The following is a 121,896-nucleotide window of genomic DNA, read 5'->3' as shown; positions in this document are numbered from 1 at the left end:
GTAATTTTTGAATCGGTGATCAGCTCCTCATTGTTTTTTAGGTACTGGAGATCAGTTCTTGTGTGTTTAGAGACTGGGGATCAGTCTGTCCCATTTCGTTTAAAAGGACCACAAGTCAAGCCTCCTTATTGTCTTAATAGTGGAGACAACCTCTCCTCTATATTTATTTTATCTTAGGGAATATATTATATTTTTTTTGTCAATTGTCATATATATATATTTCAGGTATACAGTCAATTTATTAACAGACGTCCATGTATATATTACTTAGATTGATAATCAATAGTATACATGTATCACCAAGTCTATATTTTGTATTGGTCAATTTGTTATTTTATCATTTGGTTGATCATTAAAAAGTATGGTCTCATCAGCCAGACTTTGTGACTGATCAAGTACTAAGTAAGCCTGATGAACTTATTTCAGTACTCCAAAATGTGTATGTCATGTACTAAGTAAGCTTGATGAACTTACTTCAGTACAATGTACTTCCAAAAAAGGTTTTCAAACCTCTTTTCAAAATTGTGCTTCACATAGCTAAGGACTTTGGTTTTATATTTTTATGTTGTATATATTTTTACTCTATCTGCATATCTTTATGTTCATGTATAGAATAGGTATTTATGTAATGTTTGAGGACAAACATTTTTGAGCGGGGGGAAATATGTCATAGGTGCATTTTCCCTCCCAGTGTTTTTTAAGTATTTTTCAGTATTTCATATACATTTTTCTGTATGTTAGATAATTTTAGAATTATTTGTTCATAATCAAAAGTTTGCTTTATTAAGGAATTAAGTTTATTTTTCAGTTTTCTAATTTAATGGTACTTTAATTAAATTACCTATGGCTAATTAGAAACATTTGTATATGTCACACATGTCTTTGAGTATTTCTCTTTTTCATAGTTATTGTTAATTTAGTAATTAGGTAGACAGATGTCATTTGATAATTAGAGTTTAATCCTTTAATTGCATTTGATCTTAATTTCACTATTCATATTTTTACATTTGGCATTTTATATACAAAATCATTATTACTCGGATTAATTTGAAATTTATGTCTCAGCTTGAGTTCTTTTCAGTTTTGGTATAAATAGTTCGTAGAAATTTTGATACTTCACTATTAGTCACAGTCACAGTTACAGTAGGGAAAAGTCACAATAGAATCAGCATGTAGGGACAGTAACATCATAGTCACTTAGGTGACCATCCAGTTAAGACAGTAAGTGAGTTCCAGGAACAGAGTACCTTCAAGCCAAGTAGGAGAAAAGAAGTCAGCTTCACAACTGTGACCAAACAGTTCGCTCTTCAGTATCTAACCGGCGCGGCAACTCAGGATATTCATTAGCTATCAAGGATGTGTTTTAAGACCCAACAACTGGAACAGACTCAACTTAACTATACAACAACTGGTACAGTTACAGTTAACAACAGTGTGGAAGGAGTTTGGAGTGAACCTACAGAGTAGCGTCTGTATCCAGTCTTGGCTATGCAATCAATTTTCAGTTATAACAAGATTGGCCATCAATCAACTGGATTCATTGTACGCCTCCACCAGACAACATGGGACAGACTAACAGCTCAACGGCTCAAGACCTTCAACTCAAGATACCGTTTCAACTAAGTGACTCTAACATCTAAACAACTTTGGACAATTCAAATCAACCAACCTACTCATCGATCAGAACATTTCCATATTAGTGATTCAGACATTCTCAGCCTTAAAATCAGTTATTCTGCAAATTCCTATTTCGGACAATTCCAGCTAGTGATTCTACAAAAGTGATTAGACAATTCTTAAGAACAGTGACATTTAAATTCTTTAGTGCGTTTGTTTTAATTATTTGGAATTATCTTTGGCATATATTGTTATTTATTAAATTGTTAAACGTTTTAGAGTATTAACTTTGCCACTTGTCTGTCGTAAGTCTATTTATAGACTGACCCCTTGTCCCTTGGGTCAGGCATGCAAAATTAGTCCCCCCTAGCAAAAAGCATGCCACACTGGCCCTCGGTGACAGATAACTAAATATGCAGTAGCTTCCTAAAAGGCTGAATAAAAGCAAATTGCAAATTACAAATGTTAATCTGACCAAAAACTACAACAATGGCTGTGGAACATTTTTTAGGACTTGCATTCTGGCTTTTTTGATATGCACAATCATATATTTCACGTTTACATATTTTTTTCAGAGCCACTACAGCACAAGACTTTTTACCTAGACCACAGCCTATACAGCTTTCAGAGTCTAAGCTAATGCAACATCCCTTTTATTATTGAAATTCAAAACTGCTGCAGATGCACGGCCTATGGCATTGTGTGAAAAATTCTTATTTTTAGGTAGGTATGTAGAAATTGTTCTATTGACGGACTCTCTTGTAAGTATTGCTGAAAAATTACATTTGATTTAAAGCGGTCTGAGAAAGTTTCATTTCTAACAATGATTCTATTAATAATTGGTCGGTCTTGGTTGGTTTCAAATACCCATTTTGTAAACCATGACTGTTAAGGTTAATAGATATGTTCCACCAGCTAGTTTTTTTACCACCATAACATAGTGTTATGCTCCATCTACATGTAACACTGCAATTACCACTATAACAACTCACGACAGACTTAACCATACAGGGCAAACGTTTTGAAATTTGTTGTCGGTCACCATTATATTTTTGCAAATAATGATTTCATTATACCATGTGACAGTAATTTTAAATCATTGGCAAACACTATTTTAATATCATTCCTTTGGGCCTTTGTAGCTACATGGAACAAAAGGACACTAAATTTTGCTCTTAGTACTTCACAGAACTGACTTTGACCCCTGTGTATAGTAATGTATAGCGGATTATTTTGGCGAGGTATTTATTTTCGCTTATTTTGGCGGGTCAGGAGAAATCGCGAAAATAAATTCCGTGAAAGTTTATGCATACGTTCGATACTTTCTAAGTTAAAGCGTTTTGTAAACTATCTATTTTTTCCTGTTCGACGGATCAATCACGATTTTTGTTAATTTAAACAACATAAATGCCAAAGGCCATTGTGCACTGGCTATCAGGTGTTAATTAGTTTATTTGTTACATAATAAAATAAATAATAATATAAGAGTGTAAGGTACGCTGTCAGGTATTTTATCCTTATTAATGAGTGTCAAATTATATTAGAGTTGCAAGTCACTCATTATTATTTTATAATCTAATTAGTACATAAAAGGTACTGTCAATTCCGTAACTGATCAACCGTAACATTTAGAAGAAGTTTGTACACCTGTGAAAAATAACTATGTTCCGGTATTCTATTGATTATCTGTATCAAAATATAATCAATAAAAAAATTCATGCAGGAAAAACAATCATTTAACTATAACAATAGACCCTTGTTTGTCAATTTTTACAATTTTCTAACTGGAACCTTATAGTATCCGCCAAAATATTTAATTGGAATTAAAGAATCCGCCAAAAGAAAAACCGCCAAAATTTTTAGTATACTTTGTTGCCCCTAAATCGCGAAATTTTACACCGGCGAAAATATCCCGCTATACGGTATCTGCAAGTTTATTTACTGACCATAAAAGGTAAAATATTTCTTGCATTGCTTCTTGTAAACCTTGTACACTTTTTGCATCCCGATCAGTAGTACAATAGTCCACAAGTAAGTCAAGTTTGGCCAGTTTTTTTTACCTATTTCATACCCAAGATCCTTCTCACTCAAAGGATCATACCTTTTAGAATTTGCTGTGCAGTACTCATGATTAGGACATTCAACATCATAACCTTTACTGCATAACCATGCAACAACCCAGCATAGTTTGTTTATTAGGTGAAAACCAATGATATCATGATTGTTGGTTTCATTTTCACAGGCAATACCAATTGCTTGTGATGCATTTTGTCCCATTTTATGCCTACTTTTTATATATGCACACTCTGATAGATACCATCTATTAGTAATTTTACAGGACTATTTTTATTTAAACCTAAAGTTTGATTTCTCCTTCTGAAATTCTCAACCGCTTGTTGGGTTTCATGTTCAGCAAGCTTTACAACCTTGTCACAAACATTATTTGTTATTCTCTGCATTGTCCCTTTTGACATAGGAGGAATACATGAACTAGTCAAAAGTTGATACACGCTATCATTACCAATATTACAGTTATAATCATGCCAGTCTAAAACCCATAGTTAATTGTAGCACTCTTTTGGCCAGGACGTCCTGTGTTATTTTCTCTAAACAGTTTATATTTTTCTGAAATAAATTTACACTTGGTACATTTCATTTCCCAAATCCAACCGAGACTCCATTGAGTCTCTTGTACCAGTTCAAAATGTGGAACATCACAATTTGGACTACTGTTATATTTTCAGTACTTTTCTCCTCTAGATATTCATCTAGATAATCATCAGGCAATTTCTGGGGTCTTAGTAGTTTAACCAAAGTAGCGCAATTTTCAGTTTGTGGGGCTTCATAAGATTTTTTATCGTAACTCTCTTTTGAGTACAACTTGAATTCCTTTTCAGAAAGTCGGGGTAACCAGACAGATTATGATGTGGTTTTAGGTGTCAAATCTGTAGTGGAATAAGAAAATTCAAGTTTAGGTGGTGCAGGTGAAACTTGCACAGATGAATTTTTTAAACCCTGTGTAGATGGAGCTGTAGATGGAGAAACACTATTAATAACACCACAACCTTGATCTGTTGCTAAGGATTCAAAACGCAATAAATGTGCTAGGTTACCAACCTTATATTGGTTTATATTCCTTTTCCCTTTCATTTTTCAAAAAAATATACACTCTGTTATGTTTGTATAATCCTAAATTATGACATCATAAGAACATGAATTTACAAAAGTGATGACGTCACAATGTTATCTTCACAAAAAAAAAAACTCCATTTTTCCTTATTTGAACACACACACAAAAAGAACTCTAAAATGGTTATTACTTGATGGATTTTAAAACTAAAACCTGTTTTAGAAATGTCTGTGAATGATCTTAACAGTTATACAAAAATGAAAATGTTCTTTTCTTTCAATGAAAGAAACAAATAACAAAATCATTATTTTCTGAGTGAAAAAATCCCTAAATCTATCTGATTTAGAGTAAAAAACACAAGATTTTCATGATGATAAAGGTTTATGAAAGCACTTTCAGCTATGAAAGGTATAATCAATGTTTAAATTGTGAATTGATAACATATGGTCTTTGTGCTTTTTTATCCATAAAAAGAAATAAGTAACAGTAATAAGCATGCTTACTTTAATATATTAAAATGAGCTTATTTTATTTCAGATGGGGAAAAAATTTATCAGAATTGTTCGAAAAGGTGTACTGAAGGAATTCATACTGCAATATAAGTGGAATCTGACATTTGCTGTTCTAATATGGGTCAATATCCCACATGGATTTAGAGATGACGTAATTAAAAAAACATCAGTCCGCCATACAATTGTGGATGCTGTAATTTTAAAAATGGATATAATTGAACAATAAGAACTGTTTTATAGAGCTGATGTGATGAGAAAAGAAATATGTAGATTTGACCTTAAATAAATTATTAGAAAAGACAAATATTTTATTGAATTTTATGATCAGAATTTAGGGATTATTTCATCATTGAGAGTGACATTTTTCACCATCTTTCGGGGTCCGGCAATTTGTGAAAAAAGTAATCTCACTTGCCACCCCGAAAATTTTACCAGACATGTATAAATGTCTCAGCTTTGATATGAGCCATCAAACATATTCAAGTAAACGATATGGATTGAGCAACACAGGAAAATGTTACCATTAACGCCTATGGAAAATTAATTAAGAATCTTGACCCATATGTAATGTAGTCCTTCCCTGACAAAAAAAAAGTGCTTTTTTGATGTCATCGTTTACTTAATCAAACATACAAATTTGAAGAAATGAAACTTTTGGTGAAAGAAAAATATATTTAGACCATTTTCAGCCAAAATTTACTTGCTCGTGGGTTCGCAGAAATGTCCATTACCAACAACAATTTTGACAGGCTTTGTCTACATGAAGTACACATCAACTGTACCTCAAGTACAGACCAACTCAATCTACATACACCTCACTTTGGTGAATATTGATTTGTATTACCATCAAAACTTTCTAAAGGTTTGGTCTACTTGAGGTACACATCAACTGTACCTCTAGTATAAACCAATTCAATCTATATACACCCAACTCTGATGAATATGGATGTGTATTACCATCAAACCTTGCACAGATATTGGCTATGTTTCACCCTGGTCATCTTACAATGATAATCTGGATCTTTTTAGACAGATATGACTGTGGTAATCTCTGGTCACCTTACTTACACAGATGTTAACTTTAGTTAAACAATATCACCTATTGCAGATATCGATTTCTTTACCTCTGATCACAATACACAGATTTTGACTTTGGTTATCTCTGGTCACCGTATCCTGATGTTCTGTTCACATTACACAAATATTTAATTTGGTTACCTCTGGTCACCTAACACATATATTCACTTTGGTGACCTCTGGTCATCCTACACTGAAATTCACTTTGGATAACTCTGGTCACCTTACACGTATATTGACTTTGGTTACTTCTGGTTACCTTACACTGATGTTCTGGTCACCTTACGCATATGATTAATTTGATTATCTCTGGTAACCTTGCAAGGATATTGACTATGTTTACCTCTGGTCAGATTACAGAATTATTCAATTTGGTTACCTCTGGTCACCTTACAATTATACTCTGGTCAGATTACAGAATTATTCAATTTGGTTACCTCTGGTCACCTTACACATATATTGACGTTGGTTACCTCTGGTCACCTTACACATATATTGACGTTGGTTACCTCTGGTCACCTTACACATATATTGACGTTGGTTACCTTTAGTCATATTGACATTGGTTACCTCTGGTCACCTTGCACAGATATTGACTATGGTATCTTGTGGTAACCTTACAATGATGTTCTTGTCACATTACACAGATATTTGATTTTGTTACCTCTGCTCACCAAACACGTATTTTGACGTTGGTTACCTCTGGACACCTTACACATATATTGACTTTGGTTACCTCTGATTACACAGAGATTGACTAGGCTTCACCCTGGTCATCTTACAATGATATTCTTGTTCTTTCTGCTCGACGTACACATCTGCTGTACCTCAAGTAAAGACCAATTGAATCTACATACAACCAACCCCGATGAATACTAATGTGCGTTACCACTACAACTTTTGAAAGGCTTTGTCAACTTGAGGAACACATCAACTGAACCTCAAGTACAGACCGATTGAATCTACATACAACTAACCCTGATGAATACTAATGTGTGTTGGCATTGAAACATTTTTCTACTTGAGGTACACATCAACTGAACCTCAAGTACAGACCAATTCAATCTACATACACCCAAATAACATAAACATTAATGTATATTACCATCAAAACTTGGGACAGGCTTTGTCTACATGCAGTACACATCATTTGTACCTCAAGTACAGACCAATTCAATTTTCATACACTCGAACCTAATGAGGAGGAATGTCTATAACCAACAACAATTTTGACAGGTTTTTTTTACTTGACGTACAAATCAACTGAATCTCAAGTACAGACCAACTACGTTTGCATAAACCAAAACCTAGGAAACATTAATGTGTATTACAATCAAAACATTCGACAGGCTTTGTCTACTCGACGTACACATCAACTGTACCTCAAGTACTGACCGATTGTATCTTCGTACAACCAAACCTTGATGAATACTAATGTGTGTTACCATTAAAACTTTCGAAAGACTTTGTCTACTTGAGATACACATCAACTGCCCTTCAAGTTAAGACCAATTTAATCTGCATACACCCAACTCTGATGAATATTGATGTGTATTACCATCAAAACTTTCGACAGGCATTGTCTACTCGACGTACACATCAACTGTACCTCAAGTCACCTTGAACAGATATTGACTATGCTTCCCCCTGGTCATCTTACAATGATAATCTGGTTCTTTTTAGACAGATATGACTGTGGTAATCTCTGGTCGCCCTACTTACACAGATGCTAACTTTAGTTGCACAATATCACCTATCACAGATATCGAATTCTTTACCTCTGATGACAATGCACAGATATAGACTCTGGTTATCTCTTGTCACCGTATCCTGATGTTCTGTTCACTTTGAACATATATCTAACTTGGTTACCTCTGGTCACCTTACACATATAATGACTTTGATTACATCTACTCAACTGACACAGATATTGACTTTGGTTACTTCTGGTCACCGAACACAGATTTGGTTCCCTTTGTTCTCTTTAGACAAATGTTGACATTGGTTCCCGTTGTTCTCTTTAGACAGATATTGACTATTGTTACATCTGGTTACCTTACACTGATGCTCTGGTCACCTTACACGTATGCTTAATTTGGTTACCTCTGGTCATATTACACTGATATTCACTTTGGTTACCTCTGGTTTTTTTTGCTGCCATTTTGAAATTTTTCGCCATTTTGAAAAACTATTAAAAGCCTAATATAACGTCATGGCTTACTAGAAACGTTCGATTACATTTTATATGTTTTTAAAAGATTTGGTTTGAATATTATTTGCTGTTAATTATATTTGTTTGTGAAATTTAGATTGATTGGCAGACATCTTGAAAATGGCCGCCATATTGGATTTTTCAGAGTGGGTCCATAGCTTAGATTGACTATCAAATATTTATCTACTATTGTGCAAAGTTTCATGCTTTTATCATCAAACCCACAATTCTTCTAAAAATATGCACGAATCAGCTGGACTATATGCACCTAAAGAAGGCATTTTAGTTGAATAAACTGAATGTGATTTTTTTTCTGTGAAATACTGATTATTTAAAGCATAACTGTCAAGTTATGATATAATCAATTCAATAGTTTGAGAGAAATTTAGTATAATGTAAGACGATATCTGAAGCGATTTGAGGAAAATTTCTTCGAAAAATCTTCATCATGATAGAATATATATAGTGTACATGGACCAATAAATTGGTCACCTGGCCCATAGGGACAAAGTGAGCTTTTCTCATGAATAGCCGTCCGTCGTCGTCATCCGTCGTCGTCTGTTAACTTTTACAAAAGTCTTCTCTGAAACTACTGGGTCAAATTTAACCAAACTTGGCCACAATCATTATTTAGGTGTCTAGTTTTAAAAATGTGTCCGATGACCCTGCCTGGACTACATGGCTAAAAATAGAACAGGGGTAAAATGCAAGTTTTGTCTATTATTTTGAAAACCGTTATAAATAGAGAAAATCTGACAGGAGCGTTCAGCTCTACCAGTTGTTCATATACGTCAAAACTGTCAAACGACTTTTTATAGGAGTTATTGCCCTTAAATGACAATTTTTACCATTTTTTTTTATCATTTTTGCCTATTTTCTTGAAAACTATAATAGATAGAGAGAAACTTTAGATTGCAAAAATTATCAGCAAGACAATAATAAGTCAACATTTTCAAAATCGTCAGTTGACTCCCTATTAGAGTTATTGCCCTTTGATGACGATTTTTACCATTTTTTGTGTTTTTGCCTCAAGTCTTAATTTAGGCTTTAAACTAGCTTTCAGTAACTGCGAGTATTCTCAAATCGTACTTTCGTGTTAATTTGTCCTGTGACACAATTTGTAACGCATTTTTGTTATTCAATGTTTACTTATTTTGTGTTATATCTCGTCTCACTATTTTTAATATGTACCACCTTTGATAAGTATTTAGTATGACGATAAATTTTCACTGTTGTTCTCGTACTATGAACAACAAATTTATTTATTTTGTAAAAAATATCTCCGTACTCCTAACAACAAAATTATTATATTCAAATTTACCTGTGTACGTTATTTTATTTAACGCCATTTTGTCATAGGTTATAGTTGTCTTTTTGACATTGTGTCATAGATCAAATTTATACGTTCAGTGTATGTTTCCTTGTTTTTGTTAATATGTCTTTTTGATTGAGTTAAGCCATTTCAATTGATATTTTATAGTGTTGTAATGTTACACTTCTATTTCAGGTTAGGGTGAAGGTTGGCGCCAGTTAAAACATTTAAACCCGCTGCATTTGTTTGCACCTGTCGTAAGTCAGGAACCTGTTTCAGTGGTTGTCGTTTGTTGATGTGGTTCTTAAGTGTTTCTCGTTTCTCGTTTTTTATATAGATTAGACCGTTGGTTTTTCTGTTTGAATTGTTTTACACTACTCATATTAGGGCCATTTATAGCTTGCTGTTCGGTGTGAGCCAAGACTCCGTGTTGAAGGCCGTACTTTGACCTATAATTGTTTACTTTTTACGCATTGTGACTTGGATGGAGAGTTGTCTCATTGGCACTCATACCACATCTTCTGATTTCTATTAAACATTATAATAGACAGATAGAAACTTAAATTAGCAAAAATAAACAGCAAGACAAGATCTCACAATTAAGACAATATGAAGGAAATCTGCCAATGACTCTTTATTGTAGTTATTGCCCTTTAATGACGATTTTCACCATTTTTGTTTTTGGCGTTTTGCTTTTATGATAAAAATCATAACAGATAAATAGACACCTTGATATCACAAAAATGATCAGCAAAGCAAGATCTACTAACAAGTCAAATTTTGCCGATATAGTTATTAGACTGTCACTCTTTATAGGAGTGATTGCCCTAAAATGAGGATTTTTTTACCCTCTTTTGTGTTTTGAGCAAAAACTAAAGAAGATTGAGAGAAACTAAACAGACTAAATGATCAGCAATACAAGAATTGAAGATCAATAAAAGAGATTTTTGTCATGAATTCTATTCTCGTCTACAATGTTGGAGAGTATACTTTGTTGAATATGCACATAGACCAAGGTGAGCGACACAGGTTCTTTAGAGACTATAGTGGTTTTTTTTTCTTTTTTTCTCTACTCTTTCTTTTTTTTTTCTGTATTGTTAGCCCATTATTCTCTACTGACTAAACTCCATCCAGACTCTCATAAATTAACCAAATTTGGAGGAAACTTCAATTTGTTTCCAGACATTATCTTTCGGGTCATATAAAGTTTATCAAAAATACAGAAATCCAAGGTAAATTCGAAAAGAAGAAGCCCATAAAAACTGATAAAATTAAACGTTATCAACCATCCAAACAAGTGAAAAAGTTAAACAACTGTCATATGCCTGGCTTGGTACATACATTTCCAAGGAAAATGGTGGGTTAAACCTGGTTTCATATCCCACTTGAGTGTATGACAGTTATAGATCCGTTATTTTTGACACAATTGGGTGCGCAAACCAAACAGACATAATAGGTTAATGTGACAATAATTGGGATCCAGCAGCCAAAAACTGTGTAAACAAACTGTGCATCACAGACATACAACACACCTGACTAAAAAAATTCAAACAAACATACATACAAATAATTTAATTTTGGATGTAACGCGTCTTTTGATTGGCTGACATTGTCTTGTCTATCAGCTCATAGACAGAATTTTGTCATCTGACCGTGACATCACCAACGTTTTTTCATGATCTACCCCGGCTTAAAGTGGAATTTAGAATTGAATTATAAGGAATGACTGTAATATTTTTTCTGTCTATTCGAAATAACATAAAAAATGTGGTGCACACTTTGAAATAACCCGCTACGCATCAGTTTGCACCATATTTTTTATGTTATTTCTTCATAGACAGAAAAAATATTACAGTAATTCCTTAAATAAATCTAACAAGGACGCAAACATAAAATTTGTAGTAGATCAGTTATTTACCATTTTTTTATAATATGCTTTGTGACGAAAAAAAATCCCTATCACTTGAAGTTTAACATCATTTGAAATAATTTGTAAGTAGGTTTTACAGGTTGCTTGAGGAAAAATGATAATGGAGGGTCAAATTTTATAAACTGCGGTTACTATTATCAAGGACGTATAACTATACATCCTTGCTATTATTGAAATATCGTATGAAAAAGAGCAGACACACATCGAATATTTAGTGAAAATATTACAGAAAATATGCTAATTAGATTAATTAAAATAAAACCAACACAAACAAATACAGAAAAGGAGGGTCCAATCCCATGCAAGCGCATGTGTTTTCATATAAAAAAAAAGAAAGAAAAAAAATCACTTACCGGTAATATAAAAGTGTATAAGAGGGTGGTAAAGGGGGTGCTTGCACGGAAAAAATGTGATATAAGACATAATTTCACGTTGAACGTGAAATTATTTCTGTCATGAACGTTGCACGAAAAATAAAGACTTTGATGTGAACCTTTTGTGACTGAGTCACTGTCTTCTTGTATATATAAACTCTCTGTTTTACTTGATATTCCCGATTTAGTATACACATTTATAATATAAATGGTTTACAGCTTTTAAAAAAGTATATAACGATCTTCTTAACTTTTAAAATGCAAATATCCCGCAGATACGAAAGTGTATTCTTGATCTATTTCATTATCTTTATTAACAAGAATAAACACGTTGTCATGTTATCCCAGCCTACCACGACTCGTGGTTAAAAGTATCAGAAATAGGAAGTTTGAACTGACACTTCAGATGATGGAAAGTACAAATACGTTAAAGCTCATCACTGTTAAGATGTCGATCCTATTTAAAGTCATTCTTTTCATTTTACAAAAAAAAAATCAAAGAATCGGCAATGAGGAAGCATGTATCTAGGAGATCCGAAAAGTGTTCACAAGTTAAAAACATATCAGATTTGAACTTAATATGAAGTCATTATGTAAAGTTGTTTCTTAGATAAATATAACGGAAATATTTGTTGGATTGACGAACAGAAGCACAAGTTGATTGTACTATATCCCTAATCCTACAGCTTTCCCTAGTAATTCATACCATGCAGGTCTCATTAGTCCTTTTATCTTTTTTATGTTTTCTAACATTACAATCATGAACTAGAGACATATATGGCAATACAGCAATCCATCAACATATTCATACCAGAGGACTATATAGTAGCATATGGTACAACGATTTTGAACTTATCGCAAACTGAATCAAATCGAAAGAATACGACAAAAATATATATGTATAGCCCGTTACAAATTTGTTTAGACAATAAAATGTCAGTGAGTGTGATGTAGTTACTTAATACTTAATGAACAATAAGTTATGCCAAACCAGTACATATATCTTGGAAGCTCCAAAATCGATAAAGAACAACACCAAGGTTTTTAATTTCCGCTTTATCAAAAAACAAAATTGAATCCATTTTTTTCTTGACGATCCCGGCTGCCAAGTGTTTGAATTTTATTTGAAAAATACCGAGCACGCAAAATAAGCATTTGAAATTCACGATGCACGTAAAATTAAATAAGCAGAACACGTTGAACGAGGCACCTGTCTTGCACGACTGAACGTCAAATAAAAAAGTAAAAACACGATGAACGTGAAATAAAAAACGGCGATCACGTTGCACGAAAATAAACCTTTACCACCCTCGTATAACGTGAGGGTAACCAAATAGACCACTTGCACATTAAATGGCGTTTCGCTTTCAAATCTGCAAAATATATCGACCGTAAATAGGTGGGGCAAAATACGTCACAGTTTTTGCTTGTTTACCATAGCGATTCCGCAAAACAAATTGTTTCATTCTACTATTCTATTACAATCACGATGTTATCTTTTAAATCATTGACAATTTCAAAGATTCAGCTGTATTTACGAGATAGAGGAATAGTGGCAAATGGTTATAAACAGAGAGATTTGGCCAGTTTAGCTGAGGCGGTGGAAAAATTGAAGATTCCGTATGATCCCAATTTTCTAGCAGACGACGTCGACTCTACCCTACAAGATCGCCTGAGAAGAGCCGGTTGTAGTTTTTCAGACCCGCTTACCTTAGAAGGGTAATTAAGATAATTTTCCATTCATTTCTATGGCTTTTACCCTCCTCTGCATACTTATTTAAACCGGTTTTTGACCGTTTTTTACTGGCATGTACTAAAACGTTGAGTGGAGTGGAGTGGAGTGGAGTGGAGTGGAGTGGAGTGGTGGAGTGGTGGAGTGGAGTAGTGGAGTGTTGGAGTGTTGGAATATTGTAGTGTTGGAGTGGAGTCATGGAGTGAAAACATGGGAGTTAGGAAATGGAGTGGAGTGGAGTAAAGGATTTTGGTTAAATATTGAACGAATCACACTTCATATCAAATGAAATTGTTAACGAATTCAAATAAAAATCTCAAACGAATTGTTTTTTTTCTTCTTTTTTTTTTAAATTGCAGAACACGATGATTTTTATATTATTTCATTTGTCATATTTGATTATTCAACAAAGTTGGACAATGTTTTCGGTAGCATTTTATGACAGCTCAGTTGGAGGTGTGATAATGTTGTAGATCTAGTAATTATTTTACTATTCTAATTTCTAGGGTATTTCTAATGGCCTTTTTTTCTGGACTTTGTTTATCTTAATCATTATTTAATGTCTCTTCACAAACAATTAAAATGCATCAATCAATTGACCTTGAAGGGTAAATAATTATCTGAAGAAATGAAAAACCCATCATTGTTTCTAATATCAGTGAATGAAAGCGTCTGCATTCAATTGTCTATATACACATTCAATTGTTGCAATAGCAACACCCTTTAGTTTTACAAATTAATTCACAAAATATGTTTTTTGTAATAATCTACATATAATTATGTATGGCATCTGAAACTTCAATATTGTGTTTATTATTGTTCTTCCAATTTTATGGAAATAATAAACTTGAACATTGACAAAATGTATTTAATACGATATACTAAGCAGGGAAAAAGATTAGCAAAGGCACAGTAGCCTATGCTACTAAAATTTTGGACGAGCTCACAAAACTTTTATTAAAGTGCCCATAGTGCTTATGTTAATTTTCACATTGTGGCAGGTTTAGCCCCTTTGCAAGTAAAATTATTTACACCAGAATGTTGTTAACTAAGGTAAAATTGCTGAAAGACCCCTCCTAAATCATAGAAATCTATTATTTGACATTAACCATCAAATTTTGATAACGCCCTCGAGGTGCAGCTTACACATTTCAGGACATCTTTAAATGTGTGTGCGACCTAGATTGTATGTTTGGAGATATAACCTAAAATCATACCTATGACGCATCCACGGTAAATTATATTGGTACAATGTACATGAATCCAGTTGGACGTTGTTGAGACCAAACATCCAGATTCGTTCTATGATTTTGAAAGCTATAAAAAGCATATTTCATAAATTGGTTTAATTTTAAAACTATAGACCCAACAACTCAAATACACTCCATTTCCTAACTCCATGTTTTCACTCCATGACTCCACTCCAACACTCCAGCACTCCAACACTCCACTCCATCCCACTCCACTCAACCTTATAGTACATGCCTTTTTTACTAAGGGGGTCCCAACGCGTGGCTATCCACGTAGAATATGTATGCCCATACTAAACTTGCCATAAAATTAACCAAAATTCGTACCTTTACCTAACTTAAATTTTTTATTAGATCCCTTGTCGTTTGAATGAGTTATACAGTCAAAATAAGTCAGAAAGTCATATTTTCGGCCTTCTTTTAATTTACGGGCTCCCAACCTATATAAAAATATGCTCAACTAAACTTTACCCAAACCCATACCTTACCCTGACAGTAGCCCTAAATATAAAACCTTACTTTAACCTAGAACATCACATATATGCTAACAATATTGACCATAAATGAACCCTAAACCGTAAGTTTTTTTTTCATGATTTACCTAACCCATAACCTGAACATAACACTGTCTTCCCTAGAAGCTAACCCTTAGAACCTATTTTCAACCCTAACCCAAAAGTTAAAAGTACCAATAACCACTGAAAATAGGTTAAACCTAATCCTTACACACAGGGCCATGTACCCCAACCATATATAGCATAGCACTAGTCCAAATAATTATGACGTCTTGGAAGGCTATTTTAATTTTTTTCTGTGACACCTTCCTACGACAGAAAAAAATTAAAATAGACTTTCAAGACGTCATAATTATTTGGACTAACAGAGCACCAGTCCAGTCTTTAAACCCTTATATTAGGGAGCTACCATTTGATTTTTTTTTGGGGGGGGGGGGGGGGGGCTAGGATGAAATTTGAAAAAAATAGGCAGGACAGGAGTTTTGAGTAAAAAAAAAAAGGCAGGATGAGATTATTTGCAAAAAAAAAGGCAGGATGACAATTTATGTAAAAAAAAGTCAGGATAAACTTAAAAAAAAAAGGCAGGGCTGAATAGAGTGAAAAATCAAAAAGCAGGACCGAATAGAGGGAAAAATAAAAAAGCAGGACAACATTTTTCATCCTAGCCCCCCCAAAAAAATCAAATGGTAGCTCCCTTACCAAACCATACATAGCACATGTTGGTCACATCCCTTAAACTTAACCCTTACCTAACCCAACCATAGCACAACTTGTGCCACAAGTCCAACTCTACCATACATGCCATATCACTAGTCCCATCCATAAAACCAACCTCTGTCTTAACCTTAAAACCTAGTTGTAACCCTAACCATAAATAAACCATATATAACCCTTAAGTACTGGGATCCCTAAAGTAAAAGAAGGGTCATTCTTCCTTACCTGTGTGTCTGAAGCCAATTACTAAAATATATTTTTCTAGCAGTATAATGAAATCATTTTTAAAACTCATATTATTTCAGCATTTTTTCAAAAATATGATTATTCATGTCAGTCCAAAACAATTTTATTAAGGGAGCTACATTTCACTTTGGGTGGGGGGCTAGGCTAGGATGAAATTTGAAAAAAAATAGGCATGACAGAAGTTTTGAGTAAAAAAAAGGCGGGTTGAGGCACTTTGCAAAAAAAAAAGGCAGGATATGACAATTCATGTAAAAAAAAAAGGGCAGTACCGTATAGAGTGAAAAATAAAAAAGCAGGACAGAGATTACAATTTAAAAAAAATGCAGGACAAAATTTTTCACCCCACCCCCTTAACTATCAAATGGTAGCTCCCTACGAAGATACATCCCTACATGTATGCCAACTTCTAAATATTGAAAACTTTTAAGACTTTAAACTTTTTAAAAAATAATAATATGACAATAACTGTTCAATTTTCTATAAACTTTTTCCATTAGAAGTAAATAGACTCAGTTCAAAAGAATATCCATTTATAGTAATTTTACATTATAATTAAAGGGATAGCCCATGGCCCCTAAAATTTAGTCATTCAAAACATGTAGCTATTAACTTTTTTTTATACAATTTTACTTGATCAATAATATAGCAAGTATGCTTTAATATAAATATTAACTGCCAAAAACTTAAGAGTTTTAGAGTTTAATGAAATAAAGTCATTGTATGAGTAAACTTTTGAATTGCAAGAATTAAGCGGATATTATCACAATTATCATAATTTTTCCACATTGATTTTCTTTTTATCTCAAGTCCAACAAATTTATGTAAGTATATAGATTAAGATCTACTTAACATTTTGTTGTACATGTACTATAATATATCTTAGAAAATACTTTATGCATTTTCATATGTATAAGTATATATAACTTTCAACTGTCTGAACTGCATGTACTGGCAAGGGCTCATATTCCCAATCAGTATTTTTCACCTTACTATTATACATGTCTTACTAGAATAATCTGTTAATTTCATACCAGCAATGTATTCTGTAGTGTTAATTTGAAAACCTTTTATTTTTTCAGATATGTTGAAGATTTTTCTGGTGTACCTGACTTTTCCTTGTATGACATTTTCAATTATTTGTTGTTGCACCGTTCGGATTACGATAAAAAGAAGTTGAAAGCTTATAAGAGTGCAGAGGACTACCGCTTGTTTTACGATGGACATGTCCAGGAAATGAAAGTCAACTACTTAAAAGATGACAGCTCAGTTTGTGTTTTTATTGGAAAGGTGAGGCCAACACAGAGGGCAAAGACGTTGACTGGGAAGATGACCTACCAGTGCTGGTTTGTTGTTGAGAAGACTCTAGGTGATGTTAAAGCAGCTTACTGTGAATGTCCAGGAGGGTAAATATAAAAATATTATATTTGACAAATTCTAGACCCACTATAGTTTCTATTGTAATATGAAAATAAGAAGATGTGGTATGATTTCCAATGAAACAACTCTCCACAAGTGACAAAATGACAGGGAAATTAACATCTGTAGATAACTGTACAATCTTCAACAATGAGAATAAAATGCTCCGCAGGGCGCAGCTTGATACGACCGCAGAGGTCGAACCCTGAACAGTTGGGGCAAGTATGGACACAACATTCAAACTTGATACAGCTCTGAATTTGGATTGTGATTAAATATTTGACACAGCATAGGTTTCTGACACAGAATGAATGTGGTCTAAGAAATTAAAAATTTTAAATTGGACATTCACCTATTATGGTCCAATATCCAAAATCTAAATACATGGTTATATTCAGCATATCAAAGAACCCCAAGAATTCAATTTTTGATGAAATCAAAAAAAGTTTAATTTTGGACCCTTTCGACCTCAATGTGGACAAAGTTGATAACGGGGCCCAAAAATCAAAAATATAAATACATGGTTAGATTCAGCATATAAAGAACCCCATATATTCAAATTTTGTTGAAATCAAACAAAGTTTAATTTTGGACCCCGATTTGGACCAACTTGAAAACTGGGCCCATAATCAAAAATCTAAATACATGTTTAGATTCAGCATATCAAAGAACCCTAAAAATTCAATTTTTGTTAAAATCAAACTTAAGTTTAATTTTGGACCCTTTGGACCTTAATGTAGACCAATTTGAAAACGGAACCAAAAATTAAGAATCTAAATACACGGTTAGATTCGGCATATCAAAGAACCCCAATAATTCAATTTTTGATGAAATCAAACAAAGTTTAATTTTGGACCCCGATTTGGACCAACTTGAAAACTGGGCCCATAATCAAAAATCTAAATACATGTTTAGATTCAGCATATCAAAGAACCCTAAAAATTCAATTTTTGTTAAAAAGTTAAAAAGTTAAAAAGTTAAATTTTGGACCCTTTGGACCTCAATGTGGACCAATTTAAAAACGGGGCCCAAAATCCAAAACCTTAATACACGGTTAGATTCAGCATATTAAAGAACCCCAAGAATTCAAGAATAAAACCCCATTGAAATTGATTAAGAAATAAGCAATTTATACGAAGTATCTTCTTTTGCACAATACTGTGCAATTGAATATTTCTTGCTATTGCGCAATACTGTACAATTGACAATTTCTTCCTATTGCGCAATATTGTGCTATTGGATATTTCTTGCTATTGCGCAATACTGTGCAATTGAAGATTTCTTGCTATTGCGCAATACTGTGCAATTGAAGATTTCTTGCTATTGTGCAATACTGTGCAATTGAAAATTTCTTGCTATTGCACAATACTTATTATATAATAATTTACACATCCTGTTTGGTGTGTATCTCCTACCATATCATTATTATTTGCTTTTAAATATAAATCAGAAATAACCAACTTAAAATGGAAAATTTAAAAGAAAAAAAAAAAAAAAAAAAAAAATCCCCCCCCCCCAAATTTTTTGAACCCCCTTATGATTCCTCACCCCCAAACTCAATCCCAGGCTTCCCTTTGTGGTATCGTACCTTGCAGTACAATTTCAGAGAGATCCATACACTTGAACACAAGTTATTGTCTGGAAACTAGAAAAATGCTTGTTTTTGGCCCCCAATTCCTAAACGTTTCAGGCAATTACCCCCAAACTCAATTCCAGCTTTCCCTTTGTGATATGGAACCTTGTAGTACAATTTCAGAAATATCCAAACACTTACACACAAGTTATTGTCATGAAACTAGAAAAATGCTTGTTTTTTGCCCCTTTTTTGGCCCCTAATTCCTAAAATTTTGAGGCAATTACCCCCAAAATCAATTACAGCCTTCCCTTTGTGATATGGAACCTTGTGGTACAATGTCAGAGAGATCCATACACTTACACACAAGTTATTGTCTGGAAGTTACAAAAATGCTTATTTTTGGCCCCTAATTCCTTAACTGTTGGTACCATAACCCCCAAAATCAATCCCAACCTTCCTTTCGTGGTATTGAACCTTATGGTAAAATTTCAAGGAGATCCATTCACTTAAACTAAAGTTAGAGTGCGAAAACCAATGTGTCTTCGGACAACGCCGGACGACGCCAGACGACGACGACGACGACGACGCCAACGTCATACCAATATACGACCAAAAAATTTTCAATTTTTGCGGTCGTATAAAAACCCATAGGGAATAGTCAGCTATAAAAATTTTGAAATGACAAATGTAAAACAATCCAAAAAAAAAGCTAATGGTCTGATTTATGTACAAAATAATGAAAGAAAAACAAATATGAAATATTTCAACAAACAATGACCCTTTTATTACAGATTCCTGACTTGGGACATGCACATACACAATGTGGTGGGGTTAAACTAGTTTGTAAGTACATTTGTATGACAGCCTCAAGTGCAGGGTGATGAGGTAATAATTCATTGCTATTAAAGTCAAAACTCAAGGTTGGTTTTCTAGCTTCTGTGTCCAGTATTTGGCAGGTAGAAGTTAACAATTCTGCTGATGTAATTTGATGACTTGCAATCTAAAACACTCATGTTTAGTAAACCGTAAAAATCTATAAAGATATTAGTATTATACAGATCATTTCACAAATGAACATGTATGCATGTACTAACTTTCTCTAAATACAATTTTATTACAGTGCTGATGGAGCTTGTCGTCATGTTGCAGCATGCTTATACGAGTTGGAGGCATTTGAGAAGAAGTCTGTTACTGACGGTCCTTGCCAGTGGAAGAAACGAAAGAGGGAACACGATGAGCCAGTAGAGGTGGAACGAATGAAGATTATCAAGCCAAGGTTTTAACTTAATCATTTTTATCTTTAGCACTGGTAAAATGCAAAAATTAATAAAAATATTCTAGATTTCCCTCATATATTACAGTATTTAGTATATATAGAATAATACATGGCAAAATCCGTATCGCATGCTGTATCACCACCAGAAACCAATATCAGTCCTGATGGCCGAAGGTCCTGAGGGCTGATATTGGTCAAGTGGTGATACAGCATGCGATACAGATTTTGTCATGTATTATTCTGTTTATCATATATTTAAATAGAATCAGATTAATGTCATATACGTTTTTTTTTTTAAATCGTCCGAAAATATAACAAACAAAAGAACATAAGGATTTTCCTGTATTTTTCCAGGTGACTAAGTTTTTGACTTCCTTATTTGCTTAATATCCACATCGTAATGTCCCCTACAACCTTACTACATGCTCAATATAGAGCTATGAAACTGGCAATAATATACTTTAAGACCATGTATTTAAAAGCATTCACTAACAACAGTGTCAACTGTTCCCTCCTGTAGAATACAACCCACCTTCCCAATATTTGTTGTGAATTTAATCATTATACTACAATCTGAACTCATTTGTATACATAAATATGGACAACAATGTTGCCACGTATCATCTACTCAAAGATTATTAACAGACAAACAGGGGATTCCAATATACACAGTCATTGGACAAAAGTGAGTTCCCACTAAAAAAACTTATTGTATCTATTTTATAAAAATCGCTTATAAAGTTCTACTGGGTAATAATTTTTTTGAAAAATATAGATTTTAGTTGAAATGATATGACATTTCTTGAGTGGGAACTCACTTTTTTCCTATGCCAGGAAATACAGCAACTGGACGTCATAGGTCAAACGTTGACGTCATTTGATTCATGATGTCACGCCAGGTATGTGATACGGATTTAGCTATGCGATACAGACTGGAAAAAAGAACCTTTATTAGATATACAAAATTGCTGTATTTTGTACTAAATATATGATAAATACATGTATATCATACATATATATGTTATTCACAGATCGACATCTGGCCTCGAATCTAAAAAAACAACATTTCAATGCATATTTTTTTTATATATTTATTAGAAATAAGTTATTTTAATAAGAACTTTGTTTTCATTTTTCTTGTTGCTAAATAGTCTTCTTGTCGCTAAAATATTCTTCTTGTCGCTTCTTGAAGTTTCTTGTCACTACTGAAAACCTTGAAATCCTAAATACATACAATGCCAACATTTAATGCTTTACCAATAAATACATTTAAATATTGTAATATCCCAAAATAGGAGGATGGAAGCATGTGTATCATCAGCAGACCATGTAGTATCCAGTTTTGATCCTAGACAGATGGTTGACAGAGCTGCAGAAGACGAGAAGATAAAACAGTTTGCAAGTAAATTAGCTCAGGTATAACAACAAATAATTTAACAACACGCCCACCGGTTTTATTGGTAGATACACTATACATTCAAGTACAGCGCCCTCTAGCGACTCCTCTTGAGGTTTGAAATCATATTGTACAGATATCTTTATTATATTTAATTTTTAAACCTCAAAATGAAGTCTTGAGCAGAACTCGTGTCCATTACAAATAGGTATCATGGTGCTTACACATGGTGCATAGTTATAACATACACCAACTATTCTTGAAAAGTTAAAGGACTGACAAAATTGGACAGTAACATTTACAAATTCAAAAATATTAACAGCAAAAAATTAATCAAAATAATTATTTCTGTGCAAGACATTTTTGAAACAATATAACACACTTTAATACTTAAATACTACTCATATTATAATTAATTTTTATTAACAGTGTATTTAATACTGCATTAGTGTTCTTAAATATTCAATGCAATATCAGTATTTTTTTAAATTTTTGCACTGCAGTACATATATATATATATACACCATGTGTAACCTTTTTAATTTACGACTTTAAACAGCATTAATTCTTATTTCTAAAAAAATTAGTATAGAAAAGGTAACAATTTAGTTTGTGAAATTTATGCTTTGAATTTTTTTCAAGTTTATCATTGATAGGATTTTGCAATCAATTCACCAATTTCAAAACTAATTTAAAAGGTTTTTAAGACAGTTTATAAAAAAATGAAGTTCTGCTCCTGGCTTTAACAAAACACCACAAAGCCAGTAAAGGTAAAAGTTAAAATTATAAACAAAAAACAAAAAATATCAACAAATCCATTTTTTATTACTTACCAACTCTGAAAAAAATAGCATTAGTAAGAACACACCCTTAAACATTGTGTAAATTTTTCATATTTAATTATCTTTTTCAAATTTTTCACAACTTACTTTTAAGAAAATTCATCATATATAGAAATCATTAAAATGCCAAATTCACATAAAAATTATACATTATATCTTGTACCATTGTCCAGCAGATTCTCAGTTAATATTTTTCTTCAAATTCTTAAATCAACGATGTTATTTTTTTCCTGTAAAATATATATATAATTAATGCTTTGGTTAATTCAAGTGATTTTTTAAATAGATAAATCCTGAGGCCAGAGCACTAGAATTTCTACCCCATGAACCAGTAGATGTGGTACAGATGGACTATTCAGAGGCAATACAGGACTTGACAATTCCTACCAAGGCTAAGTATTTTAAAGATAAGTATGTATGTTTAATTGATAATGAAGAGGACATAGTTGAAAAATTTATGGCTACCTTATCATTCAGTTCAGAAGATGTGATGCTTATATCAAAGGCAACTCAGGGCCAGAGTAGCAACAATTTATGGTTCACTATGAGGAAAGGTTTAATTACTGCTTCTAACTTTCAGGCTATAATGAATAATGAGGACCCAGATCTTATTTGCAGCCGAATTATAGGTAGTGAATCACTTTCTGTAAAGAATAAATTCCAAGAAATGGCCTTAGACTGGGGTAGACGCAAGGAATCAAAAGCCAGGAACCTATACCAAACAGCTCATGGATTGAAAAGGAATAAATGTATAACTGAAACTGGTTTGGTAGTAAATCCGAAGTATCCATGTATAGGTTGCAGTCCAGATGGAGTGATCACTTGTAAATGCCATGAGAGTAAGATTATTGAAATTAAGTGTCCGTTTTCACTAAGAAACAAATCTGCTAAATCTGTATTACACATGAAAACTAATTCTGATGGTCAAATTGATTTTTCTTCACAGTATTATTGTCAAGTGCAAGGACAAATGGGAATTATGGAGATGAGAAAGTGTGATTTGGTATTCTACACCAAACATGGAATAGAACATGTAGAAGTCAGCTTTGATGAAGATTTTTTTAACAGAATGCTGGTGAAACTGCAAAACTTCTTTACAGATTATATTGCACCATTTCTTCTAGAAATAGTGAGTAAAGACAACTAATAAAAATAAGTCTTCTAAAAATTGGTCAATGGGTACTTTAAATATTTTCTTATATATTTGAATCTATAAGTCATTACTAAATATTAGTTTGATATCTATTAAATTTTTTTCATTCCAAAATACTATACAACTCAAAATAATGGTTATTGGTACTTAAACAATTAATTTCAAGCAAAAGATTAATTTTCTTCTGGGTGGTGTGTTCACTTAGCTAGATGTATGAATTTATGTATTTTAGTATATTTTTAACAATTTTCAATAGATTTCTTCCAAATTTTTGAAAGCACTGACCAGTTTTCAGACTATGTGTGATTTCTACCTTGCCTAATTAAGAGTAATTCCTGCTTTTATAACAGTCTAGTATGTTAAATTTTCAATGGTAATTGTTTCATGCATATTCAGGAAGAACCATGTGCTTGTCCTGGCTTTGTCATCAACATCAAAAATTTCAAACTATATAAAACAAACAAATAGAACTGGAGAAATTTTCACTCACCAAAGGCTTTTTATTATAACCTATTACAACTGATATTCTACAATGATATTTTTAAAACCTTGTAAAAGATTGTAATTTTTAATACACCCATGTCTACTGATGATACTGCATACTGACATGAAGGGCATATGATACAGTTACAGGGGAGGTAATGACTTTGCTAACGTAAAATGTTATTTTTGCGACGTTAAACTGTGACATATCGGGAAAGATGCAGATTCAACTGTTTTTTTTATGATTTAAACTGACTTAAGGTAGCTAGGGTTTCTTCCTCCATCTTGTATTTTGAAATAGCAGATAACAATCGGTCTAGATCTTTAAAGAAATGTGCAAATTTCGAGAGTAGTATGTAATTCATGTGTAAGACTTTTCACGTTAATATAAAATATTATGTGTTTTATCATATTTACGGCTGTATTTTACAAAAAACAGAATATTTTTGTTTGATTCATTTTTTTTTCAACTTTGCCATATAAGGGGAGATAACTCAGATAAAGTAACTTTTATAATAGAATGTGTTGTGAATTTACCTATTTTATTATGTAGCAAGAAAACTAGTCCAGTGACCCCATTTTTTCTTTTTCTCATCTGAAAGCATATTATTAGAGCTATCTTCTCATATTTTATCTTAAAATTCTATGGTGTAGTTTTCTTTTTATCACACAAAATTGGGTTTTCCATGCATAATCTATACAAAATCTGAAAATTTTGCACTACCTGTAGCGTGAAAAAAAGCCCGGTGACCCATACTTTTTATTATATTTTTGGAAAAAGCATGATATGAACTGCCTTTTGACAAATTATCAAAAAATTCTATGGATTTTAATTTAGACCCCCTATCTACCTTAACTTGGAAATGAGTAGAAAGGCCCCTCTTCTTTACAATGGCATATTCATTCGGTTTGATTACGTATGAAGATTATTTGTACCAATTTAAATGAAAAGTCAACATTCATTTTTTTAGATTTGATAAATATACTGCAAAAAAATCCATTTTTTCCCTAAAATCTGAATTAATTATTTCCAAGGAACTGTTGTACTTATTAAGAGCATATTTATTTAAAGATTTTCGTAATGTTTTACAAAAAGCTGCTATTGTTTATCTGGTTTTTGAGAAAATGTCTAAATTTTTACCCCTTTTGTCTCTTAAAGTAGCACATGAAGGTATATTTTTTTCTGACATATTTAAATTGCTTAGGTGAAAAATAGCTTGTATCCAAATTTTCATAAAACATTCATCATGGAATCAAAACTGTATCATATGCCCTTAAAACTAAGTTGTATTAATTTTGTTGTCGGTTTGATGCCTCATTGAGGTTTAACATGTGTCCCTTTTCATTCATGTTTATCTAATTATGTTTGTTGGGTTGATGCTTCATTTATGTTTACCCTGTTACATCCTTTAATTTACTGTCAAGCTTGTTCGGTTGGTGCCTTTTTTAATTAGCTAAGAATGTACCAAATTTACTTTTTGAATTAATCCTAAAATTTTTAAATCCAAGTAGATAAATCATAACTATTCAGATATACACACTTGACCCACTTAAATTAATATTGTTTAACCCTTTTGCCAACGAATGAAGGTTTAATAGTAAATATGAAATTTAACAAAATTAGTACACATACCGACATATATTGAAAATTCAGCACATTTTTAATGATACCTATGCATTGTTCTATAAGACTGGATGTTAACTTTATTGTTTTCATTGGTTGCTTTCGCTCATAATTGTGTAATGTCCGGATCTGATAATTTTTTTCCTAAATCTTGTTTTTGGTAAATCAACAACTATACAGTGCCATACATGTATAGTTGGTTATATTTACTTCATTTGAATTTGTATTAACAACTGACTCATTGACAAATATAACACAGCTCATTAACTTCATATGCAATACTTTGTACTTATTCTAAAATACTGGTTTTTGTAAGTTTTGAGACAGTAAACCTCAAGTTTTGGTATGACTTAGGTGATTTAAGGTAGTTCAGGGGTATACCACCATCTTGAATAGTACAATCACAGTTAATAATCGGTCTTTTTTTTTTTGCCCAAATTTGCAATTTATTGGTTACACTTTTTTTTTTATATTAAGAAAACTTAGTAATGCATTTCATTAGCGAAAATATTTTAACAAATACCAAATGTTTGTGCTTTTAGAACTAATTATTCAAATAAGCCATTTAAGGGGAGATAACTCTTTTAGTACATAATTTATACTGGACATATAGAGAAATTTCATTTTTTTACCCGTCAAAATTTTGACTGGGCGTATTATGGTATACAAATGTGCGGCTGTCTGGGGTAAACATGTCGCACCGTAACTTGAGAACGACTTATCCAAATTTCATGAAACTTAACAAAGTTGTTTCTTATGATGGTCAAACGATCTGTATACTTTTTGGTGAAAATCAGATTAAAACTGTTTATTTACTTGTAGCAAGAAAACAAGGTGACCCATACTTTTTATAATTTTTTTTGAAAAGAGCATAGTAAAATCTTCATTTTGGCAAAGTATAAGAAAATTCTGTCATTTTTTTTCTATACCCCTGAACTACCTTAAAGTGTTTATTTGTACTGATATCACTTTCCACTAGTAATCTTATCAGAAAAAGGTTAGCTGGAGATTAAAGCAGAAATGTTTACCATCTAAGAGCACCTTTCTGATAGTGTTGAGGGTGTATTCTTAATAATGCTATTGTTTTTCAGGATAGGTAAGTATTTAACAAAAATGTTCTTGTTCTTTATTTGTTTAATTTTGTTTTAAACAAAGTGTTGTCTGTCCCCTCTGAACATGCAAATTTATTTGTCCATTGTGTCTTCAACTTGCAGAAATAGTGATAATCTTAACTGTTTTATTTAAGTGAGAGCTGTTTTTGGCCATGAAATACCTAAATTATATTTAAAGATGGTAAAAATGAAGAGTTCTTACTTCACAAGTTTAGACCGCAAGTTACACAAAGCACCACAAACAAAAATAATATCATCAAGGATGGGTTTAAGAGTAAGAGGCAATGTGCCCTGTAGTAGCTGAAAAGATTTGATATCTCCTATTGCTCGTTCTACATGGATTCGTGCATTTGCAATACGCCTTGTCCTTGTAACTGCTCTACTGCTCAGCTGTCTGCCATTTGCAAAAGGTGGAATTGCAAGAGTTGCACCCTTTAAAGCCAAGAGATCACTTATGGTGAATCCACGGTCAGCCATAACCTCATCGCCAAACTCCAACATTTCCAAGAACCCAGATGCTTGTGTAATCCTGCGGTCTGAAACTGCCCCTGACCACAACTTTGACAAGAAACAGAATGAACCACTTGGTGTTATACCTACCAGAAGTTTTAATGTATTATTATGCTTATAACTTGACCAAGTGATTCTCTGGGCAGAAGGTAATGAGGGTTTTTGAACAAAAAATTCAGTACAATCTATAACTACTCTGGTTTTAGGGAAATACTTAAAAGATTTTGGCATATTTTCCTTTATTTGTTCTTTAGTGGGCCACTTGATAAGAAAATCCAGTTCCTTCCGCAAAAACACAATCCATGTGGTAAAGATCCTGGAAACAGTTGAAGAACTTATACACAACATATCTGCTAAAACATCTGTGTCCAATCCCTTCCTCAGTCGTACAAGGCTCATCAGGTACTCTTCCCAAAGTTTTAACTCCCTTAATGCTCCCCTTTTCTGTTAAAAAAAAATCCAAGAAAAGACTTTATACATCAATTGTCCAATAATGAGATTTGTTAATTTTGTATTGTTTATTACTTATTTTTGTTGATTTTCATCATTTTTCTGGCTTATGAGATTTAACATGTTAAAGCCAGGGGCAAAATATCTAATAAACATATGGAATATGGCATTCTAAATAATATTATTAAAAGCCCAACTGACATGTTTAAGATTACATGTACTATTTTCTGGAACTATTTCACACGGAATGTTAATTTAATCATAACATATGAGATGAATTTTTGTTTGTTTCCACAGAAAATTTCTGTAAATGCATATAATATGGCTATTTTTCATAATTTTAATCTTTGCTTTTATCTGCCTTTCTAATTTAAAACAACCAGTTGACATGGTCCTTAGTCTTATATGTAATAATAGTAGGGTATGTTTACACGAGTTCTGCTCATGACTTGGCATAAAGATACACGTGATATTTTTTCAAATAAATTGTAATGTTCAGTAAACCCTGAAAACTGTTACTTTTCATCATTGGTAATTTATTTTAAAAAGTTATATAATGAATACCATTGTAAAAAATATTCAGTTGATTTGATCACAATTTCATGGTACCATCAGTAAGAACAAAAATCAGTTTTTACAAAATCATTATGCCAAGTCGCTAGGGGGCGCTGTTCCAACAGTGTATCCACTAATAAAACCAGTGGACGTTGTAAACAATGCTTGATATATAAAACTTTGATGCAAAACAAAAAATATTTATTGTTACATTTTTCATGTTTTTACAGGTTATAATGAAAACCTTGTAGGGGGATGTGAATCAATAAAGAGACACATTTTTGAGAAATGACCATGTGTTGATTTTTCATATAAAGTATTAACACTGGCCATTGCTTGAATAAGTGCTCAAAATCCATCAAAAAGAACAGATCTGTCCGAGGAAATCTTTCTATTGATGTCGAGGATTTGAATAAAATATAGGTAAGGTTTAAACTAAAGTGAATTATGTTATGAGACAGATAACTCACTTGTCCACTGACATCATTCTCTGTATCGTCGAAGCTGTCATCAACCCTAGATGACCCATACCAATACTTCATCCTAGAAGCCTTCAACTCTACATGACTAAAAACAAGTTTCAAGACATCCAGTGTCATTCCTGTAAATTTACAACAATGAGGCTGTAAAAAATGATAATGTGTTAATGCAACAATTTCAATTGATCTTAATTTTACATCTAAATTTGATTATAGTTAATCCTTTTTTTTTTTAAATCTCTAAAAAATATTCGAAAAGTCTACATATATTAAATAGACCAATCTTTTTAAATTAAGAATAATACACCATGCTTTCATTCCAATCTTATATTTATAATACGGAGACCTTTTAAATACCTGTATAGGCTTTAGGCTTCTTTTCTACATCTAAAACAAATAACTGTCTTCTCATGGTCTTCAAGTTGACATTTGTACTGCTGTCAGAATAAGTTGGATGGTAAGTCTGAGATCCTGAATCTGCAATTTCAGTTCAAATATAAATACACATATAAATAACACTTCTTTCCTCTATCCAACCCTATATTTAAATTTTGAAAGGAATTTATTTGTTTTTTTCATGTTCTTGTCCAAAACCAATGAACCAAGAAAATGAGGTCATGGTCAGATGAACGCTGCCAATTGAAACATTGATTATTGGATTAAAAATAATTTTTCCAAATTTTATGCCCCCGCTGTAGCATATGGGGGCATTAAGTTTTACCCTTGTCCGTCAGTTTGTCCCCAAGTTGGTTTCCGTTAGAGCTCTAACTTTAGTTTGCCTCAACCAAACATTATGAAATTTATACAAAATGCTTTTTACCACAAAACAAAGATCAAGTTTGAATTTTGGTGGTGTCACTTAAACTATTCTAGAGTTATGCCCCTTTACTAATGGAAAATTACATTCTGCAAATAGATCAAAGTAAAAAATCTCAAAATAACAATATAAAGTGATTGTTATTTTACTAGTTAAGTAAAAAACTAAAAAATCTCAAAATAAAACATTTGTTTCAAAGTACATTTTTGTACATTGTGGCTATACAAATTCACTGCAACAAGCATTCTGTGAGTATTGCATGGCAATACATAGTCCCCTACATCTCGTTCAGGTGATGCCGACAGTCCTAGCTCAACAAAAATAAACCCCAAAAAAAGACGGCATTCTGACACTGAAGATACGCTAACAGGAGAATCGGATACTGCTTCCCCTCCTCACAATTTTGCTGGTTTTAGGTCTTCAAGCGAAAGGGAGTCAGAGCCTCAGTCTGATAGTCCATCAAGCTTTCATGTCGATCCGGCCCCACGTCGATCCGGCCCAAGTCGATCCGCCCCACGTCGATCCGGCCCAACGTCGATCCGGCCCATATTTAAAGTCGATCCGGCCCAATAAAAAAATAAATTTATAAGGAATAAAAATAAAGATATATATTAATTGTAATTCATAAATGTTTATGAATTTTATTATTATAATGTAAAAGGTGTACGGTAAAAAAAAATGGCCTTTGACAAATATTTTCTTTAGGTGAGTATAAAACAACTATGTTGATTATGTTTTCATTAGATCTACAAGTTTTCAAGATTATTGGGTATAATTATAATAAAAACGTATATAACAGAATTTGGTACAATCAACAGACATCAAAATTAATCAGCAGTAATTAGCATTTTCTTTCAATTGACTGTGACAGAGACATATAATACAATTATTATATATATTCTTATATAATAATATGTATTATATGTCTCTGATATTGTCAACTTAAAAAAAATATATTGGCTATATTCGATATTACAAAAAAAAAAAAAAAATGTGTTCTAGAAGCCTCTGATGTAACCTGAAAAAAAATACAATTAATTATTATAACCCATAACACCAAACAAAAGATCAAACTATAAAGACCTTGTTGATTACGTAACTTTAATCAATCAGGATTTGATTGAATTAAGTGATTACGAGTGGCATTACCTTAGTTCACAATCATCAGACAATTTTTGAATAAACAAACCAATTATAGACTAATGATTTGACTAAACAAGTCATTATGATGAGTTAAATTTTATAGGTTCCATTGGTCTGTAAATATTTATTTAGCTATTCTGTGTGTGAATTAAATAAAATAAAAATCGCCATGACATTCAAAGTTATCATGGAAAATAACTTCATATTAATATGTTGAAGCTGCTATACAAACAGACACAATCACACTCATTTTCGTATGGATTTAAAATAATTCTTCGACCGGTACTTCAATACCTCACGTACCTGTTGTCATCCATCATCGATACTTTTTAAAAATTCCATTTATACTGTTAAAATTTGTCACAAAATCCTCCAAAGTCAATATAGTTTATTCATATTTTATTATGGGGCCGGATCGACGTAGGGACGGATCGACGTGGGCCGGATCGACTTGGGACGGATCGACTTTGGGCCGGATCGACTTGGGGCCGGATCGGTTTGGGGACGGAACGACCGGATACCTCCATCAAGTGGCAATCGAACCAGCAGTGAAAGTCCGTTTGATCTGCGTCAATGTACAAGTTCCTGGACAGATGATAAGGAGCTAAATCGACTAAATGTTGAGTCCGTTTTGGAAAGTACAGCAGATGACGTGTTTGAAATAGGCTTCAGAGATTTTCTGAAAGGGGATAAACAAAACGTTAACAACTTAATGAAGAAACACTATCCTCCTGGTGAAAGTGACGATTTGCTTTTGAAAGCCGAAAAAGAATGCTTTGAATTTGCACTTAAAAACATAATTCCGGTTAATTGTGAATATATTGAAGATGTGGATGCTGCAGAGCTATTTAGGTTTAACAGAGAATTTGGAAAAAAATCCTTTGCAGAATTCACAGCAGAACCAAAATACAGTGGCTGGTTGCATTCTCATTGTGACTATTCTGAAGAGTTAGGCAAGAACTTAGAAAGTGAGGATGATATCTTTAAAACAAAGCAATCCACTTGTCAGAAGTAAGTAAAAAAATGTCACAAAAACAATAAATTTGCCCTCAGTATGCTCAGTATACATCAGCCATTTTTTCAGCAGGGATCAACAATAAAGCTTATCTGATTGAATAGAAAATAAAGGATATGGGGTAATCCATCCATGAATTCAGGTCTGTTCGTTCACCCTCATTCACAATCGCCCTAGTACGTACCTTTTCACCCTAATACCTGTTCGACCTGGGTCCATTCACTCTTAAATACATGTACCTGTTCGCCATGTTTGCCCTGGGTCCATTCGCCCTGATTTTTATTTTATATTTTTGTCTTGTTGTTTAATGTATATTATTTGAATCAAGTATGTTAAAGTTTGTTTAAAATTTAGCCAAATATTTATCATGTTTATGTTGTACATGTTGTATTGCTGCTATCTGGCAGATAATTATTTTTCTTTGATTTGCACTGAAGGGTACATTGTCCCATGTGTACCGGAATACAAAATATTTAATATAAAACAACTACAGATGAAGTTGTCTGTATGTATTTATTTTTATTGATACCTTTCACTAAACAATTATCATGATTATTAACAGTTATAACAATATCATTTGCATCACACACTAGTTACAAATGTATGTCTTACATGTCCTAACACTGTTACATGTATTTTAAAGAGCACTGAATTGAAATGTTTTATAAAATATTCTATAAAAAAATACTAAAAAGACCCAGTCACACAGCTATTCACTCTACATGACATTTCTACACCATGATTTACTAGATAAAATCAAACTTGATATCAAAGAAGCAAAGCTGCAAACAAATTTCCTTTTCATAGATATAGGAAGATGTGGTATGAGTGCCAATGAGACAACTTTCATGTCTAAGTCTAACTATTCCTACATCATTGTTTTCACTCATTCCCAGCTGACTAATTAATTTATGAAGGAATGAATGAAAAATCATTTAATTTAAACATGTTCAATAAAAAAATGTAACAATGAAGGCAATTAATGCTCCAAAACAAACCATTTATTTTTTGATATTTCCATGGCATGTCTCTTTTACATTGTTTTAAGTATTTGGTGAAATATATATATTTTCTTTAATGTTTTCCATATACATGTACAAATGATATAGATATCTGAATAACATGAATAAGCTTAATACTTGGTCATTAATCATGTTAATATTTAATTTTTTTTTTTTATAAAAGTAGGGTGGACGGACCCAGGGCGAAAACAGACCCGATACTTCTATCCATGACACAAAATCATTATACATACATGTATGCATGCACAGCAAAAACACAAAAAACAAAGGAACAGCTCTTTTATTGCTGTTTTTCATCTCAAAGTCACAGTTAGGCATCAACACTGAGCAAAAAAAAAAAAAATATCCAACATTTGTGCATGAACAAATTAATGAATATGAAGTACAATGTACACTTGCATGACTTGTCTGAATGAACTAGTAAAATAAAACCTGACCATTGTTATGCAAGTGCATCAAATATTTGTGATTTTTCGGTAACATATGGGTAAATGAATTGTTAAGTCATGTCAGTCCTTGTATACACATTTTTGATTTTAAAGGGAAACTCCTCAAAAAAATGAAAAATTGATGTTTTGTTCTTTAAGCATAAAAAACCACATGTTCATAAATAAAAAAGTTTTATTCTCTATGTAAAGAGATCAAAATCTATATTTGATATTAATTATCAGTTCTCGCATATCACCACCTTGTCGGCATGTCCGATATAAAAAGTCACGTGATATCTGAAAACCACATAGAACAAAGGGAATCGGGGAATTTAACAACTGTGCGTTAAAAACTCCCATCATCAATCAGGTATTACTGTAGACGTCATACAGTGTTAAAATGTCTTGTCAAGCTTAGGGTTGTTCTGTCAAACAAGGTTATGACAAAAGTCTACATAGTTTTCCCGATCCCACAAAAAAGAAAAGAAAGAATTGTATTAGACATGGTTGTGCAACCTTAAACTTACAGCAAATTGTTTCATCTATAGCAAGCACAAGTTGGTGTGTGAAGACCATTTTGAACAATCTTCTTTTGAGGGAGATTTGTTGGTAATTATACTCTTTTAGTTTTAATAACAAAATAACCTAGCAGTTCTGATAGCTATTGTTATCAAATCCTTATATGATAACTTCGGATCTCTTTATTTAAAAAAAATATAGATTTGATGAGGAAGAAAAAGTTTCAATTATCAGTCAGGGGTACTACTTAAACAAGTGATTTCAGAATCACTCCCTCGAGTGATTTTGGCTGTGAAATATTAAAAATTTTCTCACAGACTTTTTAAAATCACTGAAACAAGTAATTTTAGAAGTTAAAATGTAATCACTTTAATAAGTGTTTATAACATTTTCTTGATATTTTTCCCACAAGCTTGTTTTTTTTATTGGTAAAAAGACAACAATTCCATTGAAAAAACAACTATGTATATGCAGAAATTGTCTTTTGCTTGATAAGACTGACACTTTTACAGTTTTTTTAAAATATGCAAAAACTGGAATAGTTTGTAGATCAGGTCATAACCTTGAAGTAGATCATTCTAACTCTAAAGAAAACCAATCAGGTTACCTAATATTGTTGATCTTTGTCTGATAGTAAGAGTAGTTAATGAATTTTTGATTACAGAAAAATTCCCAAGGGTACTTTTAAAAGCTTTAGCGCACTAACTTACTGCCCAAGCGCACTGGTGAAATTAATATACAAAGAAAAAGGGATAATTGATTTATGTAGGAAAATTATAGAAAAGATTGTGAAAATATGGAAAATCAATGAAATTAGCATTTGAAGATCAAAGAAAACACTAAAATCACTTAAATAGGTGATAACTGAATTTATCAAATCACTGAAATAAGTGATGATGAAATCACTTGTTTAAGTAGCACCCCTGACTGATTATAAGAGAGAGAAATGCAGTGTTCTTGTAACAATCACCGATATACAAAAGATTCATTATTATGCCTCTTTTATATAAAGTGCATTGATTTATATAAAGAATAGTTCCGTAATTAGACAAGATAATTTTTCAAATTAATAAAGTTATACTATCAGTGACGGATCCAGAAATTTTCATAAGTGGGGCCCACTGACTGCAAAAGAGGGGGCCCGCTCCAGTCATGTTTCAGTGATTCTCTATATAGTTAACCAAATTTTTCCTAGAAAAGGGGGGGCCTGGGCCTCGTCTAAATCCGCCTCTGACTATTATAAATAACATTTTTTTAATTATGATACTTAACGCTATTGACAAGGAGCAATGTTAGAAAGAGGTTTTAGCTGGGACATAATTTGTTGATGTAGTATAATATTCCCAGGTTATAGATATGTAAATATCGGACATCTCAGTTTTTTATTAAAAGTGTTTTTTTTTTTAACTAATCTTAAAATTATATCAAATTGATACGGGATCAATTCGGAACTGTCACTTATAAAGACACTTTACAGTTAAATGTGTGACATTATCTGGTATGTTCGGTGAAAAATGTATAGGTTTTTTTTTCTTTTTAAATTTTATTTACGTTATCTTACATGTCTTATTATATATATATTATTTAGCTTCCTCTGGAATTGATAATAGGTATGTCAGAATTATTGATAGATGTAATGTCAGAGCGACAAATTCAGTAAGGTATTCCAAAGACGTATATTAGATCATCCTTAGGTATTCCAGTGACATCCTGTCGACTAAAAATTCGTAATACACAATTATATAATACAGGTTCATGCATGGCCTCTTTATTGAGGTACCCGGTATGCACAGGTAACATTTATTGAACCACATATTTGTGTCTGATAATAAGTTTTAAAAAATTTAAAAACATGATCTTTGAAAATTTTTGAGAAATAGATACTGTTTTGTCATGATTCTGGACCCTTTTTTGGAAAACAAAAATTTCTTCACGCAAATACAAGCTTTTCTCGATTGGCAAACATCTAGAGATATAAAGTAATGCAGCACTTATAGTCACTATCAATATTAATTTATTGAAGATAAGAGAATCCCTTCTATGTCTAATGTCCCTATCTTTATACATGTGAGATATTTTTAGTTATACAAAATCACACATCGTGTTCCTAATTGGTATTCACGTGCACTAACTTGATGTGTTAAGTTTCTGCATACTAAGCATGGTTAAAAATAATTAAGTATTCCATTTGTTATATTGTAGTGTCACTGTGTTTCTTTGCTAAATTTATTTAGTTTGTTTAATGATTGTGTAAACTGTATAAAAACTTCATACCTGTTTAATTATTGCCTATAGGCGTTTGATTATTGTTACATGTAAGATATACATATACATGTATATATATAGAGAACCTTTCATACATCTCAAAGTAAAAGATGTGTGTCTGAGTCAGAACCCTGTAATACTAGCACGAGTATAGCATGTAAAAATTCCTACTCAATATGGTTGTATTGGAATACAGATTGACAACTCATGGTCCAACAATCAGGTAATATTTGCCACATGACACTCATATTTCTTTCTACCATCATCATTTTTGTCGAGCCTTCGACTTTTGTCGAAAAAGCGAGACATAGCGATCCTACATTCCGTCGGCGTCGTCGTCGTCGGCGGCGTCCACAAATATTCACTCTGTGGTTAAAGTTTTTGAAATTTTAATAACTTTCTTAAACTATCCTGGATTTCTACCAAACTTTGACAGAAGCTTGTTTATGATCATAAGATAATATTCAAAAGTAAATTTTGTAAAAAAAAAATTCCATTTTTTCCGTATTTTACTTATAAATGGACTTAGTTTTTCTGCCAAGAAACATTACATTCACTCTGTGGTTAAAGTTTTTGAAATTTTAATAACTTTCTTAAACTATCCTGGATTTCTACCAAACTTGGAAAGAAGCTTGTTTATGATCATAAGATAGTATCCAGAAGTAAATTTTGTAAAAAAAAAAATCCATTTTTTCCGTATTTTACTTATAAATGGACTTAGTTTTTCTGCCAAGAAACATTACATTCACTCTGTGGTTGAAGTTTTTGAAATTTTAATAACTTTCTTAAACTATCCTGGATTTCTACCAAACATGGAAAGAAGCTTGTTTATGATCATAAGATAGTATCCAGAAGTAAATTTTGTAAAAAAAAAAATCCATTTTTTCCGTATTTTACTTATAAATGGACTTAGTTTTTCTGCCAGTTAACATTACATTCACTCAGTGGTTAAAGTTTTTAAAATTTTAACAACTTTCTTAAACTATCCTGGATTTGTACCAAACTTGGACAGAAGCTTGTTTATGATTAAAAGCTAGTATCTAGAAGGAAATTTTGTTAAAATTTTGTTTGATTTTTTCCGTATTTTACTTATAAATGGACTTTGTTTTTCTTCCAGTTAACATTACATACAGTCTGCAGTTTAAGTTTTTAAAACATTTATTAGATTCATAAACTATCCTGGATTTTTACCAAACTTGGACAGAAGCTACTAACAATCAAAAGATAGTATAGAGAGGAATATTTTTATTTATTTTTTTCCTCATTTTTGTTGAGCCTGCGATTAACAGCAAAAGTAGGCGAGACACTGGGTTCCGCGGAACCCTTACAAATTTTATTCATTAAATATTGATGAAAACATCGATGGTTAATACCCAAACAAAATGGGAGTAATTTACCTTCAGATCTTCTCCGTGGTATACACTTGTGAAATATATAGACGAAATTTGGTATTGAAGTGAATCTATACATCTCACAAACACAATTTTTGAATTACGATTTCGAGTGAACACCCACCAAACCAAAACGAACGTATGGCAAGATATAACCATGCAGGCATTTAGTTTTCGTCAGACACAAGATAAATAATCACACTCATAACAATGTATATACATTGTATGCATGCAGTTTCAAAAATCAAAAACAAGCGGTCGATGTCTATAGATCATTGTTAAGTCCGTTTACTAACTGTTCAGAGTCGGACATGATTATTGTCAAAATTTATACATAATATTTAAATTTGAAACCTGTTAACATACTATGGTAACATACGCTTTACAGCTTTACGTAATTAATCTGATATTAAAACTGAAAGTAGGAAGTGCATTTTTCACGGGTCTCACTAATTAGCGACAAGAAGAATAATTTAGCGACAAGAAAATAAATTTAGCGTTAAGATATCTAAATAATGATTATTTGAAACAAATAGATATAGAAACATGCATTAAAATGTGTGTGGTTTTATTTTAAATATACGAGAATTTTCATTATTTCATGATACTGAGCGAAGAAAATAATGTTCTAGAAAGAGTTTTTCAAGGATAATATGTTCAAATAGATATATTTACAGTTTACTGTATAAATGAATAAATCGATAATACATAGAGTCGGCATGGTTGATATATCAAAGGTTCAAACCAAATTATAAGATAATCTAATCTTTATTTATTCCACTAAAAAGGTCCATATATACATGATATATATAAAAATATATATAAAGGATGGGACATGGGATTGTTACAAATGTTCAGATTGATACATACATTAAAATAATGTGATAAAATAATTTTTTCTAAAAATTCATTAAAAGACTATATTGTACATATTGGTACTAAATCTTACAAACATGATTGAAACTTTATAAAACAGCAAATAATCAACTGTAATTAATTGACTTATTCCAAATTTTTTTTAATAGTATTTAAACTTTTTTGTCGCTAAATTTGTCTTCTTGTCGCTAATTTTTTCTTCTTGTCGCTAATTTATTTCTTCTTGCCGCTTCTTGACGCTTCTTGTCGCTAAAATTCTTCTTGTCGCTAATTAGTGAGACCATCCTTCACCTCCATGATGCATTCAGGCATCACACAGCTGTTACCAGGTGATGCTTTCAGGCATCATACGGCGTCTACCAGGTGATGCCTTGAGGCATCATACGCCTTGAATGGATTTTAAGCAATAGGTCAACTATATTTGATGCATGGAATGATTTTAAGGTGTCTGTCTGGCAGGGTTCAAATGACCTTGACTTCATTTTCATGGTTCATTGGTCAGTATAGAATTTCCATGGTTTGGTCTGTTTCTTTTATACTATAAGCAATAGGTCATCTATATTCTGTGTATGTAGGGATTGTATTAAACATGTTAAAGGTGTACATGTATTTCTGGCTTGGCTTATCTGACCTTGACCTCATTTTCTTGGATCATAAATGTGAATGTGATACTTGTAGTAAAACTTTATATGTAGGACTATCAACATAAAATCAATGGTCAGTATAGTAGGCGAGACATTTCAGCGTGTGCACTCTTGTTACCAAATATTTTAGTTTTTTGCAGAAGCTACATGTATGACATGTAAATGTACAAAATTCAAATGTATGATAAATCTATAGACAGAAGCTTAACTGCTTTTAACAGCAATTTGTTTTTTTAACAAAGTAAGACCTACAACTAAGTCAAATACACAAAAGATTGTCAATCGAATTGACCCCTTATAATAACATGAATAAAGAGTTCCCTGTATATATATATATTGCCCTTATAGATTATTTTTACGATTTTTTTGGTTTTTTTGATGAGATTTGTATTATACTTTTATATTGTGACATTTTATTGTATTTTACAGAATATTTGTCCGACTGAAGATGTTTTCTGATCAGCTTCTGATTATGATGAACAACAAAAGGAAAAAAATGAATTTAACAGAGCAAATGTTCCAGGAGCTATTCTTATCATTTGTGAGGATTTTTGAATTAATAATAATGTAAGTGGATTTTTGGCCTTAAAAATATATGTCTGTTTCCTTCCTCCTTAACCTAAAAGATTTTATTGCCTTTCCAAAAAAATATTCAAGAAGAGTTCTGTGTCATTTGAGTAGGCTACCATGCATTCCTGCTGAATCATTCAGTCAAGTTTGTAATTAACCAAAATCAAGTGAAATGCTTGTCAGAGCATCGGAAATTACAATTGTTATATCATGCATGCATGAATTTTCAGATTTTTTGCATAAATTGAGGTCAGACGGCACTTGTAGAAAACATTTAATTTTTGAGTCTCGCCTGCTATCATGGCTATGAAAGTTGTAGAATGTGAGACAAACATGACAAAGGGATTACAATCCGGTGACTGTGTAAACTATTTGTATAAAGCTTAATATTACAGGGGTAGAAGACTTGAAAGCTTTATACATTCTACCTTGTATACAGATGTGTTATGTTAAGAATGTTCTGTCTGTCATATATATCCATTGTTCTTGACCTCATTTTCATGGTTCAATGTGAAGGCCTTCTTAAAATTTTTTATAGTTTTTGTCGTGAATTCCTCACTTTTTTTGTTTCCACACTCTTAGTAGAGGGGCATTATGTTTTTCGGCATTATGTTTTTCGGTCAGTGCATCCATTCGTTCGTCCGCCTGTCTGTTTGTCCGTCTGACCTGCTTCAGGTTCAACTTTTTGGTCAAGGTAGTTTTGTCGAGCCTGCGACTTTTGTTGCAGAAAGCTCGACATAGGGATAGTGATCCGGCGGCGGCGGCGGTGTTAGCTAACTTCTTAAAAGCTTTATATTTTAGAAGGTGGAAGATCTGGATGCTTAATACTTTGTATATGGATGCCTCATGTTACGAAGTTTCCGTCAGTCACATGTTCAAAGTCCTTGACCTTATTTTCATGGTTCAGTGACTACTTGAAAAAAAAGTTAAGATTTTTTGTAATGTTAAATTCTCTCTTATTGTAAGTAAAAGGATAACTATATTTGGTATGTGCGTACCTTGCAAGGTCCTCATGCCCGTCAGACAGTTTTCACTTGACCTCGACCTCATTTCATGGATCAGTGAACAAGGTTAAGTTTTGGTGGTCATGTTCATATCTCAGATACTATAAGCAATAGGTCTAGTATATTCTGTGTATGGAAGGACTGTAAGGTGTACATGTCCAACTGGCAGGTGTCATCTGACCTTGACCTCATTTTCATGGTTCAGTGGTTATAGTTAAGTTTTTGTGTTTTGGTCTGTTTTTCTTATACTGTATGCAATAGGTCTACTATATTTGGTGTATGGAATGATTGTAAGGTGTACATGTCTAGCTGGCAGGTGTCATCTGACCTTGACCTCATTTTCATGGTTCATTGGTCAAAGTTAAGTTTTTGAGTTTTGGTCTTTTTTTCTAATACTATATGCAATAGTTCAACTATATTTGCTGTATGGAAATATTTTATGATTTATATGTCAGTCATGCAGGTTTTATTGAACCTTGACCTCATTTTCAAGGTTCATTGCACAGTGTTAAGTTTTTATACGACCGCAAAAAATCCGAATACACATTGGTTTTCGCACTCTAACTTTAGTTTAAGTGAATGGATCTTTTTGAAATTTGACCATAAGGTTAAATACCACAAAAGGCAGGTTGGGATTGATTTTGGGGGTTATGGTACCAACAGTTAAGGAATTAGGGGCCAAAAAGGGGCCAAAAATAAGCATTTTCCAGACAATAACTGTGGAACGGTGTATTGATCTCTCTGAAATTATACTACAAGTTTCCATACCACAAAGGGATGGTTAGGATTTGCTTTGGGGGGTTATGGCTCAAACCGTTTAGGAATTAGGGGCAAAAAAGGGGGAAAAACAGGGTTGTCCTGGTTAATGGACAAATACTTTAGTACAAAACATAATTTAAAGCAGTGTAAGGGAGATAAATCAAATACATCATTGAAATTATCTCCCTTACACTGCTTTTAAATTATGTATAAAGTAATGGTTAATGAACAATTAAGATAATTTAAAACAGTGTAAGGGAGGTAATCCAAATACGTTTTGGTTACTTCCCTTACACTGCTTTTAAATTATGTTTAAAGAAATGCATATTTATAAAGGAAGACCAGTAAAAATATCTGCAAATGTTGCATCTTTTTTTTTTACAAAAAAATCCATATGAAAGATTTGACACTATATTTTTAATTCTATTATAAAATAGATTAAGTTAGCACTATGGTAAATTTAAATGGGTAATTATGGTTGCCAACTCCATTGGAAATTTGAATTGAGATTATGACCATATCTTGAGGGAAAGAATTTTTTGGGGGAAAAAAGGGGGGGGGGGGATAAAAAGAAATTGTGGGGGGTCAATTTTTTCTCATTTCAGATTTCAGATATTAAAAAGAATTATTCTTCAAAAATTATTTTTTTTTCAAATTTCAAATATTGAAAAATTTCAAGAAGTCTTTAATTGCACAGTATGGCGCATTAGATTTGTAAAATCTTTGATCATATTTATTTATTTGTTATGCTGAATCTAACAGTGTATTTAGATTTTTAATTTTGGGTCCAGTTTTCAAATTGGTCTACATTAAGGTCCAAAGGGTCCAAAATTAAACTTTGTTTGATTTTAGCAAAAATTGAATATATGAGGTTCTTTGATATGCTGAATCTAAACATGTATTTAGATTTTTGATTTTTGGCCCAGTTTTCAAGTTGGTCCAAATTGGGGTCCAAAATTAAACTTTTGTTTGATTTCAACAAAAATTGAATATATGGGGTTCTTTGATATGCTGAATCTAACCATGTATTTAGATTTTCTATTTGTAGGCCCCGCTTTCAAATTGGTTCATATTGAGGTCAAAAGGGTCCAAAATTAAACTTTGTTTGATTTCATCAAAAATTGAATTATTGGGGTTCTTTGATATGCCAAATCTAACCGTGTTTTAAGATTTATAATTTGAGTCCCGTTTTTTAAATTGGTCTTCATTGAGGTCCAAAGGGTCCAAAATTAAACTTAGTTTGATTTTAACAAAAATTGAATTCTTGGGGTTCTTTGATATGCTAAATCTTAACATGTGTTTAGATTTTTGATTATGGGCCCAGTTTTCAAGTTGGTCCAAGTTGGGGTCCAAAATTAAACTTTTTTTGATTTCAACAAAAATTGAATATATGGGGTTCTTTGATATGCTGAATCTAACCATGAATTTAGATTTTTTATTTGTGGGCCCCGCTATCAAATTGGTTCATATTGAGGTCAAAAGGGTCCAAAATTAAACTTTGTTTGATTTCATCATGGAAGTATTATATTGACAGGAACTCCAACGAAAAATTAGCACATTCCCATCCCACTGATTTCTTTAAGAAAATAAAAGGTTCCGACTCAGTTTGTAAAGTACGTGATAACTCCTTTGTGGGGTATCTGTGATGCCGCCTTCGCCTGTTCTTTAAGCTGAAGCTGGTCTTATCACGTGATTTGGTATCGATTGTCTTATCTACCTACCAATGTAAATAAACACGGAAACCCCCGTGGTTATTTGTGAATCGCCACATGAATAACAACACCTGTTTCCGTTCAATAAATGAAGAACAAAGCTGAAAAGATCGAAAAAATCGGTCCATATTTAACAGAATGACATAAGAAAATTAACTGCATTCGGAAAGAGGGCAAGCTTATTTTTAGTTTTGTTGAGTATGTTTTAATCATTGGAACTTGGAAATCGGGAAATATCCGATTATGAAAATTACATGATTCTGAAGTAGAGTGTTTGCAGAAAATAATGTGATGCACGTATAGTGAGCCGGATGGTGCCTGATAACTCAAATTTTAAGTTAAAGATTGTAAACTGTTATCGAGTGGAACACAAATATTTATGGTTTTCTCTATCGTAAAATATCGTAAAATGTTATTAACTTATTTATCAAATATGTTTTAAAGACTAAAAGAGGTTAATAATTACACGCATGTGATGACCTCTACATAGCAATATCAGGTTACGAGACATGCAGATGAATTGTTACACCTTTTATAATTAATCCGAAGTTGTAAACAACCTTTTCAGATTAAATTTTTGTAGGAAATTCTTTCATTAAATACTTCAGTAAAATATTTGTCAAAGTTAGCAGTAAAACGCGTTAATAATTACTGATAAAAACTTTTCCGTTTACTTTTCATGAGAATTTTATGATTTTCAAGCCTAACATGTATATAACAGTTACGCGTGTTTAGCTAACGGCCCTCTCATGAATAAAAATCTTACTATTTTAAAATTGATTGTAACTTAAACTGAAATGTTTATGGCTTGTGAGTATTTTTACTCTTCAGTTTTTTTTTTTGTTTGTTTTTTTAATCGGTGAAAACAGTCGCGGGAATTTCGTTTCTTTTCTTTTTATTTGTTATTAAGCAGCAAAACCCGTAAAAACTGACATTATATTTGTAATTCACATGGTCGGTAAATGTAATTTCCTTGACAATTAAGTACACATCCGGTTATTTCGGTATGTTCCGTAATTACGATCATTCACGAGGTTCCAAAAATTTGATCGGAACCCATGCATCCATAAGACATGTCGAGTTAATTAACAGATACTTAACGATTTTGCGGCATCGCACTATAAACGTTTGAAGTCCGCTTGTTGGAGTTCCTGTCAATATAATACTTCCATGATTTCATCAAAAATTGAATTATTGGGGTTCTTTGATATTCCAAATCTAACCGTGTATTTAGATTTTTAATTCTAAGTCCCGTTTTTTTAAATTGGTCTACATTAAGGTCCAAAGGGTCCAAAATTAAACTTAGTTTGATTTTAGCAAAAATTGAATTCTTGGGGTTCTTTGATATGCGGAATCTAAACATGTGTTTAGATTTTTGATTATGGGCCCAGTTTTCAAGTTTGTCCAAGTTGGGGTCCAAAATTAAACTTTGTTTGATTTTAACAAAAATTGAATATATGGGGTTCTTTGATATGCTGAATCTAACCATGTATTTTGATTTTGGACATTGGACCATAATAGGTAAATTAAAAAAAATCAAGTTCTTAGACCACATTCTTTCTGTGTCAGAAACCTATGCTGTGTCAAATATTTAATAACAATCCAAATTCAGAGCTGTATCAAGCTTGAATGTTGTGTCCATATTTGCCCCAACTGTTCAGGATTCGACCTCTGCGGTCGTATCAAGCTGCGCCCCAGCGAAGCATTTTATTGTGTTTTGGTTTGTTTTTCTTAAACTATAAGCAATAGGTCAACTATATTTGTTGTATGGAAGAATTGTTAGCTGTACATGCCTGCCTAGCATGGTTCATCTGACCTTGATCTCATTTTCATGGTTCATTGGTCAATGTTTAGTTTACTTGGTTAATGTTAAGTTTATGTGACAGTTGTAATAAAGCTTTATATTTAGGACTATCAACATAATATCAATGATTAGTAAAGAAGGCGAGATATTTCAGCGTGTGCACTCTTACTGATGTAGTTAAAGTCCAATCAACTTGAAAGTTAGTATACATGTTCCCTATGATATGATCTTTCTAATTTTAATGCCAAATTGAGTTTTGAACCCAATTTCACGTTCCACTGAACATAGAAAATGATAGTGCGAGTGGGGCATGTTCTATGGACACATTCTTTTTAATAAAGTTACAGTTTGTACATACCTGTCTACATGTCAGTTTGCAGAGTTTTCAAAAAGTGGAGGTCCGAAGGATTTGACCACCAGAATTTTGCAAAGGACCAACATAATTTTGATATTTTGCAATAGAGATAATAGTGAGGACAAGAGGATTTTCTTCAAGGACCACCAGGGGAAAAAAGATTTCGCTAACTCAGAGTTTGTAGACCATTTTCATGCCTTGCCCACTAGATCATGGTCCAGTGACTGAATTAATAAGTAATTTTGCTGTCCATCAGAGTGTTTTTTTCTGAATTTTTAGCTTATGCCATCACTTGGCGTCCGTTGTCATCCGTCGTCGTAAACTATTTCAAGAATCTTCTCCTCTAAAACTACTGGGCCAAATACCTTCAAACTTTAACTGAATGTTCCTTAACGTATCTAGTTTATAAATTGTATCCGAAGTTTTGATCCATCTACAAACATGGCCGCCATGGCTAATAATAGAACATAGGGGTCAAATGCAATTTTTGGCTTATATCTCAAAAACTAAAGCATTTAGAGCAAATCTGACAGGTATGTTCATTAGGTAAAGATCTATCAGCTCTGAAATTTTCAAACAAACCGAACAACCCATTGTTGTGTTGCTGCTATTAAATTGGTAATTTTAAGGAAATTTTGCAGTTTTTGGTTATTATTTTGAATATTATTATAGATAGAGATCAACTGTAAACAGCAATAATGTTCAGCAAAGTAAGATCTATAAAAAAGTTAATATGACCAAAATTGTCAATTGACCCCTTAAGGAGTTATTGCCCTTTAAAGACAATTTTACACAATTTGTTCATCTTGTTTGCTAACATTTAAAAATCTTCTCCTCTAAAACGACTGGGCCTAATACTTCTAAACTTTAACTGAATGTTCCTTAGGGTATCTAGTTTATAAATTGTATCTGAAGTTTTGATCCACCAACAAACATGGCCGCAATGGCTAAAAATAGAACATAGGGCTCAAATGCAGTTTTTGGCTTATATCTCAAAACTAAAGCATTTAAATCAAATCTGACAAAAATAGTCAATAAGGCAAGATCTATCAGCCCTGAAATTTGAAGACGAACAGAAAAACCCATTGTTGGGTTGCTGCCACTAAATTGGTAATTTTAAGGAAATTTTGCAGTTTTTATACGACCGCAAAAATAAAAAATTTTTTGGTTGTATATTGGTATGACGTTGGCGTCGTCATCCGAAGACACATTGGTTTTCGCACTCTAACTTTAGTTTAAGTGAATAGATCTCCATGAAATTTTACCATAAGGTTCAATACCACAAAAGGAGGGTTGGGATTGATTTTGGGGGTTATGGTACATGTACCAACAGTTAAGGAATAAGGGGCCAAAAAGGGGCCAAAAATAAGCATTTTTGTAACTTCCAGACAATAACTTGTGTGTAAGTGTATGGATCTCTCTGACATTGTACCACAAGGTTCCATATCACATAGGGAAGGCTGTAATTGATTTTGGGGGTAATTGCCTCAAAATTTTAGGAATTAGGGGCCAAAAAAAGGGCAAAAAACAAGCATTTTTCTAGTTTCATGACAATAACTTGTGTGTAAGTGTTTGGATATTTCTGAAATTGTACTACAAGGTTCCATATCACATAGGGAAGGCTGTAATTGATTTTGGGGGTAATTGCCTCAAAATTTTAGGAATTAGGGGCCAAAAAAAGGGCAAAAAACAAGCATTTTTCTAGTTTCATGACAATAACTTGTGTGTAAGTGTTTGGATATTTCTGAAATTGTACTACAAGGTTCCATATCACAAAGGGAAAGCTTTAATTGAGTTTGGGGGTAATTGCCCGAAATGTTTAGGAATTGGTGCCTAAAAGGGGCCAAAAATAAGCATTTTTCTAGTTTCCAGACAATAACTTGTGTTCAAGTGTATGGATCTCTCTGAAATTGTACTACAAGATACCATACCACAAAGGGAAGGCTGGGATTGATTTTGGGGGTGATGAATCATAAGGGGGTTCAAAAAATTCGGGGGGGATTTTTTTTTTTTTTCTTTTTTTTTCTTTTTTTCATTTTTTTTTCTTTTAAAATTTTCCATTTTAGTTGGTTATTTCTGATTTATATTTAAAAGCAAATAATAATGATATGGTAGGAGATACACACCAAACAGGATGTGTAAATTATTATATAATAAGTATTGTGCAATAGCAAGAAATTTTCAATTGCACAGTATTGCACAATAGCAAGAAATCTTCAATTGCACAGTATTGCGCAATAGCAAGAAATCTTCAATTGCACAGTATTGCGTAATAGCAAGAAATATCCAATAGCACAATATTGCGCAATAGCAAGAAATTGTCAATTGTTCAGTATTGCGCAATAGCAAGAAATATTCAATTGCACAGTATTGTGCAAAAGAAGATACTTTGTATAAATTGCTTATTTCTTGATCAATTTCAATGGTGTTTTATTCTTGAATTCTTGGGGTTCTTTAATATGCTGAATCTAACCGTGTATTAAGTTTTTGGATTTTGGGCCCCGTTTTTAAATTGGTCCACATTGAGGTCCAAAGGGTCCAAAATTTAACTTTGTTTGATTTCATCAAAAATTGAATTATTGGGGTTCTTTGATATGCGGAATCTAACCGTGTATTTAGATTCTTCATTTTTGGTTCCGTTTTGAAATTGGTCTACATTAAGGTCCAAAGGGTCCAAAATTAAACTTAGTTTGATTTTAACAAAAATTGAATTTTTAGGGTTCTTTGATCTGCTGAATCTAAACATGTATTTAGATTTTTGATTATGGGCCCAGTTTTCAAGTTGGTCCAAATCGGGGTCCAAAATTAAACTTTGTTTGATTTCAACAAAAATTGAATATATTGGGTTCTTTGATATGCTGAATCTAACCATGTATTTAGATTTTTGATTTTTTGGCCCCGTTATCAACTTTGTCCACATTGAGGTCAAATGGGTCCAAAATTAAACTTTGTTTGATTTCATCAAAAATTGAATTCTTGAGGTTCTTTGATATGCTGAATCTAACCATGTATTTAGATTTTGGATATTGGACCATAATAGGTGAATGTCCAATTTAAAATTTTTAAGTTCTTAGACCACATTCATTCTGTGTCAGAAACCTATGCTGTGTCAAATATTTAATCACAATCCAAATTCAGAGCTGTATCAAGCTTGAATGTTGTGTCCATACTTGCCCCAACTGTTCAGGGTTTGACCTCTGTTGTCGTATCAAGCTGCGCCCTGCGGAGCATTTTATTGGTTATTATCTTGAATATTATTGAAGGTAAAGATAAACTGTAAACAGCAAAAATGTTCAGCAAAGTATGATCTACAAAAAAAGTTTATATGACCAAAATTTTCAATTGACCCCTTAAGGAGTTATTGCCTTTAAAGACAATTTTACACAATTTGTTCATCTTGTTTGCTAACATTTAAAAATCTTCTCCTCTGAAACAACTGGGCCTAATACTAATTAACTTTAACTGAATGTTCCTTAGGGTAACAGGTTTATAAATTGTATCAGAAGTTTTAATCCATTAACAAACATGGCCGCCATGGCTAAAAATAGAACATAGGGGTCAAATTCAGTTTTTATACGACCACAAATAAATTTTGCGGTCGTATATTGGTATGACGTTGGCGTCAAGCTTGAATGTTGTGTCCATACTTGTCCCAACTGTTCAGGGTTCAACCTCTGCGGTCGTATCAAGCTGCCCCCAGTGGAGCATTTTATTGGCTTTTATCTCAAAAACTATAGCACTTAGAGCAAAAGTGACATGGAGTTAAAGTAATGAATAAGTCAAAATCTATATGCTATGAAATTTTCAGACCATTCTGACCACCTATTGTAGGGTTACTGTCTGAAATAGTTTATTTTTATGAAATTTTACTGTTTTTGGTTATAATCTTTAATATTATAATAGATAGAGAGAAAGTGTAAATGGCAAAAATAATCATTGATGAAAGATTTAAGCAAAGAATTAATAACAGGTGAGCGATTCAGGCTCTTGAGAGCCTCTTGTATGCCGACAGTAAAGAAATTTCCATCTATCAATAAAAGTTTTTTTATACGACCGCAAAAAAATTTTGTGGTCGTATATTGGTATAACGTTGGCGTCGTCGTCGTCATCCGAAGACAAATTGGTTTTCGCACTCTAACTTTAGTTTAACATGTTTAAGTAAATGGATCTCTATGAAATTTTACCATAAGGTTCAATACCTCAAAAGGAAGGTTGGGATTGATTTTGGGGGTTATGGTACCAACAGTTAAGGAATTAGGGGCCAAAAAGGGGACGATAAATAAGCATTTTTGTAACTTCCAGACATAACTTGTGTGTTAGAGTATGGATCTCATCTGACATTGTATCACAAGGTTCCATATCACAAAGGGAGTGCTTGGATTGATTTTGGGGGTAATTGCCTCAAAATTTTAGGAATTAAGGGCCAAAAAAGGAGCAAAAAACAAGCATTTTTCCAGTTTCATGACAATAACTTGTGTGTAAGTCTATGGATCTTTCTGAAATTGAACTACTAGGTTCCATATCACAAAGGGAAAGCTGTAATTGAGTTTGGGGGTAATTCCCCGAAACGTTTAGGAATAAGGGGCCAAAAATAAGCATTTTTGTAACTTCCAGACAATAACTTGTGTTCAAGTGTATGGATCTCTCTGAAATTGTACTGCAAGGTTCCATATCACAAAGGTAGTGCTTGGATTGATTTTGGGGGTAATTGCCTCAAAATTGTAGGAATTAGGGGCCAAAAAAGGAGCAAAAAACAAGCAATTTTCTAGTTTCATGACAATAACTTGTGTGTTAGTCTATGGATCTTTCTGAAATTGTACTACAAGGTTCCATATCACAAAGGGAAAGCTGGAATTGAGTTTGGGGGTAATTGCCCAAAACCTTTAGGAATAAGGGGCCAAAAATAAGCATTTTTCTAGTTTCCAGACAATAACTTGTGTTCAAGTGTATGGATCTCTCTGAAATTGTACTACAAGGTACCATACCACAATGGGAAGGCTGGGATTGATTTTGGGGGTAATTGCCTCAAAATTTTAGGAATAAGGGGCCAAAAAGGTGCAAAAAATAAGCATTTTTCTAGTTTCCAGACAATAACTTGTGTGTAAGTGTTTGGATCTTTCTGAAATTGTACTACAAGGTTCCATATCACAAAGGGAAAGCTGGAATTGAGTTTGGGGGTAATTACCCGAAACGTTTAGGAAAAAGGGGCCAAAAATAAGCATTTTTGTAACTTCCAGACATAACTTGTGTGTTAGAGTTTGGATCTCTCTGACATTGTACCACAAGGTTTCATATCACAAAGGGAATGCTTGGATTGATTTTGGGGGTGATTGTCTCAAAATTTTAGGAATTAGGGGCCAAAAAAGGAGCAAAAAACAAGCATTTTTCTAGTTTCATGACAATAACTTGTGTGTTAGTCTATGGATCTTTCTGAAATTGTACTACAAGGTTCCATATCACAAAGGGAAAGCTGGAATTGAGTTTGGGGGTAATTGCCCAAAACGTTTAGGAATAAGGGGCCAAAAATAAGCATTTTTCTAGTTTCCAGACAATAACTTGTGTTCAAGTGTATGGATCTCTCTGAAATTGTACTACAAGGTACCATACCACAATGGGAAGGCTTGGGATTGATTTTGGGGGTAATTGCCTCAAAATTTTAGGAATTAGGGGCCAAAAAAGGGGCAAAAAAATAAGCATTTTTCTAGTTTCCAGACAATAACTTGTGTGTAAGTGTATCAATGCATCTTTCTGAAATTGTACTACAAGGTTCCATATCACAAAGGGAAAGCTGGAATTGAGTTTGGGGTAATTACCCGAAACGTTTAGGAAAAAGGGGCCAAAAAATAAGCATTTTTGTAACTTCCAGACATAACTTGTGTGTTAGAGTTTGGATCTCTCTGACATTGTACCACAAGGTTCCATATCACAAAGGGAATGCTTGGATTGATTTTGGGGGTGATTGCCTCAAAATTTAAGGAATTAGGGGCCAAAAAAGGAGCAAAAAACAAGTATTTTTCTAGTTTCATGACAATAACTTGTGTGTTAGTCTATGGATCTTTCTGAAATTGTACTACAAGGTTCCATATCACAAAGGAAAAGCTGGAATTGAGTTTGGGGGTAATTGCCTGAAACATTTAGGAATAAGTGGCCAAAAAGGGGCCAAAAATAAGCATTTTTCTAGTTTCCAGACAATAACTTGTGTTCAAGTGTATGGATCTCTCTGAAATTGTACAACAAGGTACCATACCACAAAGGGAAGGCTGGGAATGATTTTGGGGGTAATTGCCTCAAAATTTTAAGAATTAGGGGCCAAAAAGGAGCAAAAAAACAAGCATTTTTCTAGTTTCAGGACAATAACTTGTGTGTAAGTCAATGGATCTTTCTGAAATTGTACTACAAGGTTCCATATCACAAAGGAAAAGCTGGAATTGAGTTTCGGGGTAATTGCCTGAAACGTTTAGGAATAAGGGGCCAAAAATAAGCATTTTTGTAACTTCCAGACATAACTTGTGTGTTAGAGTATGGATCTCATCTGACATTGTATCACAAGGTTCCATATCACAAAGGAAGTGCTTGGATTGATTTTGGGGATAATTGCCCTCAAAATTTTAGGAATTAGGGGCCAAAAAAGGAGCAAAAAACAAGCATTTTTCTAGTTTCATGACAATAACCTTGTGTGTTAGTCTATGGATCTCTCTGAAATTGTACTGCAAGGTACATACCACAAAGGAAGGCTGGGATTGATTTTGGGGGTAATTGCCCGAAACGTTTAGGAATAAGGGGCCAAAAATAAGCATTTTTGTAACTTCCAGACATAACTTGTGTGTTAGAGTATGGATCTCATCTGACATTGTATCACAAGGTTCCATATCACAAAGGGGAGTGCTTGGATTGATTTGGGGGGTAATTGCCTCAAAATTTTAGGAATTAGGGGCCAAAAAAGGAGCAAAAAACAAGCATTTTTCCAGTTTCATGACAATAACTTGTGTGTTAGTCTATGGATCTTTCTGAAATTGTACTACAAGGTTCCATATCACAAAGGGAAAGCTGTAATTGAGTTTGTGGGGGTAATTGCCCCGAAACGTTTGAGAATAAGGGGCCAAAAATAAGCATTTTTGTAACTTCCAGACAATAACTTGTGTTCAAGTGTATGGATCTCTCTCAAATTGTACTGCAAGGTTCCATATCACAAAGGGAATGCTTGGATTGATTTTGGGAGTAATTACCTCAAAATTTTAGGAATTAGGGGCCAAAAAGGAGCAAAAAACAAGCATTTTTCCAGTTTCATGACAATAACTTGTGTGTTAGTCTATGGATCTTTCTGAAATTGTACTACAAGGTTCCATATTACAAAGGGAAAGCTGGAATTGAGTTGGGGGTAATTGCCCGAAGCGTTTAGGAATAAGGGGCCAAAAATAAGCATTTTCTAGTTTCCAGACATAACTTGTGTTCAAGTGTATGGATCCCTCTGAAATTGTACTGCAAGGTACCATACCACAAAGGGAAGGCTGGGATTGAGTTTGGGGGTAATTGCCCGAAGCGTTTAGGAATAAGGGGCCAAAAAGGGGCCAAAAATAAGCATTTTTTCTAGTTTCCAGACAATAACTTGTGTTCAAGTGTATGGATCTCTCTGAAATTGTACTACAAGGTACCATACCACAAAGGGAAGGATCGGAATGATTTTGGGGGTAATTGCCTCAAAATTTTAAGAATTAGGGGCCAAAAAGGAGCAAAAAACAAGCATTTTTCTAGTTTCAGGACAATAACTTGTGTGTAAGTCAATGGATCTTTCTGAAATTGTACTACAAGGTTCCATATCACAAAGGAAAGCTGGAATTGAGTTTGGGGGTAATTGCCCGAAACGTTTAGGAATAAGGGGCCAAAAATAAGCATTTTTGTAACTTCCAGACATAACTTGTGTGTTAGAGTATGGATCTCATCTGACATTGTATCACAAGGTTCCATATCACAAAGGGAGTGCTTGGATTGATTTGGGGGGTAATTGCCTCAAAATTTTAGGAATTAGGGGCCAAAAAAGGAGCAAAAAACAAGCATTTTTCTAGTTTCATGACAATAACTTGTGTGTTAGTCTATGGATCTTTCTGAAATTGTACTACAAGGTTCCATATCACAAAGGGAAAGCTGTAATTTAGTTTGGGGGTAATTGCCCGAAATGTTTAGGAATAAGGGGCCAAAAATAAGCATTTTTGTAACTTCCAGACAATAACTTGTGTTCAAGTGTATGGATCTCTCTGAAATTGTACTGCAAGGTTCCATATCACAAAGGGAATGCTTGGATTGATTTTGGGGGTAATTGCCTCAAAATTTTAGGAATTAGGGGCCAAAAAAGGAGCAAAAAATAAGCATTTTTCCAGTTTCATGGCAATAACTTGTGTGTTAGTCTATGGATCTTTCTGAAATTGTACTACAAGGTTCCATATTACAAAGGGAAAGCTGGAATTGAGTTGGGGGTAATTCCCCGAAGCGTTTAGGAATAAGGGGCCAAAAATAAGTATTTTTCTAGTTTCCAGACAATAACTTGTGTTCAAGTGTATGGATCTCTCTGAAATTGTACTGCAAGGTACCATACCACAAAGGGAAGGCTGGGATTGATTTTGGGGGTAATTGCCTCAAAAGTGTAGGAATTAGGGGCCAAAAAAGGAGCAAAAAACAAGCATTTTTCTAGTTTCAGGACAATAACTTGTGTGTTAGTCTATGGATTTTTCTGAAATTGTACTGCAAGGTTCCATATCACAAAGGGAAAGCTGGAATTGAGTTTGGGGGTAATTGCCCGAAACGTTTAGGAATAAGGGGCCAAAAATAAGCATTTTTGTAATTTCCTGACAATAACTTGTGTTCAAGTGTATGGATCTCTCTGAAATTGTACTGCAAGGTTCCATATCACAAAGGGAATGCTTGGATTGATTTTGGGGGTAATTGCCTCAAAATTTTAGGAATGAGGGGCCAAAAAAGGAGCAAAAAACAAGCATTTTTCTAGTTTCATGACAATAACTTGTGTGTTAGTCTATGGATCTTTCTGAAATTGTACTACAAGGTTCCATATCACAAAGGGAAAGCTGGAATTGAGTTTGGGGGTAATTGCCTGAAACGTTTAGGAATAAGGGGCCAAAAATAAGCATTTTTCTAGTTTCAAGACAATAACTTGTGTGTTAGTCTATGGATCTTTCTGAAATTGTACTACAAGGTTCCATATCACAAAGGGAAAGCTGGAATTGAGTTTTGGGGTAATTGCCCGAAACGTTTAGGAATAAGGGGCCAAAAATAAGCATTTTTGTAACTTCCAGACATAACTTGTGTGTTAGAGTATGGATCTCTCTGACATTGTACCACAAGGTTCCATATCACAAAGGGAATGCTTGGATTGATTTGGGTTGTAATTGCCTCAAAATTTTAGGAATTAGAGGCCAAAAAAGGAGCAAAAAACAAGCATTTTTCTAGTTTCATGACAATAACTTGTGTGTTAGTCTATGGATCTTTCTGAAATTGTACTACAAGGTTTCATATCACAAAGGGAAAGCTGGAATTGAGTTTGGGGGTAATTGCCCGAAACGTTTAGGAAAAAGGGGCCAAAAAGGGGCCAAAAATAAGCATTTTTGTTCCTTCCAGACAACAACTTGTGTTCTAGTGTATGGATCTCTCTGAAATTGTACTGCAAGGTTCCATATCACAAAGGGAATGCTTGGATAGATTTTGGGGGTAACTGCCTCAAAATTTTAGGAATGAGGGCCAAAAAAGGAGCAAAAAACAAGCATTTTTCTAGTTTCATGACAATAACTTGTGTGTTAGTCTATGGATCTTTCTGAAATTGTATTATATGGTTCCATATTACAAAGGGAAAGCTGGAATTGAGTTTGGGGGTAATTGCCCGAAGCGTTTAGGAATAAGGGGCCAAAAATAAGCATTTTTCTAGTTTCCAGACAATAACTTGTGTTCAAGTGTATGGATCTCTCTGAAATTGTACTGCAAGGTACCATACCACAAAGGGAAGGCTGGGATTGATTTTGGGGGTAATTGCCCGAAACGTTTAGGAATAAGGGGCCAAAAATAAGCATTTTTGTAACTTCCTGACAATAACTTGTGTATGGATCTCTCTGAAATTGTACTGCAAGGTTCCATATCACAAAGGGAATGCTTGGATTGATTTTGGGGGTAATTGCCTCAAAATTTTAGGAATTAGGGGCCAAAAAAGGAGCAAAAAACAAGCATTTTTCTAGTTTCATGACAATAACTTGTGTGTTAGTCTATGGATCTTTCTGAAATTGTACTACAAGGTTCCATATCACAAAGGGAAAGCTGGAATTGAGTTTGGGGGTAATTGCCCGAAATGTTTAGGAATAAGGGGCCAAAAATAAGCATTTTTTAAGTTTCCAGACAATAACTTGTGTTCAAGTGTATGGATCTCTTTGAAATTGTACTGCAAGGTACCATACCACAAAGGGAAGGCTGGGATTGATTTTGGGGGTAATTGCCTCAAAATTTTAGGAATTAGGGGCCAAAAAGGGGCAAAAAACAAGCATTTTTCTAGTTTCAGGACAATAATTTGTGTGTAAGTGTATGGATCTTTCTGAAATTGTACTACACGGTTCCATAGCACAAAGGGAAAGCTGGGTTTGAGTTTGGGGGTAATTGCCCTAAATGTTTAGGAATTTGGGGCCAAAAAGGGGCCAAAAAACAAGCATTTTTCTAGTTTATATAAAAGCAAATAATAATGATATGGTTTAAATATGTAAATTAAAAAATTTTAAGTTCTTAGACCACATTCATTCTGTGGCAGAAACCTATGCTGTGTCAAATATTTAATCAATCCAAATTCAGTGCTGTATCAAGCTTGAATGTTATGTCCATACCCTTCCCTAGATTTTCCATCAAACATGATGGAATTTTGTGATGGAAAAAATGCCATCACATTCCATCATGTTGATGGAGTATTGGAACAACTTTCCATCAACTTTCCATCAATGCTGGAAAATGGTTGATGGAAAAGGTTTGATGGAATTTGTGTTCATGATGATGGAAAATTGATGGCATAATTTCCATCTGATGGATAATTGATGGTATTTTTGCCATCTGATGGATAATTGATGGTATTTTTGCCATCTGATGGAAAACTGATGGTAATTTTGCTATCAGATGGAAAACCAATTGAATATTTCCATTACATGTAAAATGCATGGAAACTTGAAGGAGAATTGACCATCAGATGGAATTTGATGGATGAGTAAGGAGAATGTCTTTAGAAAATCTTTCCATTTATAGCATTTTCTGTGATTAAATAAAAACAATATTTGTTCTCTGTCGTCTATAGGTAGTCCAGTTACATGTGTGTATCTTTTCGTTCAGTGCTCCATTCAACTCGCTGTCCTTAAAGTTGAGTTTGTTGACGGCAAATTCTGAAAAATAAAAGTAAAAGAATCTAGCATATAAAAGAATAAATTAACATTGTACAGATATAAAGTTAGTTAGTTACATTTGTTGTCAATTCTGAAATTATCAAATGAAAATAACACTTTTTGAAAAGATTTGTATTAATGTGTCACTTGCAGGGTCAATTTCTAAGATTGTCAAATCCTTCTAGAAATTTAATATTCAGAGGTGGATTTAGGAAAGGGGGCTCCCACTTTCTGAGCTTTAGAGCTACATAACTTATTGCATAGAAGTTTTATAAGTCTTACTCCTAATGTTGACTTAATTGCCACCACCACCACCCTGGTTCAGCACCTGATATATAACTGTACAATACATTAAACCTCATGTCAGTACTAAATTATCATCATTATAATAAGTGACTGTCCCTAGAAATAAAGAGGTTGTCCTTTGAAGTTTCTTTTTTGTTTATTATTTGTTTTTCATAATCATTGTACTATAACATATGGGTCTTGTCCATGTTTTATATCATACTTTTGGTGGGTAGTGTTTATACTATACATGTATATATAAAGATATATTATTTTACAATTGTGGATATATAAATGTCATATTGTCAGTCACACCACACGGCACAGATCTCTAATTTTATAGCAAAATTACTTTTTCAGAAGTACTATTTTATAAAACAAATAATGTTTTAAAATGATACAAAATATGACTCATGTCCTACACAATTTTATATGTATATGCATATTTTTTGTGTCATTTGGTCTCTTGTGGAGAGTTGTCTCATTGGCAAGCATACCACATCTTCTTTATTAATACTTTTTATAAATCTATGACCTTCTTTTTTTCTTGACTCTTAAAAGTTAATAAAACACTTTAAATGTCACTACTTTGAACTAAAAGAGCATGCACATATATTCAAAATTGTGGAAATTCTAAATACATTGTACTTACCAAAAGATATAATCCAAAATATGTTTACACCTGAGACGTCCCAAAAATATATATAGGCGGTGCTCCTATCATTGGCGGTAACACTACACAGTTTTGTACATACACATGGCGACACGAAACACAATCGGAAATCCATTTTACGATATCAAATTTTCAAAACGTAGTGGAAAATATCATGCGCCACTTGGGCGCTTACATTTGTCACTCTATGCCCCATTTCTGGTCGAAAAGGGCAATTGGCGCAAGGCGGACGTCCTTCCCAATCACTGTGTTTAATAGCTTATTTAAATGGCTGTCAAGTTCCCATTAAAAAAAATTGACTTGTATTTATTTTAATGTCAGATCCTTAAACTCCCATCAAAATTAGATACTAGTACTTACTACTAGCAAACTTGTTGGCCATTTTTAATTGCTGCTTAGATTGTTAAATTACCAATCAAAATGGTTCCCACCCCACCCCCTCCTCCTCATGTTCACTAATACCCTTAAGCATTTCATTGTCTTAATTCAATAATTGTATTTAGATACACATTGTTTACCATGGCTTAACGATGCTCGCTGTTCAGTTTCAAATATTATAAGGCCTAAAATAAAATATTGTCTGTTTCCCCAATCCCTACCGACCAGTCTTCATGCTAAGCCACAGGCCCAGCAGCCCAGGATTGTAAAATTGTTTTGGGGCCTGTCCAAATCATCTTTACAGGCCAACAGAATCTAACTAAAATTTGCTGAAAATTGAGCTCTGGGCCTGTAGATTCAAAGGTTTATCGTGAAGACTGACCGACCCTGCAAAAACAGGTCCGACTCATAAAATTTTATTGTCAAAACTAAGTCAAATTTTATTTTATTCAGTTCCAATTTTCAGGCTTGCCAGATCGACAGATATTGTTCCAGCTTTCTGGCTTGGCGGTGTCGGGATTGGGGAAACAAACAATATATTAATTTAGGCTTAATAAAAATCAGATATAAAGGATACATGTTAAGTTCTTCTCCTTTCTGTAATTAAATTTGCTGTCTCTGTACTTCCAACTAGTATTGCTGAGTAAAGGTAACTGGAATCTGCATGCAATCTGTTTACTATCAAAATTGGCAGCTCCATTTTAAAATCATTAAATCCCCTAAAAGTAAAAAAAAAATCCACAAAGAATCAATTGTTCTAGAGTCTAGACGTTTTGAAGCAATAAATTCAATAGAAATATTATTGCATGTTTAAACAGTACATTGGAAGCCATTTGGAATCAAATTAATTACCCTCCACCTTTTTTTATCCCCTGAAGATTAAAAACTGGCGACTTATTATTTTCACCAAATAACCATTCACACAACTCAATATTTTTTTACATGTCTACCAGTTATGCCTCAAGATTATTCATTGTCAAAAACTCATGTTAAAAATAAATATAATTTTCAGTTTATGATTTCAGACTTTCTGATGTTGATTTGCTCAAATAAAAACAATAAAAAAATCATAGTTCCTCAATAAATTATAATTTATAATCATAATATACATATGTTGAATTAAATTTTTAATGCACTTATCTGAAAACATCTGCATCGGATTTTCCAGCATTGGATTTTCATGTTTGATCTCCATATCAGCGTAATCACATTTTGATGACGTTAATTCTCAAGTGCGCTAACGTCGAAATGACAATCTCGCCCCATATTATATCGACCAGAAGTTGATCCGTTCCCGTACCGGTATTATGAAAATAGATCAAGAGTGTCGCATAAAAATATTACAACTGGCCAGTTATAAATAAAAGAAAAAAACAACGTTAATTTAATCGGCACAGGGTGCATGCGGATGAACTATTGGCCGCATTATCTAGAGCGGTATTTTCTAGGGTCGAACTGTTCAGTACAATTACAAAAAACATGTGGTAATGATTTGTTTACATAAATTTTACACAAGTTGAGAAACCAATGTTTCACGATGTCGATCATTGGTCTGATAATTAATAGAAACGCACTTATGTGAACTTGGGAGAAAATCAGAAACGCCCCAGCTTGTCTGGCAAAACAGCCGTTGGCGTTTCTCGAGTTCCCTGTCGTTTATATCGCGAAAATCTCGGCATTTTTCTTACTTTGAAATACGGTCAAACTGAAATTCGTAATTCTTCCATGAACAGGAAGTTCAGCTAGCTGTGTAAACTGTAAAAATTAAGTGACCCATTAAGTGCATGGCTTCACCTGACAGCTTTGGTGTCAAACACATTGTTAAACAACCAATATTTCAAAAATGTTTGCCAAAAAAAAAATGAGTTACTTCCCCTTTTTTATCACCTTTTCACAATATATTCCGTTAATTTATGGGTTTTTTTTTCGTAATTAAATAGATATAAAACAAATTGAATGCAAATGCATATAAGAATATTTCTTTTAATTATTTTTAACCTGAAAACACTTAAAATATAAATATTTTGAAAATTGTTTTTTTCATCTTTACCTCCATTCATTGATCTATCAAGTGCATCAAAAGAATAATTCAAATTGGTTTTATTGTGAGGTTGCATAAGATACTAAAGAAGAGTAACCAACAGGTTAACTTATATGAAACTCCTAAAGCACTAAATATTTAAATTCAGCTGCAGTGTGAACATGTTATTAGTCACTATCAATGACCCGAGATATTTAAAGCTAAACATAAAGAAATGTGCCAAAAGTATTGAATTTTAGTACTCCCCTTCAACTGAAACTTGATTTTACCTTAGTGCCTGAGTTTTATTTTAGTTTAATTGCCCTTTTTTCAATGACATTTTACGAATACAATTGTCATTTTTCTGACTAGAGCACCCTGCCCTTTTTAAATCCTGGCTAGAACACTATCTTCATGTGAATGTGAATATATATATATTTAACAAACAATAGTTAATTTCAGTCCCAAAGATTTTCTTTTTTATTTGGTTGAATTTGTAATACAGATTATATTTTTTCTTAAGTCCCAATACCAGGAATCATCCAGGACTTTTTTTTTTTTTTTTTTCCATTCAGATAGAATTTGTAAATGTCCTGAAAGTTGAATGAATGATGATCGAAAAGTCCTGATAATATTCTGGTTTATATAAAGAAAGTCTTAAGAGTATCCTGAGAATTCCCCCAGTTTTAAGCTGCTTGATTTGAAAGTCCTGGCATTTTCTGGAATTCTCCCATTAAGTTTTTTCCTAAAAAAAGGACTTATAGCCTATCAGGATATTTTCAGGATATCCCAGGATAATCTTGAGATATCCTTATTATAAAAGTTGTCAGGATTTATTTCTGCAAGGGGTGTACACATCATTTGATGGAAAATGTAAAAATAAAAGTATTGGTTACAGAACAGTCATATAAATAGTGACATAAAGTAATTGTAACAAAAAATAATATGTCGCATTTAATTATTTTACACTGGTTGAAATAAAAACCAAAGTATTCTTGAAATCCTTTCCTGTTTCAAGATATCATAAGTGTATTGCACAGTTTAGGAAATTGTTTGTTGCAACTTTCTAGCAAACAAACTCTTTCTTGCAACAGTGCAGCAAAATACTGCAACTTTCTCACGAACAAATATTATTGCAGTAACATTGAGAGATTATGTTACAGGTTACAGCTGCAACAACATGTAACTTTCTTGCTAGTACTTTTTGTAAACAAATTTGTTTGATCCAATATAATAGAAAACTTTTTACTTCAGTAAGGGATGTTAAATTTTTAGACACAATTTTGCTGAAATTTTCTAAGTTTTTTTCCATCAAGCAAAATGACAGAGTTTAAATACCATCACACTTTCCAACAACAAAATATTCTAAGTCCAAATTCCATCTCACTTTCCATCAAAGAAAATGTTTAAGTCCAATTTCCATCAAACTTCCTTCATTTCCATCCTATTTTCCATCAGATGGAATAAATGCCATCATATTTTCCATCAGAGGGTAAAAATGCCATCCAATTTTCCATCAGGGGTTAAAGATGCCATCAAATTTTCCATCAAAAGAATGCGGATGGAAATAAAATTCCTAATTTCCATCATCCTTTGATGGATTTTTTTGGTTAAGAATGGAATTCCATCAAGTACCATCAACTTTCCATCAATTGTCCATCAAGTGTTGATGGAAAATGAAGAAATTGATGGAAGATCTAGGGAAGGGTACTTGCCCCAACTGTTCAGGGTTAGACCTCTGCTGTCGTATCAAGCTTTGCCCAGCGGAGCATTTTATTGTCATGTGAAATACTTAGGACCTTGACCCCATTTGCATAGTTCATTGGTCAATGTTAAAGGGGCATTAGCTGTCAAATTCATGTTCACCGATTTGACTCAAATTTTCAAAATTTGATTTATAACATACTAAAACGTAGATCTAAATTATAAAAAGCCTAAGATAAACAATTTGCAATGCATGGGCTTGATAATATGTATCAGCATTTCATTTGTATTTTAGTGTAGGCACCATCTAATTAACTATCAAGATGACCTCAGAACACTGCCGACAGTCATATAACCTGATATAAACATGATTAACATAAATATAGATTTAAATAGATTACTTAAAAATATCTTCTCTTTTGAAACTGCTAAATCAATTTCAGCCAAACTTAGGCTGAATGAGTGTCAGAGTATCTAGTATAAATTTTGTATTTTATTTCCTTGTACGTCAAGAAACATAGCCACTATGGCTAAAATGGAACATAGGGGGTAAAATGCATTTTTTTGCTTTGGAAGAAAATATGACAGATACAAAGAACATTTCAATGGCATTTTTAAGCCACTCATTAATATATATATTGAAAAGCAAAAATAATCATTGATGAAAGATTTAAGTAAAAAATTACAGGTGAGCGATTCAGGCTCTTGAGAGCCTCTTGTTAACACTTACCATGCTGAATTGTTTTCAGAAAATGTCTAATTTCCGTTTATCTGCAAAAATATGCAAATTATATTCAAATGAACTTTACCCTGCTGCTGAAGCATATTGATCCCTTTATATCTAAGGTAGGTGATCACGGGGCGGGCTGGTTGGGATGAGGAGGCGGGGATGGGTAGGCGGGAATTTGCCCCAAAGTTGGTCATCTGGTGCAAAAAGCGTCAATTTTGACGATTTTTCGTCCTATTTCTTGACCCCGAAGACCGAGGATTGCTGATATAGATATTCAGCTGTAGTCTGCATGTACAGTTGACCCCAGTAAACACATTAACCCCAACAGTTCTTAAGTTGGAGTGAAACTGATCTGGGAACACCAGTCTAAAGAAGGTCATTTGGACAAAAAAATACGGAATTTCACGATTTTTTCCGATTTTTGACTTCAACTGGACCTGAAACTGGAAGTAGTCGTTTCCTATGCGTATTTCAATAATAATTATGATCAGTAGATACATGTATATGCCTGGGCGTTTACACTATTTTTGAAAGATTTATGTCTCTGAACTTCCTGTGTAAGACACCAAAGGGAAGCCCACCCCTCCAGAAAAACCAGTTTTATTTGATTTCAATTTTCCAAGTTCGTATTTGAGCTCAAAATGCGACTTAAACATGAGAAACATGACAACAGATAGCCTCAGGTTGAGGGAACATGCATCAATTTCGAAATAAGTATCATAAAGTTGACCTCTAAAAGTATGGAGAGCCATTGGAGCCAAATAACGATGGTTTGGGTAATCCCGTCATATGACAGGCACAGCATGGTAAGGGTAATGTTATCTGACCACATTTATTCCCTGTCAGAAATCTATAATGTGTCAAATATTTAATCACTATCCAAATTCTGAGCTGTATCAAGCTTGAATATTGTGTCCATAACTGCCCCAACAGTTCAGAGTTGACCTCTGTGGTCGTATCCAGCTGCTCCAGGCGGAGCGCATTTTTTGTGGATCTAATCAGTCCATCAAATGGTTTACCCTTGTTTAACTTTCAATGTTGACATTCTTTTCCTTTTAATAGTTGGGCACGCCTAATTCATGTGTAACCCATCTCTAGCTTATTTAATAAGGGGTTAAATTGAAGGTCACATGAATACGGGTTCCATGAGATTGAATTATTCTCTTGCAAGTGATGTTTCTTAGATTATTTTGACAAAATTGAACCAGACTCGCTGCTAAAAGCAAATTATTATTTCACTTTCATTTAATAATTATAATGATTGAACAAAAAAAAAAATCATATTCTATTTTTTTTTATATCTTGTAGCTAATCATTTTGCTAATGCCCCTTTAAGATTTTGTGGTTTGATCTGTTTCTCAGGTACTATTAGCTTGCAATAGGACATCTATATTTGGTGTATGAAATGATTGTATGGTGCACATGTCCGTCTGACATGGTTCATAAGACTGTGACTTCATTTTCATAGAACATTCATGACATTGTTAGTTTTAAGTTTATGTGATACTTGTAGTAAAACCTTCGTATTAGGCCATGCAAAATTGATTGTTTGTTTCCCCTAACCCTGCTGGGTCTGTCATGTATGTTTTTACCCTCTGGGTCAATTCTTTTTTTTTCTCTTTTTTTTTTTTGCAGATTTTGAACATGAATTCAATGATAAGCAGATCTAGAGTTCTCGAAAAGTGGTGGTTAAAGGTTTTGACCAGCAAAATTTTGCAAAGGACTGACACAATTCGGTATTTTGCAATAGAAATAATAGTGAGGACCAGCAGATTTTCTTCAAGGCCCACCAGGGAAATAAAGATTTTCGAGAACTCTGGATTAGTAAAACAGGCGAGAGATTTTAGTGTGTGCACTCTTGTTTTTATGCCCCACATAGGGGCATTATGTTTTTTGGTCTGTGCTTCTGTTTGTCTGTCCTTTCGTCCGTCTGTCCCCCTTCAGGTTAAAGTTATTGGTCAGGGTAGTTTTTGATGAAGTTGAAGTGATATGATCTTTCTAATTTTAATGCCAAATTAGAGTTTTGACCCCAATTTTACGGTCCATTGAACATAGAAAATGATAGTGCGGGTGGGGCATCCGTGTACTGCATACACATTCTTGTTATAATTTTATTCTAAAAAATATGGCATCACTATCTGTTGTACAGGCTAGAGGTTGACTGGAAAAAAATGTATTCACCTGTATTAGGTAGTTGTGAATAAAGTTAGATAACTGAATTTTAGACAGAAAGAATGATACATTTACATACATATATACACAACATGTACACTTTGTGGTCACCCATTAGTTTATATTTATAGTGATAACAAAAATCTCCAATCCTATGAAATGACTGTTGGAAAAGAAACTGTGATATCAGAACCTGATGCAGTAATTTGCCAATTTTTCCCAGCTGATGTCCTTGCCTTCACAGAAAAAGTAATAGCAGTTGTTGAGGTATTTATTTTTATTTCATCTTTTTTATTTTAGCAGGTCCAAAGAACTTTTTCTACTATGGCCTTATTAATTACAAAACAATTAACGAAAAACACATATGACAGACAAGAACCAACGACAACCACTGAACTACAGGCTCCTGACCTGGAACAGGTCCTTTAAGAATGTAGAGTGGTTAAGCATGCTTGTGAGCCAAAAACACTCCGAACTTGGGACAGTTGTGTAACAGTACAACATTAGAACAAACTGTAAAAATCAATTGCAATTGGTTTAACTCATATGATCTGTACAAAAAAAAAATCATAACAAAAATACTTTAGAGAACCACTAAATGGAATGAAACCAAACACGGCATGAATGTTCCTTATGAGGTGCTGACCAAGTGTTGTTACTTTGAACTCAAAGGCAAATTAAAAAAAGGTGGGGTCCATAAAAACTGACAAAATCAAACATGTCAAATGCTAACAACCAAGGGGATGAGTGAAAAACGACTCGGTACAGGCATTTTCCAAAGAAAATGGTGGGTTAAACCTGGTTTTATAGCTAGTTAAACTTCCCACTTGTACATGTTGTATGACGTACAGTTGCATTGCATATATTTCTTTTCGTTTAAATTAGTGATTTTCCCTGTGTTTAAAATAGTTAAACTATTATTTATATGTTTAAAAAAGATCTAGAGAGGCAAAAGATACCAGAGTGACATTCAAACTAATAAGTCGAAAATAAACTGACAACACCATGGCTAAAAAAGAAAAAGACAAACAATAATACACAAAACACATCCTAGAAAACTAAAAAGACTGAGCAACATGAACACCACCAAAAACTTATCTCAGGTGCTCCAGAAGGGTAGCCAGATCCTGCTCCACATGTTGCACCTGTTGTGTTGCTCATGTTAGTACAAACCCCGGTAATAATGCTGAATTCGGTAGGTCACACTCGGGAAAAAGGGGACATGATTGTAGTTACAACATTAGGAACATATCCGCTATCATCTGTGAAGAAGAGGGGCACAGTTGGTTCCCATGGGAATGCTGATTGTTTGTTGAAAAACACATCCTCCAAACGTAACAAATATGTGGTCAATAAAAAAATCTTGATAATGTCAGTTTCAGAGAATTTTTTGTTTGAATCAGAGTGATTTTTTACAAATTAAGATTTATCCCTCCCTAAGACAAGATGCTTGTATCTACGTTGGCCATTCTCTTTAACATGTTTTATGAAACAAAGCAAAACTAACTCTTTCAATTTGTCTTTAACATGTTTAAGTTTGGAATGGGGGATACTTGTGTAGAGTGTAGTAAAGTCAGATATTTTTTGTCGAGCCTGCGACTTTTGTCGCAGAAAGCTCGACATAGGGATAGTGATCTGGCGGCGGCACGTTAGCTAACTTCTTAAAAGCTTTATATTTTAGAAGGTGGAAGACCTGGATGCTTCATACTTTCTATATAGATGCCTCATGTACGAAGTTTCCATCTGTCACATTTCCATTGACCTTGACCTCATTTTCATGGTTCAGTGACTACTTGGAAAAAAAGTTAAGATTTTTTGTAATGTTAATTTCTCTCTTATTATGAGTAATAGGATTACTATATTTGGTATGTGCGTACCTTGCAAGGTCCTCATGCCCGTCAGACAGTTTTCACTTGACCTTGACCTCATTTCATGGATCAGTGAACAAGGTTAAGTTTTGGTGGTCAAGTCCATATCTCAGATACTTTAAGCAATAGGACTTGTATATTTGGTGTATGGAAGGACTGTAAGGTGTACATGTCCAGCTGGCAGGTGTCATCTGACCTTGACCTCATTTTCATGGTTCAGTGGTTATAGTTAAGTTTTTGTGTTTTAGTCTGTTTTTCTTATACTGTATGCAATAGGTCTACTATATTTGGTGTATGGAATGATTATAAGGTGTACATGTCTAGCTGGCAGGTGTCATCTGACCTTGACCTCATTTTCAAGGTTCAGTGGTTATAGTTAAGTTTTTGTGTTTTAGTCTGTTTTTCTTATACTGTATGCAATAGGTCTACTATATTTGGTGTATGGAATGATTATAAGGTGTACATGTCTAGCTGGCAGGTGTCATCTGACCTTGACCTCATTTTCATGGTTCAGTGGTTATAGTTTAAGTATTTGAGTTGTGGTCTTTTTTTCTAATACTATATGCAATAGGTCAACTATATTTGGTGTATGGAAATATTTTATGATGTACATGTCAGTCTCGCAGGTTTTATTTGACCTTGACCTCATTTTCACGGTTCATTGCTCAGTGTTAAGTTTTTGTGTTTTGGTCTGTTTTTCTTAAAACTATAAGCAATAGGTCAACTATATATGTTGTATGGAAGAATTGTAAGCTGTACATGTCTGCCTGGCATGGTTCATCTGACCTTGACCTCATTTTCATGGTTCATTGGTTAATGTTTAGTTTTTTTGGTTAAGTCTATTTCTTAGAAACTATAAGCAATAGGTCAACTATATTTAGTGTATTGAATGATTGTAAGGTGTACATGTATGTCTTGTTTGGTTTATATGACCTTGACCTCATTTTCTTGGATCATGTTAAGTTTATGTGATAGTTGTAGTAAAGCTTTACATTTAGGGCTATCAACATAACATCAGTAATTAGTAAAGAAAGCGAGACATTTCAGCACTCTTGTTTATACTATTGCAAGATGAAAAGTCTTAGATTGTATGTACTATAAAAGATCTTTGGAATTCTTTACTATCCACATCTGATTCACGCCACCTCTAGAATAGGTAGTTTCACAATAGGTGCCCAGGTTTGATTGCTGATAAAATTGATATTAATAATAATTTAGAAAGAGGTTTTGTGGAGCACTTGGAAGTCCCCGCAATATATCTTGTTTGTAAGGACACTTCTGTAGTTTAGGTATCCAATACAGTGATGGAATATCCAGTTCTTCATCTTTTGTTGAAATTCCAAAGGAACATAGAACAGACCTATGATTATCCAGGATTTCCTCTTTAGCATGTTTAGTAAGTGTTGTGGGGGTATATGTTGAGTTTCCAAGTACATGAAGTAAATTGTCAATACCTAATTCATTTATCAAGCAGTTTATAATGTAATGTGATTTACACACAAAAAGGATGTTGTTTGGGGCTTTATCTGGGGGGACAACAACATATTTGTCATGGATGTAGGACAAGTGTTTTGCAACATTTGGGTCTTTAAAGATTTATGTAGCATGGGTATTAATAGACCCAATCAGTTTCTTAATTCTGATTTGTATCAACAACCTCACAGCCTAAAACTGATATATTGATAAAGGACTTTCTGTTTTAAATTTCCATGGAGTTTGGTATTTTTGGTATTTTACTTTTTGTTAACCCTACATGTAAATATTTCATAGTATTTGAAATGAAAACATTTCATGAATGATGGGGACACTTTTAGAATTTTGTTCACTAAGGAATAAAAGAATTTCATTGGGTTTTATAGTAGCATCAATATGATATTATTATTGCATCATAGACTTATTTGCATAATTGTGGGCCTTTTATACATCAAAATTTTTCATTCCAACCAAGATAAAAAGTAAAATAGCAAAAATACTGAACTACAAGGAAAATTCAAAACGGAAAGTCCTTTATAAAATGGCAAAATCAAAAGCTCAAACACATCAAATGATAAACAACTGTCATATTCCTGACTTGGTACAGACATTTCCTTATGTAGGAAATGGTGACTAAATCTGGTTTTATAGCTAGCTAAACCTCTCACTTGTATGACAGTCATATAGAATTCCATTATATTGACCATATGAGTATTCGGACCATACACGTATGGTTATGACAATATGCCTATATACAATGTACTCATATGGTTCAACCATACACGCATGGTCCGGTACGTCAACACGATTAAAAGGTGTCCCATAAATTAAGAGTTTCTAAAAATAAATTTTTTACTTATTCAATCATATTGTAATCATTGTTACATGATTAATGAAATAAAGTGAAATTTACTTACAAAGTAAGATTTATAGTTACAAGTAAGAATTATATTAAAATCATTTTTACATGGTCATTATTGATTTGTCCTTACAATTGTACGAAACGCAATGTATGGACTTATAAAAATAACTTCAAGAAATGTTAAAATGAACTGTTAAACAAGAAGTCTACTGCTGAAACAACAGGAATTTTGTTAATTGAACCCTCTATCTTTTCCTTTTTGTTGAATGTCTGAAAGTACCTAACAGCCACGTTTGCCTATTCTCCAGGACCCAACACATCGTGTTTCTGCAGCACAGAATAGGACAAACTCTATAATATTCCGTGGCTCATATGAAGGGTGGGTGCTTCTTCAGGGGTCCTGACCCAATCCTTCATGTTGTACTAAGCTTTGACTACCGAGCTAGTCAGTATTTCTTTTAAATTCCGAAGTCTACTATACGCCACCATTGGTGGTTTTGGAAATAGCTCCCTACATTTCGCATTGCGAAGTAGTTTTTTATAATGTTTACGCAAAGTTTTATTTATATTTCCTAACGAAAAGTGATATTTAGTTACAATAGTTTTCCGCACTTTTTTTCGTCATGCTTAAAGATATTGATTTGAAAATTGATATATAGTTTTATCATGACAAGTTACAGATCAAGTACGAATCTTGTTTCGGTCTGATGATTTTGTACAGAGTTATGGTCCTTGGACTTAAAAAATTCACTTAAATAATCAGTTTTCAACACTTTTTTTCGTCATGCTTGAAGATATTGACTTGATATTTGTTATATAGTTTACACCATGACAAGTTATACATCAAGTTAGAATTTTTTTCTAATACAATGAATTTTTAACCGGTAGGGGACTATGTATTGCCATGCAATACTCACAGAATGCTTGTTTTTCTACAGAGCCGTTTTATATGCTTATGATTAAATGCTTTGAAATATCCCATTTTATTCTTGCATTCATATCAATAACTGTAAGCACTATGTTATTTTGATTAAATTTCGATTTTCAAATAGTTTGTCCTCAAGCATCACTGAAGAGACATTTATTGTCAAAATTTGTATTTAGTGCAGAAAAACTGGTACCATTAATGTTATTACTACAACTGGTCAATACTTCTGCTAGTGGACTGTTAGTCGCCAGAGGTATCACTAGCCTAGTAACCAGTACCTAGGGGATGTCATGAAAATACGGATATTGTTTTATAATTTGTGTCTCGCCTGCAACTTTCATCCAATTATGCGAAACATAGGAAAATGATATGAATGGACAAAAATGGCTGTATTTACACCTCAAAAACTACTCTTGAGTACAGACTCACCTGTGCAGTTGGAAAAGTTTTAAGGCCTGGCATCCACTAGATATATAAAAGTTAAATGTTTTTTGTGTTTCAGAAAGATGAAATCTTATTTGGATTTTGATGGGCATTTTTTTTTCGTTCCTGCAGAAGGTGTAAAAATAAACAAACTCCTGAATTGCATTTGATACATTATCATACTGTCAACTCCGTTACACCCTTTAACTCACCTATAGTTGTGTAGATATCTATTGTCTGTCTATTATTGTCCAATCAAGGATGATCAATACAATACAATACAGTTTTTACACGACCGCAAAAAACAAGCATTTTTCTAGTTTCATGACAATAACTTGTGTGTAAGTCTATGGATCTTTCTGAAATTGTACTACTAGGTTCCATATCACAAAGGGAAAGCTGGAATTGAGTTTGGGGGTACATGTAATTGCCCAAAACGTTTAAGAATAAGGGGCCAAAAGGGGGCCAAAAATAAGCATTTTTCTAGTTTCCAGACAATAACTTGTGTTCAAGTGTATGGATCTCTCTGAAATTGTACTGCAAGGTTCCATATCACAAAAGGAATGTTTGGATTGAATTTGGAGTTAATTGCCTCAAAATTTTAGGAATTAGGGGCAAAAAAAGGGGCAAAAAACAAGCATTTTTCTAGTTTCATGACAATAACTTGTGTGTAAGTCTATGGATCTTTCTGAAATTGTACTACTAGGTTCCATATCACAAAGGGAAAGCTGGAATTGAGTTTGGGGGTTATTGCCCAAAAGATTTAAGAATAAGGGGCCAAAAGGGGGCCAAAAATAAGTATTTTTCTAGTTTCCAGACAATAACTTGTGTTCAAGTGTATGGATCTCTCTGAAATTATACTGCAAGGTACCATACCACAAAGGGAAGGCTGGGATTGATTTTGGGGGTAATTACCTCAAAATTTTAGAAATTAGGGGCCAAAAACTTGTGAAAAGGGGCACAAAACAAGCATTTTTCTATTGTCAGGACAATAACTTGTGTGTAAGTGTATGGATCTTTCTTAAATTGTACTACAAGGTTCCATATCACAAAGGGAAAGCTGGGTTTGAGTTTGGGGGTAATTGCCCTAAATATTTAGGAATAAGGGGCAAAAAAACAAGTATTTTTTCTAGTTTCCAGACAATAACTTGTGTTCAAGTGTATGGATCTCTCTGAAATTGTACTGCAAGGTACTATACCACAAAGGGAATGCTGGGATTGAGTTTGGGGGTAATTGCCCAAAACGTTTAAGAATAAGGGGCCAAAAGGGGGCCAAAAATAAGCATTTTTCTAGTTTCATGACAATAACTTGTGTGTAAGTCTATGGATCTTTCTGAAATTGTACTACTAGGTTCCATATCACAAAGGGAAAGCTGGAATTGAGTTTGGGGGTTATTGCCCAAAAGATTTAAGAATAAGGGGCCAAAAGGGGGCCAAAAATAAGTATTTTTCTAGTTTCCAGACAATAACTTGTGTTCAAGTGTATGGATCTCTCTGAAATTATACTGCAAGGTACCATACCACAAAGGGAAGGCTGGGATTGATTTTGGGGGTAATTACCTCAAAATTTTAGAAATTAGGGGCCAAAAAGGGGCAAAAAACAAGCATTTTTCTATTTTCAGGACAATAACTTGTGTGTAAGTGTATGGATCTTTCTTAAATTGTACTACAAGGTTCCATATCACAAAGGGAAAGCTGGGTTTGAGTTTGGGGGTAATTGCCCTAAATGTTTAGGAATAAGGGGCCAAAAAGGGGCCAAAAAACAAGTATTTTTTCTAGTTTCCAGACAATAATTTGTGTTCAAGTGTATGGATCTCTCTGAAATTGTACTGCAAGGTACTATACCACAAAGGGAATGCTGGGATTGAGTTTGGGGGTAATTGCCCAAAACGTTTAAGAATAAGGGGCCAAAAGGGGGCCAAAAATAAGCATTTTTCTAGTTTCATGACAATAACTTGTGTGTAAGTCTATGGATCTTTCTGAAATTGTACTACTAGGTTCCATATCACAAAGGGAAAGCTGGAATTGAGTTTGGGGGTTATTGCCCAAAAGATTTAAGAATAAGGGGCCAAAAGGGGGCCAAAAATAAGTATTTTTCTAGTTTCCAGACAATAACTTGTGTTCAAGTGTATGGATCTCTCTGAAATTATACTGCAAGGTACCATACCACAAAGGGAAGGCTGGGATTGATTTTGGGGGTAATTACCTCAAAATTTTAGAAATTAGGGGCCAAAAAGGGGCAAAAAACAAGCATTTTTCTATTTTCAGGACAATAACTTGTGTTTAAGTGTATGGATCTTTCTTAAATTGTACTACAAGGTTCCATATCACAAAGGGAAAGCTGGGTTTGAGTTTGGAGGTAATTGCCCTAAATGTTTAGGAATATGGGTTCAAAAAGGGGCCAAAAAACAAGCATTTTTCTAGTTTCCAGACAATAACTTGTGTTCAAATGTATGGATCCATATGAAATTGTACTGCAAGGTACTATACCACATAGGGAAGGCTGGGATTGAGTTTGGGGGTGATGAATCATAAGGGGGTTCAAAAAATTTGGGAGGGGGGGATTTTTTTTTCCTTTTTTTTTCTTTAAAATTTTCCATTTTTAATTGGTTATTTCTGATTTATATATAAAAGCAAATAATAATGATATGGTTTGAATAGGTAAATTTAAATTTTTTAAGTTCTTAGGCCACTTTCATTCTGTGTCAGAAACCTATGCTGTGTCAAATATTTAATTACAATCCAAATTCAGTGCTGTATCAAGCCTGAATGTTGTGTCCATACTTGCCCTTACTGTTCAGGGTTCGACCTCTGCGGTCGTATCAAGCTGCGCCCCAGCGGAGCATTTTATATAACATGAGAGGGAGCATCTCAAATAAAGTTGTATCCCAACTTAGTTTATTTTTACACCTTCTGCAGGAACGAAAAAAAATGCTCATCAAAATCCAAAAAAGATTTTATCATTCTGAAACAAAAAATGCATTTAACTTTTATATATCTAGTGGATGCCAGGCCTTAAAACTTTTCCAACGGCACAGGTTAGTCTGAACTCGGAGTAGTTTTTGAGGTCTAAACACAGCCTTTTTTGTCCATTTGTTATGATGAACCTTAATATAGTATTGAGCAATGACTTTCATGTAACTAATAGGTGTTTGATAAATTCAAGTAAAATTACAGGACCACCAGATTTTCTCAAGGACCACCAGATTTTTAGCCTTGGTGGTCCCAATGACCACCAGGAAAAAAAAGATTTCGAGAACTCTGTAAAATTTATATTATAGGTTTAAATCATCAATGTCTTTGAAAAATTCAAAAGTCAAAAACCTATAATGTTTCAAATATTTTTAAATTACAATCCAAATTCAGACCTGTATCAAGCGGGAATATTGTGTCCATTTTTGCCCCAACTGTTCAGGGTTGGACCTCTGCGGTCGTATCCAGCTGCATTAGGCGAAGAAATTTAGATAAATGTCAATTGTTTCAGAATGGATATCAAAATTTTTTGGGGAAATGTGACATTTTCATGGCCCTTTTTATACGACCGCAAAAAAATTTTTGTGGTCGTATATTGGTATGACGTTGGCGTCGTCGTCGTTGTCGGCGTCGTCCTAGACACATTGGTTTTCGCACTCTAACTATAGTTTAAGTGAATGGATCTCTATGAAATTTTACCACAAGGTTCAATACCACAAAAGGAAGGTTGGGATTGATTTTGGGGGTTATGGTACCAACATTAAAGGAATTAGGGGCCAAAAAGGGGCCAAAATAAAGCATTTTTGTAACTTCCAGACAATACTTGTGTGTTAGTGTATGGACCTCTCTGACATTGTACCACAAGGTTCCATATCACAAAATGAATGCTGGGATTGATTTTGGGGGTAATTGCCTCAAAATTTTAGGAATTAGGGGCCAAAAAAGGGGCAAAAAACAAGCATTTTTCTAGTTTCATGACAATAACTTGTGTGTAAGTGTATGGATCTTTCTGAAATTGTACTACAAGGTTCCCTTTTACATAGGGAAAGCTGGAATTGAGTTTGGGGGTAATTGCCTCAATATTTTAGGAATTAGGGGCCAAAAAGGGGCAAAAAACAAGCATTTTTCTAGTTTCAGGACAATAACTTGTGTGTAAGTGTATGGATCTTTCTGAAATTGTACTACAAGGTTCCATATCACAAAGGGAAAGCTGGGTTTGAGTTTTGGGGTAATTGCCCTAAACGTTTAGGAATTTTGGGCCAAAAAGGGGCCAAAAAACACATTTTTCTAGTTTCCAAACAATAACTTGTTTTCAAGTGTATGGATCTCTCTGAAATTGTACTGCAAGGTACCATACCACAAAGGGAAGGCTGGGATTGAGTTTGGGGGTGATGAATCATAAGGGGATTCAAAAAAATTGGGGGGGGGGGGGGGGGGGTTTTTCCTTTTTTTTCTTTTTTTCCTTTTTTTTTTCTTTTAAAATTTTCCATTTTAAGTTGGTTATTTCTGATTTATATTTAAAAGCAAATAATAATGATATGGTAGGAGATACACACCAAACAGGATGTGTAAATTATTATATAATAAGTATTGTGCAATAGCAAGAAATTTTCAATTGCACAGTATTGCACAATAGCAAGAAATCTTCAATTGCACAGTATTGCGCAATAGCAAGAAATCTTCAATTGCACAGTATTGCGCAATAGCAAGAAATATCCAATAGCACAATATTGTGCAATAGCAAGAAATTGTCAATTGTACAGTATTGCGCAATAGCAAGAAATATTTAATTGCACAGTATTGTACAAAAGAAGATACTTCGTATAAATTGCTTATTTCTTGACCAATTTCAATGGGGTTTTATTCTTGAATTCTTGGGGTTCTTTAATATGCTGAATCTAACCGTGTATTTAGTTTTTGGATTTTGGGCCCCATTTTTAAATTGGTCCACATTTAGGTCCAAAGGGTCCAAAATTAAACTTTGTTTGATTTCATCAAAAATTGAATTATTGGGGTTCTTTGATATGCCGAATCTAACCGTGTATTTAGATTCTTAATTTTTGGTTCCGTTTTCAAATTGGTCTACATTAAGGTCCAAAGGGTCCAAAATTAAACTTAGTTTGATTTTAACAAAAATTGAATTCTTAGGGTTCTTTGATATGCTGAATCTAAACATGTATTTATATTTTTGATTATGGGCCCAGTTTTCAAATTGGTCCAAATCGGGGTCCAAAATTAAGCTTTGTTTGATTTCAACAAAAATTGAATATATGGGGTTCTTTGATATGCTGAATCTAGCCATGTATTTAGATTTTTGATTTTTGGGCCCCGTTATCAACTTTGTCCACATTGAGGTCAAAAGGGTCCAAAATTAAACTTTGTTTGATTTCATCAAAAATTGAATTCTTGGGGTTCTTTGATATGCTGAATCTAACCATGTATTTAGATTTTGGATATTGGACCATAATAAGTGAATGTCCAATTTAAAATTTTTAAGTTCTTAGACCACATTCATTCTGTGTCAGAAACCTATGCTGTGTCAAATATTTAATCACAATCCAAATGCAAAGCTCTATCAAGCTTGAATGTTGTGTCCATACTTGCCCCAACTGTTCAGGGTTCGACCTCTGCGGTCGTATCAAGCTGCGCCCTGCGGAGCATTTTATTGTAATGTCTTATGGCAAATAAATATGCAGAATGTTTCCATGGAAACACAAACATTTTTTTCTCTCACTATTTTAACTTTGACCATTGAGAATTAAATCTATGGAAGATAATGAATATGCAAATGTATGACACTAGCAGTTAGCTTAATTTACCGTATTTATTAAAAAGCACTGTAAAGAGGATGATTATGTAAATAATTTACATATTTAAACATTTTTGGGTCCATTTTAATTTTAATTCCTAACTAAGGAGTTCTACCTAAATTGACAACTATATTGAACATGAATTGCTTTGTATGCATCAGTCTCTGTTCCTCACACAAAACCGTGCAAGTGGGGCCCTTGTTTGACAAGTCAGTTTCCAGTTATTTAGGTCTTTTTAGTGTACCATAGGTTTTGTCCCCAGTGGTCATGTCCTGCCCTCATATCTTAAATCGTTAAAGAACTTGGAAAATTTTGAGATACTGGTACCATCCCTCATGTCCCTTTTCTATTTATATTCTTAATTGATATGACAATATTTTTGCAGTGTAATTTATGCTTTGGCCTTTGGTTATAGCCTGTGGTCCCTCTGATATTTTATTATTATTATTTTTTCCCTCTGATATTTTTAATTGTTCAATATATTATATCACGACCTATTGAAGGCCCAGTCCCTTAACCATGAATATTTTTAAAAGTCATGTTAGGATCTCAAGTTACAAATACATGTATTTTGAAAAGTTTTCAGATCCCCATCCCTAACCCATATATATATTCTAAACGGCCTTGACAAAACCTCTCTATGGAGGTTCATTATCGGATTCACTTCCTTAGAGCAAAAACAGACATGTGTTTTAGTCCAATAAAACAGTTCTTATGAGTTTTATTTCATTTCAGGTCAAAAAAGAATACAGCAGAGGTTTAAGTGAAACAACAGAAAGGAGGACACGAAGTGGAGACAAAACATCTAGCATGATTGGTCATATAGATTCTAGTCTGAAGGGGCAACATACAGGTGAAATGATAGCTGCACTTCCCTCATCCGTTTTTGGTTTAAATGGTGTATATGGACTAATTGTACAAGGCACAAAGGTATTAAATGTGAATGTTTCACTTATTATGAGGATAACTATATTTGGGATCATTGCAAGGTCAACATGTCCTTCAGACAGATTTCAGACTTCATTTCATGGATCAGTGATTAAGGTTAATTTTTCATGGTCAGATCCTTATCTAAGATACTATAAGCAATAGGGCAACTGTATTTGGTGTATGAAATAATTATGTAATGTACATGTCTGTCTAGCAGGTTTCATCTTATCTTGTATGGAAAGCCAATGGGGTCAAAATTCTTAATTTGTAAATTGTCAATTTGCCACTTGTAACTGTGTACTTTCAAAATTCATATATTGAAAATCTGTATTTGCAACTTTGAAATTCTTTATTTGCGACTTTTTAATACATTAAATCTAACATTCGTATACTATTTTGAATTTTGCCATTCTTCATTTGTAACAACGTCACTTAAATATTTGCCATAGACACGCTGAAATTTGTATATTGATGTTTTGCAACTTGAAACATGTTGATTCTTTAAATGTCATCATCGTATTATTCTAACAACAATTTACGAATTAAGAATTTTTACCCTGTTGGCTTTCCATAATTTTGACTTCATTTTTATTGTCAAGCCTGCGACTTTTGTCGCAGAAAGCTCGACATAGTGATAGTGATCCGGCGGCGGCGGCGGCGGCGTTAGCTAATTTCTTAAAAGCTTTTTATTTTAGAAGGTGGAAGACCTGGGTGCTTCATACTTGGTATATGGATGCCTCATGTTACGAAGTTTCCGTCAGTCACATGTCCAATGTCCTTGACCTCATTTTCATGGTTGACTACTTGAAAAAAAAGGTTTTTTTTGTAATGTTAAATTCTCTCTTATTATAAGTAATAGGATAACTATATTTGGTATGTGCGTACCTTGCAAGGTCCTCATGCCTGTCAGACAGTTTTCACTTGACCTCGACCTCATTTCATGGATCAGTGAACAAGGTTAAGTTTTGGTGGTCAAGTCCATATCTCAGATACTATAAGCAATAGGTCTAGTATATTCGGTGTATGGAAGGACTGTAAGGTGTACATGTCCAACTGGCAGGTGTAATCTGACCTTGACCTCATTTTCATGGTTCAGTGGTTATAGTAAAGTTTTTGTGTTTTGGTCTGTTTTTCTTATACTGTATGCAATAGGTCTACTATATTTGGTGTATGGAATGATTGTAAGGTGTACATGTCTAGCTGGCAGGTGTCATCTGACCTTGACCTCATTTTCTTGGTTCAGTGGTCAAAGTTAAGTTTTTGAGTTTTGGTCTATTTTTCTAATGCTATATGCAATAGTTCAACTATATTTGGTGTATGGAAATATTTTATGATCTATATGTCAGTCTCGCAGGTTTTATTTGACCTTGACCTCATTTTCAAGGTTCATTGCTCAGTGTTAAGTTATTGTGTTTTGGTCTGTTTTTCTTAAACTATAAGCAATAGGTCAACTATATTTGTTGTATGGAAGAATTGTTAGCTGTACATGCCTGCCTAGCATGGTTCATCTGACCTTGACCTCATTTTCATGGTTCATCGGTCAATGTTTAGTTTACTTGGTTAATGTTAAGTTTATGTGACAGTTGTACTAAAGCTTTGTATTTAGGACTATCAACATAATATCAATGATTAGTAAAGAAGGCGAGACATTTCAGCGTGTGCACTCTTGTGATTCATGGGTCAATGTTAATAAGTTTTTGTTAGGTCTGTTTCTGAGATATCGACCAAATGTTATGAAACTTATACACAATACTTATTACCACAAAAACATAGATCTAGTTCGAATTTGGGTGGCATCAATTATACCTTTCTAGAGTTATGCCCCTTTATAAAATTATATGGAAGCAGGTGCATCATTTGTGTCCCATAGACACATTCTCCATTTATTTTTTTATGGTTCATTGGACAATGTTAAATTTTTGCAGTTTGTTTCATTTCTCAGATACTAAAGTGGTCTCTATAGCTGATTGGTCAAAGTAGTTCATCTACAGTATAACTAGCCTGTCAACGCTGGCACGACTGAATGTGGGTGCGAACCCGTTGCAGGTACAGTTTTAGCCCTGTCATGTACGGAAGAACATATGGTTAATAGAAAAATATTATCAATGCCACTTCATTGAAAGCTTGGATAAAAAACTGGATTGTTCATGGTAGACTTTCATATCCTGAACTGTGTTCATTCTAGTATAGTTACTGGTTAGTTCATTGAATCCCAACATTCAGCATCTCCATCAAACTGCATTTAAAGTGTCTTTTCTGTCATGGAAGTGAAAAAATGGACCAAAATAAAATTAAAATGTTATTTTTGTCAGGCCAAAATTAAAATTAAGTTTGTTTCCCCACGCCCCGACCGACTGAGAAAATAGCCGCCGACTCAAAATTTTTTGAGTTCTGAGTTGAATTTTTTTTTTAAATATCTCTGGTACGACTGGATCCGGGTACGAACTTGCGTACCTGCCGGCATGGTAGACTGGTTCCCTGTCCTTTTATATATTTAATCCTGGTATCTATGAGGAGTTTATTTATCTGTTTGTTTCTGACAACTAGGGTGACTCAGACAGGAGACAGGAGTCCAGATACCCTGTATGTTCAGGGTTCTCCTTAAGACGCGTATACGCGTCCTGGACGCATGGAAATCGAGCTGGACACGTCATTTTTGAAACCCATGAGTCCCTGATTGAGTCCCAAACACATTGTTTTGCCTAGAAGATTTATAATTCGACATTGTTTTGACAAGAAACTAAACCAAAGTCGATCGATGTAGAAAAATCTATGTGATGCGTAGATCAATATTTTTGACAGCTGATTGATTTATAATTTACTTTGTCTGCATGGTTGAACAAGCCAATGAACGATCATGACCCAGTTTTGTCAAATTGAAAAGTAAAAATTGTTTGCAAACTTTTTTTTTAAATACAAATGCTTAACTGTTCCTTAAATGGAATGCATATAAATCCAAACTAAATTATTAAAAGCAGTATAATCCAGAAATTAAATGAATTCCTTGACCACATGTTTTCTTTTGTTGACAAACATGTCACATGATCACTTTTGGGGGGAAAAATACTTGGTGAAACACCTAAATAACAGACAACCCTGTCTGGAGATTTATAGACATTTAAAATAAACAGCTGATATAGGAGTGCCAGGAAAATAGTTAAACTTGGTATATATAATTCAATCTACACCAATTTAATTGGGAAAAGGGTGTAAAGGGGAAGGGGTTAATTTGTAAAAAAAAATTTTTGTCATTTAAATTTTGGTTTTGGTAACTAAAAATCACCAGACAAATTCTTTTTCTGAGTTTATTATTAAATAGTCCATTCATATTTTTCAAAAATATGTTCCTTTAGGATAAGGGGGACTGGCCAAATTCTTTGCAGTTTTTAAATTTTTCTAATAATTTAAAACTCAAAAATCATGTTAATATAAAGGAAATTAAGGGGTAGACATTCTAACACTTACATTAAAGTTGCTACAAATGGTTATATGTGCCAGACATACACATGATGGATTTGTTTTGCTCTGTGGGGTATAAAAAAATAATTATCAAGATATAAAAAAAAAACCAAAAAAAAAAAACCTACCTACCTAGCTACCCACCTACAACAATGTGGGTAGGGGTGTGGGGAAACCTGCATTTTTTTAATTGTGGCCTCATTGGGTAGCTGCTTCATGGAAGTCATGGGCACAATGCCTCTCCTGTGCTCTGCTCTCAATGAATGCAGTAATTGAAAGATTTAAAGATTAACTTTGTTTTTGCAGGTTACTGTTGTATCTTTACGTGCAAGTGGACAGTTCTGGGAGCAACTTCAAAATGGAAATGTAAAGAATGCTCATGCAATTGTACGCTATAGTCCAGAATATAATATTTTAACAAAACAGGGAAGAAGTCAACTTATGAATATATTTTTAGGAATGAAAATGTTACTTCAGAATCTTGAAATGTAAAAGAAAGTTCTAAGTATTTAAAGCTGCTTAAAGAGTTTAAAAGAAGTCAGTGCTTTTTTTCATTGAAAGATATGGTTACAAAAGCTACATTGGTTAAAGTTATAATTATCTATTCCTTTTTGGTTTGGTTTTTATGGCCTTCTTTACAACTTGCAATGATAATCCCATTTCCTAACAAATTAACATATTAATATTGTTGTTATTACTATATGAATTGAAATCCCACTTCCCCTATTCTTTAGTTCTAATACGTTAAAGTCATATGATCCTTCAAATTTGTCAAAAAGATAAACATGTATTATAAGTCATTTGGTCTCTGGTGGAAAGTTGTCTCATTGGTAATCATACCACATCTTCTTATTTTTATATTATAGACATACTTGCCAACCTCTGACAATGAGAAATCATGTCATGACATGACATGACATGTCAAAAAGGGTGTGAAAACGCGCGACGAAGATGCGGACTTTTTTTATATGAACAATGTTCATAATTTCACATTATCATGATTATACAAATTTGTTAATATATAATAAAAACAATATTCTAGAGTAAACTTTTATTGTAATGTATCCAACAGTGGTCTGTTTTGCTGCTTTTAAAGCAACACCCTAGGCTTAGGCACATACTCAAAACAACTGCCATTTTGATTACATTTACTTGATAACAAGGCACACAATATATCATTGTCGAGTTCTGATCAGAATTCAGTGCAGATTTCTTTATAATTGAAAATGTTCTCTCACAGTCAGAATTGATATTTGGCTAAACTTGAATAGCTTGATCAAGCTTTGAAAGAGTGTCATAACGTTTTTTGCCATCTAAAATGTCGTCTATTATCTTTGCCATTGCTCTCAACGAACTATATATGTTGCTATTGTCTCTGAGGCTATTGTCTGGTCAAAACTGGGTAGTTCATCAGAAGACAGCTGGTACTATGAGAACTGATCCAACAGTTCCGTTTTATTTCCATCCCCTTTGGTCTGTGGGAATCTGTTGGCTAGATTTGAAACTGAAAAAGAAAAGTATTTTATAATTTGATTACCATTAGCAAGTTAAATGCTTAATCAAATCACTACATTGTAGTTCTCCTTTCACATGTATTGTTATGATTGCAACATAGGGTGCACAATGGCTAACTCGTCTCTCTATAATTTAAACTTGATCTCCCAAAATTTGGGAGTTTATAATTTGTAAATCTTGAAATTTATCTTGGTACGTACACATCGTTTTCTCTTAGCAATCAGCTCTTTAGATGACGGTACTGGTCCTGAAAGCGACCTATTTCTGTCGACATTTCCCCTAAGTGAATTTGAAAGAAAGAAAGTCACAAAATCGTAAAAACTAATCACAAACTACTTACCTTAAGGGCTTTTGCTGTTCGTCCATAATGAAAAAAAAAACAATGGCGACGATACAATTACTTCGAAATTTTCGGTATTTTTTGTCTAAAATGAAAAAACCCGAGAATCGCGATATCACTAACAACCAAAAAATCAAAACAACGAAAAAGCGTGTAATTGTGTGTAAAGTGGCGAAACATGTGTACACGCCATGTGACAAAATCCTCGAGTGTAAACCGTTGAAAAAGCGTGAATTACACGCGAATATCATGTCAGTTGGTAACTATGATTATAGAGCTGAATGGCTATATATTACGATAATTTGTATTACACAGCATAATTGGAATGAAAATTATATAGATAGAAGATTTTGTGGTCAATAGAGAAATGTCAAAGGTCAGCATTTCTAGAATTGAAAAATTTTGGAAGATGATTTCTCTAATTGTTTCTCTATTTTCACATTTCCCAACAGATTGTGAAAAACTTGTTGTCCCCACTAGTTAGTGAATAACTATTCTCGACAAATGATTGGTCAAAATTTTAGTTATGACCTCAAATTTTCTTGATTTCTTCTAAATTTCCTATTGTGACATTATGAAAAATGGCGACCATGCCTGATGACGTCACATATAAAGATCACAACTTTCTGCAAATCTTTGAAAAGGAAGGATTAACTTGCTTAGATTATGTCTTAAAATCACCAGAGAATCAGATTCAACCACTATCTCTAGTGTATTATGATATTTCTCTACTCTCAACAGTTAAATTTTAAATATCTAAAAAGCTCGGCAAGCCTTGCGTTTTAATTTTTAAATTTAACTGTCTCGAGTGAAGATATATCGTAATACACTTGATGTAGAGGTGGAATCTGCCGACAGGAAAAAATAGATCGTTTACAAAATCCTTTAACCATGTTAACTTCGAAACTTCCCAATGTATGCATATATTTTCACGGAATTTATTTTCACAATTTTTGTTTATCCGCCAAAGTAAGCGAAAAAATAAACACCTCGCGAAAATAACCTGCTATACGGTATAATAATAATAAATTCTTTATATAAAGAGGGTAAACACAGTCAGTTATATCAAACTAATCTCCCCTGTGGCCCTCACAATAGACCTTGAGTGTCAGATTTAAGTAATTATATAAAATAAAAATAGAATACATCAAACAAATTACATTGTTAGTTTCACTGTTAGCACTAACGAACCTTCATTCAATTCTTCAGATAGTAACTGATTGTTGTTATGCAGCAACATAGTAACTATTGTTCTTTGTGATGTTTTAAACAACGGTAATAAAGCAGCGGTGTCCATGCACTTTATGTGTAGATTTGGTTTATACTACATAATATGTATGTGTAAAGTGTTTTCCTTTGTGATACAAAAAACTTCATTGTCAATAAATATTTTTAAGGATCAAGATATTCGAAAAGATCCCTTTCCGCAACAGTCAAAATGTTTACTGCATGGCGTGTGTGCGACAATTCATTTTAATTTCCATTGCTAAACACTGTTGTATGCACCATATGCCTTTTTTAATTTACCAATAAAGGTGCAATAAATTTTGTTTATATTTTTACTCCATCTATATTAGTTTGTTATAATCATTTTGTTAAATCTATATGTTCATATATACATTTGAAGACAGTTATTTATAGACATTTATGAATGTTGAAGTAAAGAAAATTGTAATTACTTTTTTGACTATGTTCAAGTAATTTTAAGATTGCCTGCTGGTCGGATGGACTATTGAATCATTACTAGTTTTATCCTGCCAACTAATATTATTCCCTTCTCAAACTTATAAATTGTAAACAAAGAATGTCTGTAGGACTTTCTTTCTTGGCCAGATTTTATATTTACCTGAGTCATAACAAAATTCATAAATGCCTATGAAATCTGCAAATTGGAAATACTGTATACTGTTAAATAACTACACACTTATATATTGGTAATATAGTTATTACTTTTTGAAATTTGTATACTACGGGTGAAATTTTCTGTTTATTTTGAAAGATTTTCTCAATGCAGTGCTTTTAATGAATTTGAATGATTTGTTAAAATTTTGTACAGATACTTTATTTATATCTGATAATGTAATTGAAGGTATGAATTTTTTAAAGGCTATTACTATATTAATATCTTAATTTTACATGTGTATACCCTTATAATCTTACAACATCCATGACATAATCAACTGAATATTAATCAATCAATATAAGAATTTCTTTCAATATTTGTATAGATTAAAGCTAAGGGGCATTAGCTACGATTTCAACAAAAAATTAAAATATGATTTTTTTGTTTGTTTCATACATTTATAAAAGTGGAATTTTGAAATAATATTTGCTATTAGCATGTCATGAGCTAGCTGTGTAGGCCGCATGTTGAAATTTTAGAATTGCCACACTATTGCTGATGAGAGAGACCAGTTTTCTTATTTCTGTAGCCTGTTCTACAGTATCAACTATGTAGTAGACCTATAAAAAAAGAAGAATTCATATGTTCATAGTTAAAAAGTAAATGAATAAGAAAATGTCCATATCATGTGAAATAAATCATTATAACAGGTAATATACAGTATAATCAGATTTTTATAGTGCTATGCTGAGGCTTATTTTACTTTTTCTCTCTTTGTACTTGCTATTTCTATATATTTTATGATATAAAATCATTGTTTGGTGAACACAATCATTTTAAAACTAATCAATTGAGTGTCATTGTTTGTATTGGGATACAGAGTTATCTGTCTTGATATTTGATAATTCTTAAAATCCATGTAAAAACTATTTGCTTGCAAACAGACCTATACATTGACTGTGAATAAAAGAAATATAACACCACACACCTGTAGAACTCTTAAAAAGGCACATTTTGTGATATGTTAAAATCATGGTTAGGCTTAAGGTGACAGAAACCAGTTATTTTACAATAAATCTTTAGAATTTCATGGATTTATGATTTCATTTTTCTTGAAAATTCATTCAAGCTTATATACAAATAAAATGTATGGTTTCAAGTAACTAAGATGTGTGAGTGCTTATGTGAATATATAGAAAACCTTTAAATTTGGGTGTCTGTCCAGCATGGAGATTTTAAAATTTATAAATGCATTGCAAATAAGGCAAAAAATGTGATGCTTTGATACCAATCTAATCCTCACCTGCAGAATCCTGCTAAAAGCCGATAAGAATTTTAGGCAAAATTCAAGAGATAAATGATATTCAGTGAATTAGAGCCTTGTCCGAACCTATCCTTACCATCAAAATCTCAAGATATTTTTGTTTACATAAAACTGAATTTTTTCCCCACTTTGATTGGATGCCGTCAAGTGAGGAGACCACAATTTTGACTTCTGATTAGACACATTTGTGAAGGAAATCCCCAACCTGTGTATGCAACTACTTACTTGTGTAGTACAATAGCCTAGAATTTACATTCATTTATTTTTTCAGTCCACATGATGCAATTATATGCCTCAATGCTTAACTATAACCAAATTTCTGCGTGGGACACATGTTCTGGTACACCAAAACTGGTACCTGCCAACTTTAACCACTTATTAAAAAGAATGTATTTCCATTTTTTTAGTCTGATGGAGGGGGTAAGGGGGGGGGATCAATTCGCAATAGCATGGTGTATTGCACAATAGCAAAAAATTGAATAAAAATTCAAATCATATAACCAATTCTAAGTTCTTTGACTACAGTTATTCTGTGTCAGAAACCTATTATGTGTCAAATATTTAATTACAATCCAAATTCAGACCTGTATCAAGTGCGAATATTGTGTCCATTTTTGCCCCAACTGTTCAGGGTTTGACCTCTGCGGTTGTATCCAGCTGTGCTCGGCGAAGCAATTTATTGAAATTTTATTAAACTATCCTAGATTTCTACCAAACTTGGACAGAAGCTTGTTTATGCTCATAAGATACAAAATGTAGTATCCGGAAGTAAATTTAAAAAACGAAAATCCTTCTTTTTATTTATAAATGGACTTAGTTTTTCTGCTATTTAACATTACACTCACTCTGCGGTTTAAGTTCAAAAATTTTATTAAATTTTTCAAACTACATTTTCTCATAAAATGATTTTCATAATTTATTTGTCATTTGTTTATATTTATTTTCACTCTACATGGTATTTTTGAACAGATATTTGTTCAGTTTTATGCATGGCCAGTCTAGAATATTACATATGATTCAGTGTTAATAATTTGTAAATAAGCTTTTATTTTGTTACATCATAATAATTTTTAATACATTGTATTTTGTCTGCTTTTAGGCATTATTGTTCATGGAATCTTTTGTTTATTTTTTTTATTGAATTATGTACAATATTTATTTGCTACAACACTAAATGAATTAGAAATGTATTTACAAATAAAGTGACCACAATGAGAAATGAGACATACATGTAATTTTTTTTAAATGGCTCTCTTTCCATAGATAAGAATCTCCAAACATCTTCAAGGTCATGATGTCTTTTATATCAGTATATATTGATTGATCGTTGCAAGAAAGTGGTGTGTATTGAAATTAAATTCAAGTAGATCATTTTAACTATAATGAAAATGGTTGCAGTTGAATAGTGTTAACAAACTCTTAAAGAAATAAAAATAAGGTTATCAGTATAAATGTAAATAAATATATATCTTGATGAGAAATTTTGTACTATATAAGCCATGCTACTGTCTAGAGATAATGATATACTGCTACGGTGGAGGCGACGGCTACAGCAGAGGCAGTGTTAGCTAACTTCTTAAAAGCTTTATATTTTAGAAAGTGGAAGACCCGGATGCTTCATACTTTCTATATAGATGCCTTATGTTACGAAGTTTCTGTCTATCACATGTCCTTTGTCCTTGACCTCATTTTCATGATTCAGTGACTACTTGTAAAAAAGTTGAATTTTTTGTAATGTTAATTTCTCTCTTATGAGTTATAGAATTTTCATGGTTCAGTGATCAAAGTTAAGTTTTTGAGTTTTGGTCTTTTTTTCTAATACTATATGCAATAAGTCAACTATATTTGGTGTATGGAAATGTTTTATGATGTACATGTCATTCTCGCAGGTTTCATCTGACCTTGTCCTCATTTTCACAGTTCATTGACCAGTGTTAAGTTTTGTGTTTTTGTCTGTTTTTCTTAAACTATAAGCAATAGGTCAATTTTATTTGTTGTATGGAAGGATTGTAAGCTGTACATGTCTGTCTGGCATGGTTCATCTGACCTTGACTTCATTTTCATTATTCATTTGTCAATATTTAGTTTTATTGGTTAAGTTTGTTTCTTAGAAACTATAAGCAATAGGCTAACTATATTTAGTGTATTGAATGATTGTAAGGTGTGCATGTATTTCTTGTTTGGTTTATATGGCCTTGACCTCATTTTCTTGGATCATGTTAAGTTAATGTGATAGTTGTATTTTAGCTTTATATTTAGGACTATCAACACAATATCAATGATAAGAAAAGAAGTCGAGACATTTCAGAGTGTGCACCCTTGTAAATTTTTAAGATCTATAAACTATAATTTCAAACATTTGATCACAATTCAAATTCAGACAATATCATGCTTGAATATTGTGTTCAAACTTGCCTGTTATATAATGTGTTCTATATCCTTCTGTGTTACATCCACCAGCGTACCTGTACCGACTATGGTTACCTGTGGTTATCTTACAGTGATGTTCTGGTCACATTACACAAATATTTAATTTGGTTATGTTTTGTCCCCTAACACAAATATTGACAATAACTACCTTGGTCACCTAACACATATATTAACTTTGGTCACCTGACAGATATTTGACTTTGAGGTTCAAATCAATTGCACCTCAAGTACAGACCAATTCAAACTATATACACCCAAATATGATAAATATTAATGTATATTACCATCAAAACTTTGGAAGGCTTTGTCTACTAAACGTACACACCATTTGTACCTCAAGTATAGATTATTGTAATGTTCATATTGGAACTAATAAACAGGATGTCTATTACCAACAACAATTTTGACAGGTTTTTACTACATGACGTACAAATCAACTGAATCTCAGTAACAGACCAACTACATTTACATAAACCTCAACCCAAGGAACATTTATGTGTATTAGAATCAAAACATTCGGCAGGATTTGTCTACTCAACGTACACATTAACTGTTCCTCAAGTACAAACCGGTTGAATCTACATACAACCAACCTTAATGAATTCTTATATGTGTCACCATTAAAACTGTCTTAAGAATTTGTCTACTTGAAGTTCACATCAACTGTGCCTCAAGTGCAGACCAATTTAATCTACATACACCCAACTCTGATGAATATTAATGTATATTACCATCAAAACTTTGGACATGTTTTGTTTACTCGATTCACACATCAACTGTACCTCAAGTACAGACCAATTCAATCTTCATACACTTAACTATGATGCATATCAATGTATATTTCCATCAAAACTTTGGACAGGCTTTGTCTACATGTGGTAAACATCATGTGCACGTCAAGTACAAACCAATTCAATTTTCATACACTCGAACTTATGAACAGGAATGATTATTAACAACAACAATCATGACAGTTTTTCTACTCGACGTCAGATCAACTGAATCTCAAGTACATACCAATTAAACTTGCATAAATCAAAGCCTGGGGAACATTAATGTATATAACAATCAAAACACCCGACAGGCTTTGTCTACTTGAGGTATACATCAACTAAACCTGGAGTACATTCCGATTGGATCTACACACAACCAACCCTAATGTATACTAATGTATGTTACCATTAAAACTTTTAGTAATGAGTTGTCTACTCGATTTACACATAAACTGTACCTCAAATACAGACTATTTGAATCAGCATACAGCCAACCCTGATGAATATTGATGTGTATTTTATTATCAAAACTTTCGACAGGCTTTGTCTTTTTGAGGACATATCAATTGTATCTCATGTGCAGACCAAATCAATTTACTTACACCCAACTCTGATGAATATTGACGTGTAATATCATCAAAACTTCGAAAGTCTTTGTCTACTTGAGGTACACATCAACTGTATCTCAAGTGCAGACCAATTTAATCTACATGCATCTAAATATAATAAATATTCTTGTTAATTACCATCAAAACTTTGAACAGCCTTTGTCTACATGAAATACACCTCATTTGTACAGACCAATTCAATTATCATACACTCAAACCTAATGTTAAGGAATGTCTATAAACAACAACAATTTTGACAGTTTTTTTTCTACTTGACGACAAATCAACTGAATCTCAAGTACAGACTATGAAGGTTTACATGAATCAAAAGCCTAAGGAACATTAATGTGTATTACAATCAAATCATTCCGCAGGCTTAGTCTACTTGACGTACATATCAACTGTACCTCAAGTACAGACCGATTGAATCTAAATACAACCAACCATAAAGAATACTAACATAACTAATGTGTATTACCTTTAAAAATTTCGATTGATTGATTGATTGATTGTTGTTTGCTTAACGTCCAGTGACAAATATTTCATGCATGTTCAGGACGATAAAACTTTCGAAAGGATTTGTCTACTTCAGGTACACATCAACTGTGCATCAAGTGCAGAAAAATTCAATCTACGTACATCAAACTCTGATGAATAATGATGAGTATTATCATCACAACTTAATTTGGACAGCCTTTGTTTTCTTGAGGTACACATCAACTCTACCTCAAGACTTGAAGTGCAGACCAATTCAACCTACATACACCCAGATATAATAAATTTAAATGTATTTCCATCAATAGTTTGGAAGGCTTTGTCTACATGAGGTGCACATTATTTGTACCTCAAGTACAGACCAATTCAATTTTCATACAGACTTTAAATCCGATGCCTCGTGTAGAGAGTACTACGCTCACTGCACGTTAAGAACCATTGTAACAGCTCTTTGAAGGGTCCGGAGGTGGCCTGTTGCAAGGCAAACTTTCTGACCATATCCAATTAACCTTCATTTTCCATTTGCAGTCCAAATTTCCTCGAACTTTATCCTAGACGGTATAAATTACAGCTAGGACCTTCCTAATGCATATGTTTGTTTATTTATTCTCCCCTTGTAGATGCATGAAATATTTGCAACCGGCCGTTAAGCAATCAACTTATTAACGATAATAAAGGAGGTGATAAACTAAGAATCTACAGACTGTTTAAAAAAAATAAAAAATATATTTCAACTTTATTGCATATAACCATAGAAGTGTAATACCAAAACTTTACTATTTAATTTATGAAATATGATTATCATTAACATTCGCTTAGACCATATTGAAACCATATATAGAGATCTGCCTCTTCCATTTATCGCTGTACGTGGGCTCTTTTGTGTTGGTCTTATTTCATCTTATTTTTTGGTACTTGTTTAATACATATACATGTACATCTGTAGGGAAATCCAAATTGGCATCAGTTTTACACTCATGGATTTGTGTAACGTAGTAGCATATTAATTTTGTGTTTTTATTTTTTGGAGGTCAAACGAACCCGATGACTTCCGTACACTATATACAGAATTAATGGCAAATCATCGGCACAGACCTGTCTAATGTATAGTCAAGCTATATTTTTATTTATTGTGGTCTATTAGACAGATATTGGTAAATTTAGTTTTTCACAAGGGCAAATAAATACACATTTAAGATTTGATTATTAAAATCTTATACAAATACAGCAAATATGACATGTTGACATGTTGCCACACATTAAAAAAAATGTTTTTAAAAATTGCTTTACACCTTTTGGGAAAATGTTGTGTACGCGTTTTTCCAAGGGTAACTAATCTAGATGAACGACCATTCTTGCACCTGAACAAAGGAAACGTATGGTAAACCGTCAACCAAAAGATACGAACAATAAAGACATTGAACACTGTCATCCTGAAGAATTTCCCGTACGAAATAAGTAGTAGGATTCCACCTAGAATCTAGTAGGAATGTAGTAGGAATCTACCTAGAATCAAATATTCTATTTAGAAAGTAGTCGGACAAGGAAAATGAACAAAATTCTGACTGGATTTTTTATTTTCTCACTCTCAAAATCCTACCATCTAGCTGGAATTTTAAAAGTCTGTATGGATTTTGTTCTGTTTTGAAAATCTTAAGTGGGAATTTGGACAGAAAATATGATTAGATTATTCATTTTCCTACTACAAGATTCCTACCAGAACTAATTTATTCCTATTAGAAAATCTTTCTACATGGAATCTTTTTAATTATCTTAAACTGGATTCCTGTTTGCTAATGACACAAATTTTGCTGTGTTAAATGCAACCAAGTTCCAGTTCAGAAATTCAAAGGTTGGAGGGTAGAAGAATGAAAAGTTGTGTTGGAACACAATGCTGCAAGAGTCAAACAACTACAATATTGAAATATGAGAAAATATGGCTCATGTAGATTGAAGGTAATTTTTATACTTTTAAGATGAAATTTTTTATCTGTTGGCCAATATATTTAGTAATCAGTTAATTCAACAATAGTGCATAATTTTACTCATTATTTGTTCATAACTCTTTAATTTCAACTTATCAACATTTTTGCCCATCTACATATAAAACACAATTTCTAGCTTGAATATATCACAGCTTCCTCATGTACATTTCAAAAGTCAACTTTTTTTAAATGAATATATTCCATGCATTTCCTTTGTTCTTTGTTGTTGAGATTCAAACTTAAATGATTGACCCAGTTGTGTATTCGTGAATATACACTTACATTTTGTATATTTTTAGATTCCTACTAGAAAATATTTTTTTCTATGTGGAATTTTGAAAAATTCCTACCAGGTTTTCTAGTAGGAATTTTATTTTCCCGCCAAATTATTCCTGCTAATTTAAATATTCCTGGTAGGAATATACAATATTCCTACTAAGAAATTCCTGCTAATATAAATTTTTCGGCTATTTTCTGTGTGGATTCCTACTACTGTCTGACTAGAATATCACTCTTTTCTGATAGGAATTCAATGCAATATTCCTACTATATTCCGTGTACATTCTGTGTGGAATATTTCATACAGGATACTATACTGGTATACAGGACACCAACGCCATTGTGTCTTGCATGATGACCCATACCTTGCACATCTTAAAATTCTTAATTATGTTTTATATAGTATTGTCTAATTGGAGAATTGTCTGTACAAAATACCGTCAGACATAGTGAAAAAAATGAAAGGATATGCGGGGCACATCACAGGAACTCGCAATTATTTACTTAAATGTGTTTGTGCATTCGATATTTCATTTCCATAAATTATTTTATATATAACACAAAATACTTATGGCTATTTCTTATTTATATATAAATGAGATTGAAAAACAATCAATTATTGCAAAACTAACAGATGTATTACCTTTATTTGTCATGTACCTTATCTTTGGTCAATTTATAACACTGATTTCGTTGAAATATTTTTTAGAATTTGTAAAATTGTTCAAAACAAACAAAAACATACTTTTAATTACATATATAGGTCCGAAACACTAGTTTTCAACAGAAGATCTTCTTAAAAAAATATATATATTGCAATTGATGTTCTGGGGCGGTTTTAGGAGGGTGGGGAGGTTGTCAGGGGCCCTGTCTTCCTTGCTGCATATTTAGTTATTGTATTAAGTATGTGGGACCCGGCTCCCAACTTTTTAAAAATCCTGGATCTGCATCGGATGATGACTTTGAGAATACTTTCTAGAGATCTATAAATAGCATACGGGTTATTCCAACATTCATGAGTTATTGAACTTCAGCATGCCATACTAAAAGAGAAAAAATGAGGGATCGAAACGAGAAGACAACGAAGTCAGGTAGACTTGTATGGCTAAATCATACTTTGTGTATGCTGCATTGTAATTTATTAAACGTGATATTCGGGTTTTAGTCGTTATATATCAGGTTATATCATGTTAATGTAAGGTACATAATATGCCATGTGCACTAGGGGCGAACCCAGGATAAAGGGGATACCAACAATATGTCCCCTTCAAAAGCATTGATCGTAATAAGGGGGATTCAAACCCCTGACCCTCCCCTCTGGATCCGCCACTGTTCACAATGTTAATTGTTACGCTGAAAGGAGCCTGGTACAGGTAACCTCTAAAAATAGTGCTGTTCTGCGCATTAATATTGTGGTTCTAAAAATAGAATAAATTAAAAGTATTGTAAATTCAGAAATTATTATGTGCTGCTGCATTTATTAGGGATTGCAATTTTGTCATTTTAGACCGAAATGCGATTATTTTTTATGATACTGAGAAAAACTCGCTTCATTCATAAAAATAAATCCAAAATGCGATTTCAATTTAACCTTGTCGCATTTTCGCAATGATAATACATCGCAGTAATTTCCGAAAACACAGAACATGATTATACTCTCTATTTAGCTTCTTGTAACACGTGTAAATGAAAGATTTGAAGGATTTGTAAGTTCAGTTACGACACAAACAACTGATAATTAACGTGCTTTACATTAACTTTAGTCAGATAGTTAAACTTAGGGAATAGTCATTATTTACCAGCTGGGGTGGGGGGGGGGGGGGGATTTTTTAGTGAAATGAACAAAATAAAAATGTACCCCCCAGTCATTTTATGAATTTTAAAATGACCCCCCTAAATGTAGGTAATAAAATATTTTGACCCCCCCCCCCCCCCCCCCCAGAATGCAAAATCTTTTCAACTGTCTCTGCTGAAAAGTGGAAATGATTTCACCTTTTTCGGGAATGGATGTAAATATTTGAAATATAATTCTTTCCACTGGTACATCTGGTGTCCGCAAAGAAATGTATGTTACTTTATCAAAAGGGTGCATGAAATACAGCAAATAGTCCCTTAGTATCAACATCCAATATTTTGTCCCGAAAAACATTTATATCTGGTTGATGTTCAAAGAAAGATGAATAAATCTCAAAAGCTTCTTGGAATTCTAGAAGTGTGAGGCCCTCCAGATGATCTAAAACTGCAAGTAATCCCAGAAGAGAACGAAAATCAAACTTGGAGTTTTGTGCTTCATACAGGTATTCATTTAATTTATAGATATAAGAAGATGTGGTATGAGTGTCAATGAGACAACTCTCCATCCAAGTCAAAATTTATAAAAGTAAACCATTATAGGTCAAAGTACGGTCTTCAACACGAAGCCTTGGCTCACACCGAACAGCAAGCTATAAAGGGCCCCAAAAATTACTAGTGTACATTTTTGTAAAACCATTCAAACGGGAAAACCAACAGTCTAATCTATATAAAAAACGAGAAACGAGAAACACTTATGAACCACATCAACAAACGGCATCTACTGAACATCAGATTATGTCTATTTTCAAAAATTGTAGAGCATGTTTGAAGAGAAATCCGAATATTATTTTCACTATATTTTGTTTGAAGTTTTTTTTTATAGATCTTTTTTCTCTATAAATTTTATGTTGAAATATTTTAGCATTTTCCTTCTTTTCTCTATCCATCTTTAATTAAAATAAGACTGTGTTGATAAACAAATTGTTAAAAATGAATATTATCTCCCAGGATTATCTTTGATTCCGGAAAGGCCACTTACTAGAACATAACATTTTGTAGTAGTTCAAAATATTGTTTGAAAAATTTGACCCCCCATTTTATATTGGAACATTTTTTTGACCCCCCCCCCCCCCCCCCCCCCAATATGATCATCAAAAATATTTTGACCCCCCAAAAAAATTACCCAACCCCCCCCCGCTTGTAAATAATGACTGTTCCCTTAGCTCTTCATAGACAATATATCTATTATATAGTTGCTTCACATATTAGGTTTGTGTTGGTAACCTATATTTATGTAAGTGAATCTAACTTGAAATGCCTCATTTTTAGCTCACCGGGGCCCGATGGGGCCCGATGTGAGCTTATGCCATCTCTTGTCGTCCGTCGTCTGTCGTCGTCGGCGTCGCCTGTCGTCTTTGGCGTCGTCTGTCGTCGTCTGTCGTCGTAAACTATTTCAAAATCTCATCTGAAACTACTGGGCCAAATACCTTCAAACTTTAACTAAATGTTCCTAAGGGTATCTAATTGTATCCGAAGTTTTGATCCATCGACAAACATGGCCGCCATGGCTAAAAATAGAACATAGGGGTCAAATGCAGTGTTTGGCTTATATATCAGAATCTAAAGCCTTTAGAGCAAATCTGACATCGGGTAAAAAATGTTCAAAAGGTCAAGAACTATCAGCTCTGAAATTGTCAGACAAACCGAACAACCCATTGTTGGGTTGCTGCCACTAAATTGGTTATTTAAAGGAAATTTTGCAGTTTTTGGTTATTATCTTGAATATTATTGAAGATAAAGATAAACTGTTAATAGCAAAAATGTTCAGCAAAGTAAGATTTACAAAAAAGTTTAATATGACCAAAATTGTCAAATGACCCCTTAAGGAGTTATTGCCCTTTAAGGACAATTTTATACATGTTGTTTATGTTTTTTAACGGTAAAAATCTTCTCAAATGAATCTGGTATAAATTTTGTATTTTATTTCCTTGTACGTCAGGAAACATAGACACTATGGCTAAAATAGAACATATGGGTAAAATGCATTTATTTGCTTTCGAAGAAAATATGACAGATCCAATGATCATTTAAATGGCATTTTAAGCGACTCATTAATATATATCATGTAGATTGAAAAGCAAACATAATCAATGATGAAAGATTTAAGCAAAACAATAACAGGTGAGAGATTCAGGTTCTTGAAAGCCTCTTGTTTAATAAACCATTTACTCTTAAATGCATAAACCTAACTTTCATTTATTGTTGTATGATAGACCAAAAAGAATAAAACCAGATACAAAAACATGTTTAAGAAATGAATATTTCACCAATGCTTTCTATACTTTCCTACATGTGGATGTAGTTGATAATTTTAAGATAGCTCAGAGGCAGATTTAGGATGGAGTTCATTTAAATCAAAAAACTTTTACAAGTTTATCCAAACGTTTGCATACCAACCAGGTCCCCCCATATGTGAGAATCCTGGACTAGCTCCTTACCTTGAGTTAAGATTGATTTTTGTTTTATTAATTTTTGTAGGATTATGTTGACTGATATCAAACAAAGGAGTACAGGTAATTACCTTAAAACAGATTAATGACTATATGTTTCAGATCACGGTCAAATTAAGGTTAAACAGTTGTATGTTTCTTATATCAGATAGCGTATTTTCTTTTCACTCGTCACAAGGGCACTGAACTGTGAAGACTATGGCTACCTGTGGTCACCTTTCAATATAATGACTTCGAATACCCATGGTAACAGTAGGTATTGACTTCTATTTGTTACTCCTGACCATTAACCTACAAAAAATTTTTTTTTGTTATGTCTGGTCTGGTCATATATTGACTCTTGTTTAAACTCGGATCAATTAAAATAAGTGTTGACATGTTACAACTTGTCACCTTTCAGGATACCTCTTTTGGATATCCCTGACAACCTTTCAACTATCGCCCCCAGTTTTTGGTGGGGTTCGTGTTGCTTAGTCTTTAGTTTTCTATGTTGTGTCATCTGTACTATTATTTGTCTGTTTGTCTTTTTATTTTTGGCCATGGCGTTGTCAGTTTGTTTTCGATCTATGAGTTTGACTGTCCCTCTGGTATCTTTCGTCCCTCTTTCACATATGATAAAATTGTTACAGTACTGATTTTGAATTTGGTTATCTGTGGTCAACATATACTGATATTGAAATTGGTATCTTTTCATATCGTAACAGATATTGAAATTGGTTACACGTGTACCTCTAGTCACCATACACAACGATTGTACTCGATAACCTCTGCTTACTAAACAACGACATTGCATTTTGTTACTGCTGGTCACCTTGTACATTCTTTTTAGCCTGTCTCCAGTCAGAAGCATGCAGTTAATTGCAACTGGTTCTTGTTGTTTTATGTTTGTCATACTTGTTTTTCCTGAATTGTATTGTTATATATCAGGCCGTTAGTCTTCTAAACTGAATTGTTTCATATTTTGATATCGGGGCCTTTTATAGTCGACCATCCGGTATCAGTTTTTCTCTTTGTTGAAGGCCGTATGGATGCCTATAATTTTAACTTTGGTGGATAGTTGTCTCTTGGCAATCATACCACATCTCCTAATTGTATATTTATATGTATATTTAGTTTAATTTTTCTGGTTGTATTGAATTAAAAGGACATTTCCCAAATATCTGCATTCATGAGCAACTGTTTTTAATGTTTTTTTTTTATTCTTTTGTAGAATTGGAAAGACCATCAATGAGGCAAAAGAGAGGAGTAAAGGTTTTGTATACATCATTGGTTCAGAACGAACAGATACTATTGTTACATGTATATAGAATTCCATATATTTATTGCAATTAACACGATGAATGATATTTTCAATGATCATCGTAAACAAAAGCAGAGTTGAGCATACACATAATTTGATATGGCATTAAGTGTCAAAACATTTTACAATATTATACCAGAATTATCCTTATAAGATAGTTTCTGCTAGGTGATTTTAATTTATAATTAGGTTATAATTATAAATAAAATCATCATAGATACCAGAACTGCAATTTTATATTTATCCAGACGCGCGTTTCGTCTACAAAAGACTCATCAGTGACGCTCAAATAAAGAAATGTTCAAGGCCAAATAAAGTACGAAGTTGAAGAGCAATGAGGACAAAAAATTCCTAAAAGTTTTGTATTATATCTTTTATATTGCAGAAGGCTGAAGAAAATGAAGCTGGTATGTATTCATTTGATTTGTTTTGAGATATATAATAATGACGACAATATGGTTATATATATGCTTATTCCTGCTGTATTTCTTTTTGTAATATCAACATTTAGTGACCGATTTTCATTAAATGGCTACTTTTGCTTGATTAATAACTACTTTCATTTTTCTTTATGGTTGTATTGAAATGCTAGGACTTGTCTACTCTTCCAATAGTAACACGAAACTGTTTAATGCTTTTATTTTTATTCATTTTAAGGTAATCAAGGACAGTCTCAGAAGGGAAATACAGGAGAACAGGTGTGATATAAATCATAGGTTTAGCAAGAATGCTAATATATATTATTAGAACATTGCATTCACCACTTAACTGAAAGATTATTATATTCAAGGATCGTCATAGTAAACAAATAAAAACTGACAGCAAAATCGAAATTGAGCTGGCAAACAGAGTATTTTACATTCAACAAAACAATGTTTTTCTGGTATATTAAATGTACTTAGTAACTTTATATTCATACTCATCAGATATTTTATGAAAAACGAACTAATTTCATAAAATTCCATATTATTGTTTATCTTTTATTTTACAGAAAGCTGAAGAAAAGAATGAAAAAGGTGGTATGTATCCATTTGTTTTGTTGTTTATGATATACATAAAGGATTATAACAGAATAATTATGTGATACCATAGCTTATACCTTCTTTGTGTTTTTGATATTTGGTGACAGATGTTTAGAAACTTGCTACTTTGGAATGATAAAACAAACATGATGTTACATTTCTTCTGGTTGCATTGAATTAAAATGACTTTTAACAAATATCATAATTAACAAGACACTGTTATATGTTTTTTTTTAATTCTTATGTAGGAAACGAAATACCTTCAAAGAGACAAAAGAGAGGAGCAAAGGTATGATATACTTCATTGGTTCATCAAAAATAGAGAATATTGTAATATAGAATTCATTATATTTATTACAATTAATACGATGAATGATATTTTCCATGATCATCGCAATCAAAAGCAGGTCTGAGCATACACATAATTTGAAGTGGCATTAAGTGTCAAAACATGTTACAATGAATAATGTCTGAATTTTATAACAGAATAATCCTTATAAAATAGTTTATACTAGATGATTTGATTACATCATTAGGTCATAATTATTTTATCTTTTATATTGAAGAAAGCTGACGAAAAAGAAAATGAAGCTGGTATGTATTCATTTAATTTGTTTTAGATATATAAAAATGACGACAATATTGTTATGCTTATGCCTGCAGTATTTCTTTTTGTAATACCAATATTTAGGAACCGATTTTCATTAAATGGCTACTTTTGCTTGATTAATAACTACTTTTATTTTTCTTTATGGTTGTATTGAATTGCTAGGACTTGTTAATTCTTCCAATAGTAACACGAAACTGTTTAATGCGTTTATAACTATTCATTTTCAGATAATCATACAGCCACAGACAGAAAATATAGGAGAGTAGGTTTGATATACATCAGCGGTTCAGCTAGAATAGAAAACATTGTATTCCAATTTATAAAATGTTATCAACTGTATCATATTTTACATGATCATCATAATCAAAAGCAGATATGATATATCTGCCTTTGATTATAATTGATCATGCAATCACCATATGACAATAAAACAATTTGAAATGCATATGGCAACCAGTGTCAAAGTTTTTTATAATGAATAATGTCTGATTATTTACCAAAATATTTTTATCTGTTCATATATATCTTTAGACGATTGTTTCTGATAGATGATTTGATTTCATAACTAGATTATAATGTTTTATCTTTTATTTTGCAGAGAGCTGAAGAAAAGTGTGATGAATCTGGTATGTATTCATTTGATTTGTTGTTGAAATATGTAATGATGGCGACAGAATGTGTTTGCCTCTGCTGCTGGTATTTTTTTTTTTATATGTATTACCAATATTTGGTGATCGATTTGTATTTAATTTGAACTCCTGTTTTTGTGAAAGATTTTTATATAATGGCAATTATGACTTGATTGAAACCATTCAATTTTCTGATTGATTTGAATTTATAACACTTGAACCAACTATCAGCTTTTACAAGCAACTGTTTCACGTTTTGTTTTTATTCCATTGTAGAAAGTCAAAGTCAGTCAGAGAGTCAAAAGAGAGAACAGGTTTGATATGCATCATGACTTTAGAATGGATATAGATTACTATAATATTGTATTCAATACATTTATAACACTTAACAGAATAAACATTGTTTTCCATGATCATCATAGCCAAAACCAAATCTGAAAAAGAATTTGAAGTTGTACCATTGTGTACTTGCATCAAGAGCATGTTACAATAAAAAATGTGTTACTAGTTTATAGAAATATTTTTTGATCACTTCATTTTTATGCTCGTAAGATTTTTTCTGATAGGTAAATTGATTTCATAATTAGGTCATAATATTTTTTTATCTTCTTTTGCAGAAGACTACAGAAAATGAAGATGAAGGTGGTAGGTATTTACTTGATATGTTTTTTGTAAATATAGTTGATAGTTAAAATATTGTTTGTGCAGCTGCAGTTGATGTGGAGATAACATTAAATGAGATTAGTTGTAGAACCTCTAGAAGAGGCCAAGATGAAACGGATATGTTATGGGTCTTGTGTGTAGCTTAGGTAACCAATACATAGTAGTAACCTTTAAATTCAAACAGGCCTTAAAATGACTGGTGGTAATGATAAGATTGTTAACTATGTGATACCCTGTGGAACCCTTCGGCTAACACAAATTTAACTTTCGTTAAATCTGGTCACAAAACACCTGCAGAAATAGTTTTGGGTACCTCTGATAACATTACCAAGACATTAAGTTTGTAAACCTTTGATCAACTTACACATGCAGATATATGTGACCTTAGACAAATATTTACCTTTCACAGGTATTGAAATATTTACACTTTGGTCACATTCAGCAGATAGTTACTTTGGTTATTTCTGGTCACATACTCGTGCTATGTACATATAAGTTTTGGTTACCTATGGTCATCTTTCGCAGATATTGCAAATGTAGCCTTTGGACATCATACATAGACATTAAATTTGGTAATTGCTCTTGACCTAAGACAAATAATTACTTTGGTTACCTATGGTCACCTTACACATATATTGAATTTGGTTACCTCTGACCACTTTATTGACTTTGGTTAAACCTGGTCATTCTTCACAAATCTAGACATTTGTTAACTCTGGTCACTTTACAAATGTATTGATCATGGTTACCTATGGTGACCTTACATCCTAAGCATAAATCTAATTACTTAGGTAGTAGGTTATATCCTTGTTACCTTTCACAGATATTTAAAGTAGTAACCTTTGGTCACCTTACACAGATATTAAATTTGGCTACCTCTGGTCACCTTATTAACCTCGGTTTATTCTGAACAAATATACCATCAAATAATGACTTCTGTTAACTCTCGTCACTCTTCTCCGTCACCAATTGTCATCATACACAGATATTGAATTTTGTTTTTGACCTAAGACACATATTTACTTTGGTTACTTCTGGTCACCTTACACTGGTATTGCAATTTGTAACCTCTGTTCTATTTCACCAGATATTCATTGTGGTTTATTGTGGTTTTCTGTGGTCAAATACCTACGCCATGCAATTATTGACTCTTGTTTACATCTGGTCACCTTACAATGGCATTGCCTTTGGTTTCGTGTGGTTATCTCATATAGATATTGAATTCCACAAGTGTACTCTGTCATCATACACAGAAATTGTGTCAAGTCAAACAAATTGTAATATTCAAATATTGACTTCTGTAAACTCTAGTTCTTCTTTTCGTTACCAATTATCATCATAAATAGATGTTGAATTTTGTAATTGCTCTTGACCTAAGACAAATATTTACTTTTGTAATCATTGGAAACCTAACACGGATATTGAATTTTATATCTATATATTAAATCGGGAGGCAGGAACAAGCCAATATTTGTTTTTGCATTACGTTATGTGCTTTCAGGAAACATATAACTGTATTTTCTGTGTCAAAGTTTGTTATAGTCATTGCATTCATTGTTATTCTTTTTGCGCTAGTCATCTTGGTGACACATCATAACATTTCAGGAGCACCAGAGATAATTGTTGATTTGATAACGACGTGCGCTCTATTTCCAAATCAATGTTTGTAATTTTAAGCTATTTTCATTCGTCACTTTAGCCTTTTCTAATGCACAGACCTTGCGCATGTAATGTGTGTAGGATTGAGAATTATAAATAAAGATATTGACAAGCTGAATGAAGCAAACACTTTCTTTTATAATTGCAGATTCGAAGTTATGTTATCAATACTGGGAGGAAGAAATGTTGCAGCTTGCAAAAGAAGCTGAACAAAAGCTTTCGCCAGCCGAAAGAGATGGTAAATCACTGAATTATCTCATTCAAGCTGTGGTATTTCCGAATATATAATTAATATTTTGTTATACATCCCTGTTTCAAATAGAATAATATAATAACTGGGTTGCAACTGAAATGCCTCCGTTGGAAAACTCTACCTTGAAAATACACGCTAATCCTTTCGTGTTAAGGTTTCACACCAAGCAGTGCTAGTTTTCAATATCTAGGACAGTGATAAGAGAATAACCATTTGATAATAGGAGTGGGCAGGATGGATTTTGAAATGAATAGTATGGGACGGTTACAACTCAAAATTACTTGCCAAGACAAGATGGAAATAAATATTCTGACCAACAAAATGTTAGAATAAGTTCTTAACAATTGAAAATAGATAAACCGTACTTGTAACAGACAAAGAATGATGAAATGATGAATTGTCTATCCACATGAACTCCTGCCACCACCTTCTGAAAATCCAAAATAATAATGTCGGCTTAAAGAAAGCTCAAAGAGATTTTGTTATTGTTTTGTGATATGCCTACCTTAAATAAAGCTTTGGATTGATTTGATTGATTGAAATGGTCGTCAGCTAAGCTCACCAGAAAGAATTGTAGAGCTACACAGTCAAGTGTACAGATACATTAAAGTATAAATTTTAATTCACATAACCAAGTATGATTTATATTTTGATATAAAAATAATGCAATGCATATAATGTAAACAATAATTTTCAAATTGTAGCTTCCTGCAATGATTGGCCAGTTATGGTTCCTGGTAGACTAAGCCTAACAGGAAAAAAGAAGTTCTATGACGTTAGTAGGGAGGAAGTAAAAAGGCGAGTTGGATCTCCTGAAAACCTTTCATCGTCTATGGTCTGTCAGTTGTTAAAGGTAACGACATTTGATTAAATCCTACTAGGAAAAAAGTCCTTGACGCTTCAAGTTGTTGTATTTCCTCATTTAAAGTCAATATTTGAATAATGAGATTTGATAAAATTATTAATTCCTTACCAGTTTGATAATGCCTAGCATTTAAATTAATTCTTTTTGCTTTATAGGATCATTGAAACATGTTAAAACAAATGGTAATTTAAAGGTGGAAACTAAATATTGTAATTTCACCAAATGTACAGTGTTTCGATATATTTTTTCTTCTTCATTGATTATATTTATTAATCAATTCACTATTACCCAATTAGCTCTACGGTACTTGTCATTCCTGGCTTTGTTGTGAGTGTATCAGCAATTGTTCAATCCTTTATTTCATTATCTTCCCTAAGAAATTATTTTGGTAAGAAATGTTAAAAAGGATAAAAACGTGTTTGAAAACGTACTATTTTTTTATTTCCAGAGGAGCAGATCAGTGGCAAATATTCCACCAGGAATTGTTATAAGAAAGAACATCAAGACTTCTATAAGCTTATTTTCAGGCCTTACAGAAGGAGAGGCAAAAGACTTGGCTGATGATTTCAGCAACATTGTTGAAAAGAGCGAAGTCTTTTCAAGGCTTAGTAAAATGTGCTCATCAAGAAAAGAAGCTAATGAAGTTCGGTAAGCAATTAAATTTTACAAGCCCCTCCTCTTTGGTAATAATCCTAGATAAAAAAGTTGTAAGCTGCATAAAGTATGCTATGAAAATAGTTAAAAGCTGCCAAGAAAATAAAGATTATGTATTTTCGAGTATGATGAAGGAATAGCCATTTGCTTTTCAGAGGCCAAGGTTATTTTGGAATTTTTTATGATATACTTGTTTGGCAATTACTTGAATAAAATAACTGTGCAAAAGATAGGATGAACATTCATATTTAATCCGACAAATTTCAGATTAATTCAGGATATGGTTGTGTAGAAACATGATGAAGTGAAAATATATTAAGAATAGCCGGCTTTAGCTCAGATGGCTATGGGCCAGGGTAAACTTTTGCCATCAAAATGATAATGTTTAACTTAACCACAACCAAAATATATTCTCGACGATTATTAGATAACAGAAATTTAAATTAAATAAAAACAACATAATTATGTGAAAAAAAGAAATTTAAGGCAACAAGAGATCCTTCAAGATTGACATATAATTCTCCTTCTATCTTTATTATACTTAATCGTTAGTTTTCTATTTGTTGTTGATTACTTGTTGCATTTGCATTCCAATATGCAATATTGTACTCAAATATGCATGTATACTATTAGTGTGCCAATCGACTTCAGACACAGTAATTTGCTCTAAAGTCGAGTGGCACATTGGTAGTTTAGTCAAAAACTTGTTCTTAATGAACAGATTGTTTCATTTTATCAATACGTCACCATCCCCCCTAGACATAAGTCTTTTTATATCTCTGTTAACAAAGACTAACACATCAGTTATTCCTTTTTTCAGAGATGTTCTACTTAAAGCTGTTGACGTATTAGAAAATATTGGAGACCTAGAAGAGGGAAGCAGACTTACTCATGGTTTTATGAAACCAGCTTTAACTTTTGTTGTTAAAGAGTTGGCAAAACACATAGATTAATTTTTATACGACCGCAAAAATAAATTTGTTTTTTGTCGTATATTGGTATCACGTCGACGTCGTCGTCGTCAGCGCCGTCCGAAGACAGATGGTTTCCGGATAATAACTTTTATATAAGTAAATAGAAATCAATATAATTTTAACACAATGTTTATAACCACAAAAGGAAGGTTGGGATTGATTTTGGGGTTATGGTCCCAAAGGTTTAGGAATAAGGGGCCCAAAGGGGCCCAAAACAAGCATTTATCTAATTTTAGGACAATAACTTGTGTATAAGTGATTCAATTGCTCTGAAATTGTACCACAATGTTTAATACCATAAGTAGAAGGTTAAGATTTAATTTAGGGGTTATGGAGCAAATAGTCTAGGAATTAAGGGCCAAAAAATGGCCAAAAACAAGCATTTTTCTAGTTTCCGCACAATAACTTGTGTGTAACTGTATGGACCTCTCTAACATTGTACTACAAGGTTCAATATAACAAAGGAAAGCCTGGGATTGAGTTTGGGGTTAATTTCCCCGAACATGTAGGAATGAGGGGCCAAAAAAGGGCTAAAAAGAAGCATTTTTCTAGTTTACAGACAATAACTTGTGTTTAAGTGTATGGATCTCTCTGAAATTATACTACAAGGTTTCTTACTACAAAGGAAAGGCTGGAGTTGAATTTTGGGGTTCTTGCTCCAAGGGGGGTTTCAAAAAGTTGGGGCCAAAAAGGGGCCCAAATAAGCATTTTTGTAGTTTCCAGTCAAGAACTTGTGTTTAAGTGTATAAATCTCTCTGAAATTGTACGACAAGTTTCCATACTACAAAGGAATGGTTATAGGGGGTTATGCCTCAAATCATATAGCAATTAGGGGCAAAAAGAAGGAAAAACAAGGGTTTTTCTGGTTAAAGGACAATTTAGACAATTTAAAAGCAGTGTAAGGGAGGTAATCCATTTTCATTTAAAGAATACTGTTATATATATGCTTGCAAATTATGTATTAAGAAATGATATTGTCTTGAGATGATTATCTGTAATCTTTTATAATGTCATTATTTTGACCTCTGGTCACCTTACAATAAATTTACATAACACAATCATTCACTTTGGTTACTTCTGGTCACCAAACACATATATTGACGTTGGTTACTTCTGGTCACCCTAAACCGCTGTTCATATATTGACTTAGGTAACCTCTTGTCACCTTGGACACATATTGACTATGTTAACATCTGGTCCAGTTACAATGATGCTCTGGTCACATATATTCACAATGTTGACCTCTGGTCACATTACAATAATGCTCACATAACACAAACAATCACTTTGGTTACTTCTTGTCACCAAACACATATATTGACGCTGGTTACCTCGGGTCATTTTAACTAATAGGCCGGAGAACACAGTTATTTCGAAGTGCATTTCTTTAAGACAATAAATGGAAATTAAAAAAATCCCACCTGCGCTTTCTCAATAATATTTTTACAGTGTGGTGTACTACTGTGTACATCGAGTAGACATAGCATTTTGAAAGTTTTTATGGTTGCACACCTTAGTATTCACGAGGGTTGGATGCTTGTAGATTGATTCAGTGTTAATCTTTTATTTTGTTACATCATAAATAACTTTTAAAACATTGTATTTTGTCTGCTGTTAGGCATTATTGTTCATGGAATCTTTTGTTTATTTATTTTATTGAATTATGTACAATATGTATTTGCTAAAACACTAAATGAATTAGAAATGTATTTACAAATAAAGTGACCACAATGTGAAATGAGACATGAGTTCAAAATCTTGAGATGTACCAACTGTCCATTCACAAAAAAACTGTCAGAAAACTTCTAAGAGCAGTTATTTATTTTAAAGGACGATTATTTCCAAAACAGATAAAAAAATTAAGACAAGATAAACAAATAAATCTCATTGCAGAAACAAGGAGTTCAGTCCTAAAGGAGTTTTTGGTTTCCAGGCAATAATTTGTGTTAAAGTTTATGAAACTCTCTGAAATTGTACTTTTTTCCTGAAAAGAAATTAATCTATAAGTTTCTAAAAAAACTTTGTTTGATTTTATCAAAAACTGAATTATTTCGGCTATATGATATGCTGAATCTCATTGTGTATTTAGATTTTGGATTTTGGATCCTGTTTTGAAATTAGTACAAATTAAGGTTTGAAGGGTCTAAAATTAAACTTTGTTTGATTACATCGAAGATCAAATGTTTATGCATTTTGTTTGTATACTGAATCAAACTTGTTGTTGATTTGGGGTATCAGCCCATACTTTGAGAATTAAATTTCTCATTTTTGTCGAGGCGGCTACGGCGGAGGCGGCATTAGTAACTTCTTAAAAGCTTTATATTTTAGAAGGTGGAAGAGCCTGATGCTTCATACTTTCTATACAGAAGCCTTATGTTACGAAGTTTCCGTCTGACACATGCCCATTGTCCTTGACTTAATGTTCGTGGTTCAGTGACTACTTGAAAAAAAGTTATGTTTTTAGCCCACCTGGCACAAAGGGCAAAGTGAGCTATTCTCATCACTTGGCGTCTGTCGTTCGTCGTCGTCGCCGTTAACTTTTTACATTTTAAACTTCTTCTAGAGAACCACTGAATGGAATGGAACCAAACATGGCATGAATGATCCTTATGAGGTACTGACCAAGTGTTGTTACTTTGTAGCCGATCCATCATCCCAGATGGTCGCCAGCGGGGGAATTAGTTTAACATAGGACCCTATGAGATATACATACAAATGTCTTTTTTAGAGAACCACTGAATGGAATGAAACAAAACATAGCATGAATGTTCCATATGAGGTGCTGACCAAGTGTTGTTACTTTGGAGCTGATTCATCATCCAAGATGGCCGCCAGCGGGGGACTTAGTTTGACATAGGACCCTATTAGAAATACATACAAATGTCTTCTTATAGAGAACCACTAAATGGAATGAAACCAAACAGCATGAATGTTACTTATGAGATGCTGATCAAGTGTTGTTACTTTAAAGCAGATCCATCATCCAAGATGGCCGCCAGCAGGGCACTTAGTTTAACATAGGACCCTATGGCAAATACATACAAATGTCTTTTTATAGAGAACTACTGAATGAAATGAATCTAAACATAGCATGAATGTTCCTTATGTAGTGCTGACCAAGTGTTGTTACTTTGTAGCCGATCCATCATCCAAGATGGCCGCCAGCGGGGGACTTAGATTAACATAGGACCCTATGGCAAATACATTCAAATGTCTTCTTTAAAAAAAAAACACTGAATGGAATGAAACCAAACATAGCATGAATGTTCCTTATGAAGTACTGACCAAGTGTTCTTACTTTGTAGCCGATCCATCATCCAAGATGGTCGCCAGTGGGGGACTGAATTTAACATAGGACCCCACGGGAAATACATACAAATGTCTTCTTTTAGAGAACCACTGAATGGAATGAATTTTACTTAAAGCTGTTGACGTATTAGAAAAAATTGGAGACCTACAAGAGGGAAGCAGACTTACTCATGGTTTTATGAAACCAGTTTTAAATTTTGTTGTTAAACAGTTGGCAAAACACATAGATTAATTTTTACCATTAAACTAACAGCAATTTTATCCTCTTTTTCTATCATAGAAATTACAATAAAACTTTTCGACAGGCTGTGTCAACTTGACGTTAACATTAATTGGTATCGGGTTCATTCGCCCTGATACATGTTCGCCTGAGTCCTTTCGCCTGTAGAGTCTGTTCTAATAGTTGTAGGACACATAATATACTGTAGATACCCTGGAAGATGTATCATAGGTGTAGGACATATTATATACCGTAGATGCCCTTGTAGATTTATCTTAGTTGTAGGACACATTATATACCGTATATACCCTGGTAGATTTATCTTAGTTGTAGAACACATTATAATATACTGTAGATACCCTGGTAGATGTACCATAGGTGCAGGACACATTATATACCGTTGATGCCCTGGTAGATTTATCATAGTTGTAGGACACATTAAATACTGTAGATACCCTGGTAAATGTATCATAGTTGTAAGACACATTATATACCGTAGATACCCTGGTAGATGTATCGTAGGTGTAGGACACATTATTTACTGTAGGTACCCTGGTAGTTGTATCATAGTTGTAGGACACATTATATATTGTAGGCACCTTAGTAAATGTTTTATAGCATGTATAGGTGTAGAACACATTGTATACTGTAGGTACCCTGGTAGTTGTATCATAGTTGTAGGACACATTATATATTGTAGGCACCTTGGTAAATGTTTTATAGGTGTAGGACACATAATATATTGTAGGCACCTTGGTAAATGTTTCATATGTGTAGGATACATTATATACTGTATGTACCCTGGTAGATGAGTTTCATAGTTGTAGGACACATTATATACCATAGGTATCCTGGTAGATTTATCATAGGTGTAGAACACATTATATACTGTAGGTATCCTGGTAGATTGGTCATAGATCTAGGACACATAATATACCGTAGATACCCTGGTAGATGTATCATAGGTGTAGGACACATTATATACTGTACGTATCCTGGTAGATGCACCATAGTTGTAAGACACATTACAATATACTGTAGGTATCCTGGCAGATGTATCAAAGGTGTAGGACACATTATATACTGTATGTATCCTGATAGAGGTTTCATAGATGTAGGACACATTATATACTGTTTGTATCCTGGTAGATGTATCATACATGTAGGACACATTATATACTGTATGTATCCTGGTAGATTTATCATAGTTGTAGGACACATTATATACCGTATATACCCTGGTAGATTTATCTTAGTTGTAGGACACATTATAATATACTGTAGATACCCTGGTAGATGTATCATAGGTGCAGGACACATTATATACTGTAGGTATCCTGGTAGATATATCAGATGTAGGACACATTATGTACCGTATATACCCTGGTAGATTTATCTTAGTTGTAGGACACATTATAATATACTGTAGATACCCTGGTAGATGTATCATAGGTGCAGGACACATCATATACTGTAGGTATCCTGGTATATATATCAGATGTAGGACACATTATGTACTGTAGGTATCCTGGTAGATGTATCATAGGTGTAGGACACATTATATACTGTATGTATCCTGGTAGATGTTTCATAGATGTAGGACACATTATATACTGTTTGTATCCTGGTAGATGTATCATACATGTAGGACACATTGTATACTGTATGTATCCTGGTAGATTTATCATAGTTGTAGGACACATTATATACCGTATATACCCTGGTAGATTTATCTTAGTTGTAGGACACATTATAATATACTGTTGATACCCTGGTAGATGTATCATAGGTGCAGGACACATTATATACTGTAGGTATCCTGGTAGATATATCAGATGTAGGACACATTATATACCGTATATACCCTGGTAGATTTATCTTAGTTGTAGGACACATTATAATATACTGTAGATACCCTGGTAGATGTATCGTAGGTGCAGGACACATTATATACTGTTTGTATCCTGGTAGATGTATCATACATGTAGGACACATTATATACTGTATGTATCCTGGTAGATTTATCATAGTTGTAGGACACATTATATACCGTATATACCCTGGTAGATTTATCTTAGTTGTAAGACACATTATAATATACTGTAGGTATCCTGATAGATGTATCATAGGTGTAGGACACATTATATACTGTAGGTATCCTGGTAGATGTATCATAGATGTAGGACACTTTATACACCTGTATTTTTAGGGCCCTTTTTAGCTTGCTGTTTCGGTGTGAGCCAAGGCTCCGTGTTGAAGACCGTACCTTTACCTATAATGGTTAACTTTTATAAATTGTGACTTGGATGGAGAGTTGTCTTAATGGCACGCATACCACATCTTCCTATATCTATTGAGCAAACACTAATACAAACAAACAAAGCAAGCAAGCAAACAAACCAAACCTTCAACTTGCTAGCATTAAGATAACAGCTGTAAGTGGCGGCACATTCCTTTTGTTTGATTTTGCGTTCTTAATGTCCGATTTTCATTCCATTCAATAAAGTCGTTGTGACTGAATCCTTATCGGCTTAACTTTAAATAAATCGCCATAGTAGTTGGTCAATCTCAAAAACGACGTACTGAAGCGCCTTTAAAACATTGGAGGGACTAGGCCAATCCTTCATCATGTCGGCTAGTCCAGAATGTATATAAGCTTGTCCTTACCAAACATGCAAACATTTTTTTTTTATATTATCATAATGCATTCAAGTGAAGTAGGAGAAAGAGAATAACATTATTTTCTCTTTTTCATCTAAAATTCGTTCTTTTCATTCTCAATGGTGCAGTGGAATCGTTCTATGTTTATTTGTTTAATGAGGTCAAAGGACCCCGTTGAAACCTGAGGTAGATGAGTTGAAATTCATTGTATTTAATTTACAATTTTTCAACGGGAACAGACCTGCATGGCATTAGCTACAGTGCATTATCTATACATAAAACTATTTGACACACATCGGTGTTATTTTTATGCATGACATTTGCAATTAGAGTGAGAAAACAAGAAGCTTGATAAATAGTCAGTTCATTTCCCTAAAATAAGCTGATTTTGTTGTTTAAACATTTGTTTATATAAATGACTGTTAACTGCTGGCTTAAAAAAAAGCTGTTTGTGGATGAGAACTTCAAGGCCGACAACCCAATATAATAAACTTTTAGTTTGCACAAGTTCCAAAATAAGTTTCCGTTTTGTTTGGACCCCCCCCCCCCCCTCCCTTAAACGAACGAGCTATATTCTTATTCATTTATCCTTTTATCCTTCTGAATTAAAAAATATTTCGTGAATATCTGGTTAAATTTGACTTTCTCCCCGCGATGTATTGTATGATAAGACCCTATAGCGAAAATTAAAAAAAAACACATAAGTAATGCGATACAGTGCATAGGAGGAGCCAGGCCCCCCTTTCGTGGGGAAAATTTGGTTGGTTAAATAGGGAATCACTGAACAATGACTGGAGCGCCCCCTTCAGTTCAGTCAATGCCCCCCCCCCCTTTATGAAAAGTTCTGGATCCGCCACTGCAGTGGAAGATAATTTGAAGTTATGGTCGATTATTTTTTAGCCGGACGATCCGAAAAGTCAAAAATGTATTTCACAGTAAGATAGATAGACACTATATATATATGGTCTCACAAACAGTCCTATCACATCTCATTATTTTTACATTACCACTTGAAGACAGTTTTAACCTCATAATACACTTGGTTGAAATTTATGCATATACTGATTTTCTCATCTCATTAAAGAATTATAGATCGTTTGGAGGTTGATTCAAGCCCATGTTACTATAATTACAATACTTATTCAAAATCAAATTAGTGTTACTTTATAGTGGATACGTTTACAAAATAAATAAAGAATGGAAACTTTTGTCAGGATCATAAAAAAACCTAGGTAAAAAAATTGTCAAAATATGTGCAATTTTGGTACCCTCGCGTTATTTGACGTTGTGTTTCTAGTTCCGTTAGAATTTGTGTTTCCAATTTGTTTTGGACCGAGTTATTAGGCAATAAGAGTCAATAACTTGGGTCCTTGACAAGGTTTAAATTTTAACAATTTACTATGATTTAATGTATGGAACCTCACGTGATGACATTAGTTATTTTTAGACTATTGGACTATTTTAACAAAGTAATTAAATTTTTTATCCTTTAAAAAAAAAAAGGATATTTTGAGTTTATGTCACGGTCCGCTGTGACGGATGTACAGTTTACCTGGGAATAGTCAGGCTCAGAGTGTATATACAAGGTTTTAAATGTAGGACAGAAAGTAACAGGACAAAAATTAAGTCACAGACAAAAGTCACGGACAAAAAGTCACAGGACAAAAGTCACAATTCATTTTTGAGATTATTTTTCTTAAAAAAACAGAAAATTCTAATTTAAAAATAATAATTTTGTTTTTTCTTGAACTATTATATATTAAGCAACTTTTTAATTTAAATTAATTTAATAATATAAACAATTATCAAATAATTGTTATGAAAACAAAATGTCAAAGTGGCTTGTTACTAAAATGGCTTCATTGCTCTAAGAAATATATCCTTTGCATGACTAAAATGTAATAAATGTTCATTTATTTATTTGATATTTTAGAATTTTCTTTTCATAAATTTAAATCAACAAAAGTTCAAAATATGAATTCAGAGTACAAACCCATTATGAAAGAGTTATTAGTCATCTTGCACATATCTGCTGCAACGTTGCTATAAGTACAATGTATTTGTGGCAATATTGCTGCAAATATTAATTTATTCATGTGCAAATTAGTTTTTTTTTCAAATATACAATGCTGCAATATTGAAGCAAATATTTGCAGAACTGAAATCAAAAGCTGTAATATTTGCAGCAATATTGCAAAAAAAACTTTTAGCAATTGTAGTTGAAAAAATTAGAAATTCTTCATTTCCTCGATAGTTCTTGAATTGATACATGATATAACAAATGCATTTAAAAATATTATTTAAAAAATATGATTTAATAAAACAGTACACTATAAAAATCTTGTTTTGTTTCTGTTGTTGTGAATAGGTTGTCATGTTACATGATCTTACTTTTAACAGTATATTATTTGTACACTTTATTTCAGTGTTTCATTTGAATCTGTTTTACTGTCCTAATCAAATGGAATTTGGCCGTGTTGTTTGTTTTTATTGAACTTCAGATTTTTATTGCATGGTCCTTCAACTACCTAATTGGCACCAAAAATATTTTTTTTTTAATTTTTTTTTAATGAAACATTCATTTACGCAGATTTTTAAAAACTTTCAAACTGGGTTTCGTTTGATAGTTTTGTTCCCAGATTCAAAGAAATTCATTAAAAAATTAAGAAACTTAGGTTATTTTAATTTTGAATAAACTGACTTTTGTGACTCCGGGTTTTATTATTTTAAAAAATACTGAAAGAAACATCTCGACATTTGTGTTAGTTACATGCTATTTGCCGCCGTATGAAAATCTCATGCAGTTGACAAAATTGATTTCAGCTCTCTATTGTGAGCTAAGTCAAGTTCAAGATCAAATTGATTACTGGCATGCAAACATATAAATGACGTGCATAATTTCGCTATTAAAATTTACTTTAAAAGTCAAATCTACTGTTATTGAAGATAAGTAATATAAATTTTTTTTTGGCGAATACTGGTCTATTCTCATCCAGGAAAGTTAACATTTAAGACATTTAGCTATTATATATGAAAGTGCAATCTAATAAATGGTGGAATAGTGTTTCGACATTAAAGTCTAAAAGAATATAATAGTTTGATATATTAGATTTAAAAAAAATAGATAATTATTTTTTTCATTGTAATAATGCTATATGCCGGTAAAATTAATTAAATATATAAACCATGGCGATTGTTAGTTCATTTTATAGGTTATCATGCACTGTACAGTTCTCTTGCAGATGTTGTGTTGTCCTCGTAAATTGTTTTATATTCACCACTTCTCTTTTAAATGTATGAAACAGTTGTTTTGCCAATCCCAAACTGTAATGCAAGATCTTTTTGCGTTGGCTTATGTGTTTTTGTCATATTCCGTAATAAGATTGTACTTTTGTTTTAATGTAAGTTCTTTGCGAGACCTTTTCGGCGAAGGCTATTAAGAATGTTATCAAAATCTTATTTTCTCTTTTAGGCGTACATAAAGTTTCTGCATTCTTGTTTGAAATAACTTTTTTTTATTTTAATGACCACTTAATATTGTTTATAAAAACAGTTCACTACAATAAGGTCACGGTTTAATACTCGTAAGGACCCTCTTGTGTAAACAAATTTGTGTTGATTGACGGCGATCAATACTCGATCATGATGTACAGTTAAAAAAATTTAACCGATTTTGACAGGCATTTAATAATGCAATTATGTGTAATGGGACTTCCTAATGAGATCGGAATTCGGAATACACAGGGTCCGGTTTAAAGAGGGTATTTTGCAATGGTTATGAAAGGAAAATATCGGGACCGGAATAGACAGGAATCTGGTGTTTTCAGGGTCCGGTTTACCCAGGTTTGTCTGTATACAACTTTGTCCATTTTGTGTTTCGGTCACATGACATTTATAAAGAGAATATTAATTGGACGTAATAACAAGAACGAATTATGTAATTATACAGTGGCAGATTCAGAAATGCTCATATAGGGGGGACATGGACTGTCCTAGAAGGGGGGCTCCAGTCGTGTCTCAGTGATTCCTTATGTAATAATTTTTCCCCACAAATGGGGGAGGGGGGGCCTCCTGGACCCGCCTATGTTTAACACACCATTTCATAAAATGGATTATCTTAAGTTACTAAGAAATATGGGGCTACAGACTCTGAAGGGGACGGGGCCGAGTATTGGTCAACGTACACATTACTGAGCTGACTCTGGAACATAGTATTTTTATATAGATTTATAGACCGTTGGTTTTCCCGTTTGAATGGTTTTACACTAGTAATTTTTGTGGCCCTTTATAGCATGCTATTCGGTGTGAGCCAAGGCTCCGTGTTGAAGGCCTTACCTTGACCTATAATGGTTAATTTTATAAACTGTTACTTTGATTGAGAGTTGTCTCATTGCAGTGGCGGATTTACCGGGGGGGGGGGGGGGGGGGGGGGTGGCACAGGGGGCACCAAAAAATGTTCTAACATAGTTTTATTGCTACTGTATCTGCTTATATATCTAGATCTAAAATATCAAGACACAGCTTGATCTGACTTCCTAAACTGGTCGTTAATTAACCCCAGCTTCAACATGCGTGATTTATGACAACTTATCGATGGGTATGTAAATATTGACACCTTTGTGTAATGTCTATATCCAAAAGCATTTATGTAAACTACATGTACATCTACATGCTTATTGGAATTAATACGAATATATTTATTGATTTCTAATACAATATTACAGGATCAAGATCGATTAACAAGAGACATCTTCTGATCAGAAAAGAAATTACCAACTTAAATCGGTCTGAAAAGTATGTAAAAATAGATGTTTAGTGTCAGGAATGTTAGTATCGATATGAGATACGTCTTTATTACCAAACACTCACATTGTATACGGTTTCTTTGGAATGTGTCTTTCTCAGAACAGTCTTTTTCGGACTTTATTAAACAACAAACGATTTTTTTTCAATGCATACAGCATTTTTTTAAACTGAATGTCGTGTTTTTTCCCTTTATTTTTTTTATGGAAACCAATGATTTGTCTTTAAAAAAAAACCTTAGGCCCCCCTCCACAAAACATGAATGGTCTGTGCCTTATATATATATCATTAATAAAATGATATTGTACTTTTAGAAAACCTATACTCATATTTGAGATAAAGAACAGCAATAAAAGCGCTGTTCCTTTACTTATTGTGTGTTTTTTTGCTGTGCATGTACTGATTTTGTGTCGTGGATGGATACCCAATATCCATTCTTTTTCTATTATAGTACAGTAATATGTGTATACACATTTTTTTCTTGTTTTAATTACCATGTATGAGGGTATGAATACGTTACCATCATTGAGGGTATGAATGGTTTACCGTGAATGAGGGTATGCATGGGGTTTACAGATTAGAGAATAATGGTCAAAAAGTAAAGACTAGAAAAAAATGTGCCCAAAAAATATAGAAAACAGATTAAAGGTGTGATGAACCATAAAGAATAGAGGACAATTGGCAGCAAATAAAAGAGTAGAAAGAAATGGATCCAAAAATAATGAAAAGATATAGAAATGAAGACCTGACCACCGACCACCATCATCCCCAATACATGACACCACCACCACCCACACTCGCATATATACATATCTAAACAAATCTTTAATTTTGGTTTCATGGTGCCCCCCCCTCCCCCCCAGACTTCGATGTTCTGGATCCGCCCCTGAAATGGCACTCATACCACATCTTCCTATATCTAATTATTCGTTTCCAAGTTTGACTGGGGTATAGAATATGTGGTATGTGTGCCAGTCAGACAACTTTCTAAGACATAGGTCTGTTTTTGTTTATTGATATATGACAAGGTATATATTTTCATAAACAAAATATACGAAAAGGGTTTGGCACTAGATGTTTCCGTCACCCTACCAAGAAAAATGTCCCATCCCCCTCGAGAAGTACGACCTTAAATACGGAGCCTTGGCTCACACCGAAGAGCAAGCTACAAAGAGCTCAAAATGACCAGTGTAAAACAATACAAACTGGAAAACCAACGGCCTTATTTATATTCAAAACCACAAAGGTAAACACACCTATAAACTACACCTGGTAAGTAAGTAAGTAAATTTTATTTAGAGTCGGTCATGATATGTACAATACAACAAAGTAAACCAAAGTACAAAACAACAGGCTCTTAACTTATGGTCATCCCTTTGACAACTCATTTTTGATAGGAATTTCCGAAACCTGTTCCCACGTTGTGTGGTCCTTGTGGCAGGTATAAATATGCAGCAACTTAGTCTTTATGTCAAAATGACTGTTGCAGAAAGAATGTAATGATCTTTGTGTGGTAGGAACATACCTATACAAATATTTTATATGAAATGTGGTCTTTGCAAATTGAACTCTATACATTCTGTGCACCATATGTATTTACGTATGCTATGTATATACTTATTATTTGGATTTAATAACCGAAAATTAAGAAGAGAGAAAAGAACAAACCAATTAACTCTTTCCGCACCCTACTGCTTTCGTCCATCTGACACCCACTTCCCGATCCCTCATTCTCATGTTCCTGTACCCCTGTCCACCCACTCGATAATTAATGCTGGTGGTCCTGCTTATTTTTTCGAATTTCTTCCTGCCCCCCACCCCCCTCCTTTCAATTAGTGGTAAAAATGTGTTAATCATAAACTTCTTGCGAAACAATTATCTTAAGTAAAACAATTAAAAGGTTGTCCCAGTAAAACTCTGATGTTCGTAACATTCTTATAATTTTCAAATTGACAGGCATGTGATTAAATTACTTATATACAACAAAAAATAGCATACATCTATTTGACTCTGACTTTAAAATAAAAAAAAATAGATATTTTAAAATTAGATCGTAATATTACCAGAAATGCATTTTATAAATTCTAGTAGGGTCATCATATTATAACAATAATAAATATCACATGCCTGTTAAATAAAGGCAACAGTAGTATACCGCTGTTCGAAACTCATAAATCGATAGAGATAAAAACAAATCCGGGTTACAAACTAAAACTGAGGGAAACGCATCAAATATAAGAGAAGAACAACGACACAACAAAAACACAACATTAAAATGTAACACACACAGAAACGAACTATACTATAACATTGGCCATTTTCCTGACTTGGTACAGGACATTTTAAGAAAAAAATGGTGGATTGAACCTGGTTTTGTGGCATGCCAAACCTCCCGCTTTTATGGCAACGTCAAACACAACACCAAAACGACAACATCACATGACAGGACCACAATACAAATAAATGGGAAACACACGAATAATAGCTATCAGAAGGTACTAGGCTCAAAATTCAATACGCCAGACGTGCGTCTCGTCCACACAAGACCAACCAGTGACGCTCAGATAAAAAAGTTTAAAAGCCAAAACAAGCACAAAGCTGAAGAGCACCGAGGACCAAAACTCCCAAAAAGTAGCGCCCAACACGGCCAGGATTTTCTGCCTGGGACAAGAACATCCTTATTATTTAGAATAATTTATAATTTTGCAAACAGTAAATATTATAAAATGACTATATAATAGATATACATGATAAAACCAAAGTGGGGACTAACTACAGAATAAAAACGGATACATTACATAAAACAACTTAATCGATCATATAAAAATACACAGCCGAGTTAGCTAAAGCCTCAACGCACAAAGTGACGTCACATTTGAAATTCTAAAAAAACACACAAAGAGACGTCACATATGAATTTGTAAAAATATTTCCCAAAATAAGATAGGATTAGGATTGATTCAAGATAGATTTGTAATACTGTCATTACATTTATTAATAACAATGAAAATTACAATACTTATTAATATCAAATTGTGGTAGTAGTTAGATAATTAAGTGTGTTCATACCAAACAATATACATGTACCTGTAATCAAAAACATTTTATTAGTCCCTAATATTTATAATCTCGAACCAGGAACATGATACTGTTCCCAGCTGAAACATACTTATCGATTATAACGGCATCCTTTGTTGTAGAATGAACATAGGCTATTGATAAGTGACAAAAAATAGAAATAAAACTCAGTTAAACATATTTGTCAATTTGAACCTTTAATTTGATTAAACCACTTCCATTCATGGATTTGGAGTTGTGTATTACAAAGTTACCACGTGTATTCATCTTGTCCATTGGTTGTATTTAAATAGATTTTTATTATTGACCAATGAAAAAATTCGATATTTAATTCATCAGGAAAGCCATGCTTAAAAGCGTTTCGTATTTGTATGTCGATCTTTCCCCTTAGTTCGAAACCTGCAACACTGATAAAAGCTTCCATGAAAAAATATTTATAACCATCTAACTCATAGATCTATATTATCTGTTTCTGTCTTAATTTACAGGTAACTATATTTTCAAAAAACGAAGGGAAATAAGATGGTTAGTTTAAACAGATTCTGTAAACATTGTTTATGTATTCATCTCCTTATAACAATGTTTTTAGAACCGTCGCTCACGCATCACTGGTTCTATTATTGACAACTCAATACACATCAGTTTTGATGGACAAACAGGTAATTCCCGTCAAACTAGATAAATCATGTGCATTAATTTAACTGGAACATTTCAATACTATAGCTAACGTTAATTAATACACACGTTATCGTTCACGCGAGTTTAAAGGGACATCATTATCTAAGAGTATGAGAGGGATTACGGTAAACGTCTAAAAATACAGCAAACAGCTAAAGTTAAAGACGGACTAATTCCCTGTCAAACATCTAATTCTTTGTCAAACATCTATATTTAGAGATTACTGGTTATCTTTTAACCATAGTCCATATTTTTAGATGTATTCCCGGGTTCTAGATAATAAGCAGGCGCATTAACCAAATGGCTTTCCCAGTGATTCTGTAAATTCAGAAATTATTGCGATTTTGTCATTAAAGACTAAATTGTGATTTTAATTATTGCGATGTTGAGAAAAATCCTGTAATTTCAAAATGCCAGTTTAAACTATTGCGATTACAATGTATATCTCTGTCGCATTTTTCGCAATAATAAAAACATCACAATAATTTCTGAATATACAGTATCACAAAGGGAATGCTGGGATTGAGTTTTGGGGTAATTGCCACAAACATGCAGGTATTAAGAACCAAAAAATAGCATTTTTCTAGTTTTTAAAGACAATAACTTGTGTTTAAGTGTATGAATCTCTCTAAAATTTTACTTTAAAGGGAAGGCTGGGATTGAGGTTGGGGTAATTGCTCCAAAGGTGGGGGTGGGTGGGTTTTTTTTTTGGGGGGGGGGAGGTCAAAAGTGAGGGGATTCTATTTTTCAATTTTTTTTAGGGGATCATATTTTTTTTCAAAATTTTTCAAATTTCAAATTTTTTGAAAAGTTTCAAGAAGAAATCTTCAATAATTCAGACAGCATCAAGCTTGAATACTGTGTCCAAATTTGTGCCAACTCTTCAGGGTTCGACCTCTGTGGTCGTATCAAGCTGCGCTCAGTGAAGCAAATGTTTAAATAAATCAAAAATATTGTATGCAAACTATTCTGTTAATGCAAATGCTTTACTGTACATTAAATTCAATATCTATACCCAAATCAAATCAATAAATGCAGTAATCCTGCAAACATATCATGCTCACATGCAAAATTTGTGTGTTTACATTTGTTGGGAGCAGTGTGCTTTTTAGCGGGAAAATATGGGAAATCCCTAAATAAATGAATAGCTGTATCTTGTTATTTATAGCCAGCAAAGAATTCAAATCTCATTAACAGCTGAAATTGGAGTGCCATTTAAATTTATTTAAATGATGATTACTATCTGGCATGTCTTGGGGGAAGGAGTGAAATTGCACATAATTCTATATGCTTACTTTTACATACACTTATTTTTATTTGGGGGGGGGGGCTGTTATATTGTCATTTTATATTTATAAGATATAAGATAACAATATCATGAAATCCTCCCCACCTCCCAAAAAAATATTTTGATATGTTCGCGCTGAACAGACTTACTCAAAAGGCTTTGCAATTCTACCAGATTCACTTTTTCCCCCCAGTTAACTGAAATTGAATCTAAATATGTCATGTCTCTGTCAGAAGTATGTTTAAAGGGCTTTAAAGCCCAGTAAGCCTTTGAAACTTAACATGACTGAAAGGCAATTTATATCATGAATATCATTAGAAATCAACACAGTGTTTTTAAAACATAAACAATACAATAAGCTGTTCCTGTATAAAGAATAAAATCTATCCACTTTGAATTTTGTACAATTTTAATATAG

At 33.2% G+C, this 121,896-nt stretch overlaps 2 protein-coding genes and 2 long non-coding RNA genes across 9 annotated transcripts; 3 read left to right on the top strand and 1 right to left on the bottom strand.

Annotated features, from left to right (window-relative positions):
- Nucleotides 1-21,998: 21,998 nt before the first annotated feature.
- Nucleotides 21,999-29,979, bottom strand: LOC127706099 (uncharacterized). 2 transcript variants are annotated; one of them, XR_007984213.1, is made up of 4 exons: nt 29,851-29,979; nt 29,485-29,615; nt 24,594-28,453; nt 21,999-22,258 (listed from the first exon to the last, which is right to left on the bottom strand). XR_007984213.1 is itself a non-coding variant. In XM_052210564.1 (3 exons), exons 1-3 carry the CDS (start codon nt 29,903-29,905, stop codon nt 27,698-27,700), a joined length of 942 nt encoding a protein of 313 aa, XP_052066524.1. In that variant the 5' UTR covers nt 29,906-29,979; the 3' UTR covers nt 23,901-27,697. The 2 variants fall into 2 exon arrangements, 1 of the variants encoding a protein (XP_052066524.1); XM_052210564.1 differs by lacking the exon at nt 21,999-22,258 and having other exon boundaries at nt 23,901-28,453.
- A 2,002-nt stretch (nt 29,980-31,981) lies between these two features.
- On the top strand, nt 31,982-81,964 carry LOC127706098 (uncharacterized). The gene is made up of 5 exons (XM_052210563.1): nt 31,982-32,464; nt 40,043-40,180; nt 65,322-65,457; nt 77,263-77,457; nt 81,223-81,964. The coding sequence occupies exons 1-5, from the start codon at nt 32,166-32,168 to the stop codon at nt 81,406-81,408; spliced, it is 954 nt and encodes a 317-aa protein (XP_052066523.1). The 5' UTR covers nt 31,982-32,165; the 3' UTR covers nt 81,409-81,964.
- Nucleotides 46,986-54,656, top strand: LOC127706106 (uncharacterized). 5 transcript variants are annotated; one of them, XR_007984218.1, is made up of 5 exons: nt 46,990-47,417; nt 50,332-50,497; nt 51,120-51,415; nt 52,056-52,217; nt 54,561-54,656. It is a non-coding gene; the product is annotated as an uncharacterized LOC127706106 (long non-coding RNA). The 5 variants fall into 5 exon arrangements; XR_007984214.1 differs by having other exon boundaries at nt 46,992-47,579; XR_007984216.1 differs by lacking the exon at nt 51,120-51,415 and having other exon boundaries at nt 46,986-47,579; nt 51,600-52,217; nt 54,561-54,638.
- Nucleotides 81,965-93,549: 11,585 nt separating the features above from the next.
- LOC127706120 (uncharacterized) lies at nt 93,550-98,810 on the top strand. Its single transcript, XR_007984234.1, has 5 exons — nt 93,550-93,599; nt 96,841-96,875; nt 98,023-98,063; nt 98,498-98,519; nt 98,770-98,810. It is a non-coding gene; the product is annotated as an uncharacterized LOC127706120 (long non-coding RNA).
- The last annotated feature ends 23,086 nt before the right edge of the window (nt 98,811-121,896 follow it).

Source organism: Mytilus californianus, unplaced genomic scaffold (assembly GCF_021869535.1).
Source record: "Mytilus californianus isolate M0D057914Y unplaced genomic scaffold, xbMytCali1.0.p SCAF_6, whole genome shotgun sequence".
Classification (NCBI taxonomy): Eukaryota; Metazoa; Mollusca; class Bivalvia; order Mytilida; family Mytilidae; genus Mytilus; species Mytilus californianus.
The sequence above is the reverse complement of the archived record's forward strand: the minus strand, read 5'-3'. Positions and strand labels throughout refer to the sequence as shown.

Excerpts from the sequence above, each read along its gene's own strand:
- LOC127706099 (XM_052210564.1), bottom strand. The coding sequence starts at position 29,905 with ATGAGAAGACAGTTATTTGTTTTAGATGTAGAAAAGAAGCCTAAAGCC. Across the intron at positions 29,616-29,850 it reads GAAGCCTAAAGCCTATACAG|GAATGACACTGGATGTCTTG; the intron begins GTATTTAAAAGG and ends GTAAATTTACAG. Across the intron at positions 28,454-29,484 it reads AGAATGATGTCAGTGGACAA|AAAAGGGGAGCATTAAGGGA; the intron begins GTGAGTTATCTG and ends TTTTTTTAACAG.
- LOC127706098 (XM_052210563.1), top strand. The coding sequence starts at position 32,166 with ATGAAGAAACACTATCCTCCTGGTGAAAGTGACGATTTGCTTTTGAAA. Across the intron at positions 65,458-77,262 it reads AAGTAATAGCAGTTGTTGAG|GTCAAAAAAGAATACAGCAG; the intron begins GTATTTATTTTT and ends ATTTCATTTCAG. Across the intron at positions 77,458-81,222 it reads TAATTGTACAAGGCACAAAG|GTTACTGTTGTATCTTTACG; the intron begins GTATTAAATGTG and ends TTGTTTTTGCAG.